General features: G+C 33.2%; 14 protein-coding genes, 1 non-coding gene and 1 pseudogene across 24 annotated transcripts; 7 read left to right on the top strand and 9 right to left on the bottom strand.

The window, feature by feature from the left end:
- Positions 1-8,366: 8,366 nt before the first annotated feature.
- On the bottom strand, positions 8,367-9,473 carry LOC118049766 (uncharacterized). The gene has a single exon (XM_035059864.2). It carries the CDS (start codon positions 9,444-9,446, stop codon positions 8,499-8,501), a length of 948 nt encoding a protein of 315 aa, XP_034915755.1. The 5' UTR covers positions 9,447-9,473; the 3' UTR covers positions 8,367-8,498.
- Positions 9,474-17,029: 7,556 nt separating this feature from the next.
- Positions 17,030-17,941, top strand: LOC118049765 (dirigent protein 19). Its single transcript, XM_035059863.2, has one exon. The coding sequence runs from the start codon at positions 17,239-17,241 to the stop codon at positions 17,824-17,826; it is 588 nt and encodes a 195-aa protein (XP_034915754.1). The 5' UTR covers positions 17,030-17,238; the 3' UTR covers positions 17,827-17,941.
- Positions 17,942-27,520: 9,579 nt separating this feature from the next.
- On the top strand, positions 27,521-28,107 carry LOC118049764 (uncharacterized). Its single transcript, XM_035059861.2, has 2 exons — positions 27,521-27,760; positions 27,866-28,107. The coding sequence occupies exons 1-2, from the start codon at positions 27,629-27,631 to the stop codon at positions 27,941-27,943; spliced, it is 210 nt and encodes a 69-aa protein (XP_034915752.1). The 5' UTR covers positions 27,521-27,628; the 3' UTR covers positions 27,944-28,107.
- A 2,020-nt stretch (positions 28,108-30,127) lies between these two features.
- On the bottom strand, positions 30,128-36,455 carry LOC118049809 (DNA (cytosine-5)-methyltransferase CMT3). Its single transcript, XM_073405075.1, has 21 exons — positions 36,045-36,455; positions 35,839-36,000; positions 35,029-35,066; positions 34,810-34,909; positions 34,594-34,701; positions 34,219-34,335; positions 34,039-34,138; positions 33,741-33,946; positions 33,530-33,595; positions 33,157-33,435; positions 32,671-32,729; positions 32,504-32,570; positions 32,089-32,418; positions 31,942-32,010; positions 31,745-31,831; positions 31,573-31,660; positions 31,386-31,477; positions 31,192-31,296; positions 31,064-31,107; positions 30,802-30,975; positions 30,128-30,449 (listed from the first exon to the last, which is right to left on the bottom strand). Exons 1-21 carry the CDS (start codon positions 36,453-36,455, stop codon positions 30,281-30,283), a joined length of 2,871 nt encoding a protein of 956 aa, XP_073261176.1. The 3' UTR covers positions 30,128-30,280.
- A 21,601-nt stretch (positions 36,456-58,056) lies between these two features.
- LOC118049762 (casein kinase 1-like protein HD16) lies at positions 58,057-64,621 on the top strand. The gene is made up of 16 exons (XM_035059859.2): positions 58,057-58,791; positions 59,453-59,581; positions 59,672-59,745; positions 59,841-59,910; positions 59,987-60,042; positions 60,369-60,440; positions 60,578-60,672; positions 60,757-60,823; positions 60,913-61,042; positions 61,199-61,417; positions 61,501-61,643; positions 62,150-62,324; positions 62,509-62,599; positions 62,841-62,998; positions 63,659-63,847; positions 64,357-64,621. The coding sequence occupies exons 1-16, from the start codon at positions 58,375-58,377 to the stop codon at positions 64,414-64,416; spliced, it is 2,145 nt and encodes a 714-aa protein (XP_034915750.1). The 5' UTR covers positions 58,057-58,374; the 3' UTR covers positions 64,417-64,621.
- A 1,169-nt stretch (positions 64,622-65,790) lies between these two features.
- On the top strand, positions 65,791-72,111 carry LOC118049760 (protein PHOTOSYSTEM I ASSEMBLY 2, chloroplastic). 5 transcript variants are annotated; one of them, XM_035059856.2, is made up of 6 exons: positions 65,791-65,997; positions 66,427-66,515; positions 66,928-67,093; positions 67,261-67,353; positions 68,567-68,697; positions 68,930-69,192. In XM_035059856.2, the coding sequence occupies exons 1-5, from the start codon at positions 65,913-65,915 to the stop codon at positions 68,695-68,697; spliced, it is 564 nt and encodes a 187-aa protein (XP_034915747.1). In that variant the 5' UTR covers positions 65,791-65,912; the 3' UTR covers positions 68,930-69,192. The 5 variants fall into 5 exon arrangements, with proteins under 5 accessions (XP_034915747.1, XP_034915744.1, XP_073262448.1 ...); XM_035059853.2 differs by lacking the exon at positions 68,930-69,192 and adding an exon at positions 69,241-72,111 and having other exon boundaries at positions 65,794-65,997; positions 66,409-66,515; XM_073406347.1 differs by lacking the exon at positions 68,930-69,192 and adding an exon at positions 69,247-72,111 and having other exon boundaries at positions 65,794-65,997; positions 66,409-66,515.
- On the bottom strand, positions 71,325-73,618 carry LOC118049759 (metal tolerance protein 4). The gene is made up of 7 exons (XM_035059849.2): positions 73,280-73,618; positions 72,983-73,152; positions 72,624-72,822; positions 72,183-72,361; positions 71,939-72,089; positions 71,735-71,865; positions 71,325-71,649 (listed from the first exon to the last, which is right to left on the bottom strand). Exons 1-7 carry the CDS (start codon positions 73,479-73,481, stop codon positions 71,470-71,472), a joined length of 1,212 nt encoding a protein of 403 aa, XP_034915740.1. The 5' UTR covers positions 73,482-73,618; the 3' UTR covers positions 71,325-71,469.
- A 1,689-nt stretch (positions 73,619-75,307) lies between these two features.
- Positions 75,308-78,556, bottom strand: LOC118049758 (metal tolerance protein 4). The gene is made up of 7 exons (XM_035059848.2): positions 78,221-78,556; positions 77,511-77,680; positions 77,193-77,391; positions 76,702-76,880; positions 76,462-76,612; positions 76,218-76,348; positions 75,308-75,858 (listed from the first exon to the last, which is right to left on the bottom strand). Exons 1-7 carry the CDS (start codon positions 78,426-78,428, stop codon positions 75,685-75,687), a joined length of 1,212 nt encoding a protein of 403 aa, XP_034915739.1. The 5' UTR covers positions 78,429-78,556; the 3' UTR covers positions 75,308-75,684.
- A 1,278-nt stretch (positions 78,557-79,834) lies between these two features.
- Positions 79,835-83,278, bottom strand: LOC118049756 (GTP-binding protein BRASSINAZOLE INSENSITIVE PALE GREEN 2, chloroplastic). Its single transcript, XM_035059841.2, has 3 exons — positions 81,775-83,278; positions 81,379-81,546; positions 79,835-80,968 (listed from the first exon to the last, which is right to left on the bottom strand). Exons 1-3 carry the CDS (start codon positions 83,020-83,022, stop codon positions 80,579-80,581), a joined length of 1,806 nt encoding a protein of 601 aa, XP_034915732.1. The 5' UTR covers positions 83,023-83,278; the 3' UTR covers positions 79,835-80,578.
- Positions 83,279-84,321: 1,043 nt separating this feature from the next.
- Positions 84,322-87,455, bottom strand: LOC118049757 (E3 ubiquitin-protein ligase SINAT2). 5 transcript variants are annotated; one of them, XM_035059847.2, is made up of 4 exons: positions 87,362-87,455; positions 85,685-86,006; positions 85,181-85,567; positions 84,322-84,815 (listed from the first exon to the last, which is right to left on the bottom strand). In XM_035059847.2, exons 2-4 carry the CDS (start codon positions 85,835-85,837, stop codon positions 84,495-84,497), a joined length of 861 nt encoding a protein of 286 aa, XP_034915738.1. In that variant the 5' UTR covers positions 85,838-86,006; positions 87,362-87,455; the 3' UTR covers positions 84,322-84,494. The 5 variants fall into 5 exon arrangements, with proteins under 5 accessions (XP_034915738.1, XP_034915735.1, XP_034915733.1 ...); XM_035059844.2 differs by lacking the exon at positions 87,362-87,455 and adding an exon at positions 86,724-87,283; XM_035059842.2 differs by lacking the exon at positions 87,362-87,455 and adding an exon at positions 86,708-87,283.
- Positions 87,456-91,075: 3,620 nt separating this feature from the next.
- LOC118049754 (serine/threonine-protein kinase GRIK1) lies at positions 91,076-95,724 on the bottom strand. Of its 2 annotated transcripts, none has more exons than XM_035059839.2 (11): positions 95,133-95,724; positions 94,885-94,959; positions 94,758-94,802; positions 93,640-93,714; positions 92,935-93,022; positions 92,698-92,822; positions 92,530-92,628; positions 92,259-92,325; positions 91,665-91,780; positions 91,508-91,586; positions 91,076-91,330 (listed from the first exon to the last, which is right to left on the bottom strand). In XM_035059839.2, the coding sequence occupies exons 1-11, from the start codon at positions 95,346-95,348 to the stop codon at positions 91,242-91,244; spliced, it is 1,074 nt and encodes a 357-aa protein (XP_034915730.1). In that variant the 5' UTR covers positions 95,349-95,724; the 3' UTR covers positions 91,076-91,241. The 2 variants fall into 2 exon arrangements, with proteins under 2 accessions (XP_034915730.1, XP_034915731.1); XM_035059840.2 differs by having other exon boundaries at positions 92,530-92,625; positions 95,133-95,717.
- A 622-nt stretch (positions 95,725-96,346) lies between these two features.
- TRNAA-AGC (transfer RNA alanine (anticodon AGC)) lies at positions 96,347-96,419 on the top strand. The gene has a single exon. It is a non-coding gene; the product is annotated as a tRNA-Ala (tRNA).
- A 1,143-nt stretch (positions 96,420-97,562) lies between these two features.
- Positions 97,563-102,568, top strand: LOC118049753 (formate--tetrahydrofolate ligase). Its single transcript, XM_035059837.2, has 5 exons — positions 97,563-97,855; positions 98,140-98,289; positions 99,704-100,879; positions 101,555-101,701; positions 102,131-102,568. Exons 1-5 carry the CDS (start codon positions 97,694-97,696, stop codon positions 102,404-102,406), a joined length of 1,911 nt encoding a protein of 636 aa, XP_034915728.1. The 5' UTR covers positions 97,563-97,693; the 3' UTR covers positions 102,407-102,568.
- Positions 102,569-103,389: 821 nt separating this feature from the next.
- LOC118049808 (protein trichome birefringence-like 4) lies at positions 103,390-105,767 on the top strand. The gene is made up of 5 exons (XM_035059930.2): positions 103,390-104,123; positions 104,327-104,519; positions 104,613-104,806; positions 104,890-105,048; positions 105,135-105,767. The coding sequence occupies exons 1-5, from the start codon at positions 103,390-103,392 to the stop codon at positions 105,523-105,525; spliced, it is 1,671 nt and encodes a 556-aa protein (XP_034915821.1). The 3' UTR covers positions 105,526-105,767.
- A 4,448-nt stretch (positions 105,768-110,215) lies between these two features.
- On the bottom strand, positions 110,216-111,890 carry LOC118049745 (peroxidase E5-like; annotated as a pseudogene).
- A 7,397-nt stretch (positions 111,891-119,287) lies between these two features.
- On the bottom strand, positions 119,288-120,943 carry LOC118049747 (peroxidase A2). Its single transcript, XM_035059824.2, has 4 exons — positions 120,638-120,943; positions 120,354-120,545; positions 119,942-120,110; positions 119,288-119,851 (listed from the first exon to the last, which is right to left on the bottom strand). The coding sequence occupies exons 1-4, from the start codon at positions 120,848-120,850 to the stop codon at positions 119,394-119,396; spliced, it is 1,032 nt and encodes a 343-aa protein (XP_034915715.1). The 5' UTR covers positions 120,851-120,943; the 3' UTR covers positions 119,288-119,393.
- Positions 120,944-121,896: the final 953 nt, after the last annotated feature.

The raw sequence follows: 121,896 nt of genomic DNA on the forward strand, positions 1-121,896 counted from the left end.
TGAACGCTATCTCAGAGAACAAATAATTATCTTATTTCATGGTATTAGTTGATTTTTTTGAACAGATTGAAAAATATTTATTGAAGCCCTTCTCTCCAAAAGCGATCAAAATCTATTTTCTAAATATTATTTAAATGCAATCAAATTCTTCAACCCCAGCAGCTAAATTTTATTCTTCTATCTCTATCTATTTTAAAAAAATTGAGGTCACTGAACATGTCATCAAAGCAGATCATGTGTTTATTTGCTTACTCAGCCACCGTGGAATTGTAAAGGATTAGGCTCTAATGTGAAAGGAACTTGACCTAAAACTAGCTCTGTCAATTATGTGTTTTTCATGGAAACTGAGAAGAATAATAATTTAAGATAGAAAAAAAAAAGATTCATAATTAATTCAATTATTAATTTCAGCCTTTTTTTCCCTAACTTTCTTTTTTAGACAACTAAAAAGATATTTTTATAACTGTTTTCCCTATAAGCTCTTTTTTTAAAATCCCACCTTACCTAGTAGGTTAACTCATTATTTGAATGATTAGGGATCTAAACTAGGTATAGTTTCAATAAAAATAAAAATAAAAAATTAATCTAGTGTTACAGGATCAAAAACCTAAGTTAATTTATAATCTGGTTAGTCCGAAAAAAACTCATTAATTTTTTTTAATTTTATTTTAAATGATATTATTCTTATTTTTTAAAATTAAAAAAAAAATAGTTGACATTTATTAATCCATCCAAGTCAATCTACTTTTACCTATGATAGGAGACTTGTCCTAGCTCCATCTCGGATTGAGCTTAAAGCTCCTAGTTATTTGTTTTTGTGTTTTAAAGGTGTTTTTGAAAAAACTTTGAAATGTTGTTATTTTTTTTATTTTTTTAAAATTAATATATTTTTAGTGTTTTCAAATCACTTTAATGTGCTGATGTCAAAAATAATTTTTAAAAAATAAAAAAAAATATCATTGACATGTATTTTAGAATGAAAAGTTATTTAATAAGTAACCACAATTACATTACTAAACAAGTGAATTTATATTTAGAAAACCTTCGGGTATGAAAACCATTTTGACAGCAATATATATATGACATGTGAAATCTTGATTTTAAAGTCAAGAAATGTTGTGGACTTGATGATGTTTCATAGTTGTGATCAAGTAATGATGATGTTCAAAACAGAAGATTTTTCAACCACGAAAAAAAGAAAAGCACCTCGAGAGTCAAGACTCAAGAAATGCATGCTAGGTTTTATATTGATGTCTTGGACATCAAACTTTTCTGTTCGAAACAAAATCTAGAAGAGCTGTGCATGCCAATTTCGAATGAACCAGGAAACCCAAATGACTGCAGTAATAATATAGAAAGAATGAGGGATCTTGTTTTCTTTTTCAAAACAAAAGAGGGATCTAGACTACATGAGCTAGTTCAGAATTATGACTTCTAGTAAAAAAATCATTGAATCCAAAAAGAAAAGATTTTGGGGGTGACCAAAAACTTCAATCGGATATAGCTAGAAATTTGCAGGCCTCGAAAAGTTCGTCGACTTTTGATGAAAGTGAACACTATTAGAATATGTAAATAATTCTTTCATTTATAGCATTTGTATTTAGGAGATACTCGGCTAATTGAGTTAGCAAAATTATAGCCAAAAGACTCTCCTCATTTTTGTATATATATCAGTTGTCAAATAAATGAAAGCAAGGCAAATATTTCTATCATGGTATCAGAGCGCATCTAGGCTATCCCCTCCTTCTAACCCTAGTTGTCGTTCCAGCCTCTCTATCTTTCTACCATCTCCCTCTCAAAACTGCCACCCTAAAAACACCATGACAGAACACACATCCGGCTCAGCAAACTCCCCCTCTTCTCCTCCTCCTCCCAGACAACCTCCCAGATCTCATCCATCTCATCCTGCTCTTGCAATATCCAACATCAACACGTTCATCAAAGTCACCTTAGACATTGAAAAGGGTTTATACATTACATGGTCGGAGCTATTTAAAATCCATGCTAGGGCTTATCAAGTTCTTGATCATATCATTCCTCCCTCAGCAGTAGAGATGAAGCAGGCCACATCTCTTCAAGACACAGACCCTGACCTCTGGTCCCGTGTTGATGCCATTGTTCTATAATGGATTTACGGCACTATCTCTGAAGATCTTCTCAACACCATCCTTGAACGTGACTCCACCGCTGCACTTGCATGGAACAGATTGAGGGACATATTCTCGGACAATAAAAACTCTAGGGCATTCTATCTAGAACAAGAATTTTCAAAGGTTCAAATGGAGCAATTTGCAGATGCCTCATCCTACTGTCAACATCTTAAATCCCTTTCGGATCAGCTGTCAAATGTTGGATCTCCTGTAACAAATGAAAGGTTGGTTCTTCAACTTGTTTCGGGTTTAACTGATGCCTATGCTAGTGTTGGTTCCTAGATTCGTCATGGTGATTCTCTTCCCCCCCTTTTACAAAGCACGGTCTATGCTGGTTTTGGAGGAGACGGCAAGGACGAAAAAGGCTGCCCAGACCTCCTCCAATTTTGCCTTCTTTGTCTCTCCAGTCACCCATTCCAGTGGCCACACGGCTGGAAATCCATTTCACCACCGTCCCAATCCCACTTCCAACCGAAGCTTCACCACCCGAAATAGCAGAGGAGGTGGCAGTGGTGCCCGTAGTAGCAAAGGCAGAGGAAGGGGCAGTGACCGTGGAGGCCAGTTGCACCAGCAACAATACACTCCACGGTGGCAGCCAATGTCCTCACAGCAGCAACAATGGTCTTTTCCTCCTTGGGCTACGCCCTCATGCCCATACCCAACAACAAATCACTTGTCTCACCAGCCCAGCTCTCAACGTCAGCCAGGCCTTCTTGGGCCCAGGCCACAACAGGCCCACATGGCAGCTTCTACACCGCAGGCCCAGTCATCTTCTGCTCCAACCGACATTCACGCAGCTATGCATACACTCTCAATTACTCCTCCTGACGTTCAATGGTATATGGACACCGGAGCTACGTCTCACATGACCGCAAACGGAGGTAATCTTACGTCTTATTTCAATATGAGCAACAATCATAATATTACTGTTGGTAGTGGTCATACTATTCCAATTATTGGTTGTGGAAACACATTACTACCTAACCCCAACCCTTTTTTCTCTTTGAATAATGTCTTGCATGCCCCAAAATTGATTACAAATCTTGTCTCTGTGAGAAAATTTACCATTGACAATGATGCTTCTGTTGAATTTGATCCTTTCGATTTTTTCTGTGAAGGATTTTCAAACGAGGATGCCTTTACTGAGATGTAACAGCTCAGGTGACCTATATCCAGTTACCACAACACCACCCATTGGAATATCACCACCATCTACTTTTATCGTTTTGTCTCCTGAATTATGGCATAATCGTTTAGGATACCCAGGAGCTCCTGTTTTAAGCTCTCTTCGTAAAGACAATTTAATTGTTTGCAATAAATTTCAAGATAATTTTGTTTGTCATTCTTGTCCTCTTGGGAAGCAAGTTAAATTACCCTTTTATGACTCTCTCTCATATACCTCTTTGCCTTTTGATATTGTGCATAGTGATATTTGGCCATCACCTTCTCTTAGCTCGGGTGGCCATCGCTATTATGTTTTGTTTCTTGATGATTTCACAAATTTTCTATGGACCTCTCCAATTGCCACTAAATCTCAAGTGCATTCCATTTTTCTATCATTTCGTACTCATGTTAAGGCACAATTTGAAAGGGAAATCAAATGTTTCCAATGTGACAATGAGGGGGAGTATGATAATGGACCATTTCACAAATTTTGTCAATTAAATGGAATAACTTTTCGATTCTCTTGCCCTCATACATCTCCTCAAAATGGAAAAGCCGAGAGAAAAATTTGTACCATCAATAATATCATCCACACTCTCCTCGCTCATGCCTCTCTACCATCCTCTTTTTGGCATCATGCACTTCAAATGGCCACCTATCTTCTTAACATACTCCCCAATAAAAAGCTTGCTTTCCACACACCCACAAAAATTCTCTATCACAAAGACCCGTCCTACTCTCACCTTCGAGTTTTTGGGTGTTTATGCTATCCTCTTCTTCTGTCTACTTCTAGAAATAAACTGCAAGCTCGGTCAACACCATGTGTTTTTTTGGGGTATCCATCTAATCATAGAGGTTATAAGTGTTATGATTTATCGAGTCGTAAAATACTTATTTCAAGGCATGTGACTTTTGATGAACATACATTCCCCTTTTCTAAATTACATGCTCCTCGATCTCCTACTTATGATTTTTTGGATGCAGGAATTACACCTCTCCTTCAATCACCTGATCAACCAAATCCATTTGAAGCCCAAGTCTATCCCACCCCACTCGTTGATCCACCGGCCCAAACTACACCTCCTATACAGGCCAAACAAACACCACTCATCACCCCAATTCCTACTTCTCCAGTTAGGGCCCTCTCCCCAAACCAATCCGCTTCCCCTAACCAGACATTGCCCAGTCCATCCAAATCCTCACCCCGGCCCATCTCTCCTTCTCCCACTGATCCACCAAATTCACACAGTCCACCTCCTTCAATGGACACAACCCAAGCCATTCCACTTGACCGTCCACCTCACTCTCCACAAATGACAACAAGATCCCAACATGGTATTTTTAAACCCCACAAATTCCTTAATCTTCATACCTCATCCGATCACTCCATTTCTCCATTACCCACAAATCCCCTTAATGCATTCCATGATCATAATTGGAAAATGGCCATGAAAGCCGAATATGATGCTCTTATTGAAAATAAGACGTGGGACCTGGTACCCCATCCATCTAATGCTAATATCATTCGAAGTTTGTGGATTTTCAGGCATAAGAAGAAATCTAATGGTTCCTTTGAGCGGTATAAAGCCCGTCTTGTCAGTGATGGTGCAGGTCAGCAAACAGGTATCGATTGTGGTGAGACCTTTAGTCCGGTGGTCAAACCAGCCACTATTCGAACGGTACTAAGTATTGCTTTATCTAAATCTTGGTGTCTTCATCAGTTGGATGTAAAAAATGCTTTTTTGCATGGGAATCTCGAGGAAATAGTTTATATGCATCAACCTCCTGGCTTCCGAAGTTCAGAACACCCAGATTATGTCTGTTTGCTTAAGAAGTCCCTTTATAGGCTTAAGCAAGCCCCTCGTGCTTGGTACCAACATTTTGCGGATTATGTAGCTACATTGGGTTTCTCTCATAGTATTTCAGATCATTCTTTATTCATTTATCGTCAAGGCAACGATATGGCATATATTCTTCTTTACGTGGATGACATTATTCTTACTGCATCTTCAGCTGCTCTTCATCAATCCATCATGTCTAAGCTTGGTTCTGAGTTTTCTATGAAAGATTTGGGTCCCCTAAGTTATTTTTTGGGCATCTCTGTTACAAGACATTCAGGAGGTCTTTTTCTTTCCCAAAAGAAATATGCCAAGGAAATCATTAAGCGGGCCGGTATGTCTTCTTCTAACCCATCTCCTACACCGGTGGACACGAAAGCAAAACTTAATATCTCTTCAGGAAATCCTTATCATGATCCAACTGAATATCGTAGTCTTGTTGGCGCCTTACAGTACCTGACATTCACAAGATCAGATATTTCTTATGTTGTTCAGCAAATTTGTTTGTTTATGCATGATCTCAGGACTCAACACATGTTTGCTTTGAAGCGTATCATTCGCTACATTAAGGGTATTGTCGCCTTTGGTCTCCACCTTTATCACTCTTCAGTTCATAAACTCATCTCTTACACCGACGCCAACTAGGGTGGATGTCCAGACACCAAACGATCGATTTCGGGTTATTGTGTATATCTTGGGGACAACTTAATCTCTTGGTCTGCAAAAAGACAGCCGACCTTGTCAAGGTCTAGCACTGAGGCTGAGTATTGTGGGGTAGCTAATGTAGTTTCTGAATCTTGTTGGATTCGAAACTTACTCTTGGAGCTACACTGTCCTATTCCGAAAGCCACTTTAGCATATTGTGATAATGTTAGTGCGGTGTATTTGTCCGGTAACCCAGTTCAACATCAACACACTAAGCATATTGAGATGGATATATATTTTGTAAGAGAGAAAGTCGCTCGTGGTCAAGTTCGAGTTCTCCACGTCCCTTCACGTTATCAGATTGTTGACATCTTCACTAAGGGACTTCCGCTGGAACTATTTGATGATTTTAGAAATAGTCTCAACATTCGACCACCTCCAGTTTCGACTACGGGGGTGTATTAGAATATGTAAATAATTCTTTCATTTATAGCATTTGTATTTAGGAGATACTCGGCTGATTGAGTTAGCAAAATTGTAGCCGAAAGACTCTCCTTATTTTTGTATATATATCAGCTGTCAAATAAATGAAAGCAAGGCAAATATTTCTATCAAACACTTCTTATAGTTTCCCTTCTTGATTCTTTTAATGATGATGTCCAATGATTAATTAGATGCTCAAAACAAATGAGATGTGTGTGTGTGTTGGATAATTGTTATTTTTTTTTTTTTTTTATTTTGTAATTAAGGATATTTTCAGATCAAACTCTCATATCAAGAATAAATTCATAATTTTAATCACATAAAAGAATAATTATCTATATCTTGATTTAAAAAATTCATAAAATTCATAATGTGACCTATTAACATAGCTAAGTATTCATGAATGACTAGTTTCTTAAAGATTAATAAAATTCATGGGAAAAAAAAACACAAAAATAATCTCTTCAATTTGTCAAAAGGGGCAAGCCCACTTTTCACATCAATCAATTAGACTGATGATCAGGTCGCCCCAGTTGTTTTTCTTTGGTGATTCAATCTCTTCATTGTCTTTCTCTCCACTGAATCATCTGCATATTTTTTATTTTAAAATAAATATCAGCATGTATTTTAATTAATTTTATAAATTTTAAAATTAATAATTATATAAACTTTTAATAGCTATTATATTAACAACCGGCTTGAACCTGAAACATAATGATCTGCAGATTCTAACAGAAGATACTGCATAATGAAAGATGAAAATATGTGTGAAGATCGATCGATCTGTCCCCAATTAATTCAACAATAACAAATGAGCTCCCATGAAAAATGAAAATACCCTCAACAACAATAATTTTGTTTTGTTAAGAAAAGCATAAGAGTTATAATATTATTCCAGTCCACATTGTTAATTTTTAAAAGCCTGCGCCTTTATATATATATATATATTGTTAGCTTGATGCCTAACGTATATAAATATTTTTTATATTTATTTTCTGTAAAATATTTTGCAGGAAAATTAATAAATGTTTTTTAAATTTTTCAATGAAAAAATGAGAATAAAAGCTGATTTGAGGCATGAATATTCTGTAGATGGTGTGTAATGTTTCAAAAGATAAAAATCCATTTTATTTTTTTTAATTCATTGGGATTCTCTCTGTGATGTAAAAAAAGACCTTCATTAGTTTTTATTCTCGTGTAAAATTGAAAATCAAGTTGTAATTACGAGATTGGAGATTGGAGATCATGATTTCTACTTTTACTCCTAGAGTGAGTGTTTGTTTTTAAGCTAAAAAAATATTTTTGAAATTATTTTTTTTTAATTAATATTTTGTGTATTATTTTGAATTATTTTAATATGTTACTATAAAAAGTTAAATCTTAAAAGCAAAAAAAAAAATTGATTAATTTTCAGATGGAAGCATTTTAAAAAGTAACAGCTACCATAATCTCAAATACTATCTTAGAGTCTATTTAGAAATGTGATAAATATTGTATTTTAAAGTTCTTTTTACTTGGAAATATATCAAAATAATAATTTTTTAATTTTTAATATTAACATTGCAAAACAATCTAAAAATATTTAAAATAAAATAAAATAACAAAACAGCAGTTCAGATAGATTGTTTAATGACCAACTAGAATTATCACAACGTTAGTCTACTCCACGGAGAAAAAAGAATAACATAAGAAAAAACAATAGATAAACGTCAGAGACATGATATCCTTACCTCCAGCTAAAAAAATATTTCAGTGGGATTTTTTTTCTTGAGAAGATGGTTTTTTTATCTTAAGAAAATGAAAGGAAAGTAAAAGAAAGGGATATAATATTAGCAGAAAGTATGGGAGTGAGCTATTTTTGGATGGGCTGATCCCAATATAGGAATCTAGTTTAAGAAACTGTAGTTTTGACATTTCAAATGAAGCAGAGAGAGGGCTAGGCCCACAAAGCTCCTTTTCCCCCCATGAATTCGATAAAAACTAATTAATTTTGTTCAAACAAAACTTTTATATTTAATTTTCTGTAGCAAAAAGTTGAAATCACCAATTACTTGAAATTATGGTAACAATCACCAAGAAAAAAGGCTGGTAAAATAAAAATTATTAATTATGATGGATCCATTACAGAAAACGAAAAGTAATATATAGTATACCATTAAGGTAGAAACAATTTGTAAGCATAAGGAAAAACACTATGACTTCAATTTTTCCACATCTTCTACCCATCCATGTGAAAAGGGGCAAACCCTCTTAAGCTTTCCCCACGAACCAAACTCTTCGAGTCGCTCAAATTGTTCTTCATTTCTGTTTCAATGTCGCTACAGTCTTCAGGCATTTCTTCAAATTCCTTTGCCAATGACGAGTACTTGACATTCTTGCTATATTTTTCAACCAAATGCAAATACAAGGTTATAGCAAAAATGGTGAGTCCAACAACAAGCCAGCCAAATTGAATGTTCACTAGTGATTTTGCACGATGCAAGGCCTCTTCACTAGCGCATCGAAGTATTTTGTGACCATCATCGTTGTAAAGGGAGCAACCCTTAGGGATCAACCTTGGAGTCCATAACATAAAGCCCATGACCATGAACCATACTCCTTGGAACAAAACACTGAGAGACCTAACAAAGCTAACCAAGAAACTCCTAGGGAAGCCGATTCCCATGAGAGTGGTGACTAAAGAAATAGACACGACGAGTTGTAGAAGCAAATGGTATTGACCTTCAAGACCTTTGTGGTCAGTCGAGTGGAGGTGGAACATGAGAAGTTGCTGGCCAAAGGCTACTGCCCCTAGAAGATGTGTTAGACCGCATTTTGCTTTAGCTCGAGTTCTGTCAAGAATCAGAGCGAAAGTTGCATAGACAAAGAAAGACATTGACATGAAAGAGTGTTCAAAGTTTCGGAGATGGTTTGATGGTATGGTTCCATCAACATCGAAGGGATGGTGTTTTTGTGGCCCAATGAAGAGTTCCATTGAGATGGAAATGGAGCTTCCTAACATGATCAAATAGAGCTCTAGATACCTTGGTCTTGTGACGGGGAACCATAGAGAGGAGGTGTAAGAGTTTGGGTGTAGAGAGTGGAGTTTTACGTGGTTAAAGAGATGCCATAAACCTAGCATGAAGAAGGCCATGCCTGGTGATACATGCCCTATCAAGCTGCCCATCTCTGCGACTGTGAGAGTGCAAGAAGTTCAGATTCTTTTGGAATGGGGAGGGAGACGAGTGATCTACAAGTGTTTTTATAGTATTTTTCTTTGAAAGTTTTATATGAATTGTTTCATATTTAATAAATATAACAGTACCAGAAATAATATGAAAAGTCGAGAATATATGGATCTTTCATGAAAAGGTTTAAAGTTTTTTGGATTGAATTCAAAAACAACTATCAAATTCAATATCATATATGAGAGCTTAATTGTTTAAAAACCCATCATTTAAAAAACAAAATCGTGTTATATCCGTCTATAATTGTTTTTTAGGTTTAGTATGATGTCAAAACTTCAAAAAATTCATTACATTCTAAAGTTTAATTAATTCAATTGCTTGATATACTTCAAAAAATAAGCTGGGAGCTGTGAACGAGAAAGATAGAGCAACCATCCCATTTACAAAGTAATATATAAGGTTGAGAATAAATTGCGGAAATGAAATAAAGCAATATGATTCATGAGTTATAAAATTAAAATATTTTGAAAAGAAAAAAATCAATTATTAAATTTAATTTAAAGCATAAAAAACTTGAATTTTAATCTAGATTTTAGAATTAAAGGTATTTTATAAATTAAAAAAGTTCTATAAAAAATATATATTTTGTTGAATATTGGCTTAATATCATATGGCCGTGAGTACTTCACATGTTTAGTGGTATGTATAATAGTACAAGGGAACTTAAGGCATTATAATATCTCGAGTTTTTAGGATTGTAGTCTAAGATTCATTTTAAAATAGTTTTTTATTTAAAAATTTATGAAAATAATTTTTTTTAATTTTTTTTAATATTAACGTATTAAAATTATAAAAAAATCAATTTAATATATTTTTAAATTAAAAATACTTAAAAAAAACATTTAAAAATAAAAAACAAAAACTAACTTTATTGCTTTGATGGCTAGCGAGCAGGAACCTAACAGACTTGAATATTTATTGTTATTAGGCAAGTCTTAAAGGAAATTAAACAAGCAGCACTAAATCTTGGTGCAGTAACCGAGTCAGCCGTGTGGTCATAAGAGGGACTGGGTGCTGTTTTGGTATTGTAGCTGTGAGTAACCAATTATTATTGTTTGGTAATGTTTTTATTATAATTTTATATTGGTGGGTTTTATCATTAATTATGGTACAATTAAAGAAAAAGCAGTTTGTTACTGTTTCCTATGATGAAAAAATTTATGAATATAGCTCCACTGTTCATGAATTATTTGTCATAAACAGTGAAACCATGTTCCACTATTTACATGAATAATAAAATATGGCTTCATTATTCATAACTAGTTTTTGTTTTTTTGAAATTTAGTATTAGACATTATTCAATAACTACATAAATTAGACAGAGATTGCTTGATGACACCGCATTTACAGAAATTAATCGCAATCTCAATTTTGTTCTTGATTATATTTTACCCGATGTTGCGCTCTTAAAAAATTTATGAAAACTGTAATTCTTGTCGAATGTATTTCATATGTGATGGAATTGTAGATAGTTTAATAAAACAATAAATAATATTTTATATAAAATATTTTTTATTTCATGATGTAATAGCAATAGTTAAATCTACAATATTTAAATTAAAAACCATCAATATTAATATATATATTTTTAAATTATTTTATAACCTCAATTTCAAAAGCATTGTTAACTAAACACATTAAATTACTTTTTATTCAACCTCAATTTCAACCACAGTTTTAACCAAATATCTATTTTTTCAAACCAACCTCAACTAAAAGTACTTTTTATAAAATAATTTTTTTCAAACCATAACAACTACTACAATATTAAACATACCTTGAGTTTTCTTTGAGTTGCTCATAATTCTGCGAGTGTATGAAAGGTTAAGTTGGGTAATTTTATAATATTGTGTGGATTTTGTGTTATATTTTAACCTTAGATATTTCCAGTATATTCGTACTCTAAATTGAAGAAATTAAAGAGCTTAGCAATCCCTAAAACGATCGAGTGCTCCTGCCTTCAACCGATTGTATGAAGTTACTTAGAATATTTCAAAGAGCAAATATGTGAAAGCAAAGCACCCCCTCTTGACTTCTCTCACCAGAACCTTACCTTAGTGCTGATAAATCTTCTCCTCGTCATATATATATTCCTTTACATATTGTAATTGCAAGAACAAACTGTTCAACAAGTCCACAAGTGCTCATTCCTTAATAAGCTAACTGATTAGCTGCAGCTTCCTAGCAGTTTCCTAAATCATTTTCCCCTTTCCCCCTCTTCCTTGCACAAAAATCTCCATCGTTACCCTTTGCCAAGCTTAATTTTGTGTATAATTTGTTGTCATTGGCCTATCATTAGCTAGCTGCAAGGAGTTAAAAAGATGGAGCAGGGGACTAACTTTCATGAAAATATAAACAGCACATGAGGCCTAGCTTCTTCTTTTTCTGTCTTGAGAATGACGATGGCTTCCTAGTTACATCATCTAGTGAGCTACAAAACAAGTTTCGTGATCACACGAGATCAAATATCAAACCAGCTCACTAATGGGTATCTGATCTGGTGATATTAAGTTCTTTTGGTACTTGCAAGAGGCCATTGATTCAGATAACTTCTTTAAGCTTAAAAATTGCCATGTTACAAGAGGTGGGAGGTCATGGTAATCCCTCATCTTGCTGGTGAAGTGAAGAGTTTGCTTTTTTATTATAGATTTTTCCTCTCGAATTGGACAATATTTCACTTGGAAGGTAGTCGATTTGGATGCTCAAGGGATTGAAGATACACACTTTCAAACTTGGTGTTCATATTTGAAGATATAAAGCAAATCAATGAGAGAAGACTTGTTGTTGAAGTAAGGGTTTGAAATCAAAGGACAAAAACTTGTTCGTCCACCATTTTACAATCAAGAAGATTTTTTTTATTTTTTAAAAAACAAATTGTTTTAATGGGATTTTTTTCCTTGGAAAGAAACCACTTATTGACCGTATGGCTGGTGTCAAATACAAAATAAAAATGTTTAAAGAGTGGCCATCACAGCTGGTCCATTGTAACCTTCCATATGGGTGTGCCAAGTCAGGAAGCGGCCTAGTGATGCTGGGTCTTGAGAGAATGGACGGTCCCTGAAATAAATAAAGGCTAAATTGTCAAGGAGAAAGGGCTTGCTGTCTTCAGTCCATAAGGCATCACTCACCCACTAATGGTGACATATGGTCCATAAGTATTATTTAAATAAAATCAAATAAGATTATCATATAGTTTCAAAATTCACCGTTCTCACCCTTTTTTCTTCCTTTTCCATTATTCACGCTACAAAGGAAATAAAATCAAGGTTTTGTAAGAGCCTAGACCGGAAGCTAATTAATAGATGGCAGGCAGCCTAATTAAAGTCTGATTAGGCATTAACAAATAGCACAACTCTTAAAATTCCCTCACAAGACAAATTAATCATGGCAAGATAGTTTCCTTGCTATTAATTAATACGACTTTGACAAATTGGAGAGTGTGTCTGTATAAGTTGGTAAGCGGCGTCTTGACGAGGAGTCCCAAAATATGGAAGCAAGGCAAGTGCTTTCGCTCCGACCATGTTGGACCCGGTGGTTTCAGTCATGTATCCTCCGGGCCCTCCACAAACAGTGAGCAATGTCCGAGCTCAATTCATCTTCAAGGGGAAGAAGAAGGGGTTATTTTCTTTTGGATTTTGTTCGTGCCCTTTTTCATCGCTATGAAGATTAGATTTGCTGCACTAGCAATCTTGCGTAAGATCCCACGATCGGTTTGAGATTCCCACTCTCCTGCAGCCAGCTGAAAGCGGTGTGATCATCCTTGACATTTAGTCCATTGCCTACGTACAATAAAGGAGTATACGATACCTAATCAAGCTGTGAAGTGGTTGAATTTCCTGGCAATTGGGTCATGTACAAAGTTCTTGAGAAGTGTGGAATAAATAAATAAACAAACAAATAAAAAAAAACTAGTCTGTGTAGGCAGCCACTGAAATTTCAAGTGATTAGAAAGATGGAGGAGAGAGTAGGAAATAAATAATGCTCTTCTACTCTAAATTAGAAGAAAAGAGAAGGCCTTGTTGAAAATGATGGAAATAAAAAAGAAAATTCAAGAATTTGAAGGATCTACATTCCTCGTCTTCTGTTTCCATGAAGAATATTGAGCTTTCGTGATTGCTTCCATGAGTAAAACAGCACAGCAAAAGGAAAGGGGAAATGATAGAATATTGAGCTGTAGAGTCTCAGCAATAACTTCATCAAGTTTGCGTAGGCTTTGGTTCAAAGCCTTATCAGCCAGCCCTGCAAGGATGACTGGTTTGAACACTTTTGCAGCTTCAAATCATGTCATAATTTGAGATCTGGTTGGATTTACTTTATGGGCTATCATTCTAGCTTCAAATTTAAATCAAAATAATAAAAAGTAATTTTTTCATGAACTTATAAATTCAAATATAAAAAAATCATATTAAGTTTGATTAAAAAAAATAAACTTGTTTGTTATAAAAAATCATTTCAATCTAAAAACTTAAACTGTTAAAGAAGTTTTCAATGTATAATTTGTATTACTTTTTAATACATTTTTTGAGTAAAAATTTATACAAAAATTCTTTATCAAAATATTTGAGCTCCTGACTATTTAGTTATTAAAATTTTAATGTTATATTAAATAACTATTTTCATTTAAAAAAGTTGAAGCATGATTTATATTATTTCCTGGGAGTGCAATAGCTTTAGTTCTTGAATGCTTTTTCAAAGTATGTTTGCTTTGGAAAAAATTAAATTAGTGTATTTTTAGTGTTTTTCTATACTTTTGATATGCTAATATAAAAAAAAATTATAAAAAAACACTTTTAAAAAGTAGAATATACTAAACACACACTAAGATTGTCGCACGAAACTAAGGCATCGTTTGACATTGCGGTTTAACCATGCTTTTTAAAAATTTAATTTTTTTTTAAAAAAACTTCAAATTACTTTTTTAGCACTTTTTTATCATTTTTACACACTAATATCAAAAATAAATTAAAAACATTTCTAACATACATTCATATAAAAAACTACATTAAAATATAATCCCAAGAATCTCATACAAGCTATGCATTAGAAATAGATGCCATGCCCGCGCGATGTCGCAGGCTTGTGACATACTTGTGTGTTGTCGTATGTTTATGGAAAAAAAAAAATATGAAGAAAAAATGTTGTAATCCACAATGTTTTTAAGGAAAAAACTACAAAGCTAAATTTTTAACCAGATTAATATTTAAAAAATTAAATTAACAAAAATATTTTTTTAAAATCATAACAAAAAAAACCGAAAGGAAAAAAAACATGTAAGAAAACACTATAGCAATCTATAGTGTTTCATAAGGAAATCTGCAGATGTAATTCTCAACCAGCTTAATATTAAAAATAATAAAATTGATAAAGATAATTTTAAAAAAAATCATAATAAAAAAAAATTATGTGAGGGAAGACTGTAGTAATCACAGTGTTTTAAAGAAAAAAAACTACGAAACTAAATTTTCAACCAACTCAATATAAAAAATAAAAAAAATCGATAAAGACAATTCTGGAAAAACAATTTCATAAAAAGGGAAAAAAAACCAATATGAAAAAACACTTTAGCAATCCATAGTGTTTTTAAAAAAAAAACTACAAAGCTAAATTTTTAACCAGCTCCATATTAAAAAAAATAAAATCAACAAAAACAATTCTGAAAAAAAAAAACCACAAAAAAATGAAAAAAAATAAGATAATTTTGAAAAAAAATAGAAAAAAAAATATGTGGGAAAAGTTAAAGCTGAATTCTCAACCAACTTAATATTAAAAAAAAAATCGACAAAGATAATTTTAAAAAAAACACATGTGGAGAAACATTGTAGCAAAACAAAAACCATGTGGGGAAATATTGTAACAATGTACAATGTTTTAAAGAAAAAAACTACGAAGTAAAATCGACAAAGATCATTTTGAAAAATTAAAAAAAAAATCATAAAAAAACATGTAGGAAAACATTGTATTAATTCATAATGTTTTAAAGAAAAAAAAACTATAAAACTAAATTTTCAACTAGTTTAATATTAAAAAATCAACAAAAATAATTTAAAAAAAAAAACAAAAAAATAAAAAAGAAGAAGAAGACAATCCTGGAAAAAAAAAAATCTAAAGCCCAAAATTTTTTTTAAAAAAATGTGAAAAAAATAAAAAAAAAGCATGTAGCGAGTGGAAAGTAAAGTACTTCCCACACCTTTTAGATTATTAGTTAATATCATGTCATTATGGATTAAAAAAAAAAAAGTGTTAAAAACAGCACGTCAGAAAGTGATATTATGATGTCTAACCCCACAATGCAGGAAGTTGCTTGGGCTTTAATGCACCGAGCCCTCGGCCTGGGTTCAGAAGACTAGAAAAGTCACCGTATGATCGAATGCCACAGAATTCCTTGTACGCCACCAACCATTACGTGCTGATTGGCTAAAAAAGCTAAAGACACAAGGACAATTAATTACCAATAGAAATGCACTTGAGCATGCACAATTCTCCAGAAAGACAGCAGGAAGGTTTGAACAGATTCTAACGTCAATTGCAAGACTTGTCTGAGAAATCAACATGTTCCTCCGGCCCCGATTGCCTGACGTGAAGGGCTGGCCGGTGGGTCCCGACTGGTTGAAACGTCTTGCCCCCCACTTCGACAATGGAATCAGACCATTTTGAACATTTTAGCACGAACATGGAAATGTTTGGTCCAACAAACGATCGAGCCCCTCACTTTTACATTTTTGTCAAGTCAATCCGATTGTATTGAATTGTAAACAACCCATGATGAATTTGACCTCCACTACAAACATCATGATTTTTTGCAATTCAGTTCAACTGAGTTGAATAAATGAATTGTGACAACAATAAAATAAATTTGATGATAATGTTTTTTTGTAAACTTTTTTTGTTTTGGATTAACATGGATGTACATGTCAGTTTACACGTACCTTAACTAATCTTATAGGTTCTGAAATTAACGACCATGTTTTTTTATAGAATTGAATGTTATTTTGATACATGGTATTTTTTTATAAGTGTTTTTTATTTGAAAATACATAAAAATATATTTTTTTAAAATTGTTTTTCTTTATAGATATTAACATGTCAAAAATATTTTTTAAAAGTAAAATATACCTTTAAAATATATTGAAAAGCAACACTCCTGAAAATGATACATTTACAAAACCTAGATTGGTGGGGGACCTTTCCAAATCTAGCACTGATATGTTACCATATATTTCCACATGATTTTGAGAAAAATCCATCTATACACCTTTGTTGTCATGCCAAAACTCGGAATATTATATAGAGCCATAAATATAGAACCAAGCAATAATTAAAAAAACTGAAATATTTTATAAATAGTACGTACTAACTAAATATTTTTAAATCAAAATTACTGAAATAAAATACAAACAGTAACATATCCAGTATAGAACCAAGCATTCATAACCTTAATTTCAAGTCATTAACTCTTAAGAAAACTAATCCACTTTTTTCCTCTCTGTTTTTTTTTTCTTAACATCATCAAGACATCAATATATATGGCAGCGGAAGTCAGTCACGAAAAGTTTGTGGTTGGTAACCACAGTGACAGAAAGAAAAAAAAAGGTTGCATAATAGTAGATCACCAGTTCTGGAAGAATTTATGCAAAATTCACTATATATACAAGTTTTAGGCATACACCAGCTACCCCAACATCACCCCGCTAAGATATTTTCCCAAGTTTTTCAATTCCCATAATTTACTCCATGGCTAGATCAGTTCCCGTCCTTGCTTCCAAGTTCATCACTCTCTTACTCCTCTCTTCCTTTGCCACGATCTTGGTCACCGGAGACCAGGGCCATGAATTTGTGAGAAGTTTGGACAGGAAGCTACTAGGGCTCAAGAAAGAAAAGCTAAGCCACTTCAAGTTATATTGGCATGACATCCTTACTGGCCAGAACCCCAGCGCCGTCCAAGTTGTGCCACCACCATCGAACACATCAAGAACAGCCTTTGGGTTAGTGAGAATGATCGATAACCCATTAACCTTAGGGCCTGAAATGAGCTCAAAGCTGGTCGGAAGGGCACAAGGGTTTTATGCACAAGCGTCGCAACAAGATATTGGGTTATTGATGGCCATGAACTTTGCTTTTATTGAAGGTAAGTATAATGGTAGCACTATTACTGTTCTAGGGAAGAACGCAGTGTTCTCGACGGTGAGAGAGATGCCGGTGATCGGAGGAAGCGGACTTTTCCGGTTTGCTAGAGGTTATGTTCAGGCGAGAACTCACAAGCTCGACATGACCACAGGAGACGCTACAGTTGAGTATAATGTCTACGTTTTTCATTATTGATGGTTGTCCTTTCTTAACTCTTTTTCTTGGTTTTTATTCAATTACTTGCTTTAATTTATGAGGTACTATTATATATCTATTTCCAATAATGGTGACCACTTAATTTTGATCATTACTTCCATGTTGGTGGGGAGAATTAATTGTCACTGTCGATCGGTACTTGTAGTGCTTTTACACTTTCCTTTGAGAATTATTAATTAAAAGACAAAACAATAAAAAAAAAAATCAATATTGATTCAATTTTATTCTATCTAGATATGATCCATGCATGCTAATTAATGTGATCCATCAACACATGTAATGTGTTGTTTATATAATTGTAATAAACATTATTGTTATCGCTGGTCTTGATTCTTATTTTCTTAAGCAATTCTCCATTGAATTTAAAACCAAATCTTTAAAAGAAATACCAATATAGAATACCAATATATTTGATTAAAAAAACTAGAAACATAATTATAAAATAATAAGATAATTTTTTAGTAAATCTTTATACTTTCAAAATCTATCCTTGTTATATTTATTGTTTTATTCAAAAAATAAAAATTAAATACTAATACAACACTAGTGCTCTAGTAAAAATATATATAAATAAAAAAATTATCAAATTTGTTTTTATAATTTTTATTTTCAGAGTTATTTGAAATATTAAAAAACAGATATATATTTTAATATTCTTTCAATTATATTTAAAAAAATATTTTTTGTATTTAAAACAAGTTAATGTGTTTTGATAGTGTTTGTTATTGTAGTGTTGATTATTTTTTAAAGTATTTTTTTATATAAAATATATTAAAATAATATTTTTATTTTATTTTAAAAAATATAATGTTAGTAAGTTTATTAAAATGATTAAAAAAAAAAAATCAAATTATTTAAAAAAAAATCAATTTTTAACAAAGACGCGGCGGCGAACGACGTTGACATAGGTTTTTATTTTTTAAAACCTGCAACTTGCACACACGCGGCCTGGAGAGTTAAAGTGGATTGTTACTGGGAAAATGATATCATTTTGTCGGCAGACATAACCATGAATTAGGGGGAAGTGGGAAACACGTGGCAGTATGAATTACACCTCGGATTCACTCAATTGACATTGCAATTAACATCATGAGCCTGGTATGGGCCTATATTATGGGCCTCAATTCTACCTCTTTCTCAGGTTCAGGTCGGATCCAATCTTCTTGGGTCCAAGACTTGGCCTCCCAGATTAATTTATATTTCTGCCACATTTGAGCCCTGTTAAACTCGATTTTTTTCAAGTTTCACCGATAATTTTATAAAATTTATTTTTAATATTAATATATTAAAACGATTTAAAAATATTTAAAATAAAAAAAAAATCAAAACATAGTTGGACAATAACATCAAACGAGTACTAAATCACTTCACTTTTGTTTCTTTTATAAATGTATTAGATTCTCAATTATGGCAAGGTAACAGCTAATCCATGATCTATGTAATCATATCAACCTTATACTTTTCAAACATTTGTTTTTCTCTATGATCTTTTCTCCTAGCTAGTAATATGATCCCGGGTGCAACACAGAACAATCATCAAGCATGTTTGAGTTTTGATTCGAGGATCCATCTTCAAGAAAGTTGAATATATAATTCGATCATAATTAGCATATCATCTTCAATGTAATGAGATGCTAATCATTGCTTAAGATCCTTGGCATGTAGAGTTCTTGCAAAATGTATTCGTAGTTATAAATTGGCTATGGAATTTCATTAGAGTTTGGTTCACTAGGGCCATTTTTGGGAAAAAGAAATCCCATGTGGACCATCAAAGATCATATGGGTACATGCTTGCAAATGGGAATAAATGTCGTGTAAAATGTATATAATCATCACTTCATTGATCGTGTTGATGATGCCGAAAGTGGATCAATAATCAGGAGTTTATGGGTTTTTATTTTTTTTTTTAAAAAAGAAAAGTATAGTGGATTTTAAATCCCTTAGGATGCTAATACATGACATCATGCTTTATCTTCAATGAATATAAAAAATAAGCAGCTCGAGAAAAGGTTTATATTATTAAGTCTTTAGATTAATGATCCACAAGTCCTCCGTTTAATTGTTGTAATATTATTATTTTATTCTTTTCATAAAAAGAAAAATATTGAGAATTTCAATCGAGTTTGGTTTAGCCAATTAAATCATTAAAAAATTAATTAAACTAATTAGATTTTATCAAGTTCAATTTAAATTTTAAATTACAAGTTTTCGTAGGGATCATCCAATTATCAGGTTTAATTATTATATTCAAAAGGAGAGCATGCATGTGAGAAATATCCTAATCCCTCAAGCATACGGCACCCCATTATTTGTACCCAACAAATTAAAAATCAAATAGCTTTAATAGTTCAAATTAAAACCAGGAATATCCACATCCCTTTCCTCGCAATGGCTTTAAAGAACTCAAAGTAAATAGATAAAGCTAGCAAAGCTGGTGTGGACCATCATGGCTAGCTACACGCAACTTTCCCAATAATGTGACCCTTCCATATTATTTTCACTATATTCTATGCTTTTGCTTCTTTATTCTTCTCATCAACCCATGTTACGGTCCATGGTCGGCTGGAGGTAGTACTTTCCAATCTTTAAGATTAAGCGGCGGTTTGTTTTTATATTTTAAATTGTGTTTTTATATATTTTAAAATACATTTTATTTAAAAAAATATTAAATTAATATTTTTTACTATTTTATGTTTTTAATATGTTAATATTAAAAATAAAATAATATATTTTAATATATTTTTAAATAAAAAATATTATATATCATAATACTAAAAACACACAAAAATCTTACCCGTAAAAAAAATACACAATTTTCTTGGGATTATCTTGATAGTTAGGCAAAAAGGGGAAGTGTCCCTATAATCCAAGTAAAAAGCTACACATCCCCCCATTTTTTTCCTCTTTCTATGGTTGCTAATGACCTTTTAATAGTATTAACTACAAATAGAATTGCTAATCAATTCCAAGAGTGAGTGTTGTGCATGCTCTTGTCTTGATTTGCATACTTATCCTCCATTTCCTCCCTATAAAAACCATGGTCACGTCTATCAACTTTCTTCCAAATACACTTCAAGAATTCAACATCGATCGATCTCTCAAGTCACGTCTTTCCCACATAATAAATCCACGTCCAAAAAAAAAAAGCCATAATTCTCCAGCCATGGCTAGGAGCTACAATAACCACTCCTTGTTAGACTATATTTCCTGCTTCTCCATGTCAATCCACCTCTTCTTCTTTATCTCCATCCTCTTTTCCATTCTATGTCTCTCATGGTACATAAACTATGAGGACAAGTTTGAGGACTTGATCAACCAAGTGAAACTGTTCCTCATGCTTTCTCCTGTAGTTTTACTCCTCCTTGTTCACTGCTTGTCTAGTTGTTTCCCAGTTTTCTTGCCATTTCCTGAGAGGGATTCGCTTCATAGAGCTGGAGGGTCTCCATGGGGCGTTGCTCTTTTGCTTGTTTTCCTCATTTTCATGATCTCTTACCAATCTTCCTTTCATGAACGTTAGTAATTCCCTTTGTACACAAAATAATGTTATTTACAGTGTTACAAATGTACAAAGAGGGTGTTGTGTGCTCGCTATAAGAGCTTGTTCATCATGGTATATAGACAAGACTTGCCTTTGTTTCTGTATTTTTAATTAACTTAATTTCATGTGCTTTTGATATGCTGTTGCATTACTAATTTGTAATTAAATTATTCACTTTATGAGTTCATATGGCCAGTCTCATCTTAATTGTTCTCTCTCTCTCTCTCTCTCGACACACACACACACACACACACACAAATTGATTATGCTACTCTTTGCCAATGATTTTGTTGAAAAATATAGTATTTACTTTCATATAATATTCATCAAAATCAAGTTCATATTTTCCAGGATCTAAAGTTGAAAAAATATAAAATCAAATCATATTTAATTACTTCTTTACTGGCTTGTTGATAGTCAGGGATATATGTAGCAAATCCCAAGTCTGGTTTGAAGATTATAGACATGAAGTGGTCCATGGTGAGATGTGTGGTCACAGCCCACCCCTGAGGAAAAGAGAAGGAAAGAGGCATGAAGCATCTCTTCTTTAGACTGTGATCTTTATCTGTTGTCAACCTCAAGTAAATGTACCAAACAGAAAGATTTGACACATTGAGTATACAATATAATCGTTAATTAGGCAGTGCATAACAAGTTTAGTATTTCACTTTAGATTTCAACAATTTGAAGAACATTGATAAATTGAATTATTCTATTATCAATATGCGTTGTTATATAAATATTTTTACCAACATAATATTATGGAAATATTTAGAGTTTTAGTCCCTGTGTTTGTGCTGGCCCGGCAAACAGGAAAGATTCTATTATCAATTTAAAGTGGTCCTCTCTACTATTACCCCACTACTGGTATGCTTCTATCAGCTATATGATGAGTGGTCAAACCTCAAAAGGATGAAGCGCTTCTTCAAATTATTTCCAATATTAGTATGCCATAGAGAAAGTAGAGTCCAATATGGCAGAGGCATAGGATTTGATTATAGCAAGTTCAGGTATAAACTGAAGGCCGCAAGGAGAGAGACGATAATGGAGGGCGGGGGGGAGGGGAGGAGATGGCCCAAGAGGTGAAAAAATCATCCTATCTTGTGGTTCAGACGACACACTTCTCCCTTTTTCTGTCTTGTTAAAATGTGGTAGACATGTAGTAGCAAAAAATTATAGCAATAAGCTAGAAGGTTTGGGTGAAAATGGATTCGAGAGTGCTTAAAACATTTTCATGGAATTGAAAGACCCTCTCTACCTCTAGCTATGAGATGGTATATATTTCAAGACGTTTCTTGTTCTACTTGTTTCTAGGAATTGGCATTGGCATGGGCAGAAGGCATTGAATTGGATTTCCATATTTAAGTACTGAAATGCTCATACTTGAGCTCTCCCATGCTAGATTGTGTTCTAAACCTCAAATTAAAGAGGCTCAGACATGCTACCAATTTCAAAGAAAACACACAGAAAATTCAGAAATGGAAGACCCTCTAACATTTTCAGCAAAGATTAGTAGTTTCTTAACAACATGCCCTGCAGGAAGAAAGTAGCTAAGCAGGCGAAAGATCACGATCCTGTTATGCTATAATGAAAATAACAAGAGGGCATTTTCACTTCATCAAGTACGTAGGTTAAAAGTTACACCATATCTAGTAGAAGCCAGCTTGCATAAATTCTGCACCCACCCTCGAAGCATGCTGGTGCAAGGAAAACTGCTTGGACAGGAGTGCTGTCGAGCTAGAAGATGAGGCCGTGCAAGGAAGGCTGGTAAGATATGAGGAAGACAAGAAGCAACAACACAAAAGCTACACCCCAAGGTGAGCCTCCAGCTCTATGGATGGCACCAGGCTCCGACCCAGGAATAGGAATGCTAAACCGGCTGCCTGCAGAGAGCAAATGAACAGCAATAATCAGAATCAAAGGAGAAATGACCAGTAACCTTTGCAGCATCTCAGATGCTGTGGCCATGACCGCATCATAAACTACATAGCCCAGGAATCCACAGATGAGTGATGTGGCTGTCATTAGGAGCCATTGTTCCGAGGGGGTGAAAGTTGAAGGTCCTGGTCTTGGAGCTGAGACCATTATGAGTAGAACTGTAGAAGAAGAACAACTCTTTAGTGAACGATGCTTGCTTGAAGTTCCTAGCCAAAACACCAAGGCTGGCTCGATCGAGGAGTGACTGCTGTGTGGGAGAATATAATACATGGATCCTTGTCCTTTTATGGACATGCTATCCACTACCTCGTTAATTTAGTGGTAAAAACTACTTGCACCTCTGACTCTTGTCCTATGCTCTAATTTCTTATTGGGTCTGTAAAGATTCACAAAATCTAGAAGCCAGATTTTGAGTCTCCCAATTCCCATGGGAAGGAAGGCATGTGATCATCAATTTAAGTAAGCTCAGGTGTTAGTACTAGTTAAATAAGTTACTATTACCTAAAAATAATCTTAATCTAAAATCTTAAATTATTATATAAAATTTTAAAAACAATTATTATCTTATATTTAATTTTATTAATCAAATTAAATAAAATAAATTATGAGATTTAAACTATTAATCACTTAATTATTAAAAATTTTGATATCATGTTAAAAAATAACCTCAATTAAAAAAATTAAAATTAATGGGCTTGAAACCATTCATCCAATCCAAAATATATATTTATTAAACCATCTGATTAATCGAAAATTTCTATTATAGAGAACACTAAAAGGGACTTGATAATTTAGCTTTGCCACAAAATAAGACTCATTCAGCATTAGTAGTTTCCTCTAGAGTGATGAATTATTACCATTACCGTTTGGACTCTACACGTTGTTTAGAAATTGAATTTAATTTAAAGGTTTTAATAGAACTTTATATTTAAAGCTATTTTGAATGAATTTTAAATAAAAATTAATCTTTAAATATAGTAAAAAAATAAATTAGAAATTAATTCTCAGAATGCTAAATTAAAGATGAGATATTAATATTAAAATTAGCTTCTCAAAATACGCATTGGCTCTTTTTTTTTCTTAAAAGATCATTAATGTAATAAAATAAAAATAAAAAGAGTAATATAGAAAATAAAATCAAATGAGTTCTATTTATTTAAAATGAATTCAATTTATTTACCGATTTAATTTAAATTTAACGTTCCTCTTTCATTTAATAATGGAAACAAAGTTGTGACCTATTAATTAATCTTGAATTAATACATGTCTAAATTTCATTAATTTGTACTATAAGCGGCGGGCTATGAGTTTAATACTTCCATGAAGAATTTGTGGCGGCGAGACAACACTTGGATTTATTATTCCTCAAGACTCCATTATTGAAGCTGCAAATTATTCCAAGACATAAGCCATTAATTACACACAAGAGAATGTCTGGTGTACTTGAAAGCATAGCTTAAGAGGAAGAGAACTCAGAATCTTCATGAATGTTTTGTCCTTGAAACTGTGAGATAGGATCTCACCAGGGCTCTCATCACCAGCAACGGTCCTTCTTCATTGTTCGCCTCGATAAACGACAGTAAATCAACCTGAGGCTATAGGATCTGCTGTAAGATCTCCATCTTCCATTATCGTAGAGTAAGAGTAAGATATATCGATCAAAATTGAAAAGGCAGGAATATTTAACAAGTTCATCTGCTAACAAAAACTAAGAATAACAATAAGGAGGGAGATACTTGCTTGTTCTTTAACCCTTCTTGAAACCAAAACCTTAAGTTCAAAACAGATATCTTTGGTGTTTTTAGAGAAAGTTACGGTAGAGAGAAGAAAAAAGGAAAAGAAAAGAAAAACAATTCTCTGAAAACTTTTCTTTAAATACTTAAGTTAGTTTCTTTGGGTTTGGATTGAATTTTGGGTTTAGGTCTGATGGGTCAAGAATATGAGTCTTGTAGTCATCATCGCCAAGAACAGCATCAATAGATGATGAATTCTTCTGCTTCGGTGAGTTCATGATGGAAGAAGGTAAGGAAGCCATTCATCCTATAACAAGTTTGCGATTGTCTCAAGCATTTCTTTCTCTTTCAAGGTTCAAGGTATTGTTCTAATCGCCTAGAGAAAGAACCTAAGAAATAAAGTTGGTGGCATTTTCTATAATTTCCTCTTATAAATATACAAGAAACATGAAACCTACATGTCGAGTCCTGGAACTGATAACACATATTTGGAGCAAACAAAGGTGGAGGCGGGATTTGCCTTGTGTTTCATGCTAATATAAATGGATTTATTTTCCTGAATACTAATTTACTGAAGCTGAAAAGAATTACAAAAGATGTTGGACAACAGCAAACATACACACCATTAAACACAAGATACTGTCTCAGTGTAGCTGAAAGCATAGCAGGTAGCGTGCTTAAAAGGAAGCCTCAAAATCTTCTTGAATGTTTCGTCCTTGAAACAGTAAGATATGATCTCACCAAGGATCCCCATCACCAGCAATGGCCCCTCATTGTTATCCCCGTCGATAAATGACAATAAACGAACCGATCCTTTCTCTGCTGAAAATGGTGAGGCTGCAAGATCTTCATCTTCTGTTATCTCAGGATATGCCATTACAATAGCATTCATATGGAGACAGTACTTAACAAACCATTTTGAGAAGCCTCTCTCCATGGTATAGACTACTATGGATTGATCAGTATTTTGGTCATGATAACAGGGGAGACAATACCTATGTTCAAATCATCAGGATTTTGGTTTCCTGCCAGAACCCCAATTCTCAGGAAATGGAGGCCTCGGAATGGTCTCAAGGCATTCCTTATCAAGCAAGAAACTGAAACCATTCCCCATAGGACTAATCCAATGAACAGCATCATTCCAAGAGACGCCGTCCGCAAAGTTGACAGGTAAAAAATCAAAACTTTCTTGGCTCGCGCAAAGCTTCCAGTCCTTGGTCTCAGATAAGTACACATAAATCTTAAGCTCTGAGGTAAAGAATTGAGTGCAAACACTTAACCCTGTAACAAGATGATTCCGAAGGATCAAACACCAACTGAATCGAATCAAAAAATTGTCCATCGTCAGGTGGTCGAGGTAGCATTGCAAATTGCCTTGTAGTAGGATTGAATATATAATTTATTGGTTGAGACCTCTCTGGAAGATCCCATCTGCATTTAGAACACAAAAGCAAGCCATTGCAGGACTGAGAAACATAAATACATCCCGGGTTATTGCTAGAGTCAAAATCAAGAAAATCATAGGAAAAGTAAGCTAATGATTTCCCATCAAGAGAAACATATTTGTGGGTTGGTAGTTTCCTTGAAAAAGAAGGAAACTCTGGGGAGAAGAGCTGAAACGGTATGGGGATTGAGGTGAGCATGGCGGGTAGCAAAACTTGTGTTGGAAATGATAGAAAGCCATTTCTTGGAAACTAACTTGAATCTCAGGACTGCTTTTGCGGGCACACGCAATAGAATCTCAGTGACAGGGTCATCATTACCAAGAACAGCATCAATGGATGGTGAATTCTTCTGCTTTGGTGAGGTCAAGATGGAAGAAGATGAAGCCATAATTGATCCCACCATCGATCAGCTTACAACTGTCTAGGGAAGCATTTCTTTCTCTTTTCAAGGTTAAAGTTCTATGAGATACATGGACGGCACGCACATTCTTTTCAAGAAAGAAACATCAATTAATTTATTTAGAGATTTAATTATTGTTTAAATCGCCTGAACTAATCTAACAGATAAATTCAGTGGCAAATAAGGTCCTGAATGACAGAATTATAGGATGTTATTATTGAGAATGACAATGTGATCAAAAACCTTCAAAAAGAATCCACAGAATAATTAGTTATTAAACCAGCCTGGCCAAGATCGACTCCAAAACCTAGCTCAAGTGAGATTTTAATTTAAATTAAAATAATATTAATTTAGCCAAACTAAAGTTTTAAATAAAAAATCTTAAAAATAATAGCAAGTTTATATGTTTAGTGATGCATATGTTTTTCAAAAATCTTTTTTAATGAAAAAATATTTTAAAATATTTTTTTTAATTTCTTACATCCAACACGTTGAAAAACACATGGAAAAAAACATGATTACTTGGTTTTCTTAGCTTATTTGAGCGACATGAGGATACACCAGTAAACTACCTGTCGTTTTCGCCTTGAAGGGAACCATATTAGATGGCAAACTAAAAAAAACCGACGACGTTTCAAATCTCCATTTTATTCTCACACCGCGACAATCCTCAGTGAAAAGCCACAGAAAACAAGAGCTTGGGTGGGTCACTGGTGAGAGGAAGCAAATGGAAGGGCCGGAGATATCTTCATCAACACCAACAGCAACGATCAAGACCAGCAATAACGATGCTTTTAAGCCACAAAAACCACTGTTCAGGCCAGCTCAAGATGACACTAAGCCTCCACTCAAAGACCCAGTAAGTAATCCCCCTCTTTCCATTGCATATGCACACACACAGAAAACCATAGCTCGGAGCTTGTGGTAACACCTTTTGTTTTGGGTTTTTTTTATTTAATGTCAGATTCTGAGATCAGACCCAATTGAGACTGAAGAAGCAGTGCTAAAGCTGCCTCCTTTCCCGTTTTGCAAATCAAAATGAGGGGCTTGGTCTTGTTTCTGTTTCTGTTTCTGTTTCTGTTTCTGGGTGTTTGGAATTGAGCTGATGAATGTAGACTATGATGATTTTGTGATTGTTGACATGTTTAGTGTTAAATTGGGGATGATTTGTGTATGTTGGCTTGGAATTCATGGTTTATTAGTTAAGCCTTCTGTTTTTTCTTTTTTATGAAAAGTGAGCAACACTTTCCTGCAAACCACTTCCCCCAATTTCTCGTTTTCGTCGAAGGTAGGTATATCATCAAAAGAAAAATGTTTTTTTTTTATTATCTTGAAAAATACTCCTCAAAACATCATTTTACTTTTTATGTCTTGTTTTTTTATGTAAATTATTAAATAGTAATATTTAATGTTATACATGTTAATTTAAATATATATGTATGCAAAAACACTCTTCAAGTCATTAACTACGTCAACTAGTTTGTACCAGTTACATTCTTTTTTTTTTAATATAAAAAATATTAAAAAAAACTAAAATTTAAAAGTGATAAGTTTTTCTCAAAGCTATACCCAAAAGTCTTGGTTTTGGCTGCAACGTTTTACCTAAGAGTAATATTTATAATATTAATAATAACATTAAACTTGCATGACCCAAGTTTAAGTGAGTCTGGCTGCAACACCGAATCTAAGAATATTAAATGTAGTTCTGGTTATAAGATCGTATCATAAAAGTATGATAATTAAATAGATTAATTTAAAAAAAACTAATAGAAAGAAAAAAAAACTAATGAAGAAAAAGAAAAAAAATTGAATTAATTGGATTAACCCTTCAAACCAGGTCAATCCGTAAAACCTAAGATTTGTGTCATGAAAGTTTGATAACTAAATAGAAGAAAAAAAATTGACGGGTTTACTCAAAATTAATTAGGTTAACCCGTCAAGCCCGGTATATATGTCATAAAAGTCTGATAATTAAATAAAAATAAATTTAACATTAACAAATTAAAATAAATAAAAAATTAATTAAAAAGAAAAATAATTTCAGGTTAACCCGTCAAATCAGGTTAAGTCATCAAACCTGAGATCTGCGTCATAAAAATTTAATAACTAAATAACAAAAATTGACGAGTTTACCTAGAATTAACTGGGTTATCCCATCAAACCAAGTTAACATGTCAAACCCGAGATACGTGACATGAAAGTCTGATGATTAAATAAAAAGAAATTTAACATTAATACACTAAACTAAACAAAAAAATTAATTAAAAAGAAAAATAATTTCGAGTTAACCCGTCAAACCAAGTTAAGCCATCAAACTCAAAATATGTATCATAAAAGTCTAACATCTAAATAAAAAAAATTAACATTAACAAACTAAATCAAATAAAAAAAAATTCATTAAAAGAAAAAGAAAATAAAAAAAAAAAAGAAGAAGAAGACAGTTAGTATATGTTATAATATAATATAATAATTATAATTATAATAATATAATATATTAATAATAGGAAAAGTTAAAAATAGTTAAATGGTGTAAGGAAAGCTACAATACTTTTCTCATGCTTTTATAGAGTATTATTAATTTAATATCATAATATATATTATGGTGTTTGTCAATTTCATAATAATTGCTTTTCAAAAAAATTTATATTTGAAAATATATTAAAATTATATATATTTTTATTTTTAAAAATTAATTTTGAAATTAAGATATCAAAATAAAAAAAAAATAATTTTAATCATGTTTCTAATCACTACTGTTATTAAGAAGTTCTGCATAGAACTGTGTGGGAAACTTACAAGTTATTATCTAATATCAACATCATTTTTATTTTATTTTTTTAAATATTTGGAAGTGTAATAAAAATTATTTTTTAAAATATTTTTTATTTAAAAATATATTAAAATAATTTATTTTTTTTATTTTTAAACTTTATTTTTATATTAGTATATTAAAATAAAAAATAATAATTTAAAAGTTTAAAAACACGATTAGAACAGTCCAAAACTTCAAAACCCGGCACACTTTTTCTCTATCATCTCCACCGTTTATTCAACTGACTTTCAAAACTTTAAGTCAAACAAAACGGCTTTAAAAAAAAAACAAGAAACAAAAGCCAAAAAAAAAAAAAACTGTCATAGTAAAAAACCTATGTGTTTTAGAGTATTTGTTAATAAATCAAGTTTCAAGTTAACAAGTTGACTCATCAAGAAAAAAGTTTAATAAATATGATGAACCCACATGAAAGTGGTTTACATTTTCATTTCAAAATAATCTGAAGTTTACCATTTAAGCCTTTTAACGAGGGAGCGAGGATATGGTAATCATAAATATTTTGTTTAGTACATATGAAAAATAATGATAAATTACTAATATGAATGTTTAGCATTGAGCTTCAGATGAAGAAGAGGGATCTTCGGTAATCCTTGGGAACTTTTTTGGCAAACTAAACACAGGATCATCACCGGCAAATCCTTGAAATGCCCTTCCTAAAGCATACCCGAGAGCCCTCGCTACAGGAACCGCCACTGCATTCCCAACTTGAATGTACCTGAATTGGGCGCAAAAAAAAAAGAGTTCCATAATTATTTGTTAAGATTATGATTTCTACGTTGTACAAGTGACGGCTAACAAGAGTTAATATAAACCCAAGCTAGGTTTACAAACCCAAACGATTCGGCAAATCAATACACACGACATAGTTTACTTAATAAAAACCTAAAAACCCGATTTAATTTTTTAAAAATAATCAAAATGATATTTAAAAGAAAAGGCTATTGAAACGATACTCAACCCATTAAGGCTCAAGCCTTGAGCAAAGATGATAGAAGAGATGGTTAATAACTCTGTATCATTGCAGATATTCAAAACTTAATATGTTAATATTTAGAAAAACCACCAACCTTTCTTTAATAGGTCCACAGAGCTGATAATAATCAGGAAATCCTTGTAATCTTGCATTCTCTCTAATTGTTAACACTCGATCTTGCTCGGGATGCATGATTGCCTGATTATGAGGCTCAGCACGTGTCACAACTGTTGGGACAGTTTCATCCCACCATAAACGAGCAAATGGCCTATTTCACAAGCTCATAATATTTATTAAACCCGAAAAAGAAAAAGAAAACCCTTGCTGAACAAAACACATAATAGCCAGATCCTTACTTGGAAGAACTTCCATTGACAAAAGTCATCGCATAATCAGGAACCTACAATATCAAGAAGTCAAAGTAATATGAACAATGAGAATACACAAGATGTATCTAAAGATAAGTAGAAAGTATCCAAAATACCAAGGGTTTTCCTGAGCTCAAGTATTGCCTTGGAACTTCCGGATCCCACTCCACCTTCTTATCAGGTCTTACTCGCACACCAGGTAAATCCCTAAAATTCGCTCCCTGGTCAACAAAATATTGTCATTAAATAAATGACACAATGATATAACAGTAATTTGATTAAAAATATATGAATGAATGTTAAAGAATACCTTTCTCTTTGGGATTTGACAAACTCGTTGATAGTCGTCGTCATTTAGTTCAAGAGGACGATGATCGAACAATAAATCATTTAATTCTAAACCTGCAAAAAAAATTAACAATGTCGCCTACATTATATTGATACATTACGTAGCGATCAGAACACAATCCTAACAAAATAACAAGAAATCCACTCACCCATTTTCTTCAATCGAATCATTCGTTGAAATTCTGTTTTAGGAGATTCACCATATGGCATCTCATCACGCTTTTCATCGTTCGCAACCTGATTACATTAAAATGAATCAAACAGGAAAATGTTTTTAAGTTTACAAGATATTAAATTAAATGAACGAGAAATATAACCAACCGCAGGCAGGTCAGATATTGCATCCTCTAAAAATAATTTCCTTTCTAATTGAGGTTTAACACCCTCCTCGTAAGCCACTGTATTACCCTACATGTCATGAGCAAAATTATTTTAATAAAGATAAAAAATCAGAAACATAAATGATATGGTATTAGTTGTTAACTAAAATCTATTGTGATTAATATGAGCACTCGTACCTCAAACTCTAGAGGAACAACACCCCTAACAAGAACATCATGGGTGGGAAGAGGATACTGTGGCAACTTCTGCAAAACATGAAAGATTTGATTAGAAAAATCACAAGTACTTTCGAAGTAGCATGAAAAAAATATTATATATCGTACCTCAGTAGCGCAAGCACCCCATAGAAAAACTCGCATACGAAACTGTGGAAGACCATATGCCCCGGCAGCCAGCATACCCAACCGAGCTTGGTATTTCATACTTACAAGGCAACCCACGGCATATCGTCCTAGAAATCCATCAGCAAACTTCAGAAGGTCAACCACATTCTCCATCAGCACAAACTTTGGCTTGAGAAAGTCTACTATGTCCATAAAAACAACAAGCTGCTTGTTTTTTGGATCCTCCAAAGGATTTTTAACATTCCTAAAGCGATTGAAGCCACTAATTCCTTGACATGGAGGTCCACCACAAATCACTTCAACATCTCCCTAAATGATATATTTTGACAATGAATCAATCGGCAATGCATATAAAACAACTTAAAATGTGAGTTAAAAAGCTAAGTAAGCTTACTGGTAATGGCAGAATGTTTGACTTGTAGCCGTGCATGACAAACTTCTTTATAGCTTCCCGGCAATTGCTATTCAAAAACAATTGTTGTTAGACACCGTTTAAAGAGGAGAAAAATTAAATAGCAACATACAAATAGAATAAGCATAGTGAGTAGTCTAATTGCATACCTCAAACCACTAATTGGTTCCCAAGTGTCATAATCAGGCCCATAATTTTTCCAACTAACCTACATTGAGCAAATTCAAAGGAAAGCAGGGAACAAAGTAAGAAAATAAAAGGGTCAAAGCAAAAGCAATTTGAGTTCTAATACATGAAAGCACAGAGTAGATTGGTACTCCAGCAATGTCAACACTATTGCAAACAGGCTTGGAACTTCATGAATGTCATAGGCGAAAATTGCAAACACGTGATTAAGCAATCTTCAATATCTTCTTGGTCTACTCTCATTATAAATATCAGAAGATACCCTCTCACTTAAATATGCAAAACCTTCGACTGAGTTTCTGTTTATCTGTTAAAGTTATGCCGATACAGTAAAAGTTAACCTAGTGTCTGTTTATTTGTTAAAGAAATTCCAAAACAGGAGGATTCTTCACTTCAAGTTGACCACGTGAAGGATAACGTATATACTATACGGTATAATTTTACCAGACCTTGAAGTAGAGGTCACGCTGGCCACCAATCTCCTTGGGATCTCCATGGCACACCTCAAGAATTTTCTCCACCTCGAACACTTCAGAATCATCATCATTGTCACTGACATCATTGTTGTCATCATCCTCATCATCATCATCATCATCCTCATCATCCATGTCAAAACTATATGTTTGTTGTTTTTCCGGGTCATCATTTTTCACAAGGGAAAACCTTATGCAGAGTTTTTCCCACTCTTTCAGTAACATTAGGAAGTCTTCAGCGGTCTCATTTCTCACCTAATCCACAAAGTTTGTCGAGTTATTAAAGTTCAACATCTTGGATAGGGTGAAGCAGCAATAGAGAGTCAAAATTAAATATAAAAAGGATAACCTGTGTCTCCGGATGATTCAACCTCAAGCTTTCACATGCATGCTTATTCAAGTCAACAGCCCATTTCTGCAATTAGAAAAAAAAAGTGAGACGTCGATTTCAAAATAAAGTTCAAGACAAGAAATGAAACCAAAACATGTGATTAAATATAAACAATGATGATTGTGGCAACAAATCACACATACATGAAAAGCAGAAAGGAGAAACTTACCGTTACAAGATTTAAACCAGACAAGTTAGCACCAAGACAAAGACCAGTAGACATTGCTCCACAACCAGAATACAAATCTAATAAAGCCACCTCTGATTTCCTACGGCCACTGGTTTCACAAACTTCATCACAATCAAACTTTACCCCAGCAGCATCAATATCACTGGATATTGTTGATGAACTCTCAGGTGCAGTTGTATTGTTTTCTACAAGTTTAAAAAAAACAAGCAACATAAGATAACAGCTTACAGAAGACATGGATTTAAATTAATTTACCCTTGAATAGGAAAAACGTCACCTGATGGTAGCTTGACAAAGGTGGAGTATGGAAGCAAATAAAGCATGTCACAATAGAAGTCGCAATTTAAGGTCTTTGCCCGTCTAGTCTCTGAATCCACCTGAAATGGCAACTCCAAACATCAACAATTTTGTGACAACAAAATCAAATGAAAGGAATAAAATAGGGGAGTGTTCATACACCGAGTGCCAATCTGACAATTTTCAGCTTCCGAGTAAGGCAGTCCAAGGGATTGTCATTTCGAATCTCAGAAAAGAAAACACACTTCGGATCCGAAATGTACTTATCTTTAATAATCTGTTTCAAAACATTATAGTGAAAAAAATGAGCTACACGTCACCCCAAAAATAATATATTATCAACCAATTAATATATATAGTTTATTAGTAGTTATTTTTTAAAGTGTTTTTTATTTTAAAATATATTAAAATAATATTTTTTATTTTTAAAAAATTATTTTTAATATTCATACATCAAAATATTTAAAATCATCAAAAATAAATAAACAAAATTAATTTTTTTCAAAACAAAATATCAGAGGCACCCTCAACTTACCGTGTCAGTAGACCTATAGTACCATTGAGCAGTAAAATGTGGGGTCCTGTCTTCAGACTCGAACATCTCGATTATCCTACATATATAGTCTGCTTCTCCATCAGAAGCCTAACAACCAAAAAGAAAATCGGTAAGATATAGTTTAACCAACGAAGGACTCAAACAAACTCTGAACTGTATCCAAAACTCAAAAAACCAAGTGAAGAGCAAACTCACTTGAACATGAGCATCATCATAGAGATTGTAGATGATCCCATCAACCTCTGCCCGCTTGTAATGACATCTAGCTTTTATTATCTCTTCAGAATCATCCAAGCTAGAAGAAATTGAATATAAAGAGGAAACATAAACTAAAACATATATCAATGCATTGAAGGAGAAGTGAAGTGGAGAAGGAAAGAATGGCTGCGCAGAACAATCAAGCACGTAAATTACCTGTTTGAAGGTTTTGAAATTGGTGTTTTGTTCTTTATCTGAAAGAAAAAAGGGAGACGTAAAATCAAGGGTTGACTTAATTTCAACCAAAACTTTTAAGCCACTAAAATTATGTTCTCAGTCCTCAGCAAAACATAATTTAATTTGTTCCCAAGCACGACCTTAATTTAATGAATACTTAGCATTACTACATTCAATTTTGACAACGGCATAGAACCCTCTCCTAGACAAAATCCAATTGATTAATATTTGATTGTTTTCACAAATTAACTACTCAAAAAAGCACAAGATGTTTCTAATTTCTACAAACATTCAAATCCAGCGAAGATTTATGGCATCTCAAGATAAATATAGAGCTTAATTAACTTCGTCACGGTTATTAAACATGACCGGGCAATTGCACACAGGAAATCCACAACCCAAAATCTGGTTCGGGTCATTCAATGTTAAAACCTAGTTGATTTCAGGAGTCGTTAGATATAATCCGAACTTGGCTCGGTCAAACATAAGATAAAAATTATAAAATTAATACTTTTGATAGAATTAATTTATGAGGGCAATAACCGACGCCATAACCTAGACTCGTTTTCAAGTCATAAGAAATATAAGCATGATAAACATAGAATATTTATATTTATTGCGATTATCAACAAAAATATAATCAAGCAGCTATCTCTATACATGAAACATATTTACATATCTGCACCAAACACTGTTCTCGAATTGATTTTCTTTCGTATTTCTGCACAAAATAAATAAATAAAAAGGATAATCAGAAAGATAATGACCAGAACAAGCAAAAACCGTTACCTTATTAGCATATCGATGAGGCCATTTCTTTCTCGCTTCTGCATCAGGAACTTGATTTCCGACAAACCTCGCCGGCGTTCCATCATCCTCCTTAGCCTTCTCAGGAGTCGATATCTTTTTTTTTTGCCAGATCCGCGCTTCTCCTTCTCTTTCTCCTTCTTTTCAGATCTAGAATCCCCGTTATCAGTCCCCATTTTAGCACCTACTTCATCAATCGAGTTCGTATCATCCTCCTCTGCATCTAAGAACACCTCCTCTGTCTCCTCCTTCTTCACTTTCTTCTCGCTCAAACGACTGCGATTCGGCGCTGTCGACTTCTCTTCCTCTGCTTCTTTCTCCATCAAACGACCCCGAGTAGCCGTTGTCGACTGCTCTTCCTCTGCTTTTTTCTCCTTCAAACAACTCCGCTTATCCGCTTTCGACTGCTCTTTCTCTGCTTTTTTCTCCTTCAAACGATTCCGAGTAGACGCCGTTTTCTGCTCTTCCTCTGCTTTTTTCTCATTCAAACGACTCTGTTTCGGCGCTGTCGTCGTCGACATCATCTTTCGCGTTTTTGGAGGAGAAGAGGACGACGTTTCTGGCTTTGAAGCTGTGCTGCGCTGTCGTTTTCGCGGCATGCTGGAGGAGGAGGAGGATAGGAGATGAAACGGCAGCGTTTAGAGAGAGAGGGAGGGTTTGGTTTGGAGAGAGAGAGGAGTGGGCGGGGTGAACTTTGAACACGAATTAAAAAAGAAGGCAAAATAAAGAGGGAGCGGGAAGCGAAAAAATTGGGAGGGATTTGAGGGATTTGATTTTTTTTTTTCTAAAGGGGCTGATTTGATTGGATGGGATTAAGAGGTATGGTTTTAAAACTTGATTGAGAACGAAATTTGAGTCCCAAGTCGAGAGTATCGATTCATCTTAACTCAAAAAAATAAATTAAATGATTTTGTTTTAAGTTTGTTTGTTTGTTAAAACGTAATTTTTTAAAAAAAAATAAATTTTGAAAAAATAAATTATTTTTCCAATATTTTATAATGTAATAAAAAACAATTTGAAAAACACTTTTCAGTATTTGGTTATATTAATAAAAATGAGCTGAAAAATAACTTATTAATGTTTTATTTTTTTCAAGTATATTAAAATAATAAGAAACAAATCTTACAAATTAAAAGGTTGAATGGGAATAAAATTTAAAAAAATATAATTTCATAAATTATCTCAAATAAAATAAATAATAAACAAAATAATAGAGATCAAATATAAAAAAAATTGAAAGATGAAGAAATTAAAATAATAATAGTTAACTTTTCATAAATTATTTCAAATAAAACAAGTAACAATCAAAAAAAATGAGGACCAAATTTGATAGATAAAAAATTTCAATTAAAAAATAACAAGGGAAAAGCAAATAATTATTATAAAAATAAGGATCAAGGTTAATATAAAAATTAAATTTTAAGGGATGAAATTAAAAAACAAATATTCAAAATAAAATATATATGGCAATTAAAAGTTTGAGGACCAAATTTGATATAATTAGCAAATAATATGATACTTCTAAATTTTTCACAACTTTCAAAAAGTGTTTTCCGTCCAAAATAAAAAAAAAAAAACACTTTCTTGAAAACTTAAGCCAAATTTTTTATTTGACTGAAAAGTTTTTTCCGTTTGTCAACTTTTTTAATGACAAATAAACACATGAAAGTTTGAAATGTAGTTTCTCGAAAATCACTTTTCAAAAAACAAACACATCCTTGATCCAAAAAAAGAAAAAAAAGACTAATATGGATTAATCATATTTTTTTTATTGTATCAAGCAAGTCAATTATTTTCTTTTTTTATTGTTTTTTACCTCAACTAGTCTTGATCTTGGGTTAACATGTTAGGTTAAATTTGTTTTATAGCTAAACTGGCAATTACATATAATTGAGTCTTTTAATTATTTTTATTACCAACACTATTCTAAAAAGCATGAAGAAAGTACCGTAGTTTTTTTCATGCCTTTTAGACTTTCCCCTCGCCTTTCATTTTCATTATATATATACATGTTTGTTTTTTTTTTTCTCATGATTCACTTCTTCTTTTTTTAAAAAAAATTATATTTTTTTTTACAAAATTATTTTTGCTGTTTTTTTTATATAATATTGAGCTGGTTGAGAATTTAACTTTACTTTTCCCTACATGTTTGTTCCTTCTTCTTCTTTTTTTTTTTTTGCTTTAAAACACCGTTGATTGCTAAAGTGTTTCCGCACATGATTTTTTTTGTTTATATTTTTTTTCAGAATTATCTTTATCAATTTTGTCATTTTTAATATTAAGCTATTCAAAATCATAACTGTAGATTTTTTCATGAAACACTATAGATTGCTACAGTGTTTTCCTGCATAGTTTTTTTTTTTTCCTTTCGTATTTTTTATGATTTTTTTTAGAATTATATTTATTGATTTTATTATTTTAATATTGAGTTGGTTAAGAATTACAATTGTATATTTCCTTGCAAAATACTATAGATTGCTGCAGTGTTTCCCTGCATGAATTTTTTTTCCTTTTTTTATGATTTTTTTTAATTATTTATCTATTTTATTTTTTTAATAATTTAGTTTTGTAGTTTGATTTTTTTTTTAGAAAATGGATTTCAATAGTGTTTCTCCATTTAATTTTTTTTTATATATAAATCCATGAAAACGCACAAATATGACATCAGCTCACGGCAACATGCGAGCATAGCAACTAATTATTTTGATTATGTGTAACCTTGTTTAGGGTTGTGTTATATCGAAGTTTCAACAAACTTTAAATTTTTTAAAAAATTATTTTTTATGTTTTTTTTTATTTTTTTAATGTGCTAGTTTCAACGATATTTTTTAATATATATATATATATATATATATATTATTTTAATGTATTTTTAAATAAAAAAATATTTTAAAAAACAACCGTTATTATACTCTCAAATACTTTTTTCATCCTTATTTGTGATGCGAAGGGATTTTGTTTTGCAGTGTTGTGATTGATGGAAGGAGATATTCTAGCTGTTATATTTTATTTTTTCTAGGAAATAATTTTATGGTTTTTAGCTAGGATGTTTTGAAAATAAAATGGATTTTGTATTGAATAAACATCTAGGTTTTATTTAATAACATGGTTTGACTTGTTTTTTATTTTAAAAAATATTAAAAATAAAGTTTTTTAGTTTTTTTATGTATTAATTTTAAAAATAAAATAATTATTTTAATGCATTTTCAGTTAAAGATAACTTTTATCAAAACTTCAAACATCATATTACGAAACATACACTTCAGGTGGATATAAAATTTTTATTTGAATTGACGGGATCAATATTGAAGATGCATGGATGCTATTGACACTTGAAAGTAGATGGAAGAAAGTTTTTTTTTTTTTTTTTTATCAATGTAGGTGTCTATGTCAGTTTATGCGTAACTCGATTAATCCTACGGGTTATGAAATTAATAACTATATAAATTTTCAGTAATCCTCATATTTGCAGGACTCAAACAAATGATTTTTAAAAAACAAACTTAAAGTCTGATAAGTTAAATTACACCCCTTAAAATTAAATAGATTTAAAATGTAACTAATAAAATATTATAGCCACTCACTTAGCATGATAAAATGCATGACTCATTGCACTTGAGGTCTTGGCCTAGCGGTTGAAAGGGTTTGTTCCCTTTCTCTGTACCGGGGTTCAAATCTCACTGTGCACGCCTGTTACCCCCACGGTGCCTTACATGCTCACTGGGTTTGCAGGATGTTTAATGAGCCGTGAGATTAGTCGTGATGCGCGTAAACTAACCCGGACACCCACGTAAATAAAAAAAAAAAAAAGAAAAGAAAAATGCATGACTCATTAAAAATATACTTACTTATGATTTCCCTCTCTGCTTGTAGGAAAAAACAAAAAGAAAAATATTTGGATGGAAAAGGCGGGTGGTAATTGGAGGCTGGAGGGAAACTTTCCCTTTTATTCTTGGAAAGGAGGGAAACGTCTACGAGAAATGAACTTCAGAATAATCATAGTTTTTTAAAAAAATAATAGTGATTATTTTTTAAAATATTTTTTTATTTGAAAATATATTAAAATAAAGTGTTTTTATTACTTTTAAAAATTATTTTTGATATTAATATATTAAATAATATGAAAATAAAAAAAAAAATTTAAAAAAAAAATTTAAATTCTTTTAAAATATAAAAACAAATTGGAACTTGAGTAACCATACTGCGAACTGCGAACCATGCTTGCTACTGTGACCTCACGAGTGGGGTATTGTTTCTCTTTCCTTGACTGGCAAGTGGCAACCACATTTGTTTTTTATTTTTTTAGATTTAAATATTGAAGCTAATATATATAAATCTATTAAATTCATTTATATTTCTAGATTTAAAAATGAAACGTCTAGTCATGTTACAATCACTGGAAGAAAAACGGAGAGCTGTGAAAATTTTATTTCTCCAGCAATGATTTATAATGACCAGAAAATGTCATGGAAAGGCAGGTCCTTTGTAATCCTCCCGAGCATAGTTTTAAAACCCGGACCGGCCCGGCGGGACGACCCGGGCATGGGACCGGTCCGGGTGAAGGCCAAAACCCGTTTGGGAATTGGCCCGGCCAGACCCGGTCGACCCGGGACCCGGCAAGACCCGGTCAACATCCAGCCCCAAACCCGTTGACTTTTATTTTTTTTTTGTTTTTTTTTTGCTAAAACGACGTCGTTTTGATTTTTTTTAAAAAAAATTAAATTTTTTTTTACCCGGTGACCCGGTCAAAACCCGGAACCCGGGCCTTGGACTGGGTCGACCACCGGGCCGGGTCTTAAAACTATGCTTCCGAGGGGATTTTACCCTATCCTTCATCCATACAGTAAAAGACTCAAAGCCACTTGTGCAACTGCATCGAAACATCAACACACAAATTGTATGTTCTGGTTAATTATATTTATTACATGATGCATCATTTAAATCCCACAGGCATACACGTTTCCGAGGACCTCTTTCCCAACCAATTCTTGATCTAGCTACAATATTAGATAGGTTATACACATGTTAACATGGGCTATTTTAAAAAATACACGCTGCTTTTAATTGTGAGACAATTAAAATATAAAAATTGATTTTTAAGCATGCAATCAGTATCATTAAAACGTATATGATTTGCTTTCAAGCAACCTATAAGTAACTTGCAAAACACTTGTTTAAAATGTAAAGGAACATTGGCATTATTTAAGCAACCTAGAACAAAAAAATGACACGATAAACAAAAAAAACATGAAAGTCCAATTTTTAAGTGATAAGTGAAGTCCTGACATTTATTAGTAAGTAAAAAGTAACAAATGTTTGTTAACTCTTTGTCATTACAAGAACTTGAACAAATTAGTTAAATGTCTAGAAAAATATTTTATGTACTCATTTATATGTCCTGACTCAATGTCTAACATGGTATATACTTCAAACACTCGTCTTAAAAAGGTAAAATTTTTCCTAGATAAAAAAAAAAAAAAAGAACCTAAGAGTATCTAAAACCTAAACTTTCCTTGACAAATTGTGCATATATATATATATATATATATATATATATATAGCAAAAAAAAAAAACTCCTAGATGTAAATCGAAAAATTTATACACGCTTCTAGTTAAACAACCCAATAACCATTGTATAAAGTAATAAAAAAAATCATCATCAATAAACAAAAATGAAATTGAGAAAACCAAGCAAAAAATGAAGATCAAGATATCCCATATCGCAACATGGGTAATTTACCTGATCATGGTTAATGAATTCTTCTTTCAAAATAAATTTGCAATAGAAAAACACATAAAATCTATAATAGAAACCAATACATACACAAAATATATTTAACAATAGTTGTAAAAAAAAAACAATGCAAGACTACATATAACACATAAAAATTATTGAAGAATAATTAATAAAAAACAATGCAAGGCTACATATATGGAAAATCTTATAAAAAATCAATATTTAAAAAAAGAATCTATATAAAATTAAGAAAAAAAACCACAATTGAATTACACCTACCTCTCCAAGAACTGAACACACCCGATATCATTTAAAAGTAACCATGATCTAATTAAAACATAAACCAATTTTTTTTTTTGAAAAAATATACACAAATAATGCATTATTTTTTAAAAAACTGAAAAAATATAAAAAAGAACCATGTACGTGCTTACAGGCTCGGGTAGCTAGTCCTAGTAAAGCAATAGCCTGCATGTGGGCTTGCAATACTAGGCCCAAGCACATACATTTTTTTAAGTGTAACAGGATGGTTGACTATTTCAAAAAAAAAAAAAATTGACGCATCTTCTACTCGAACCTAGAATTTGGCTACTATGGTAATTAGGAAAATGGGGTCCATTGTTTTTCACCTAAAAATCTCATTTTTAACCCATTTTGACTTAAAACACCTCAAAGACCTTGTTAAATCAATCCATAGCCATAAAAAAAACCAATAAAATCGTCCTAAAATATGAAATCCACCCGAAACAAAATTTTTTCCTAAGCTCATGTATGTTGTTTTAGGTGTTTTCAAGGTTTTTTTTTTTAAAAAAATCTAAACACAACCCCCTTATCATGTTGAACATTTTGACACAAAAATCAACCATGTTGATAACTGGAATCTTCTTTAGCGACCACTTTCTTTCTCGAAGCCAAAATCCAATAACTCCTTCCCTCTCCTCTTAACAAAAAAAAAATAAAACAAAATAAAGGAAAATAAAGTTAGGTACCATAATATGTCTTGAAATTCAAGGGACTAGTTACCTTATACCTAAAAAATATGAAGGATTAAAATGAATGTTTCAATGAAACTTTCAACCTGTCCCTCTATATTGCCCGAGATTTTCACCTCAGTCCTTTAGCTTTCAATTCAATCCCCTCTCCTACAAAAAATACACAACCGGATGCTAATTTGGGCTCTAAAGGGTTAAATCAAGCTAAATAAAAATTTGAGGATCAAAGTAAAAATTTTCAAAAAATGCATTGCTAGAACCCACAATAAATTGTGGGAGAGTGCATAGTGTTTTAACTACAATAATAGGCTAATGTCTTTTAACTTTATTAAAGAACTCTAAAACGCGTGGGGAAAGTACTGTAGCTTTCCCCACGGTTTTCTCCGCCAAAACATATATTGTCTCTACAGTTGAATGTCTTGCTCGCTTTCCCACAAAATATATTACCACTGAACAAGTTTGAAAGAAACGATATCATGATTACAGTGTCTTAAATGCTTTGAAAAATCAGGCTGTTGTTTTTTTCTCTCTCTCTTATTCGGTATTCTTTTTCTCCTGTGGAGTTTATAAGGTTCAAGGAATTACTGAATTGTCTGACATCTTATCACCTTTGAAATAATTAAAAGGAAGAGGCAATAAACTTACACGTTACACGTCTTAAGGTTCCATTTAGAGAATGTCAAGTCAACCAGTCTTTTTAATGCTGCATTAAATGCTTTCAGGTTTATTTAGATAAAATAAAGCTGACCAATCTTTTTGGTGGTGCCTTAGATAAATGTGGTGTTGGCATCATTATACATGCATGCTGTTCGGTTTTCATTGTTTCCTGTTCAGTTTTGGTTGGCATTTCTGTTCTGGTTAGTGTACGTGCTTGGTAGAGAATTCTAATTCTTTTATCCCATGGGATGGTGCTGTTTTGGAGTGGTGTTTTTAGCGAGGCAATTCTCTCAGCTCCCACCTCTTATAATATTTGAACACATTGTCACCTCTCCTCTTCCCCAGCCAAAAACCACACCAGCAATTAACATCCACCGTTGGTTTTCTGCCTTCTCCAGTGGCTGCAGTGGATCACCAGCAGCTCCACCGTGCACCACCATCCTCACGACAGACCAGCAACAGCAGCAAGCACCTCCCCCAGGCCAGGTAGCTTCTTCTCTTCTTGCTTATCCAGGCGAATCATGCATCTCTCAGCTCCGACCTCTATAGCAGAGTCGTAGTATAGTAAGTAACGAGCAAGAACAAAAGCATCACAGCTGGTCCAGTAATCCATCCAAGCTGACCAATAGCCCATAGGATAAAGTTTTGAAATGGAGACTGAGAGAAGCTGATTTTAAGTCCAAAACAACTGTCTTCAAAGAAAAATAGTTCATTACCTGCTAAAGCTGCAAGAGTCATATCATCTGAATATCCACCATCTCGAAGACCAGATACCACACCACAACAGTCATTCCTAAAATCATCAGCATGCATCTGAAAAGAAAAATCTAGACTAATCAAAATGAATTCAATCTTCTGTACAGAGTCTTAAGAAGGTAGTAGAAGCCACTTGCCATCATGCAACCACCCCATAGAAAGAATGTTTTTCCACCAGTGGCAAACCCCATCGAGCAAGGCTGTGACAGAAAATATTCGACATGTGAACAAGTTATGACCATATTAACTCCATGAAAACCAAGAAAGTTCCTCTAATATCAAAAGCAAGGTAGCAATATAAAGTCATAACAGCATCAGCCTACAAATTCAGAGTTCCACACACTCCCTAGAAAGAAACTCATGTCCGTAGTCCAGTTACTTGCATCCCCCCTCCCCCCTCCAAAAAAAAAAAAAATGATGCTGTGACTGGGGTCAGCAATCACGTGTTCCTCGCTTCACCAAGTTGAAGAAAATAATGCCACAAGTTAACTTGCTAGCATTTAGTGGTTAAAAAAAAACTGCAAGACTGGAATGAAGCCGCAACTTCGCTTGAAATACCATAATGAAATAAATAGTTTTGGATGCATTAATGTCATTAAGCTCAGAGAATGAAAGAGGAAAAATATGGAAAGTTCATTAAGGTGCTGTACCATGTGATATTCATAGATGCAGTAACTTCCTAAGCTCCCAGAAGGTAGATCAAGAGGATATCCAGTTTGAATAAATATCTGCATTCCATTGCACAGAACTTAAGATTATAAAATATTCGAACTGTGTGGACTTAGGATAAAAAACACGACCATATGGCTAATATTTTTTCTTCTTCTTTCAGAGTTGTCCAGAATATTAAATAAAGAAGAGTAAAGTTACCAGTTCGTTTGGGGCGGCCATCATCATCAAACCACTCGGAGCCACTTCGTGGATTGGTGTCAATTGAGACGCTGAAAACCTGGTGAGGGAGTTGGTTCTTTGCGGACGTGTTCTCACCCACTGCAGAATACATGAGTAATTAATTACCTGTTGCTTGCAATCTGCTTTGCCAAAGGAAATGGCCATTTCGTTAATTATTCTTTTCTGATAATTATTAACAATTGGTTACATATATTTGGTGCTCCATTTCTCCGTTTTGCAATTCCGCTCAATCTGAGATCATTTAATTCCACTAATTAGTCTCCAAGTGCATTTTCATAAGCTCTGCCGATGCAAAAAGCCTGCTTGAAGTTGAGTTTTTGTTTGTTCATGTTTTTTAACTCTGCTCATCTTGCTGTCTGCATATTGTGCATGGCTGTTTTTTTTATTTCATTAGGCATTTTCTAATATTTGAACACATTGTCACCTCTACTCTTCCCCAGCTGAAAGCCACACTAGCAATCAAAATCCACCGTTGTTTTTCTGCCTTCTCCAGTAGCTGGAGTGGATCACCAGCAGCTCTACCGTGGACCACCATCCTCACGACAGACCAGCAATAGCAGCAAGCACCTCCCCTACGCCAGGTAGCTTCTTCTCTTCTTGCTTTTCCACAGAAATCATGCATGAATACTGTAAAAATAAAAAAACCCTGCAGAATACATGAGTAATTAATTACATGTTGCTTGCAATCTGCTTTGCCAAAGGAAATAGCCATTTCGTTAATTATTAATTTCTGATAATTATTAACAATTGGTTACATATATTTGGTGAAAAAATAATATTCACCGCATTAACAAAAACAAACCCGTCTTCTCCTTTGTAATTTCACGGACTATAGTATGGAAAAACCAACTAAACCTTCTATAGTTGTTTCTAAGCTGGATTTTATTTTTTCTCCTGTCTGGTCAAAATGTACTAGCCCAGACAATAAAGTAACCAGCCCCATTTACATGTACCACGTAAAGAAGTGAGCTTTTCCACAAGGAATTATTTTTTTTGAGAGAGAAAAATACAAACTTTCTAAGGAGAGAGGTTCTGGGTACCTGAATCGAACTGTGGTATGGAACTCAGAAAACGTCACTCACCACTGGTGGACTTTTGGCCTTTTCTCTAGGCAAATTGGTAAAAGAAGGAACTTTGATTTTTTCACGATTCTGTAGAGAATTCAAAGTTTGGAGTCAATTGTAAGAGAGGTTTCAGGTTTTGGGACGTATCCCCTTTCCACATTTACGATATTTTTAGTGATCTGTTTCTTTATACAACTAATCTGTGAACTTGGCCCTGGTACATGAATGCTTCTGGAGTTGGAAAACTAAGGGGATCAAAATTTAGGATTTTAATGTTCGTATTTGTACAATTTGTATTTGTATGATTAATTGATTATAGGAGGAATCTGGAGTTGAAGTTGTGTTTTTTTTTTGGCTTTGAAGAAACTTTTTGCTTTCCAGGCAAAAAATTTGGTTGCTTGCTGTTGTTGGTTTAAAATTAACAGAGAGAGAGGCTGTGGGGGCTTGAAGATTTAAAACATAGGTTCGCGTGTCTCTGAGTAGCATTCCTTAGAATGGAAGGAGATACCAAAGAAATGAGATCCTTGGCCTTAACTTCAACATGGTCAGTTGCAACTGTGCTGACAATCTTTGTAGTTGTTTCTTTGATTGTGGAGCGCTCAATTCACAGACTAAGTAATGTAGGTGGCATCGTCTACCCACTGTATAGTAATTTTCTTATTTTCTCATCTGTTGTTCCAGAGGTTGTGTTTTCTCATTGTTATGATTTAGCAGACTCACTTTGACATGCGATGTCTGTGTTTATACAGAATTTGATTGTTGTTCTTTTCTTTCATTCTATTTAAAGTCCAAGGTCTACAATGAATTCTCTTAAAATTTTATTTATATATTTGAGCCCTTTGAAACCTTTACTTGGTAGTTGATTTCTGCCACTTCTTCTTTTCCCATGTTTTGATGACTTTGAGTTGCGAAATAGCTTTTATTTCTTTTTTGAGGGCTTTTAGCTGATACTTCCATTCTCTTGCCTTTCCGACCAAATAAAAAGATTTCATGTGTCTTAAATTTCTTTCCCTTTTCACAGTCTTTATGTTACCAAAAAAATTGAATGAGTAAACGTTTTTTGTTCTTTTTTCATGTAATAAAAGCCCACACAAAATGTTGAAAAAATTAGTCTAAAAGACCACTTAATCAGTGAGGGTTATTTCTTTCTGTTTTGATATAAAACCATATTTCTTTCAACACAATTCTTTCTATTTTATGTATAGGAATGTCTTAGATACTTTGAGAAATTATGCTGTCGTTTTTTCTTTCTCTGTAATTACCTCTTCTTTTCCTTCTGTAAAATTTATAGAGTTGAAGTGAATAATGAATTATCTAACATCTCATCACCTTTAAAACTGTTAAAAACGCATCCAAATAGACAATACACTTAAACATCTTCAGGTTTCATTTAGACAAGATCAAACCAGCCACTCTTTTTAATAATGCATTGAATACCTTCAGGTTCCATTTAAATAAAATGAAGTCAGGCAGTCTTCTTAATAGTGCATTAAATAAATATGACGTTCCCATCATTATACACACATGCTTGCCTTTCCGTTTTGATGATTTGCTGTTTTGTTTACATAAAGAGCATATCGTTCGTTTTTCCCCGTGCAAATATATTCATAATTAGTTATCATTGAATCCTCAACTCTTCATCTTGCTGTTGTTATAATTTGTTTATCACTCATCTTCAATCTCATGCTTTGTAACGCAAGATCCCGCATTGTTTTTTAGAAATAAGTTTAAATTAAATAACGTCATATTGTGTGTGTGTGTATATATATATATATATATATATATATATAGTCATAGTGGTTTTTGCCAGGTGATTTTTGCAAAACAAAACTCTGTGGGTTCTCTGCATATTCCTTTCTTTATAACGTGAGTTCTTCGCCGTAAGTTCTGTGTGTTCTGTGCACAAATCATTAAATAACTTTTTATCCCACACCACACCGTGACTTCTCTGCTTTTCTATATTCAACAGCTGCTGTAAACTTATTTTTCACTGCTGTGTTATGCAATTTCGCTTCTCTGTTTCTCCACTTTTTCTTATAACTCTTAGCATTTTTTTCTAAAATCTTAACATTCTAATTATGATATTTGTGTTCGATATTTTTTTTTATAAAAATGATAATTATTTTGTCAAAACAAAACTTCATAAGCGACAGTTCCAAGAAACATCAATAGTGATGTTTCAAAAAAATTCTTGAGCTTACTGCACATCACAATCAATTCTAGACAAAACGAACGTCCCTCAGAAATTCCTTAAAGCATTCAGCATGAAAATCTTGCTCCATGAGAATTTTCACAGCAACATCCTGCAATTACCACATATATTCAAAATTTTGTGCAATTAATTGAATCAGAATATTAGTTTAAAATAGACCTCAATAAAATTTAAATATCCAGTAAAAAATTATCATATATATAAATGTGCATCCTTCTATGTTCAAATACAAGAATGACAATAATGCAGCAAGAGATAAGTACAAATAAAAAACAAAAAGTGCAACAAGATAAAGGACAGGCTTTTCTTCACAATATAAAATTGCAAAAATACTGACTGATAAAAAATACATCATCCGTATGTTGATTGCAGTCCCAGCAAGAACTTGAGAGCTACAATATTGCTAGAACATAACACCATAGCTGCACTTCATACAACTATCTGATCAGGTGAGTGTTATAGTCCTTTGGATACTATGTTCAGATATAAGGCAAGCAAATAATAAACACAGCAATAGCAAAAAACAGAGATAACAGAGCAATCAAACTATGGATGATTGGATTCTTCAATTTTCTCTATCACTACACACAACTAGATGGCTGCAAAAAAAAAAAAAAAAAACTCTCAGCACAGTAACTTACATTTAATTAACATCTCATCAACAAAATGTGGATTGTAAGTCAGCACAAGACTAAAGAAAAAAGCCTAATTCCAATCTTCGATCCTCTTATCAGCTAACCTCGAATTCCTACAATTAATTATTCATTCACAATAAACACAAACAAAAACCAGTGCAAATCATTGTTCATTTTTTGTTACATTATTAAACACTTGAAATACCAAGATCGTAACCAAAAATCAAACCTCCTATTGCTCCAAAAAGTCAATTGAGGAACACCCTGAAAGTTAACTTTCCAGAGTATTCCTATCATTACAAGCTTCTTCTAGATTATCCTGAATGGATCATCCATCCTTGCGGATAAAAATTCCTTCCCAGGATTGGAACTCTTTCTTCACTTTGCCAAGGAAGTTAGAAGTGTAGAGGGTAGCAGGAAATTAAGAGAGTGGGTTTGATTAAAGAGCAGTTTTGTGTTCCCGTTAACGTCTGCGAATGGAGGAGCAAAGTCGTCTGATGTTATTTTCTGTCAAAAAAATGTAATGGCTGGAAAGGTTGTCACTTGGAGGCGCCGAAAGAGTACCTGTTGCATGTTCGATTTCTCGCATAGCCAGGAAGCTAATTTTTTCACCCACAGCGGACTCAAATTAACCACACTGGTCAAACACCCAGGACTTCGAAAATCTCATTTAACATGGTAGAAATTATACTCCAAAATATATAAAAATAATACATTTTTTTATTGTTTTGAGTTTAATTTTGATATCAACTGATATCTATGTGACACGCTAATCCAAACAGAAATATTATAATTGATTTTTTCAAGATTTAAGTAATAATTTTATCTACACCTCTAAAATATCTCAACAAATTTATTTATATTTCTATACAGCATGCATATAAATTTGTTATTGAAACCAACTTGATTTCAGATTGATTAAGGTCATAATTCGACTGCAAATATAAAATTTGAACCAAGCTTTTCTCCAATATTTTAACATGTTTATACGAGAAATGCTACCACTTTTTATAATGCGTGGCTATACAAATCATTTCAAAACACAATATGAAACATCTATTAAACTAATTCTTGATTTTTGTTGTTCCTAACCATTAATTTGTTTCATATACTAATTTCAACTCTGCCATACATGTATAGAAATAATCAATTGCAATACACATGTATTAATAATCTGAATAACATTTCATGCAAATAAATAGGATTTAAGGTTTTATGATGACACTTTTCTGCCATATTATATTTATATTTTCAGATTTAAATTCAATTTGGATCTACTGTTGTCTTTATATTTTAATCTCATGTTTAATTATTAACTTATTTGTTCAATTTTTACTTGCTTTTGTTTTTATGCAGAGTAATGGCTATTCATTTGCACAACATTAAAAAATATGTTTTTTACCCTTTAGTCCGAGCTCGGGTATGTCGTGTTTGGATTCCAAAACAAAATGAACAAGCAACAAACTTCAATTGTTTGTTTGTTGATCGTGAGGTATGGAACATATCTACTAATATGACTTTATTATTGTTTTGTTCAAATTCTTGCCTCTGCTTGCATTCTTTTCTTTTTCAGCCATAACTTCTAAGAGCAATGGAGGTATCAAATTGTTGTAAAATAGAAATATAATCAATGCCTGACCATCCTTATTTTCAAATACTTATATAATTTACTGCCAAGTTTGCTCCATTTTTTTATCGCCACACAAATACTTTTATTATTTCTATAGTCTTTTCAAACTTAATAAACTAACCGTACCTATGTACAGATGCTAAGAATGATTCATTCATTAACAATAATAGTTTGAAATTCTTATGGGACTACAATTATGCAACTAAGCCATTCAACTAGATTTACAGATAGAACATAGTGCAATACGAAAAACATCTTAAGTTTTTTCTAATATTATATGAAAAAATGATTTTATAAATCAGACCTCAAAACCAGACGCTATATTTTTACCATGCTCAAGATTACTTTTTCTCCTCATCCATCATTTTGCATATTTTAACCTTGCCATTATGCATCGACACCAATTATTTACCTTATTTTGATAAACAAGGGTGGTGCAATACAAGGATCAACCAAATATAGAGATGTTGCACATTTTTCTTCAATCATTACTGAAGGTGAATATTATGAAGTAAAAAACTTCTACACCTTTGAAAATCGATACATGAATGTTGTTGTTGGTCATGAAGCTGTTATTGATCTTAAATCTGACACCAAGGTCAATCGCCTCAATTCTCTCCCACTTTCGATTCCACGATATTACTTTAATTTCACAGATTTCGCACATGTCCTTAACAAAGAAAAAGGATCAAGACTTCTCACAGGTATTCTTCATTCTTAACCTTATGTACCCAACTGTATCATATGTAGTTTTTTTATTACACTAACACAATTATTCAATTATTTATATAGATGTTCTTGGTAGGCTGAAAGGAATACAACCAATTGAAAAAATTTTGGTTCGTGGGCAAACACTTGAAGACAAAAGAGAGTTCATCATTGAAAATATACGGTTAATAATAATTTAACATTATTTATTATATTGAATTCCTTCTGGCATTAGTGTAATATACTTTTATTTTATTTAGAGGCGAGGAGCTTTGTATTACTTTATGGGGTGACATTGCTCGAAGTTTTGACGACACTTCTTTGACAGAACAGGATTCTCCAGTTATCGTTGCTTTTGCTGGTTTTCGTGTCTCTGAATTTAGAGGTATTCTTGCTTTTATGATCAAGGCTGCCATCATTCAATTTTATTAACTTTTCAGTTCAGATTTCATAACCTCTTAACATTAAATATACACCAGTAAATATGTATTTATTACATTTTTTTTAGGATCTGCAAATCTAATTGGCACCGCAGCTTCACTTTGGTATTTTAACCCGAACATACCAGAGTTATTAGCATACAAACATTAGTAAATTTCTATATTCTTCAAACCTTTTACATTTGTTAAAATCCAATTTACATATTGATGTTTAAATTAATTCTCAACACCTTTTTCTTTATCTTTACGTAGCTATGCTCAAATGTCGGTTGACTTGCACCAGTTGCCTCCATCATCGGGAGCTGTTCTGTCATTACAAGCTCAAATAAATGAAAATAGAAGAACAATAAGAGAGATCCTCTCTATGGACCCATTCGAACACAAGGTATCTATTATGTAATTTTTAAATATTACTTATTGCAAACAAAACAAAACTATTCAATTATTTCTACGAGAAAATTTGCTTATAAATCACTTAGTGCCATCTTGCATTTGCAAATTAGCTGGTTGCCGCATATTGTTGATTTATTGCTTAGGAAAAAAGCGGGAAAAGCTTCTTCTCAGGACTCTGCTGCGAGGACAAGCTTTCTTCGTTATTGTTTTGGCAACCCGTTTCTATTCATTCAATTTCCAAATATTACAGCTAAATCCTATTGTTATAATTACACTACTGTTAACAATCACCAAGACTGCATCACCTTCATTTTTATGAAAAAAATTGTATGACTTTCTACCTTAATTGACACTTGCAGAATGAAAGATTTACATGTAAAGCTTTCATAGTTGATTATGATCTCTTCAAAGGATGGTGGTGTCAAAGCTGTCCAGATTGCAACAAGCCACTCTCTGGACTCCCTAATAATTTACGATGCATGGAGCATGACTATCCAACCTCTGCACCAATCCCATGGTTCGACTAATATGCATACCAAAACATCCTTGCGTTTTCAGCTGATACATTTATTGACCCATGCTTTTATTGCGTTATTAACCGAAGCTCTTTTTCATATCTTTTAGGTTTAGAATTAATTGCATCGTCAGCGATGGTCAAGATGTCACCAACTTTCTTCTCTCTGGCAAGACAACTGAGTATTTTTTCAATGCTTCAGCTCATCATTTGGTGTTCGACAAAAAATTCACTGACCCATTTATTGTTCCACCTCAAATGATTGAGAAATTAAACAAAACAAAAATATTTCAGCTTCGATTTGGAGCATACAAATCTATTCTCAGCAGATGTGACATATATATTTGCAACATCTTCGATGACATTCCAACTGAAGCATCTGTCAGCCCAGCTAGCCCCATTAAAAATGTTGGCACAACAGCCTCAATAACCTCTACTACTGGAAGTTCCGTTTTTCACCTAACCTTACAGATCCCTTGAATGTAGATCAATCTCAAATTCACACTCCAGCTTCACAGCAGCACGCCTCTCCACAAAAAGACACGTTCCATCACAGCTACCATCGCCAGTCAAAAAGAGCACTAACCTTCAGTGATGCTGAGCCATACGACATGTTTGTTTTGCTTCCCTACACATAACAAATAATTCATGTATTGTACCAGCAATTTATCATCCTGCGGTGTGCTTCAGCCATCATAAATCTTTTTCTTATTTCCCAATGCAAAGATCTAAACACAACCCCCTTATCATGTTGAACAATTATTTTGGACACAAAATTTTGGTATCAACAGAGAGTATGTTGATAGCATTCCGTTGAATCCTTTTCAACTATATCATTTTATTCTTACCTTTTTGGTTTCAAGATATTGACCTGCCACACACCACTATCTCATAATTCATCTACATTCATTAGGAAAGTTCTTTATTTTCCCTCTTGATATAAGATTTAGGTTTCATCAAAAAGCAACAACAATAAAGAAACCTCAATAAATTGTTTACACTTCTTCTACTAATAAATAAATTGCTTTCCCTTTCATTCATATTGTTTACACTTGCCATTCCTTACGTGCTTCCTTTCAATATACCATTCAGCACCCAACTTCCCCAGCCAAGACACTTGAAAGATTCTGCAGACTCATCAAAGGAACATCTCTACAAAGAATGAATGCACCCAACTTTCAAAGAAGCAGCACCTCTCCATTTCATCACCTGAAAAGGTCCTACTTCTAATTACTTTGCTTTCTTTATGAACTCACATTCTCAGTTCTTTATTCTCTTTCTGATTTATCTTTAAAAACATTTAATATTTATTGTTTTACATAATTTATAACTTACAATTACGCTATTTGAGTTCTAAATCAAATCAAGCAAAATAAAAATTTGAGGATCAAAGTAAAAGTTTTTTTAAAAATGCACTGCTCCAACCCACAATAAATTTGGGAGATGCATAGTATTTATATAACATGTGCAAAAAAAAAAAATTACAAATTTTAACACCCGCAGCATTATCATGGCTAGTATATAATAAAAGTTGTACCGGTCGTTTGGCACTATGGTAGTTTATGTTTTCTTATTTGTTTTGTTTAAAAAGTATTAAATTAATGTTTTTACATGTTATTTTTTTATGATTTTTACTTACTGGTTGTAAAAAATAAAAAATAAAAAACAAATTCAAAAAAATAATATATATTTTTAATTTAAAAATATTTTTAAAAAAATTTATGCCAGCAATATCAAACAGATATTTCATGTAGAATCAAGTCCAGAGTTCTTCAATCATACTTGCCAGCACAAATATAATAAACTCGTTTAGAAATATATTATCTCTTGGTTGTAGGTATATTTTAAAAGTATGCCTGTCTTAAAAAAATATTAAAATTATGTATTTTTATCAGTTTTTTTTTACAATTTTGACATTTTGATGTAAAAAAATATATAAAAAACCATTTTAATGTATTTTATAATGAAATTATTTTTGAAAAGATGCCAAATACACCATGGTAAATAACAACTACAAATCACCCTATATCCATTGCAACGCAAGCCATGTTTTTCTACAGCGTTCTTCACATGTTACATGTAAAATCAATTGCATCCACTCTTCTTCACAGATGATATAGATAACTCATGCAAAAATTCAGTGAACAGAAAACCTCAAAACATTTTTTCTAGTATTCCAGCCATGGTATCGTAATTTTATCTTCTTTTTTTTTTAAAAAAAAGAAACAAATTAAATCTATATATATTTGACAAGTATCAATACGCAGTGAAAGATTGAGCACTCCACTTTAAAGTTTAAACGAGCGAGCACATGCCGTGTGTGTGTGTGTGTGTGTTTGTGTGTGTATACTTTAAAAAATAAGTCCTAGATAGAAACTACGTAGAAGAGTCTAGAAAAATATGTCAAGACCTCTGTAGAAACAGCAGGAGGAAAAGACCTGCATCTACGTACACACCAGGCCAGTTTCCTTAGCCATGGTCCGTGGACTATCTCAAGAAACGACTCTTCAACGTGTCAATCTTCAACCTTCTGCTACTCGTTACGGTGCCCACCGGCCACCACGAGTTGGATCCTTTCACCACGATCGCACCCTTGTCGATCAAAATCTGAATAAGCTGACGTGGAAACTCGATCGATTTTTTATAAAACAGTAAATTTTTAATAATTCAATTCATCTAATTAGACTTTATTCAAACTCCATCGAGTTGATAAAAAAACAAAATAATATTGTATTAATAAAAATACGAGAAGGTTATAGTGCGGGTTGATTATTGACCAGATAATCGTCCATCTTGTATTCTACAAGTTCACACCAGGAGGTTATGCTCACGTACGCTCTGCCGATTTTTTTTTCCTTAAATATTTAATTGCAATTATTACCACATGGATAATCCTACAGGGCTGACGTGGCTTGATTGGTATCTGGTAGGCGACAAATGTCATGTCTTCTTCCTCTACCTGCGGATTAATATTTGGTTTCTTTGCTTTTTTAATTGTTTTTTTTTTTATTATGGCTACTTTACATTTTTTTTTATTATTTGGACCTTTCTTTTTTTAATATTGTGATTCTTCCTTCTAATTTATTATTTATTTCCTGACACCGCCTTAAAAAAGACAACCATGTGTTTATCACGTGTCAATAGTCATTAATGATACATTTAATATAAATTAGATGGAGATACCAAGTTAAGAAACAATCTTGCAAGGGATTTAATTAAATAAAAAAAAAGTGAATACACTGTATTGAGAATTAAGAATGCATGAACCAAATGTTTCATTACAATATTTTTTTTTGTCGTTGTTGGGAACACGAAAAAGATAAATACTGTATTAAAAAAAAAAATATTTCAGAATTATTTTAAAGGTTAACACTGTAGTTTTGAAACCAGTCTGGTCTAGCGGGTCGTCCAGGGACCTGGCCAATCCGAGGTTGAAACCGAGCCGAGTTAAAGAAAAAACATGAGAAGAAAAAACTCGGTGTGATCCGGCGGGTTGACCTGGTAAGACCCGGCTGCAACCGGTTGCCTTTTTTTTTTTTTTAACTAAAACGATATCGTTTTGATTTAAATTTTTTTTGAGCCGGTGACCCAGTCAAAACCCGAAACTCTGGTATTGGACAGAGCCAAGTCTAAAAATTATGGTTAACACCATAGTTTTGAAACCAGACTCGGCCTGAGACTGGAACTGGTTCGGGTTGAAGAAAAAACAGGGGAATGAAAAACTCAGTATGACCCTGCTGGTTGACACGACGACCTGGTTGACTCGGTCAAAAACCCAGTTGCATATTGTTGACTTTAAAAAAAAAAAACTAAAACGATGTTGTTTTAATTTAAAAAAATTGACTTTAACAATCCGATCAAAACCTGAAACTTGAGTCTTAAACCAGACCAGATCTAAAAACCATGGTACCAATATCAAATCTATAATTATCTGCGTTGTTACTTATTATTATCAACGTAGATATCATCATTTCTTCTTGTTATTCTTATGCACCGCCGAGTGAATGACCGTTTTTTATTTTATTTTATTATATAAATAACAATTGAGAGCCCATTGATTAAATGGGAAAAGGGAGGGCCAAGCTCATCTCTATCTAGCCGGCCCTTTGTTGATTGTCTTCTAGATAAAGGTATGTAACTTTTTAAAGAAAAAAATTACAAGTGCAGTAGAAGGCATGCTTTTACTGTGCAAACATTCGTGTCTTTCAAAATATCATGAAAAACTACCCTGCCTTAATGAAAAGGCTGTAAAGTATTTAAAATTTATTTATTTTTGTGTTTTAAACATATATATATATATTTTATTTATTTTTAATTATTTAATTTTTAAAATTTTCAAATTATTTTAGATGTTGATGTTAAAAATAATTTTAAAAAATAATAATTTTTTTAATTATTTTTAAATATTACTATATTAATATCAAAATATAGTCAAAATCTCCTGTTATCATTTGACTAATTAAAGTTAAAAAAAATACAAGGAAAAAAATAAAAAGAGCCTGTGTTTTTTCGATATTTTTTTTAGTTGAAAAATAGCAAATTACATGTAAAGAAAAACCATGAGTAGCATTAGAAAGTATTTTTCAAGACCAATGCAAATTTGAAAAATAATGAGGAGATACTGTATTCAAACATTTTTTTTCAACTCTATTTTTTCATAAAATTAAAATACCACCCTGCCCTTGAGACTTTCCTCTATTGAGATCTTGCAGCAAAAAATATGGTCGTCAAAACCTTAATATTTTAATAAGCAAATTTCTTGTATTCTGACTTCAATAATCGCAGCCTCGAAATGAAGCGTTTTTCGTCATTTCTCTTCCAAGCCTCCCTTTAATTTGGAAGCAAGCCCTCATTTAATTAAAAGGTACATTGAAATTGCATTTCAGCAGTTCCATGGCTATTCAAAACTTTTTAAATTGTTTTTACTTGAAAAAATATTAAAAAAAATATTTTTTATTTTTAAAAAATTATTTCTAATATCAATGTATTAAAATAACATAAAAATATCAAAAATATATTAATTTAATTTTTTTTTTTTTTTAAAAAACTTATAAAACACAAAAATAAACATTCAAAACTTGAAAACATTAGCATTCTTTTCGTTAGAGATCTCAGAATACTATATCTATCATATCATTAAACACAAATGTCATCTTACACCAATATCCTTTGTGCTATTGTAATTTAAATCGATTGAACATAATATTTCACTTTACATTTAAATACCTTGTGAAAACATTAGAGATAAATATAAAAATGATATAAATATATATGATAAAAAATAAAAAAATAAAAAAATTTATATCTCTAGTAATTTCAAAGTGAATCAAGAAAAGACATGATATCCCTTTATTTCTACTGTTATATATAAAAAAATAAAACAAATAAGCTCAAACTATATTTAACAAATATTTTTTTTTCAATATAATCCGCGTAAACAAAAAAACACAAGCACGTAATCTTGCATGTAAGCGTTTTTGCCACCAAACTTACCTTCACCCCGCAACCAAACCAAGCAAGCAGACCACTACGACCGTTTCCCCCTCTTTCTGGTCCCACCACAACCCAAAACTCCATTCCTACTTGCTTTCACCATTTCCCTTCCTCATTTTTTTGTCTCTTTCTCCGCCTCTCTCCCAATCTAACCCTAACCCTAAAAAGATCCCCAATTTCCACACCCTTTATTTCTCTATTTCTCTCTCAAATTGATCTTCAATCTTATAATCGAAACCATAAAAAAAACTCTATCTAATCCCTTTTTTTCCTGAAGGAAGCCATGGATTATAGTTCGATTTCACTATAATGATAATCAGAGTAGAAGTGCTAGGGTTTTTAAGGGACGGATTGCATGGGCTTGATCAGCTATTATGCCTGAGCTCAGAAGGAATCGCGCAAGGTTAGCGCGAAATCAACAGCAAGAGAAGCAAACAGACACACCAGTTGCGAAAAATCACGCAAAGACCCGTGCTGCTGTAGCCAGAGAAGCGAAGAAGAGGCCGAGGACAAGATTGGAAGCGAAAAGGTTGAAAGAGAAGGAGGAAGAAGGTGATCAGAGTAACAGCAAGAAAAGTAAACGAGTCGAGGAGGAGGAGGAGGAGGAGGGTAAAAAAGTAATATTGATATCAGAGAGTGATAAGAAAGGGAAGAATTTGGTAGTTGATATCGAAGAAGAAGAGAAAGTTGAAAGAGTGAAGGGTGTAATGGCTGATGACAGTGGAGGTTTAAGTGCTAATAAAGCTGGTGCCCAAGAAGAGGAGGGGAGTACTGCTCCTTTTCCTGATAAGGTATGCTGTTTTTTTGTTTTTATTTATTTTGTGGCTGATCTGATATTTTGTTATCGGGGTTTGCTTACTTTGTTGTGATTTTGCTGATATACAGAGTATGATGTCATTCCGTTTTTAAATGGTATGTTTTTGTGTGTGAAAATGTGCTTTTCAAGCTGGGTTCTGGTTGTTGGTGCTGTAAGTTGCTCAAGTAATGATCATTTAGTGGTTTTTTAGCTGAATGAGTGGTCTGTATTCTGTGGGGATTTTGATTTTGTGTTGGCTAGGTTTGGTTGATGGTTTTTCCTGAAGTCTGGCTTTAAATGCTGGTTTTGTTTAGTTGTTGTTGGTCATTTATACTTGCAGCTACAAAAGGATGGTTTTGTTGGAGGTTTGATATGCAATCTCATTAGCGTTTCTGATGCTCAGGGAAATAGAATGTACATTTTTTTGGAATGTTTGAATCTTTTCTGAAATGTTTAACGGTTTTTTGCTGCTAGTTCTGTACATGCATTTATTTGTTCATGATTTAAGTATAAAAGCCAGGGCTGAATTTTTTGTTAGTTTCCATGGCTTTGTTTTATTGTTGCATGGATGGCTTTCTAAATTACGACTTATTCAGCTTCTACTATTGCCTTTTGTTTTTATGGTAATTAGAGTGTTTGTTTTTTTCTTATCTAAGGTTCAAGTGGGAGGGTCACCTGTATATAAGATAGAAAGGAAGTTGGGGAAAGGTGGTTTTGGTCAGGTGTTTGTTGGTCGTCGTGCTAATGGTGGAAATGAACGTGCGACGGGCTCTGGGGCCCTGGAGGTAAAATTAATGTAGCTACTGCATTTTTCTTTTGGATATACAAACTTAATCTTCCTGTAATTTTATTTTTCCTGCCTGTGTTTCCTTTAGGTGGCTCTGAAATTTGAGCACAGAAACAGCAAAGGCTGTAATTATGGCCCCCCATACGAGTGGCAAGTTTACAAGTACGTACATTTTCCCTCTAGATTAGGTTGTTCTGGTGGTTTTCAGATCTATCATAAATATTTTATTGACCCTGCAATGTGTTTTTGTTTGACAGCACGCTTGGTGGCAGTCATGGAGTGCCAAGAGTACACTATAAAGGAAGGCAAGGGGATTATTATGTAATGGTATGATGTGCAAGCCCACCCTTTCTCACCTGTTCATCATGTTTCCTGGTTTAACTTCAGCTCATATATTTTTCAGGTTATGGACATGTTGGGCCCTAGCCTTTGGGATGTATGGAATTCTTCTGGGCAAGCGTGAGTATTCATGCATTGATGGATGCATTTTTTTTAATATATTAATATTTTTGGGCAGGGTTGAGTTGTATGCTTTTTTCCATGGAATTGGTTTTGGGGATAAATTTTGTGAAGTTGTTTTTATTTTCACCATGAAACATGTTATGCTAAATCTTGCATGCATTGTTTTATCCAATTTGTCAATTCCCTACACTTTTTTCCTTCCCAAAAAATGGAGGAATAATAAGGAATTTCTTTTATTGCCAGGCTGGATTCTTTTTCACGCAAGACATATTTGCTTTCTTTGTTCTACATGTTGATTGGTTTGCCATTCTTTTTTAATGCAGGATGTCCTCGGAAATGGTAGCTTGTATTGCAGCAGAGTCTCTGTCAATTTTAGAGAAGATGCACTCTAGAGGGTATGCTATTTAGCTGTGTATCAAATTGTTTTCTTGGTTATGTTGTCATAAGGATATCCATTTGGTAGCTTTATTAATTCTTCATTCCACTTTTTCTGTGAAAAACTTATGAATTATGCAACCTTGTCTGATTTTAGCTATGTGCATGGAGATGTAAAGCCTGAGAACTTTTTACTTGGTCAGCCATCAACAGCTCAAGAGAAGAAGTTATTTCTTGTGGACCTTGGATTAGGTGAGTCAAAGTCATTTATCATTGAAGTTCTTTTATTGCTATTTATTGAAATTCCTTATGTGTTATTGGTACCCAAAACTGCAGCAACAAAGTGGAAAGACAGTGGTACAGGACAGCATGTTGAATATGATCAGCGCCCCGATATGTTTAGGTGAGACTTGATGATTTTTCTTCTTTGGTCTTGTGGACAAAATGTGAACCTGACCATTATTTATGATACCGTTCTGTTTAATTCCTCAGGGGAACTGTTCGATATGCTAGTGTTCATGCTCATTTGGGAAGAACTGCCAGTAGGAGAGATGATCTTGAATCTCTTGCGTATACACTTATCTTCCTTCACAAAGGCAGATTGCCATGGCAAGGCTACCAGGTACTACAAGGACATACAATCACACATGCCATGCAAATGCTCATGTTAATAAATGCAAAACACACATGCTTGCAGGGGCAGTTTGCCATCCTCATGCATTTCTTTGATAAAATGATATGTTGACTCTGTTGTCTTTTCTTGTCAAATTAATCTTAGGGTGACAACAAGTCCTTCTTGGTTTGCAAAAAGAAGATGGCAACGTCACCAGAGATGCTGTGCTGCTTCTGTCCTCCTGCTCTTAAACAGTTTCTTGAAATCGTGGTGAATATGAAATTTGACGAGGAGCCCAACTATTCCAAATTAATATCTTTGTTTGAGAGCTTGATAGGACCAAATCCAGCTATAAGGCCAATAAACACTGATGGTGCTCAAAAGGTAGGGGTAATGCTTAAATCCACAAACAAGTATTACTTTTACACTCATCCTTCTCTGGTCAATAATAATGCATCCTTTGGCAGATCATTTGTCAAGTTGGTCAAAAACGTGGTAGGCTGAATATCGAGGAAGATGATGATGGGCAACCTAAGAAAAAAGTCCGTCTTGGAGTTCCTGCTGCGCAATGGATTTCTGTTTACAATGCCAAGCCACCAATGAAACAGAGGTACAATGTTTTGATTCGTGATTCTTGGTCTTTTCCCTCTAAAAAATTGCTTTGTTCTTTTGGATTCTAGTTTACCTTTATTAATCTGAGGCAACAAGAAATCATACAACTCTGGGTATGTAAGCGAAGAGAAAATCGTTTTGTAACAGTGAAGTGGCTGTCCTAAAAGGACTGCTACATGCCCTAACTAAGCAAAGATTCGAAATGATTGTTATTGCATTTATCTGTTTGAAAACTCCTTTCACAATTCCATTGTGTCGCATGGTTTTTTTGGTCCCCTATACAGCCACCTTGTCTATCAGGTTTGGTGGTCTTTTGCTCGGCAATTGGCATAAGGGTGAACCACTCATAGACATGCCTCCCCAACTCCCCTCCTCCCTCTCCCCTGCTTTCTTAAAAATATTTGACACTGGGGATGCTGGGCACCCCTCCTTTGCTTCACTGCACTTGAATGTGGTTTCCTGACTTCATGGAGGCCTGACGACATCTGTCTGTTCTTTATATAGGTACCATTATAATGTCGCTGATGGAAGGTTGGGTCAACATGTGGAGAGAGGAATTGCTGATGGTCTGCTTATAAGTTGCGTGGCATCTTCTTCCAATCTTTGGGCATTAATCATGGATGCTGGAACTAATTTTACAAACCAAGTTTATGAACTCTCACCTTTTTTCTTACACAAGGTGAACCTCTACTGTGCATAAGTAAATGATAAAAATATAATCTCAAATTCATACATGCATTAACATAAGTATAAATATGTTACATACATATGCATGTGTAAGTGTGCTCAGGTTTCCTTTTCTTAATCATGTTAGTAATTGAATATGGAGACAATAATTGAAATTGTTACTTCCCAATTAACAGGAATGGATAATGGAACAATGGGAGAAGAACTATTACATCAGTTCTATTGCTGGTTCAAACAATGGAAGCTCCCTTGTGGTCATGTCCAAAGGTTAGTTCACATTATCTCTTAAGTTCTTTGTATTAACGTGCAGCTATTGTTAGTCTTTGGGCCACAGTTTAATGGTTTATTAGGACTTTTCTGTGGTTGTTGCATTTGAACATGAGCCACTTGCTTGCAACTTTTCTCTCTTTTTCTTTAGGCATGGGGGTCAAGGTGTTGCTGTGGTGCAAATTTTAGCAAACTTTTCCTTTTGGCAACTAAAACAAAGTGATGCCTTTAATTTATGCAGGCACCCAATACACTCAACAGTCTTACAAAGTAAGTGATTCTTTCCCCTTCAAGTGGATAAACAAGAAGTGGAGAGAAGGATTTTATGTGACATCAATGGCGACTGCTGGAACCCGCTGGGGTGTTGTCATGTCACGCAATGCAGGCTTCAGTGATCAGGTCAAATTTCTTTTGTCATGTAGACAGTTAGACAATTGAACTCATTCCTAGGCTATGCCCATTTCAAATATATAAAAGGCTCTTCTCACTAATTTGCATGAGCATCGAGCCCATGGATTTTTACTGTTCACAAGTCTGACCAAACTTTCCATGGTTTGAATGTGAACTTCAATTCATCTTGTACCTGTTAGTTTTTGGTTTTCCTTTTTATTTTTCAAAACTGTTGCTATTCAAATGAAAGCTTGATTAAAAATAAATAAACAATTTGTTTGAACTTGAACAGTGGATTCCCAGTTAAATACCTAGCCTGAAAGCTCTTTTTACCTTGCCCTCTAGATTTCATTTTTATTTGTGATCTCACAGGAACAAATTGCAGATTTAGTTAGAAATTAACATTGATTAAGAAGTGTTAGATAGTTATGGATGGCAATAGACACATTGATTTAGAACCAAAATATAGAATAAAGTAACCTTGTAACTTGTCAACCATATTTTTAAACGAAGTAATTTGAAACAAACTCGTGTGGTGGTTTGCAGATTGCTCAAGTTTAAACCATATAAAGTATGTACATATCAGCACTATATAAGAAGTTTATATGATTTCTTGCAAGTGATTTACTCGAGAGTGGGTTCTGGGTCACTTACCACTGGCTTCAACAGGTTGTGGAGCTTGATTTTCTCTATCCAAGTGAGGGCATTCACAGAAGGTGGGATACTGGTTTCAGAATTACATCAACTGCTGCAACTTTTGATCAAGCTGCTCTTATCTTGAGTGTCCCAAAGCGCAAACCTGGAGATGAAACCCAGGAAACTTTACGCACATCTCAATTTCCAAGCACTCATGTTAAGGTAATACATTCTGTTTGATCATGTTGACTCTGTTCTTCAATTATCTGAATGCTTTGTTTGTGCTTGAATCCACCTCTATCACAGAAACAGACTGCACCTTTCTTTTCTGTTGTTTGAATCATCATGCAGTAAACCAACAGGCCTAAACTGTTTTCTTCATCTCTTCCAAACTTTTCAACTGCTGTAACATTGCGATATTTCACCACTACATAAACATAGTGCCTTAGCTAATATACAAAAGCTTGTACCATTATTCTTCCTTTTTCATGGCATGCTAACTATGAGTTGTGACAAATTCTAGAAATTGAAGAAGTTTGCATAACAATTTCTTGTTTTTATGGGGCATCTCTCCTGTTTTGATATCCCACCAGTGTTAAATTTTAGTCATTTTTACGCCCCCCTGATGGGAGCAGTATGAAATTTATATACACTGTTTATTCTCATTAATATTTTATTTGGTAATGAATTACGAGACAATATCTCACTCTGGTTTTTCTTTTAACGCACAGGAAAAGTGGGCGAAGAACCTCTATCTTGCATGTTTGTGCTATGGGAGGACTGTTTCTTGAAATGCCAAATTGTAGGGAGCAAGAAAAACAAAAAGAGATTTTGATGATTCTTGCCCACCACCTTGCTTATTTTGTTTCTCATGTTAATTATACAAATTGGAGTAGAGAGCTTTAGTTGCAGCAACTGAGAATTGTAGTTTTGTGTATGGTTGATATTGAAGCTGTAATTTTAGCTCTTAATACAGAAGGTTTTAGTTTGCACTTCTTTACTGCCATCGATTTTATAACCTAAGTGTTCCAAAAGATTGGTGTAAATGATCTGCAAGCCAGAGTTCAGGATTTCTCTTTTTTTTTTTTTCTTTTGTTGTCATAGTTATTAAACCTGGTTTTGTTTGGAAATTTAAGGTGATATTTGAAAGTGAGGAAGTGTTTGTTTGTTTTTTTGTTTGGAAATATATTAATATATTAAAATAATATATATATTTTTATTTTTAATTTTTTTAATATCAATACATTTTAAAAATAAATTAATTTTTAAACAATTTGTTTTGGGAAATAGTTTCAATTGTGTTTTTAAATGGTCAACAAGACTATTTAAGTTAAATTTTTAGTTGAATATGATAAAATATTAATATGATAAAACTTAGCTGGTTTTAATAAAGATAATTCATCTGTAATGGTTGAGTTGATTCAATAATCTAGTAGATAATTTTAAATCTAGAGTATTTAGTGTATCTTTTGATTTCAAGTTGGAATTAAAAATGAAAATACTTAACTTGGCTGGACAGGTTGATTCGGATCTTAGTAAGGTTTCAAATAAAAAAAAAGCTTGAAGATACAATTAAGCTTGAAGATATAATTACTCGTTCAACTCGAGTGACTTGTTAAGTTAATTTAAAACCTGGGTGAAGAATTTAACATCTCACAAGAAAAATATTTGATATAATATTTGTGAAAGTAGACTACATATATATAAAAAATATGATGTATGAAGTGTAGTATAATTATCTGAGTATAGTATAATTATTTTATATTAAAAAACAATATACATGGATGATTTTATGATATATATTTACCTTAATTGTTTTTTAATTTTTTTAAACCGGATAATTATATTATATTTCATGTTTTATATTTTTTTTATAATTTATATGCACATGTATTATTTCAAAACTTTTATGTATAAATTATTAATTTTTTTTAAAAAAATTAATTCGGGTTAATTTATAACTCGAGATTTAGTCACTTGTGTTCAAACTTTATGAAAATTAATCTGATTTTCATCATCAGTATATTAATGGACCCAGTTACTGTATAATTTTAATTTTACAAAATTAATCACCATTTCTATCTATATATTACTGGCAGGAAAAATATCAGCCATCCAAATATCCAATCAAATGGCTGATACATGATTCACGTCGCCATTTTTTAATTATCTGAACAGCCATCTCCCTCCACAAGTTCTCGTCTCCCATGCCCTCCGTAGATTACATTTACACACCCCATATGAAAAGAGAAACTGATTTTGTCACAGAGAGATAGAGATAGAGAGAATGGTATCGTCATTATTATCTACTTCTCATCTCTCAGTTTTCCCAGAACGCCTGTCTTTATCCTCTAAACCCTCCCAGCACCACTGTAAGACTAACTCTCTCTCTCTCTCTCTCTCTCTCTCTCTCTCTCTCTCTCTCTTTTAAGCACCCCATAAGTGAATTTCAGATTCTTGAAAACTGTCTCTTACTTTCTTTTTTATATATATGTTGTTGAATCTTCTTGGCTTGTGAGCTTTGTTTTTATTGCTTAGGTTTTGCTTTCCTAGTTTAGTTCTTGTTTTCCAGTCGTGTATAGTTCAGTTCGTGTCAGCATGTATGAGAATTTGCCACATAGTAACTATAATTATGTGAGAACGTAAACATGTTTGAACTAGCTTCCATCTGTTTCATCATGGTGTTTTTCCTAGTTCAATTGATGGATATCAGTGTTTGCTCTCATGTACGGTTTGTTGATAGACAAGACAGTGTGATGTCTGTTTTTAACATGTATACATAGTACTTAATGTGAAGCCAGTTGGGATTCGTGTGAAATCAAGTTTGGAAGATGAAAGCTCCTCGTCCTCTGGAGGTTTCGATGACCCATCACAGTCAATCAAGATGAAGGTTTGTGTTTTCTCTTTGTCGAATTTGTCTTTCTTTGTAATCAATTTTCTTAATTTTCGAAACAATGTTATTCATGATTTTACTTATATTTATGCTTGTAGGTTCTTCTCATTCTTAAGTGATGTTCTTAGGGAGAAAACCACACTTTTCAATTTTAGGGGGCATCGAAGCCAGCCCTCGATGAAATGGGATAATAGAGGAATCGCTTTTAAATCGTAACAGATTAGCTATTGGATAGTAAAAGAACAGAATACTTGTAATGATTTTGTAGCGGAGAGGTTGTCTTCGTTAAGCAGAAAACTTAGAATGCTTATGTTTATAGTTCTTACTGATGAACAATGTCTACCATAAGTCTATGATAGAATACGAGATGTTGATCTTCTATTCAGCAATATCCCATTTTTTGCAACAGGAATCTCAATTGTCAACATCAAGGCGCCATTGTCTTTCTTGCTTGTGTTCAACCTTAGTTTTAATCGGTACTTCAGCAACTTCCATTTCGATCCCAAAAGCAATTGCCATGGATGGAAAAGAAAGACCTGTATGCCGGAATTGTTTGGGCAGTGGTGCTGTACTTTGTAAGTATTCTTTCGCTTTTATCTCGTGCTCTCTGCATTTTTCTTATTGTGATCTTAGTTTTGTAAAGTTTGCCTTTTTTTAGCATACTAGGGATTTTTAAAGTTTCAATTCAAAATTCATCTCGCTTTTTAAACGGCTGCAAGATGTTGATTTACCTTTTATATAGGTGATATGTGCGGTGGTACCGGAAAATGGAAAGCCCTCAACAGAAAACGAGCTAAAGATGTTTATGAGTTTACAGAATGTCCAAATTGTTATGGTACATATTCTCTGTCTGATGCTCCATCTTTATATTAGCACCTGAGATTATATATATTCCGGTACTTGTTTTTACGCTTTCTCCTTCTTTGTTTTCATTTTGCATTACCTTGAGATGAGAAATATTCCATTTTTTATCAGCATTTGAATGCGGGAATGATAAACCGGACACAAGTTCAGTATATCTAGGCATGTAATAGGTGTCATTCTGAATATCCCTGAATTAGAAAATCCAGACATGCCCCATTTAAGCAAGCTTCTTTGTATCGCTGCTCTATAGAAACATGTTCATAGTGGTTCTTTGAGCATCTGATTTCTGACGATGAATCAACCAGAGATTAAAGCCCTTTGGACTCCAAAAGTATTTTGAAGATATAAGAATCAGGGAAACATTTGGAAAGTTTGGAATTTCCCTCATCAGAAATTCTGTGATAGTCGTATCAGCCAGCTGTTGACGGAAGTAACCATTATGCGTCAATGAGGCCAGCTTTATAGTTTATTGAATATAAGGTTGCTGGATAAACTGTGACTCGAACTAAAAACACGTTTTAGCAAAACTTCCAAACATTGTCGTATCAACAAGTTGTTGGTGTTCAAGTTTAGAGTAAAATATGTTGGAAACATTGCTGCATATTGGTGTACAAGATCTAAGAGCTTCTGTAAAAGCTACATCTTCCAATCTCTATCATGAGTTGCAAACAAGTCCCATCTATGAGTTGAGTTTTCTTATGGTTTACTGCTCCCTTTAGTTCAAAGTCAGTGGATAGCACAACCTCTTATTCACTAGTGGAACATCACAAGAAGCTAAATTGATCCCTAGAAATTATACAAACAATACTTAAGAACCTATTTTTTCTGTTTAACATGCTGAAATGTGAAAAAGATTTAACAGCCAAGTATCAAGTCTAGAACTTTAGCCGGTACCTGTAACTTCTGGTTAGCTAGACATTTTTAAAATCACATGCTGCATATTTTTTTTTTCCTGTTCGAGAAACTGGTCAAGCTGCTATATAGCTTCAAAAATGTTTGTTTTGACATTAAAGATCGTTGCATGGTAAAAGTTTCTTATTCTCCTTTTCCAACACCAAATACATACCTGTTATCGTTACCGCTTTTAGCCATGAATTCTTTACCCACTTCTCTCTTTTTGCCTACAGAATTCTTGATAGTTTATTTTTCCGTGAGAAATGACAACCAGTGCATGGTGTGTGCAGGTCGAGGGAAACTCGTTTGTCCTGTTTGTTTAGGTACTGGTTTACCAAATAACAAAGGTCTTCTAAGGAGGCCTGATGCACGGCAATTACTTGATAAGATGTACAATGGTCGGATACTGCCTGGTTCTTAAGTAAGTCATCATTTTGTTCTTCTCCACAACTCCCTCGGTAAATTTTTGTTTGTTGTATTCTAGGAACAACCGGTACTTTATAGCATTCTTCTTTTCATAGGGAGGTAAAGAACAGATTCTAACCAGAAAACTATAATTATGTGGCAATTTTCTTGAGTACGTAAAGCCATAATGGTTGATCAACCAACATCTTTTCATGGGCTTCACTCTTAATTAGTCCTTTGATCAACAGAAAATCCAAAGGCTATGTTAGATTGCAGCTTGACCATTAAAAAGAGATGGGAGGTCCAAGGCAGAAAATCAAATCTCACATCTTCAGACAAAATTCTTAAAAGGAGTTTTGAACACTCCTGTTATATATAACAGGTTTGAGAGCTGTTTGAATTTGACACCATTAATTGAGAGCTTGAAATTTTTATATATGTAATAAGTTTGATAACACATTTTTTTTTTATGAGAGCCCCCTAATTATAAGGTTTACAAACTGTTACTGAATTTCTGGAATTTGAGCAATTTTTTTTTTTTTGGTAATGGATTGTTTAGTTGTAGGAACAACTAGAACTCGAAGCTTTGATACTAAAAGCTGAATCGGGACAATGTAAGATTTGAATAGAAAAGAAAGAAGAGAAGAGAAAGAAGAAATGGAGAGAGGAAGTGGGAGCTGGAGAGGAGAAGAGAAGAGAAAAGGGAGGAGGTGAATTCTGCAACTCTGCAATGTAGAAAAATAGCATATAAATAGTATCCCTAAACACCACCAAACGATTATACTCATAGCCCACTAAATAAAATTGTCAAACTAAATAAAAAAATTAAATCTAATTAATAAACTAAAATAAAAACTAATCTTGTAAGTGCTTAATCTTTCATATATAGTGTGATTGTGATTGTTTTTCTAAGTATTTTTTATTTAAAAATAATTACAATAATATATTTTTTAAACCTGAAATTCAAAAATAAGGCTTGAACTTTGAAAAACATTCGCTTCCTTTGTTTTGCATAAAATATTTTTACCCATGTTCCCGTGTTTTTCTCGTGAAATTCTTTTTTAAAAATATAAAATATTTCAAGTTAGTTTTAAATTTTATTTTATTTATTAAAATATATAAATTCAACTTTTAAAAAATCTCAATATTAATTAACTCACAATATTATTTAATAATTTCAATTATAAGTGACATGGTCTCATCACCTCGACCTCCAAACAGCCACCATCATCACTATCTTAATCACATAAGTTCCATTATTAATTTTTTTTTTTTAAATTTTATTCATCTAGATTAAGTTGACTTGAATTTTAAATTTGATAATTTAATTTAATTTTTATTAAGTTATTTCAGTGTTATGCATTGAATTGAAACATTCCCGGGGAAAAAAAATGATAATTTAGAGATCAAATTTAACAAGGAGGCAACCGCGTAAATTTTTTTTTATTTACTGTTGAATACCAGCCTTGTTAAGATTTTAGCCTAAAGAATTTTTCTCCCTTTTGTTTTTGGTCCTTTTAGTTTGAAAGCTTAACATTTTGATCTTAAACTTTATTTTATTTATATTTCAGTTCTTAATTTTTTAAAAATTATCCAACAGAAGAATGCTGATCTTATAATTTTTTTTGGAAAAATAATTGTTAGATCATACCATTATCATGATATTTGATTTTGAATTTAATAATTTAAATCAAAATATAGAAAAAATCTAAAAATAAAGTCAAAAGATTGGTTATTGAGAGTTAGGCCCGGATTGACTTAGTCAATCTAGATTTTAGATTTAAGTCAATCAATTTTTTTTACTATTTTTTTTTAACCCAGATTGGTTCTTGTCCTAGATAGACCAAGTCCCGAGTAGACCTATTATGCCAGTCTAAATTTAAAAACAACAAAACAAGTTTTTTTTTATGATTTAGGGTTTGTTTATTTTGCGTAAAGCATTTTTACATATAAAATGTTTTGCATGTAAAGTATTTTTAATATTTGACTTGAAAAATATTTTTTCATAAAATATTTTTCAATAGTAAGGTATAATAATGGTGAAGTGATCATGGTAGTGATTAAAGAAAAGACGATGAAGAAATAATAATGATAATAAAATGATAATGATGATGTGGGCAAGATCGGTATTATTTATAATGTAGAAAGTGGAATAAAATTGGGTGGAAATTTAAAACATTCCATATAAATTGAGTTATAACTGAATTGTTGCTTAAACATGAATCCTTTATTTTTGTATTGACAATAATTCTTCAAGTTTACAACTTCAAAATTTTCAACTGGATACAACAACAATCGCTCTTTTTGGCCCCAATTTTTTTTTCATCCCTCCACTCAAAACCCTTTTCCCCTTCCATTACAAAAATATAATTCTTTCACAATCATTATTAATTATAGCTCATTAGCATATGAAAAGTATAATTTATAGTTATTTATACAAGTAATATTACTTACCAAACCCTAGGATCCTATTTGCATGTCCTACCCCATGTCGCTTTTTTATTGTACAAGAAGCCTAAGGTTGGCTTAATTAGTCCTCTGATCAACAGCAAATTCCTAGGCTCTGCAACAGCCTTTAACCAGAGAATACATATTACTTGTTTCAACTCCAAAAACTAAATAAATTTTAAAAAAAACCCCACAAAAATAACTTTGATTTTACAAACCTGATGTAAATTACAATCATCCATACTCTGAAAGCAGCATTGCTTTGCATCATAGATGACTACGGAAACAAGTAAGAAAAAGTAGAAATAATGGCAAAGATGCATGCGAGGAGCTCCAAAAGTCAAGGATCATTGCCAGGCAGCTTGCTTAGAACTATATGTTCTGGTTTATGGTCACATTCGAAATCAAGATGAACAAATGCTCTCTCAACCTCGGCCAATTTCTCAATCTTATTTTGCAAAGTCTCACCAATAACATGTGCTTCCTTTAGTGGCAGTTCTTCTGGGAGTTCAATATCTACCTGTTTCAAGGTAGCACAAACTGTTACCTGCTTAAAGAAAAGGATGCGCTAAAACTTGTAACGAGTTCCATATAGCATAACTAACCTCTACAAAATAAAGAACGCCAAAGGTGTACGCTCGGATCATCTCGACGCGCTGGACTAGAGGATGCCTGATAACAAGATATGTCAACTTCTGCAGGAATTCAGGAGGTGCAGATTGTCCAACAAGTGACACTGCATAAAGAGGTGCATGTATGGTTAGAAAACTTGGTGTATTCAAGGAGGACTGTATTGGTGAAGAAGGTACCTGCGTTTTCCACAACAGTTCCAGACCAATTTATAATTGTGTAAACTGCAAGGAGGATGGCACCTGCAGGGTCTATCCACCAGTAGAACTTATTGCCAAGAACGGCTGCAATCAATCCCATTACATTCGTTACTACATCGAAATAGTGATCCTGAACATTGGCATTTGATTTAGTTAGAACTGGTGACAGCAAGTCCAGAACTAAAAGACACAGCTTTTTCAGTGGCAAGGTCAGGAACAAAACCTTTGCATAGGCACGGACAATCTCATTTCTTGAACTTCTGCAGTATAACCAAAGGGCAAGCTTTACTGCCGTTGCACTTAGCATTATTGCATCTAACCACAATAACTGATTAGAAGACATTTTCTCAGTAGGTTTTTGTTGAATTAGTTGTTCGACGGCCTGTATCAAAATCTGAAACCCTGAAAGGAAATGAATCAGAATGACAAACCCTGTTCTATGAAGAAATCAATTTGCCATTCACATTAGGTTAGTTTTTCTGTTCCTAGTTCTAGCTCCTTGTTTTGCCAAGTTATCACTCACCATGAAATCAAACATGTCAAGATGCAAAGTTTCCACGTTACAAACAAAGTTGTATCGAAAGAAACTAAAAGGATATATAGATTTGTCACGCAGAAGGAGTAAAAAACAGAAAAACTTGCTAGTTGCAGCTGGTTAACATACCAAGTGTAGCCATGATAGCAGCAAAGATAACTATCCCCACTGGCTGCACCCTCAATTTTCCAATAGGATACTTATAGATATTTATTTTTTTCATTGACAAGTGAGCGAACCAAAGAATGCCACCAGCCATAAGATCAAGCAGAGAATCCAGCGTCGACGCTGCTATGGCCAAAGATCCAGTCTTTATAGTAGCATATATCTGCACACTATGCATATCTCCATCTTTAACAATTGGAATAAGAGATTGATCACCCAGGCCAAAACCAATTTTTTAACAAAATAAAGTGCAGAAAAAGAAGAAACTAAAACTTTTTGGAGTTTGATTGACCTTGGAGAACCAAATGGTGATAAAACTATACCTTAAATGCCAGCAATACTATGTTTGCATAGTTAGATATCTTCATAGCCTTTTCATGTTGAGCTTGCTCTTCATCATCATCCTCATTGTCGTTGTCATTTCCCATTAGAATATCAACATCCTCAAAGGATTTCAGCATATCCATTTGCTTTTCATAATATTCCTTTTCCCCTGTAAAAAGATTGAAACAAAAAAACATTCAAAAACTTGTGCAAAGAGTCAAAAAGCTCTGTTCTTGGATTGAAGAACTAGTGAGTATGCAACCTTGAATAATTATCACATACCAAGGACCAATTACCTTCTGTTAAGCCTGCTGTTTTGGATAAATTGATCTGATAAGGGGACTCAGTATCCAGGCCAGATCTGACCTTATCAGGCAATTTTGCCACAAAATTAGACCTCAGCGAGTTCACTGAATTCCTTCTACTCAGTCTCCTGCTTCTTCTTCCTTCACCCATCAACAATGGTGTTTTTGGGCCAGAACCTGAATTCCCCTCCATCTGGTTCCAAACAATTGATTCCAATTCTAGCTGAAATATCTATAAATAAAGGTACATCTTTTGCTGATATTTTTGTACAAAAGACTTTTGCTGATATTTTTGTACAAAGAGGCGGCATGAAGATGCCCGCCTTGTTGCTTAAAAAATAGGATATGATGCAATTGTAGCAGTTGACTTTTTTAGCGGTAAAACTATATGCCTTCGCAAGTTTTGACTATTGCAGAATACTTTAGGAACATACCCCGAATGTAAATTACTTGTGCAAGAATAATTCGTGTTTTTTTTTTTTTTTAATTTGAGGTGTCCGAGCTAACTTATGTGCATCACAATTTCCTGATAAGATTTTCTGATAAGAGGTCATGGACCCCGAAAATGGTTCATTTTTATTTCTATATTTACCCTTTAAAGTCCAACATCAAGTTTTACATTAAAAAAGAAAATATAGACCATTAATTTAATATTGGTCCCTGCCCATGTGACTTTAAAACAAGCAACATAAAATTCTGTCTAACTCAGTCGCACCAGACTTTTATTTAAAATTTTATCATCGAATATTTAGACTGTGTTTGATTGCAGAAAAGTGAATTCCTGGAATTCACTTTTCTACTTTTTCAATGTTTGGCAAACAATAAGAAAAAAGTCAAAGAAAAGTAAATTCAGTCAATGGAAAATGAATTAGTGTTAACAAAGGAAAGTGTTTTCCTTTCTTAAATAAAGAAAAACACTTTCCGACAGTGGCCAGAGGTGAAAAGCAGCAATTTTTTCATGCCTTTTATTAACTGTTCATGTTAATTGCACTGTTCAATGAATAGTGCAATTAACATGAACAGTGTATTGCGTATACTGTTCACTAAAAAATAGTGAACAATGCAGTTCTCTTGCACTGTTCACTTGCCTGGGGGATTTTTTTTTTTTAAAGTGTGCTATTTTTTTAATATTTAAAAAAAAATAGTTTAGAGTGAATTTTATACCTTAATATTTTATCCAATTTTTTATTACATGCTAAAAATATTATTAAAACTATAGTTTTTGTCGGATGTATTTCGTACGTAATGGAATTATAAATAGTTTCATGGAATAGTAAAAAAAATTTCACAAGCTTATTTCTCTATAATATGATATGATATATATAGTTATATTTTATAAAAATAAGCTATATATGAATATAGAATATAATAAAAAAAAAATTCATCATTATACATTTTAGATTTCATTTTTTTTATTGTAAGTGATTAAATATTTTATATATATATTAGATAAATTTGAAAAAAAAATTAATTCATTAATAAATTATTTTTCAGTTCATTTTCCATAATACAACCAAACACTGGAAAGTGTTTTCCAGTTCATTTTCCATAACACTACCAAACATCGAAAAATACTTTCCCGAAATTCACTTTTCAGGAATTCACTTTCCAAAAGGAATTCACTTTCCTGCAAACAAACGGAGCCTTCATCACATAATAAACTCTTTATTACGGTTTTTCTATACTGCTTATATACTATTAGAAAATCCTAAAAAAAAAAAAAAAAAAAATAAATCAAATAGATTTTTTTAAAAATTAACTAGAGAAGAATAACAAATTTCAAATAATTTCTGATTGCTATAAAATTTTAATCTTATAAAAAATATCTCTAAAAGCTTCTAACAAAATTTTAGCCCGTTCCAAGATCAAAATTTATGTCCAGAAAAAATCTCCAACATCATATTTCCATTGCTTTGATGCAAAAGATCTAAACCTAACAGGTTCTCATCAAAGACTAGCTAAAATATTTGGCCTAGGAGAAATTTTGGTAAAGAATATTAATGACAAACCCAAAAAAAGTAGCTATAAGAAAGTAGGCTTTCAAGTTCCACTACAAAGATTGTTAGAGGAAAGTAACAAAAAGAAAACATAAAATGGCAGAGTGACAGTGCTAGAAGAACCATCAGCCAAAGCATGTCAACCAAACAACTTTACTTTTGTGGATCAAACTAGCTGTCTGCCCTGTTTAAAACGCTACAAGTTCCTCATTATACAAAAGTAGGGTTCCCTTGTTGTATAGACTTCATTCAGTTCCTTAACTGGATAAACTGATTGATTCACCATGAAAGGGAAACACTAGATCCCACGTTTGTAACCTTTTATGAAACAAATGAAACCAACAGCAACCCTGACTGCGCATTTGCACATGATGTTATCTATTCATAGATAGACCAATGCTAACTGTTGGGTAGCCTGCTGAGAACAGAGTGCTCTGGTTTGTGTTCACATTCAAAATCAAGATGGACGAATGCCCGCTCAACTTCTGGGAGTTTCTCAATCTTGTTCTGCAATGTCTCTCCAATGGCGTGTGCTTCCTTTAGAGGCAGCTCTTCTGGAAGTTCAATGTCAACCTGTTTCAAGACGTCAAACATAATGACAAGTTTTTACTGGCTCATTCTTAAACAACAGAAGTAGAGATGTTAAGTCATGCATATAATATAGACTTGAAACATTTCCCACTAATAGCTAAACCGTTTGACTGTACAAAGATAGATAGAAGACAGCTCAAGGGTTTGCCAATTTGACGACCAAGGCTAATTCAAAAGCAAAACTTATCTCATACAGCAGACATCACAACATTTGGACAAGGAAGATTGAGACATAACAAGCCAAAAAAAATTCAGTGTTCAAATCAGAAGAGTTGATGATCCTTATTGCAAGATAATTTCACTCATCAAGCGATAATTACAACTATGTATGTCATGCTTACCTCTACAAAATAAAGAGCACCAAATGTATAAGCACGGACTGTGTCTACACGCTTGACCTGAGGGTGCCTTGTGACAAGATACGTCAATTTCTGCAAGACTTCGGGAGATGCTGTTTGCCCAACAAGAGAAACTGCAACAAGGAGTCCATCTTAAAATGCTGGCAGATATTTCTAACAGGAATAACTCATCTGTGTATCACTTTATCTGCTTCCTTCCAAAACAACTAGGAATGAAAAGTTGTACCTGCATTTTCAATAACAGTGCCAGACCAATTTGTAATTGTGTAAAGTGCAAGAAGAATAGCACCAGTAGGGTCAATCCACCAGTAATATTTATCCCCAAGAACAGCTGCAACTAATCCTACCACATTTGTCACCACGTCAAAATAGTGATCCTGGATGTCAGAACTTGAATAAGTTAAAAAACTGATAATTAGCAGCTCAATAACAAAGAGCTAATTATTTAGAAAGAAGAGCCGGAGACCTTTGCATAGGCACGAACAATACTGTTTCCTGAGCTTCTACAGTAAATCCAAAGTGCCATTTTCACCACAGTAGCGGTTACCATGATTATGTAAAGCCATAAGAGTTGATTTGAGGACATCTTTGGACGTGATTCATTTACAATAAGTTCTTCAACAGCCTGGATCAATATCTGAAAACCTGTGAAGAATGAGTGTTAGGAATCCACGTAACACGCAAAGAAGCAAAATCAACACACTTTTTGTTTCCCCAAGGTGTTCAATGATGTTGAGTAGCTAACTTACTCCATGACAAGAGAGCGTGTAAGTACCAAAATTCAACTTCCATGAAAATTCATGTTCATTAAGGGAAGTTAAACAAACAATTGAGTTTAGGTTCATGATTGATGGAAAAAAATATCAAAACAATCGAACTTAAATTTTCATATTCTGCTTCATAGAAGTAAAATCAATGGACCACAAGAAAAAAGGTTACTAGGCAAAACAAAATTACCAAGTGTGGCCATGACAGCAGCAAAGATGATTATCCCCACTGGTTGGACCCTTAATTTTCCAATAGGATACTTGTAGATATTTATGTTTTTCATCGATATATGAGTAAACCAAAGTATCCCACCAGCCAAGAGGTCAAGCAAAGAATCTAATGTCGAGGCAGCAATGGCTATTGATCCAGTCCTTATTGCAGCATAAATCTGACCAGTACACAAAATTATCAATCTTAACAACTTTGAATAAAACTAACATTAGAACATGCAATTAGAAGACTTCTTTCAAGTTCGAGTATCTCAAAAACAAGCATCGGTCAGGTCACCTTAAACACCAGAAGCAAAACGTTAGCATAGTTAGAGATCTTCATAGCCTTTTCGGCTTCCACTTGTTCTTCGTCATCTTCTTCATCAATTGTATCAGTTTCCATCAAAGTATCAACTTCCTCGAATGATTTTAAGGTAGCGAATTGTCTTTCATAGTACTCCTTTTCCTCTATAAATTCCACAACAACAGACAAGAACTCAATCACTGTAAAACAGAAACTAATCTCTATCTGGTTAACTACAAATTAAACAACATTCTGAGAGAAGAAATCAAAACCTATGAAAAAACAATTAACAACAAGACTTGTTCAAATTTCCTCGTTTCCCTTTCATTTTCTCTGTAGTTTCCAAGCAGCCAAACAAGTCCTCGACTTTTTAACCTTTTTATGCATAAAAACACTTATATTCAATAACAATCATAGTTTTTCAGCCATCTTTTTTTTTTCTCAGAAGCCACCACCACAACAAAAGAGATAACAAACTACATTCTTTTTTCACTTTCCTTTACTTTCTTAATAACCAAACAAGTCCTGAGCTTTTACCATTTTCATACGAAACAAACACATACGCAACAACCCTTTAAAGTTTAGTCATGCATCTTTTGTACAGAAAAAAACATAAATTCCATCTCTTTCTTCATTTCCTTAAATTTCCTCAGCAGCCAGACAACATTTTTAAAGAAAGCAAAAGGGAAGGCCAGACTACATACCTTGGCTAAGCCCTTTGGTTTTAGGGATATCAACATGAAAAGAAGACTCAACATCAAGACCAGAGCGAACCTTCTGAGGCAATCTTGATAAAAAATCTGTCCTGAGTGAGTTGTACGAATTAACTCGACTAAATCCATCATTTTTCCACCTCTCATTACCATTCAACAATGGCTCTTTAGGACTCAAACAACCCGTATTATCCTCCATTATTCGGATTCAGATCAAACTCTTGACCCGGTTCTTGGATTTCCTCTCTGTCTCTTACCAAAACAGGCAGGGAAGCTGACTATTTATATTTAAGAAAAAGAGATCAACAGGTGGAATTGTCCAGTCTAGTGTCTAGTAGCTGTGTTTTTTTATTTTTTATTATCAAATTATTTGATTAAGAAAGATAATAATTACTTCATTTGTTTTCTAGTTGGGATTCATGTAGGCAATGACACGCGACACCTTTAGAATTTGACAGCTCTTAGTTTTTGGTTGGATTTTTCAGATTTATTACCACTACTAGCAGCTTGCTTTCCAAATTTTTTGTCAGCATGTAAGAAGCATATTTATTAAATTCAAAGTACCTGGCAAGGTGAGATATAGTAAATCCAGAGCCTGACTTGGCTAAAAATGATTTAGGTTCTTAATTTAATTTAATTTTAAAATTGATTTAGCTAAATTATATTGATTAGTGAGTTAATTCAAGGTTAAGTGATCTAATATGAAATAGACCCACCGAATTAATATCAATAACTTTTCTTTTTATATAATTATTCCTATTTTTCTCCCTGTTACCGATGTAGTAGACTAGACTACTATGATTAAATGTTTCGGGAATTCTTTAAATTATTCTTTTGTTAAAAAAATATTAAATTAATATTTTTAGATATATTTTTAATAATTTTAATGTGATTAATATATTTTTAATTAAAAAATATTTTTAAAAAACACCCGGTGTTATATTATCAATACATATAGAGTGGAAATGTTAATCTTATAGAAATTTGATTTTTAAATTATTTTTTAAAAAATTATTTTTTTAAAAAAGCTTTATTTATTAGATTTTGGAATCAACATGATAAAAAAAAAAATTTAGATAATTACCTTTTATTTTCTTATCATATATTAAATTATATTCACTGCAGACTTTAAAGATTGTGAGGTCTAGCATTTCAATCTATTTTAAATGTATGATTTTGAAGAATTTTGAATTTTTAAGCAGAAGAATTAATGATTTTACACATTCTACTGTATGCTTTCTGTCACAGGGCCATGCAAACACAAACAGTTCACTTTAATGCTATACAAGACCATGCATTTGCATTGAGCCTATAGTATCAATGGAAAACAGTCTCTCATAAAACAAATCTATTAGGGTTTACCAGGTTGGTTTGGTACAATTTTAATTGTTTTCAGTATTAGAAAACCTATATGAAGGGCTGTATTGAATTTTTTTGTATGTGGAAAGTGAAGTTCTAACCTACCACCACAGAAACCAACAGGAAAAGGAGCTCTGATTAATTTAACTTCATTGAACTTTCTTGTCTCCCTTGCTGTATGTTTCATAATCCAAAATTTGACTCAGGCAGCATTATTCAAATGATATTGGAAATATTCAGAGTCAGTTCTAAGATAGTTTGTAGAATATTTTAAGGTCTCTCACCCACCATAGCTGTGCCTGCATTTGCCAATTGGTCAGCACATACGATGCCTTCCATGAAAACATCACAAATCCTCATCCAAATCCCACTTCTTGTTACAAGCTATTTGCTGTGAAAATACATCTGAAAATAAGCTAAGCTAAGGAAAGAGAGATTAAAATTTACATGTCCAAACATGAAAATCTTGAGGTAGAACTGGGTTGTAAGGCACATAAATACAGGAATTGCTACAAATTGTAGCAGTTTTATCACACAAGTAATCAAACTCTTCCTGCAGAAGAAAAGCTGTAGAGAGTCATACAAAACAGTGGTGGCATCCTTAAAATTAATCATATGCCTGGTTGAATATTTTTAGTGGCAAACAAACTTTCAAGTTGCTAAATAGATGAACCCTTTGTATCCATGTTTCACGGGGACAATGAAATAAGCCTCTTTCCCGACTAGATCCTCCAAAAACTCTGGTTTGAAAAGGGAATAAGCCTCATTCCCATATACTCCTGAAAAGATTTTGGCTTGGCAAGGGGGCACAAAAATTAAAGATCTTCCCTCTACAGATGGTGTATGTTGCCAGCTATTTCCTTCATCTCATGAAATAGGTTTACAGTTGTTTAATTTCTACCATCACTAGTTTGTTAATCACCACCTCAGCTCAGCTCAGCTCAGCAACAGTTTTACATACTGTTCCTTTTCTTCTATGAATCTGACATACTAGCAAGAATTTGCATCTTCATGAATTGCTGATACTAATAATTCAGCTGATGCAGCTACTTCTTGGTTGCTTTGTTTCCTCTTCTTTTCACTTTGGCTCAGAGATTTATTCAAAGCCTGGTCAGCCTTTGAGACAATTTTTGACACAGTAAATCCTGTTACTTCAAAACTCTGGGCTCTATAAGGAATCAAAGCATCACGAAGAACAACACCAACTCCTTCGTATGTCCAAACACCCAAGATTGCCTCTCCTTTGAGTCCAATACCAAACCAACCAAGACCAGCAGCAGCAACATCTACAGAACTTGAGTCCCACCTGTTCCCAGAGACACGAAATTCCTGTCTCACCCATTTTCCAAGATCTTTAACTCGCTTATCCCCAATTGGAGGCTGAACAAGGACCAAAGGAAAAGAATGCCAAAAATCATACATTATATATCATGCAACTTAATCAGAGAATATGAACAAAAAAATATCTTTTGACTAATCTCAGGCCTATCATATGAACTTTGTAAGCACCACAGCCATGGATAATCTTTTGGGCCCTCAATGATTTTGGCTAGAGCCAGGGACACGTCTACAGAAGTCATGGTGATTCAATTATCTTGGCCAATTTTCATTCAAAATTTTCTCTAGTAGTACCTCAAAATATCAATTGTGAATGTGAAGGACGAGAGTCTAATTTGAATAGCTAGTCACATAGTGTACTCATTCATTATACCACAATAAATAGGACTTTAAACTGGAAAACCGAGAGAAAATAAAAATAAAAAACGACTATTTATTAACAATGACAGTACCTGTAACTGACGACCGAAATGGTCTTCTACCATGGTGCTTATATTTTCTGTTTTCCCCATATGTAATGGAAGATATGGAGATGCCCACACTGTGACATATAGAGAATCTACTGATAATTCTACAATATCCAGTCTCATGAGCCCGCCAATATGAACTGAATGACCTTCCTGTCACAATCAAATGATATTAACACGAGCCATAATGTATACAGGCTAAAACCAGTCATGATTTTTTTTTTTTTTTAATGATAAAAGTAAATCATAATTGATGTTCTTTAGCCTATATATGAATCAATAATTTGAAGCCAGTAATGTTTTCACAAGCCCTACAAAAAGCTTACACTCACTTGATCACCAATTCATTATCATAACTGGTCTTAATTCAAGAAAACTAACCTTGATTCTGTAAGTCCTTGGTTTCAACTCCTTGCTGATATGCACAAGCCTCTGCTCCTCCCTATTCAACCTTGTTGTAATCTGCTGTGGATTCAAAAGCCCTGGAGTGTCAAATAGCTTTGCCTGCCCTGGAAGAACACCTTCCACCCTAACAATTCCCAACGTCGTACCAGGCACAGGAGCCTCCGTCAAATAACTAACCTTCCTTTCATTTCCACCAACACACTTCGCCATTGCATTTAACAACGTACTCTTCCCTGCATTCTGCGCCCCCACAGCCCACACACGACCTCTAGCCCCTGCCAATTCAATCACATCCTCAGCCAAATTCTTCAATCCCCAATTCCTCACCGAACTCACTAAATGCACTTTCTTAATCACACTAGCACCACCTTCCCTTGCTCTTCGCCTAATCCATTGTTCAAATCCTAAAGGCGACAATGAACTAGGCAGCAAATCAATCTTAGTCACAACAAGCACAATCCTAGCTACATTCCCCGACTTCCCTTCTTTCCAAGCAGTGAAATTTTCCTCAATCGAATCCGAAACTAACTTAGCTACTTTTTTAGGAAACGACCCATCAAAATCCACAGCATCAACAACCAAAAGAACCACAGTTCTGGCTCCAGAACTCGAAACCAAACGCCTACCAACTGTATGATAAAAATCAAACTCAGGCAACAAATTCTCCACGGTTGGATCCTTAACTTTCCCATAATGTCTCAAAGAATGACACCTAGCACACACTACAGGAGGCCTTTTCTCCAAAACTGACTCATTTTCAGCCAAATCAAGATCTGGGTTTTGGCTATCAGGTTCAACAAAGAAACCCCTCTTAAGGGAACCTGGAAACTCCGACTCTAGTGAAATGGGTACCAAGTGGGCGTCAGACTTGTAATCCGGGTCTTTAACTGATGGCTCTTTGTAGAAACCAGGGTGTTTTGGGTTTGTATATTGCATGTGGACCCCACAGCCAGGGCAGACGGTGGCCGGAGGTGTTGCATCGTCGTAATTTCCATCTCTGGTGAGATGCAAAGAAGGAAAAGTTTGGTGCTTTGGTGGGTTTGGATTAGTGGGTTTTGAAGAGAAAAAATACAGGAAATTGGTTTTTGTAGGGTTTTGGGGATAGAAATTACAATAGGAATTATGGGTTGTTGATGGTGTTAAGGGTGATTGAGCAAGAAAAGAGAGAGATAAGAGAGGCTTGAGTTTTGATTTTGAAGCAGGGAGGCTTCTAGCTATGATCATTTCTCTGTGATGTTTGGTGGTGCTGATTGATATTTGCAACTGGAGAAGAGGGTTTAAGGTTTTAGCAGCTGCTGATGCTATGAGGTTTTGGAAGTTAAAGTTGGTGGAAACGGGGTCGTTTGTTCAGCTTCGTGCCTTAGTAATAATCTCTCTCTCCTTTTTCCTTTAATAATTTTTTTTTTAACTATAAGAATATCATCGAGCCAACTGCTATGTAAATCATCCTTGTAAAAGGTGCATCCTCTTTATTAAACTAGTTCAACTTGGATGTAAATCGAAATTATGGTTTTAAAATCCATTCAGGGCTAGAGTCATGATTGGAAATATTGATTTATTTATTTTTAAATAAAATAATATAGTTTTGATTTTTTTAATAAAATTAATTTTATAATTGGATTTTAATCAGGTGAGATTCAAATCAATTTATTTTTATTTTTATTTTTTAGATTTAAGTTAAAGTCAATCCAAGTTTTATACAAATTATATTGGTTTTTAAAGTGGCTTGCAAGATGCATTCTTGCATCAAAGTAGTTCATTTGTCAGATAAATTTTACTTGTTCTTCAAATCTACTAATACCTTTGACCAAGCGATTTTTTTTTTTCTTTTTGTGGGAATTAATGTTTATTCATCCTTGCTAGAATGGAAAAATAGATACAGATTGTAATAGAATCGAGCCTGGTCATGGGTCCCTCGTCTTCTATCTAAAGCAGAGGCTAGAGGATTTAAGTTGCTTTTGATCCTGGGTTTATATTTTCTAGTCGATTTCCCATTTGAATGCCAAATCCAAGCCTCAAAGTGCAGATGTGGTCAATTGTTAACTTATTTTAGGTTTAGGTTTAAGTTTAAATTTGAATATAGCATTGTGGTAATTTTTATTATTGTGATTTAAAAAAACACATTAAAAAAAAACCTACAAATTATAGTTTCCCAAACCTAAGTTTTTACTGCAATTTAAGATGAAAAGCAGGTTTAAACGATAAAAACTAAGCAGCTTTTGAAGTTATGATGAATTTAAAAGCATCTTCAACCATACTGCATACCTAAGAAAGTGGTGAGGGTTGCATAAGAAGTTGCAATCTGAGCACAATAAATATTGCAGATATCATAAGAGGCATTTCCATGACTCCATTTATCTATCTTTGCTTTGATAATAGAAATGTTAGGGTACTGGAATTTTGCTTGAGCAAGGCTTGTTTCATCTTTGAATGATTAAAGCTTTGAGCAAGGTTCTTGCTGCCATACTGAGCACATAAATATAACCCTATCCCTCAAGAACTTTCACACCATCCATCCCAGAATGAAAAAACTAACATGAATTCCATTTCAGAAGTTGGCCGCCCCCTTGAATCTGTCAATATAGATAAACTCAATTCTCTAGAAATGTGAGCGACTTCTGCTACTCATTTACAGTGCATATAAATTTCCTATCTTCCATTTATTTCCCAAGTACATTAAGTTTCTATGCTATAGCTCACTGTTCTTTCCAAATCCGTCCTGAAACTTTCAGTTTTAACTCCTGCCGATCCCCTCCGGAGAAGAAAAGTGCCAAGTTTCTCTGAATGATCAGTCCATCTTGGCTGTCTCTAACTTTCTGATGGCTATCCCTTATACTTCTGGGAACTCCTTGCCATGTAAGCTTTCTTCCATTACCACCAACTTCAATGCTATAACTGAACTCCCTTGCCTCGTCTTCGGTGCCCATGAATCTTAGGAAGGCCATGTAAACAGGTGACATTCCTATAAAAAAAGTCTCAAAGTGCAAGCAAAACTGTCGGCCAAAACAATTAAAAACCTGTTGGAGAAAGAGACCATTAAGATTTACAGATCAAAGTGCAGTTCAAACAAATTAGACTATGAAGAACATGTTTAATGTCTACTCCTCTACAGATTTGTTTTACCTAAGCATGTTGGAAGACGGAGAACAACAAACAATGCCTAAAAAAACATGGTTTCTGATAACTTTACTCATAATTTTATGGTTTAAATACAAAAATGAGTTCATTGGGGAAACAAAAACTGAAACGGGAAAGGGTTGTTGAAATCCTAGAAAGTTTTAAGAGTTATTAATCTCATCATTCAGATTAGTCAAATCATTAGTAATTCCATCAGATTAATCACATAGACAATCAGATTATATAAATTTTAGAGAGATCTTACAGTTAACATCCATGTGGCATTGTCGATTTCTCCGGCATCAGACTTGACATATCTGTGATTGAAGGTGCATCCATCATGCATATCAACCTTATGATCATTCTTAAGATGCTTGATGAGAATTGAAATGTCACCAGTGACAGAACATTCAGCTCCAGCATAAGGGCAGTTGTATGGACGATATTTGCAGTTCTCTTCATGTTTTGGCTTGCTGTAGTAGGGAAATATGTCACAACATCCCGCACTTTGGTACGTGCAAGGAAGTTCTATTGACTCAGCAATTTTTTCCAGAGCCAAGCACCTTATATTTCCTAGCTCTCCTCGGCAAATTGGGCAAGAGTTCTTTACTCTGGCCCTGCATTGTGAGCATAGAGTGTGGCCATTTGGACACTGAAATACACAGAACATTAGTAAAAATGTCATTACAATAATATAAAACCTTAAATTTCTGGTGTTCTAAGTACTATGCTTATGATCAACTGGCATAATATTCTGGCAGGAGCATACCTGGAAAATTGGAGGGTACATCATAGTGAAGCAAACAGGACAGTCAAGAAGGTCTTGCATGTTACCAGTTGATTGTTTTCCCAGATTTCCACTGTTAGGGGTTGCAGCTTTTCTGAAATGGGAGCCTCTTAACTCAGCAGCAGAAGTTGCCATACGGCCGTATCATGATCTGAAATATGCAATGCGCGACTCGATCTCTTCCTAACTGATGATACCTCCTGGGGCCCTTGTAATATTTCTCTTCCCAATTGTCAATGCTAGAAAAGTTTTCTCTATCTCTGAATAAGGAACCAGATTCTATATCTCTTCTCAATTGTCTATCCTGTTAAACATAATTAACTTAAAATCAATTTTCCACAAGCTATTATTTTCGGGAATTCTATGCTGATTAATCTGCCTCCTTGAATGATTAGACAGTAACTTGGATTTGCAGCATGGATTGAGAATCAAGAAAAACAACAAAAAGCCCTAAAACACAGCAGCGATTGAAAAGACCTGGGAACACTGATATATCCGTATATGGCCGTTATACGAGCATCATGTTTCTTCTCATATGAACAAAAAGCAATGCATCTTCAACTAGCAAAGACAAGTTTCAGTCACAAAAGAATCGTCAAATAGCTGCTGGTACTTGCACAACTATCTCAATTTCACTATAGATGAAACAATTGTTTGATCCAAGCAGTTGGATTATACCAAAAATCATTGCAAAATCCAACTACTTTATCTCAAAAATGAAAGGAAGGAAAGACAGAGTTATCAGCAAATCGAACATCGCAACATGGAGTTAATTCTACATCTTCAAGCAAATTCCAGGAAAACAAAAACCACCCAGATGAAAACTAAGGCTGGATTACAATCCCAAACTCCAAACAAGCAATTCAGCACTCAATCGAAGCAAAAACTGTTCATGTAAATCATAAAATTGAAAAATACCAATCAAAGCAACACATGTATGTAAAATTTGAGTAACCAAAACACTATTGAACAAAAAAAATATATTTTAAATTAGCAAAATCTAACCAAGAACTGCAGCAACCTGATGAGAAATTCAGCCCATAAACTTGATAAATAACCAACAAAGCCAAGAACAAAGAGAAGAAGCAGTGCAAACTGGCCAAATATTGGTGGCACCCCAGATAAGAAGACACTAAAAGTCCAAAATCTTGAATATGCAATCCACTTGAGCCTTGCAATAATTGTAACAAAGAAACTGGTTACGTGTAACCATAAGCAGTATTACAGGCCCCGGAAATTGCGTGTCTTAAAAATTGACTAGAAGCAAGCTATGATACATACAAGAGTCAAAAGATCCATCTTGATGTGCTATCTTAGGTTGCAAGTCTGTTTGCTTTCCAAGTCATGTAAATTGTATAGGTTGTTCGAATAAAAAAAGGATTTAGTTTCCTCAGTTAATGATAATATATTTTTTTCATCGTTGGAAAAGAAAAGAAAAACTCAGATAAAAAAGAATTATAAGAAATAATTTCTTCATGAATGTATTGATTCGAGATGTGTAAATTCGATCTAAAATCGTAGTTATCAAGCCTAGGTTTGGGTTGGCAAGGTAAACTCATGCCTCCCAAAATAACTGTCCTTCCATGTTTCTCTCTCTTTTTTTTTACGAAAAAAAAAAATAATTTAGACAGAGATAAAAAAAAAAACGAAATAATTTACCGAGTCGATGAATTATTGGATCATTTCATACTATTCATGTAAGAAATGAGAATAACATAGAAAATCTGCAAAATATATTTTTCATTCATTCATTAAATTAAAAGATAGGTACTATATCCGGTGATAGGAGCCTGGGAGGAAATACGTGTACAGCTTTAAAAGCATATACATTATTTTATATTATTTCTGTTGTCTTTTACATATTTATCAACGGGCCTCCCTGTTCTTTAACTAGTGGCTGATTTTGTTGCTGGCACCTTTTTTCTTCGGCTTTGGTTTTCCCATTGTGGAAGGTGACATTTCCTCCACGCAACGTTTCATAATGAGTTTTTGATTGATTTGAGGTCGGATCGGACCGTTAAATGTTTTATAAAGGATTCTAAATCTCATTTTGTTTTTATAATTCAAAAATATTTTTAAAAAAATTTAATTATTTATTTCATTTTTATTTTTAATTTAAATTAATATTTTTTTATGTTTTTAAATTATTTTGATGCACTGATTTTAAAAAATATTTTTTAAAAAAATATTATTTTAATATATTTTCAAATAAAAAATATTTTAAAAAATAGCCGCAATCATATTTCTAAACATGATGATAAAACTTTGCCGAACAACTTGGGTATCATTAATTACTTTGAGTTTTTTAACAAAAAAACCTAATTTTTTTTCTTCTAAATCAACATTTATATAGAGATTTTAAAAAGAAATTCAAAACTAGTGTTAATTTACGGATCTACAAGTCAATCCTTCTAATCTTATATTCAAATTTCAGTCAAAATCAGATCTTGATTAATTAAGTCTTATAAAAGCATGATGAGAATCTATACATAAGTGAGTTGTTGAATATTTATTGGTTTGTGAGTTAAAGGTCAAAGACTCAAGATAGAAAAAAAAAAGTTGATTTGGGTTTTTGGATTTTGGCACTATAAACAAAACAAAACATATAAATATGAGAGAAAATTCTTCAAAAACAAAGCACATATCTTACCCTTGTGATAAATATTATTATTTTTATTTAAAAAGATATTAAAATATTTTTTTATTTTTTAAAATTTATTTTTAATAATAACACATTAAAAAAAAATATAAAAGTAATTTAAAAAAACACCGTCATAACCGACCATGAATTCCAACAAACATGAAAACTAATGTTGATTAAATCTTATTACTCTTAATTAATTTGTAACCTTGGTTTAGAATATCTCTTTTTAACAACAATAAATTCTAATAAATATAAATCCGTGCATGTCTTGTGAACTTAAGCACTACTACATAAGTTACGAGAGCAAAATTTAGAAGAAACTAGTAATGACAAAAAAACAATTTAAAAAAAAACGAAATACATAAATAAATACTAATCATACAAGACAACGAATGCTGAGAAAAAAGAGAGACCATAACAAGAGAATTAGTGGAAAGAAAATAAGATTTAGGGTTCTAAGCATATGAGTAAATTAATGTTGTGCTGGTGGGGATGGAGCAACAGGTGTTTTCTTCTTCTTTTTCTCCTACCGCTTTAGAAGAGGTTTATGCCATACGATGAGGGGAAAACGTTATCCTTCTTATAAATAGAAGGGAAAAAAGAGAGAGAATCATCTTTACATCCGCATGCATATGAATTATTAATTTTTGGGATTTCTGGGCTTGTTTTCATCAAGCACTAAGGCCCATTTGGCCACGGCCCACCATCGGCCCAGGGAGTTTTGTTGGTTTTTTGACACGTTTTCATCAAGCCCTAATCTAGAGATGAAGCCCTGGGGCCCGTTTGAAAACGGCCCACCGTTGGACGAGGAAGATGCTTTTCTTGTAGTTTTTGGTATTGGAGGGTTTTAGCCTAAAGAGAGCTTTGTGATGTTATTGTGTTCACAAGGACGGCAATATTGGTCTAGACAACGAGAGTTCTTAACAAAGATATGTGCTATAAATATTTATTGATAAAAATGCTCGAAAGGGCAATTTATAAAAACTTAAATTCAACATTTTTTTTCATAAATAGTTAAATTAAAAAATTGTTACACGAGTTGAGCTCATCACGAATATGAATTATGTAAAACTCATTATAAAATGATTATGAGACTCCCCATTTTACGAGGATAGATTAATAGTGATTCTTGTTACGCAATAATCCCTCATTTAGTGTGGTGTTTTAGTTGGCAATTAGCAAATTTTATGGACTTGAAGTGAAACTAGCTAGTAGTAGGATGCATTTATTTATTTGTAAATCAAGTTTTGATTTTTTTTAATTCAATTTTTTTGTAAATGTTGCTGCTTGTGGTGTGCTAGTGAGTGATTGCGGGTGTATAAAAGATCTCGTCCACCTCTCAAATTTGCCCTTAAGATGGGTTTTTTTTGCTCATCTAAATGCATTAGTTTGTCTGCATAGTTATTAAGGTTTCTTTTCAAATAATTTTTTGTATTAAAATACATGTTAATGATATTTTTTTATTTTTTAAAAATTATTTTTAATATTAGTATATCAAAATGATTTGAAAAAACTAAAAATATATTAATTTGAAGTAAATAAAAAATAAAAAATTTTAATTTTGTTTTTAAATAATTTTAAAACGGGCTAAAATTTATGGAATTGATTATTAGGATAAAGTTCCTTTCATGAAAATGTTTGTTGAAATGACGAGGATGGTCGAGTGCCTGACTATCGCACGTTTAAAGCCTTCAACGTGCTTTATATATAACTAAATAAATATTATAAATGCGTAGACGGAAGGGAAAGCACAGCATGCTTTCTCAAGGCCAAATCAGCTTACAGCACGAACTTTTTCTGGGTCACATTTTTCATCACCGACGGCAAGGGGTCACCTTTCTCGCCTCTTCCATGGCATTCTTTTGGTCTTTCTATAAAGGTCCCACATCTAACCATGCATTGAATTTGAACTACACTCATCCTTTAGCTTGGCTTTTTCTTTATCATTTCTTTAGGTCGGTTTTAACGTTTTGTTTTTGTCATACAATGTGCATTTTAATTATACATTTTTAAATATTTAGTTAATCAACATATAAGCTATAGTTTTGCACGAGTCCCATTAAAAATAAAAAAGTTATGATAACTTTTTTTAAATTATTTTTTTAAAATTGTAATAGCAAAAGCTATAGAATATTAAATACATACTTTTGTCCTAGTAACAATACAAATTATAATCTAATGGTGATAAAGGACGATCAAGGCACATGGAAGTATCTTCTTACATGCACGCATATACTTATGGATATGGCGGAAGCTTCCTTTTCAATTTTCTTGGCGTGTGGTCAATTCATTACTTCTATGGCTTCAACCACAAGTCAAATGTGGCTTCTCAAGCAACCTTCAAGGTTCTTCTCTATATAGCATCATCCTTAAGCATCATTGTTATAATATTCAGATTGATCACAGATATATACGAGTATCATCAGGCTAGATTTCTTTCTTCACTTGAGAAATGGAGGTAGAGGCATCATTAGCTGAAATCTTGATCAAGGTGGCCATGTTTGTGCTTGTACAAGTCTTGGTTTATGCGATTCTTTCAAATTCTTCAAATATCTTCTCCAAGAACAAGACAAGATCATTCAGTTTCAAACCTGCTCGTTCTCTTAGCATTCGTGGTTTCTTGGATGCTATTTCTGACATACCACCAGGCAGCAGTGAGCCATCACCATTATCAAGGGGTTCAGGATCAGTCACCCAAGATTCCATCTTTGATGATTATGGATCTTGACTTTAGCGAGTTGAAAATATCATTGAAATTTATGTAATTAGTTCTATTAGAAAATGCTATAATCATGGATTTCTTTTTTAAATTGAATAATTTAATAAATTTACAAGACTTTTGAACTGATATTTGCTTGGGCCCTTTAGGCTTTGTCATCTACTCTTCCTGCAGCTTTATAAGCAGTTTATAGGGACTGGACCTCCCTCTTTGACCATCCATGGATGCTCAGCTGCACTATTCAAGGTAATTCTTCGGGTTGGATCTGTATATAACAGGATAGCAAGAGGAGATAATAAATTGGCAAGTTCCGACATTTCATGGCTAGTAGAAATTCTTGCAAATTCATTCAAAATAGGCAGCAAGAAACTACTTGGTACCTCCCTGTATTTTGATAGCTCTTGAGCAAAATTAGACTAGTAAAATTGTAGGGATACATTACCTTTACAGAGAAGGCCTTGGAGCAGATCTTTGAGGTCAGGATTTAATTCTTCTGGGAGTGACAAGGGACCATGAACAATCTGTCACAAGATTTCTAACAGTTTAATAGACATTAAAGATGAACACACGCGCAAGAGAAAACAAAGTGTGAAAATTACCTTGTCGTAAGTTTCAGGTACACTGTCGGCAAGAAAAGGGCAGCAGCCCACCACCATAAAATATAAGGTAACACCAACAGCCCATGTATCAGCAGCTTTCCCATGGTAAACTGTATCTGGTATAATCCAAGAATTCTTATTTATAATTAATTCCACGGTATTGGACTATGCTTCTTTTCATGGAACATAAATAACTTATTTATGTCATTTCACATTCATGGACTAGCTACTGAGACTCTGGATTCTGGAAGTATGTGAAAAAGTTGTCTCCAATATGATTTTCATATGCATTCTAGACATAACGATAGGCGATGATCGTAGGTCGCAACCACTTCTGCTGACAAATGAACCCTTAGATAGAGAACCCTTACATGGAGTTTAGTTATGTTTCAGAATAAAATTAAGGAATACATCTCCTTCTACCTTTTATTTTGAAAATACAAACTTTAAAACTGTTTTTTTTTTTTAAATATTTTATATCTTTGTGTCTATTTCTTCAATCAAACATGTTTATTGTCTCTTCTATATATATCCCTTATGTCATGGGATACAAACCAAATGCAACCAAAGGGTTGATGGAAATAATGAATTTACCTGAACAACACTCAGGTGCTGTGAAAGCTGGAGTTCCAGGACATCTCAGTAGCCCATCATTGTCATCCTGAAAATTAGAATTCCTAAATAAGTTGAGTTTGGTAGGTCTGCAGAAGAAGCTTAAATTCACAGTTTGAAGGAGTCAAAGTGGAAATTTGTAGAGAAGATTTAGTAGAGTTCTTGACCTGTGAAACCATTGATTTTATAACAAAAACAAGAAGAAGAAGAATCATGAATAGATTAGCAGATGAGTCATAATGAATAGCATTACCTCAAAGGCATGGCCAAAGCTGAAATCAACTATCTTCACCCTTCCACTTGTAGTGACCAAAAGATTTTCTGGCTTAATATCACCATGCACGATGTTCTGCTACAAATAAAGGAGAAAGATTCAACTTTTTCTACAAAGGGAAACGGCTTCGAGAGATTCGCAACTTACATGGTGATGCAAATAAATGAGACCGGCAATTACATCCTTGAAATATCTTCTTGCAGTTGTTTCATCAATCTGTCCTTTCGTCTCCGAAATGTTGCTCATACAACTGCTTTCCACGTATTCAAGAACTAGATGATAACAACCATGCGCCAAAAGAGAGATAGAAGTGCATCAAAACAATACTCCTTGTAAGATTTTTGAAAAACATGCTTCAAAACATTTGGAAGAGGCTATCCATACCCATATACATATAATCAGATTTTTGGTCATCAATCACCTCAACTAGGTTGATTATGTTTGGATGTTCCAATGTTTTCAATATGGAAACCTGCAAGAAACACACATTTCAAGCTATCAACTTCCTTACTATAATATGGCCATGGCGCAATCAAGAATATGGAGGTGGTGATAAAATGTTCCACATTTCAGAAGACTAATAGACCTATTCAGAATGCATCAAATGGCCAGCCATTATATTTTTCCAAAAAACATAATAATCTTCTGGGAATTTTTGTGTCAATCAGATTGCATATTGGGGCTAGTTGTTCTTGTACGAGACAGAGTGAGCAGCTCTATCCACAATCAGAATTTGTCAAAAACTGGACCATGCCAGGCAAGAAAATTCTCACCAGATAAGCTAGCTACTTGCGTCTAGAGAAAATCTTTATGCAACAAATCCAGAACATGTTATTGAGAATCTAGAGGAACCGCTGATGAGAACTGAATATAGATATCTGAATTATTACAACTCATAGAGCTTTTATCCTGCTTCAAGAAAGTAGCTGCTGCAAGATGTGGAATCACAGTAGATGGAACCCTAAATAACCTTACTAAGAAAAAAGAGAGAACAAAACAACATAACTGCATGATCAAAAGAAAAGGCAAGCCTCGAGTTTGAGCATACATAAAAACAAAGAAATACATTAATGAGACACGAATTCTTACTTCTCTGAGAACATCAGCCATGGCTGTTTCTGATTGTGTGATGCGCAACTTGCGCAAACGAGACTTACAGACAACCTACAATAACGATGGAATGATATTAATTAATCACGGTGATCATATATGAATGTGCAGTTACAGAAAGAGATCATTCATTATGGTTCAAAGAAAATTTATTGGTGGGATCAAACCTTAGGTTAGGTATGTTAATGTTTGATAAATCAAAGCAACCAATCCAAGCACCATAGTGCAGGACCAAGGCTATGGAACCTGGCTGTATCAATGAGTAATACCAAGTTATTTCACTCCTCCTTGATGCAGGAGGTTTTGATTAATATGAAATGGATTTATTATATTTGTATATGTGGATAGTTAGCAGATATGTATAGTTCCAGGATCGATCGAGGAGATATATATCTAGTTATGCCGAGTCTGATAGAAAATTTATAAATTTAGATTTTATATTGAATTCAAATTTTATCTTTCTTCTATAATGGGTTTGCTATAATCAACTGCGTTCAGGAAGACTATTAACTTGTTGTTTTTAGTATTTTCATTATTCTTCTAATTAATTTTGGATTTCTAACTTGATTTTTGATTTTTATGTTATTTTTATATTTGAATTAGATTTTTAATTATTCTTATCTCATAAAAAGTAATACCGATTAATTAAAAGGTATAATCCATATTATTAGAATTATTATAAGAGAATTATTGAATAATAAAATTGCAAATTATGTTTGTATATGCCATCCATTCTTCTAAAATTTTTGACTTTCTTTAATTCCTATTCTTTAAGTTCAACTGCGTCACCCCTGGTACCATCTTGATTTACGTAATATCCGTCAAGATAACGCCATAGAATTATCATTTTTAAGCATTGCAAATCTTGTTCAATATTGCCTCGTTTGGAGTCACAAAGCTTTCTAGGTAGTTGGTGGTTCACACGACAGAAATTCTGGACTAACAAAGAGTGTATCCATAGCAATGAATTCAAGAGAAAACGAGTGCATCGACACTGTTTTGAGGTTAATTTCTTTTTTCAAATATCATAGTTATGCTTGGAGGAGTAAAATTATGGATAATTAAAACAAACAATCATTATAACTAGGTGTATTTACCTTAATAGCATATGGGATTCCATCGTTACTGTTTCGATAAAGAACCTGCACCAAATACACTATCACCTTACTGTTAAACAGACACAGAATAGAATACAAGGAATTTATATGTTGTTTACATGCTTACCACTCTACCATAGCTTCCTTGGTTGATCTTCCTTTCTTTTACATACTCATTGATCATCTTTCTTCCATTTGAATGCTACAAATCAACATACAAGTACCAGTAAACTAATTTTGATAATTTCCTAACAGATCAAGCTTGAATGAGACCGGTCACTAGCTAGTCGTGCTGGATCGATGCTTTCGACACCAACACAGGCAATACTTTGTGTACTTGAGAGTGAAATAAGTTTCAAATATGTAAATCTTTACCTTAGAATGCTTGACAGAGGTGATTACTGTAACGGGAATCTTCTTACAAGCTTGAGCCGTCCTTGGTGTGCAAGGAATCGATTGTTCTTCCATGTCAACAAAAATATTTCCGTAGGATAACTTTTGGTAGAAAATGTTTTCTCCATCATCTTGTCGACATGAGTGATCACTTGATCCTGCACACTCCTGAGAGAAGGGATTGGATGTGCAGTCCATAGGTAAAGCAGACTTCTTGGGATTCTGAATAAGTTTCGGCGAATTAATTGCAGCAACCTGAATCCTCGTTAAACTTGGAACAAACCTAGGTAGACATCATGTGACAAGCAGAACTATCCCTTTACAAATACCTACTAGCTTCAAGACTCATCTTCTGCAGCTGACCACAGCACTTCATGAGCTAAATTCTTACCCACAAAGAACTCTCCTCTTTTAGCACAGATACTTTAAGAAAGGCGAAAGGTGCAGCTGACCACAGCAATTAAGCTTTGGTATTGACTGGTAGCTGAGCAAAAGCTATCAACTTAGAAATATCTCTTACCACATCTACATTATCTGAACTGATGTACATATATAGTTTTCATTGAATTTTTAGTACGATTTTACTCGTTTCACAATCAAGTGTGTTTTTTTAAAAATATCGGATGAGATTGACACAAGCAAGTTGCTTCAAGAAGTCTTGTTCCTTACCCCTTGTTTCAAGAAATCTTGTTCCTTGTCTTCTTTTCTGACTTAATTATATACGATACCGATATTCTACAATATTATACTTGTTAAAAAGAAATCTAGCACTTATTAAATGCAAAATGCTAGGTATAGTCAAAATCCAAAGTCATGCACACATCATTTACGCATGCATGGTTAAGTCACCCCACTCTTAAAAGACTATAGTTATCTCATCCAATCTAAGATTCAAAGATTCAGCTCTTGGATTTATATTAAATCACATATCAATCTTGATTTATTTTAAAATAATGTTATTTTGGATAAAATCTAAACTCAATCAAGTTAATCATGTTGCCAGTTTACCCACTACATCATCTAAAAATACTATCATCAATCATTAATTATATCGAATAAAATTCAGATAAAACTAATCAAAACATAAAATTAAATTGAACTCAACTAAACATCCATTTCATGTCACCATCACAAGAGATTTTTTTCTTTATATGTTTTGTTATAATATCAATAAAGTAACATTTTAGACAACAAACGGGGATGTAGCTCAGATGGTAGAGCGCTCGCTTAGCATGCGAGAGGTACGGGGATCGATACCCCGCATCTCCATTTTGTTTTTTTTTTTTGTAGAAGTCAATTGGTTCTAAAATCACAGCACGTTTCTCACAACTCCAATCAAACAACAATCCAATCTCATTTGGGACCCACATCTCAACGCTTCTTATTCGGTCACAGTCTTAAGCCAAGCTGTTATTTTATCACCTCTCACCGGGCACTCGTCCCCTTCCTCAGCCACAGCCTTAGCCAGACAAGAAGCATACGAGACCCACTTTCTGTCTCCATTTATTTTATTTCATAAATAAAAAGTTTAAGTTTATTTTATACCCTATAATTTACAAAAATCTATACTTTGATGCCTTGGGTCTTGGTGTTTCAATGACCCTTAATTTACAAAAAGATTCAGTATGGTCCTTATATTTGTTAAGTTTGAATTTGGAAGTGACTATAAATTGGTGTTTAGGGCTACTTTGAGAACACGAATTGCACCACTTTTCAAACCAGCTCTAAAAATTCTAATATCAAGTTTAAAAATCATTTTTCAAAGGCTTGTTCAAGTTTCATGTTAAAATTTTGAATTTAATGCTACAATTTATTTTGAAAATTTATTTGAATTTTTAAAAGTTATTTTATTTTATTTTATTCTGTGGAAGTGGATATAAAATCTACCCAGTTTGAATTTAATGTTTTATATAAGTGCTTATATAAGATGTATATGGATTTTTAATATACAAATGCCACGTAAATCACATTGTAAAATCATTAATTTTTTTTTTATTAAAGCTGGAGTTAGATTTATTTATTAATATTAATAAATATATTATAAATATAATAGTTAATCAATTTTTTTTAATAGAGTTCATGTTTTTATATATAGTTATTATTAAACATTTAACTCAAACAAATTATATTTATCATCATTAATTGTTATTTTTTAGATGTTGATATTTATGTTGCTTTAAGAACTTGACGTAATGTTATTTTATTGGAAATAATATGAAAATCAAAACATGAACATCTAAAAGAAAATGATTAAAAAGGATAACATTTTGTTAGATTTTCTTAGTTATTGAACATTTTCAAGGGTCATTTTTAAACTTTTTCAGAAATTTTTAAACTAATAGTTGATAAAATAATAAAATCCAACCTATATAAGCCAGCCAAAGTGAAACTGTTCTAAATTTAAAGGGACTAAACCTGATTTTTCTTTAGTAAAATGGTTTCTCGCCACTGGTCCTCTAAATAATATTCATGGAAGCAGTTGATTCAGCTATAAAAGATTCGGAATTTCTAGCATCAGATTCACAGTACTGAAACAAAAAACAATGAGTGCATCAAAAACGTTGAGGAAGTTGGAGGTGGTGTCACCAGTACCAGCTGACATAGACATTGCTAACTCAGTGGAACCTTTTCACATATCTGAGATTGCTAAAGAGCTGAATCTTAGCCCTAAACATTATGATCTTTATGGAAAATACAAGGCCAAGGTGAGTTCTTTTTTTATCTTCTTGTGATGGGATTTATGTAATATTATGAAGTGATTGTTTTCTTGCTTTCTTTTGATCGTTTATGTTGACCATTTTGATTCGCGTAGATGTTTTTCTTGCTTTCTTTTGATTGTTTATGTTGGCCATCTTGATTGGTGTAGATGTTTTTCCTTTGAAACAATGGTTTCCATGGATTAAATTCTTGAAAATCCAATCTCTCTTAAAGGGTTTTTAGATATTTTTAGGAGAGGCTAAGAATATTGATTTGTTGGTTGGTTTTATAGGTATTATTGCCTGTGCTTGATGAGCTTGAAGGATCAGGAGATGGGTACTATGTGGTGGTTGGAGGGATTACTCCTACACCACTTGGAGAAGGAAAGTCAACTACTACTGTTGGCCTCTGTCAGGCTTTGGGTGCATTTCTTGATAAAAAGGTAGCCTTTTGTTTTGTTCCATTTCTTGCTTTTTACTGGTTTCATTTCATTTTCCCCTTCTGTCCATGTTTTGTGCGGTCAATGTTGTTGAGTTTTACCTGGGCAACAAATTTTTAAACTTTCATTCCATTAGTTTCAAGCTATCAGTTTGATTTATGTTTTTATGACATAGTCAAGAATCCACACTGAGTTTTTGGACTGGCTGATAACAAGGAAAGTGCCTTATAGAATCTGTGGAACAGAAATAATAGAAGAAATAACAAATCAGCTCCAAAACGTTTTCTGTTTTAAGTAGAAAAGGGGGCACTTACCTAGTTACGATCCCATCATATGAGGTCCTAGAAGGATGACTGTGGAGACAGTTCTACCATCTAACACGTTTTGTGAGGACTCTCAAGATTCAGTTTTGCTCAGTAGTGATTGTATGGGTATGATTTTAAATCCTGGTAATTACAGTTTATTGAAAGGCTACTTCTTTTGTTGAAGATTCCTTTGTGTACGTTGGCCAAGCTTGCCCAGTTGTTGTGTAATAGAGCTTTCATTACAGTTTATTGAAAGGCTACTTCTTTTGGCTGCTCTATACTGAGCTTCATGCTGTTGTCATTGTTATGTTCTGTCTTTCTAATGGTAGAAGTTATATCAACATCTGAAGGTTGGCATCATTTTATTGGTGAGGGCCTTCACGAGCTGAGGCAGAGAGTGTCACAAACTATTTTAGCCTGAGATGTGCATGAACTAAGATATTTTTCGGAAGGAATGTCAGTGGTAATGAAAAGCCATAAACTCTTGTTGGAATACCCAAATGTATCTTGACTCGAATTGCTTGTTAGAATGAACTTGACTTGAACCATATATTTTCAATGTTTGTTCATGTTCAATTGAAAATTCCCACATTCTGTTATTCAAAGTCTTAATAAGTTAATACATCCCATTACCTTCACACACATAAATTTGCTGGTTTTTGGTGTTTGTACATCTGTGTTAAACAGCTGCATTTATATATGGTAGAACTTTGGCAATTTTTCCTCGCACGCCGTTGCAATGAAAGGTGAAAAGAGCAGTAAAGTTGGCTCAGACTTTTTTTTTTTTTCAAGAATATAGATCTGAAATTCGCAATCTTGAAAGCTACCACAATTCTTCTGTAGCTTTTAGTCAACAAACGAGGAAACTGATCTCCGGTTAAATAGCTGCATTGCCAAAGTCAAATTTTAGTTCTTTCCACTCTAATAAATTTCTTTTTTCTTGTTTTCATTAGTGCATGAGGATGTTTAGGAAACTAGATATGAATTTGTCTTTATAGCAGGCAGTGGTGTTTCTTGTTTTCTTTACATTTTTGGTGTAAATGATTGTGTGGATATCATAATTCTGGATATGCCTCTGTTTATGATAGGAATTCTTTTCTTTTTGATGCTAGGTTGCTACCTGCCTTCGTCAACCATCACAAGGACCGACTTTTGGAATAAAAGGGGGTGCAGCTGGTGGTGGTTATAGTCAAGTTATTCCAATGGATGAATTCAATCTTCACCTAACAGGAGATATTCATGCAATAACAGCTGCAAATAATCTCCTAGCAGCTGCTATTGATACCCGGATTTTCCACGAGTCTACACAATCAGACAAGGCTCTTTTAAACCGCTTATGCCCACTGAACAAAGAAGGAAAACGAAGCTTTAGTGACATAATGTTTCGGCGTCTGAAGAGGCTTGGTATCTCCAAGACCAAGCCTGAGGAACTCACACCACAAGAAGTAAAAAAATTTGCAAGGCTTGATATTGACCCAGCTTCCATAACATGGAGGAGAGTAATGGATGTCAATGACAGGTTTTTGAGAAAGATTACTATTGGACAAGGTCCTGAAGAAAAAGGGATGGTGAGAGAAACAGGATTTGATATATCTGTAGCTAGTGAGATAATGGCAGTTTTGGCCCTCACAACATCTCTAGCTGATATGAGAGAGAGGCTTGGTAAAATGGTGATTGGCAATAGCAAGGCCGGGGACCCTGTGACCGCTGATGATCTTGGTGTTGGAGGTGCTTTGACTGTACTGATGAAGGATGCTATCAACCCTACTTTAATGCAGACTCTTGAAGGAACTCCTGTTCTTGTTCATGCTGGTCCTTTTGCGAACATTGCTCATGGAAATTCTTCCATCGTGGCAGATAAGATTGCACTGAAGCTGGTGGGACCGGGTGGGTTTGTGGTCACAGAAGCAGGTTTTGGTTCTGATATTGGAACTGAAAAGTTCATGAACATAAAGTGCCGATACAGCGGTTTGACTCCTCAGTGTGCTGTTATTGTTGCAACAATTAGGGCCCTGAAAATGCATGGTGGTGGGCCAGAAGTGGTTGCTGGGAAGCCTCTTGACCGTGCCTACACAACTGAGAATGTGTCTTTGGTTGAAGCTGGTTGTGTGAATTTAGCTAGGCATATTTCTAACACCAAGGCTTATGGTGTAAATGTTGTTGTTGCTGTGAACATGTTTGCAACTGATTCAGAAGCAGAACTTAATGCTGTCAGAAATGCAGCTTTGACTGCTGGGGCATATGATGCTGTCGTCTGTACACACCATGCTCATGGTGGGAAAGGAGCAGTAAGTTGCTTCTTCCTGTTTGTCCATTCCCATACTGAACCAGGATGAATTTGTGCATCACTCTGCTCTCTGTGAAACCAAATAAGTCAAGATAGAGCTGCATGGTTCTTACTTTTTCACCTAGAAAGAACTACCACACGGTTTACCGAGCTTTGAGCTTTGCTGAAGATATGTCCTTTATCCTCATTATAAACACCAAAATTGCCGTGGTGTCTTAAATGTTACTCTATCAATTCATTGGTAGTGCTCCTCAGTTTCCCTTCTATCATAGCCCTAATATAGAATTCAAACTTTATTTAATGTGTTATATCCTTTCAACTGCTGGTGTTTGGAGTTGATTATCCTGCAAGTGAAATCTTGCATGTCTGCTTCACCCCCTTGCCTGTTTCATCTGGTTACATCCTGTACAAGAAATAAATAATTCTAATCATATTTTGGATCAGGATCACGGTATATATATATATATATATATATGTGGATGAAAAGTTCACTGCCTGATATGAATTTATTGTCTTGTCTAGTTGCCTTGAAGCTGGTAAATGGTCCTCTTTTGACAGTAGCACAAATCTGACTCTAGCTTCTTGAGCATGTGTCTTTAGACAGAATCAGTAAAATATCCAAGAATTGGTTTTAACCTTTTGTTGTCTGCTTATCACACTGCGTTGTGTTCCTCAGGTGGAACTTGGAATTGCAGTTCAAAAGGCATGTGAGAATGTGACACAGCCATTAAAGTTTTTATATTCCTTGGACATTAGTATTAAAGAGAAAATAGAGGCAATAGCAAGGTCATATGGTGCTAGCGGTGTCGAATACTCAGAGCAGGTAAAGAATTTGTTTCTTCTATTTGTCTTTCAATTTCCATTATGGTTCTTTTAATTCTATCTGAAGGTTCATGTTTTGATGCGTACAGCAGTCCCAATTGGTAGTTTCATTCAATCTTAATTTTTCATCCCCCCCCCTTCTTTTACCAAAAATGACTGGCGTAACTGGGCTGAAATGGTCTAACTGTGAAAGGATTAAAAAGTTTTCTTGCAACGAAAATCATTGCGGGAGATGTTTGATGCATTTTTCTAGGTATGAAGTTTGTTTAAAATAGAAGATAATTCAGAGAAATCTGTTTTCTCTCACATTCAAGTCACGCGGGGTTCAGAAATTTGCCAGCGAAGTGCCCATGACTGAAATTTTTAAAACATGGACATTTGTTTAAATTCCTTGTTCTCTGACGTTGACCTTCACTTTATGTCTAACCAGGCTGAGAGACAAATTGAGATGTACAGCAGGCAAGGGTTCTCTGGTCTGCCTATCTGCATGGCTAAAACCCAGTATTCATTTTCACACCAAGCGTCTGAGAAAGGAGCCCCCACTGGATTCGTTTTGCCAATAAGAGATGTCAGGGCTAGCATCGGTGCTGGTTTCATCTATCCTTTGGTTGGGACTATGAGTACCATGCCAGGACTTCCGACAAGGCCTTGCTTTTATGACATTGATCTCGACACTGCCACCGGCAAGGTTATTGGTCTCTCTTGATGCCAACTAAACTTTTCATTTCATGTGCTTTTGCATAGGCTTCCCGGGCCTGCCCTTGCAGAAGTACAAAGCCAGATTGTAACTTATATTTGATTTTTTTATGTAACTTGATACACAAGCAACTGATTAAATGAAAAGTTCTTGTTTTCTTTGTGCTTTTAATCCGCAGTTAACAGTCTCGTATCAATGATGGCTAGTAATAATTCAGGTTTCTCTTGCTTTAGCTTCAGAGCTGTGGAAATTAGAACTCATGCTTGTGTTACTGTTAGTTAGCATGGCTATCTCCTGGGCGACACACATTGCATTTTTAAGTTTCACAAATATCAAGCTTTGGTTCCAGCCATTTAAAATGAAAATTCAATAGAAAGCACACTCCTCTATTGATGGTAATTAAAGTAAATATGTTAAAAAAATAATATTATTTGTATAGATTGGATTATGAGTATGACATGTTGAGTTTGATCGAAGTTTTTGTTAATTTATGGAAGAATTTCTTATTTTCTGTAAAAATTAAAATGTAATTTGTGAATTGAGATATTACTATTTCATGTGTTTTTGATAATTTTATATACTAATTCTTCTTAGCTGTAAGAATATAAATTAGTTTCTTAATCAAATTGACATTTAACTATTTTTAAATATCTTAATTTTACTAATTGCGGTATGATATTTATTTATAGTGAATGATACTAAAAATATGGTTATAAATGCATGCTATTTTAGAAAATAAAAAATTAAATTTTCAAATAAAACCAACACAAATGCCAAGTTACTAACAACTATAAAAATAGCGTTTTATATTTTTTAACCAAATATATATATATATTAAGGAAAATGAGAAATCAAACACATCTTGGTTGACGCATGCAATTACTTGCATGAATCTCCAAGAACCCAAAAACACAACGCAAAGTGCCAAGCAAGTTCTTACACAGGGCAAAGATCTTCCTCCATCCCCGCAAAAAAAAGCTAGTTCTTCGACGATGACAGATTCATCATTACCAATATCTTCAGCAAAACACCGTCTACTCACGAAATCTGCAGACACATCAAATTTCATTCCTTTCACAGGAAGAAAAAGTTTGTCATTTGCTTTTGGATTTACGTTTATCTTTATACCATCCACTTTTCTCTTGCTCTATATTCAATCATTTTCTGGCTATTCCTTCCCTTTTTCCTCCCTTATCCCTCACTTTCTCTCAAATTCTTCATCTATTTCTCACCAACACCACACCCTTCTTCATGTTCCCGACGAATCTCCGTTAGCTGATGCTAAATATGGGGTTCATTCTTTGTTTCAAAAATACAATCTCACGTCTGAAAAGAACCCTTTATTAAGTGCTGGTTTAAATGACACTGTAGCACAACATCGGAAGGTGGATGCAGGAAATGATTCTCATGGTGAGGAGGAGCAGAATTCTTTGAAGAGAGAAAATGGGAATAAAAAAAGGGCTGTGGAGAAAGAGAGAGTTGAAAGCGATGTGCCGGCATTGGATTCAAAAGGGAGAGATAGGAACACGAAAATTGAGAAATGGGTGAGGAAAATGGAGCAGTGCAATTGGTTTGATGGGAAATGGGGGAAGGATGATTCTTACCCTATATTTGCACCAGGATCTTGTCCTCATATTGATGAACCTTTCAATTGTTTTATTAATGGAAGGCCTGATAGTGAGTATCAAAAATATAGATGGCAACCAAGGCATTGCAATATCCCGAGGTAAACATATAATATGTTCATACGTTTTTGTACCTTCTCAATTGTTATGATATATATATTTTGAGCCTGTATTTATATTTTCTAGCTATAATAAATTTGATTTTGGATAGCAACTGTGTTGAGAAATGCAGGGGGTTTTCTCCCTTTTTCTATCAAATTATCAAATATTAATCCTTGAAATACATGTCAACTGCAATTTGCAGGATGAATGGTAAGATTATGTTGGAGATGTTAAGAGGGAAGAGATTAGTCTTTGTCGGTGATTCTCTCAATAGGAACATGTGGGAATCTCTGGTTTGTATTCTTCGAAATTCGGTGGAAGACAAGTCTAAAGTATTCGAAGCCTCTGGCAGAGAAGAGTTTCGATCGGAGAGTTCTTACTCTTTCATATTCGAAGTACGTGGTTTAGTATTCTCCTTTTTAGTCTCTTGTAAATGCCACAAGAAATCTGTTCATCGTTTGAAAACATTAATTTACTTGGATTGGTAGGATTACAATTCCTCGGTGGAATTCTTTCAATCACCATTTCTTGTTCAAGAATGGGAAATGGAAAGTAAAAATGGATCAAAGACGGAAACTCTCCGCCTTGATATGCTCGAGAGATCATCCGACAAGTACAAAACTGCAGATGTTCTGATATTCAACACAGGACATTGGTGGACTCATGAGAAAACTTTAGACGGGTGACATAAATGTTCCCTCTCTTCATGTATCATTCTTATTAGGAAATCATCCAGGAACAAATTATAACATCAGATACTTGCAGGAGGGGTTACTATCAAGAAGGTAGCCATGTCTACAGCCAACTGAATGTCGACAAGGCATTTCGGAAAGCTTTGAGAACATGGGCTAGATGGGTGGAAACAAAGACGGATCCGTTCAAGACCCTTGTTTTCTTCAGGGGATATTCTGTTTCTCATTTTAGGTATGTAAAGAGGAACATAAGCTATCCATGGATTCGAAAACAGAGGCTCACATAACAATCTTGTAACATTTTTGCTCCATTCACAGAGGCGGAGAGTGGGATTCTGGTGGGAAATGTGACAGTGAGACCAAGCCGCTTATGGAGGAGACTTATTTTGAAGAAGATCCCCCAATGGTGAAGATTCTGGAATCGACACTCAAGCGTATGAGGACACCAGTATTCTATCTAAACGTTACAAGAATGACTAATTTCCGGAGGGACGCACATCCTTCAGTATATAGGGAGCAAAATACGACTGAAGAGGAGAGGTCATCGTCGAGAGTCCAAGATTGCAGCCATTGGTGTCTCCCTGGGGTTCCTGATTCATGGAATGAGATCGTGTACAGTCATATGCTCTTCAAACATAAGCAGAAGGAACTAAAGCAGCAGAAGCAGCAGCAGCAGCGTCTGGTACACAATTCAATGAGACTCCATTAATCGGAGAGTAGCCCAGCAATTCGACAAGCTGTAACAGTTCAAAATTCATATTAACTTTGTGATTGTCACGACATTAACTTTTATCACACTGGTGATTTTTACGTTAATCTATATATGGCATCTAGCCAATCCAATATTGGTTACAAGTGGCCATGAATTTATTAATGCAAGCACAATGTTTAGAGCAATCTGTTTCCACTGACTAGAAGATTCTTGTGCAAAGTTATTGCACGTTGGAATACCGTTCTTGTTATCTCTTCTCTTCCCTTCCCTGCGCTCGCTTACCCATCTCCCCTTCTTTCCATCAACAGTTCATGATTTCCGCAGACATCTTCACTCCTTCAAACCTCTTCTCATCGTCCCCTTGTTTCCACCGACCTCTTCACTCCTTCAATCCTCAGTTACAAATGATTTGTTTCTCCGTTACAGGATGGTCCAGGTTTTACATCCATGGAAGCTAGAGTGGTAGTAACTTTCATATAATTAGATTTATTTTAGTAATACTAGATTATAGGGCCCTGCTACGGGTCAGATTAGACATTTTTTAACGTAAAAAATATATAGAGGTGTTATTAATGTTTTTTTCTAGCGAAAACAAAACAGTGGGTGTGGATTTGAAAAGTCCGCATCTTTCACTCCTGCACATATTAGTTTAATAAGAAGGAAGTCTGAAATTGAAAAACATAAAGATTCAAACTAAATTAATGTGGACAGAGACTATGTGTTAGTTTTCCAAAATATTCATGATGAAACACACCGGCTAACAGATTTCTGGGTAATGGCAATAATTGTCCCCCAATTATCACATGATTTTCAGCTAGGTCCCCAAACAAAAACAATTCCCAATTGGATTTGTTATCTATCAAACAATACCCAGTTAGGATAAAACCTGGCTTGGTAAGTCAATCTAATGGCTCGTTGACTCGAAGCCATATTTTACTTTAAAATACTATGTTTTTTAAATAAATGACATGGTTTTTTTTTTTTCCTAAAAAAACCATAGCTTTAATTAACTTGTTAATCCACGTGTCAACCCGTGACCCAGGTTTTTGGTTGGGTTGACCCTTGAATTCGATATACCTATTGTTTTCATTAGATTAGAGACTAAAATGTTTTTTATTTACATACTTAATTTAAGATTTAATGATAATTTGGTAGGAAATATGTTATTTGGGAAAAAAAACCAAATTAATAATCAAGAATCCACCCACTCGTTTCAATTTTTATCCACTGATGGTGTTAAAAGGCATTAACAGAAAAGCTAAATCATGTTCATCAAGACTTATAAGATTGTGGTTTGGAACAGTCTTTTAGGATAGAGACTCATTTTATTATTATTATTATTTTATAGACTCGGCTCCCTTGTTACTATTTACCTAGACATAGTTCACTATGAATTGAAGTAGTGTAATAGCAGAGCTGCCCTTACCACAAAGAGTTACAAAGACTACAGAGGGAGGGTGAGATTGTCTTTTCATTGGGATGTATTTGGTATTTAATAGATGGTTGAGGAGAAAATGGTCATTTTTTATTTTGTCGGGGCAAGGTAATGATGTAGGCTGCAGACACCTGGCATGAGGATGCGCCTGGGTTAGCAAACGGTGCCTGGGGCTCAGAAGCCCTTGGTGCTTTGCCAGATTCGCGCGCCACGTGCAATTGCAGGCCATCTAGAGCTAGGGTTAACCACGCGCATGGCTCTAGAACCAAGCAAGCGAGTCTGCAGGTGCTTCTAAGTGGCAGACTCGAGCATCTGGGTCTGGAGACCGCGCGTAGGACCCAAGGGAATTGGGTCCTGATGCAAGACCCATTAGCCATGGGTCATGTGTCAGGACCCAAGTCGAATAGGTTCTGCATTAAGACCTAATTCTCTAGAGTCTTGCTTTAGGACCCAAGGGTAAGGGGTCGTGCGTCTGGACCCAAAGGCAATGGATCCAGCGTTAGGATACAATTTTCTTGGGTCCGGCGTCAGGACACGAGTCTCTTGGGCTTAGGTTTCTAAATATAATTATTTTTATTATAAATATTATTATTTTTATTATAATTAAAAGTATTAATATGAAAAATAGTATTATTTGTGGTATGAATATTATTATTTTTATTAAAATTGAAAGTATTAATATTAAAAATAATATTATTTGTGTTATAAATATTTTATTTTTATTATAATTAATAGTATTAATATTCAAAATATTATCATTTGTGTTATAAATATTATTATTTTTATTATAATTAATAGTATTAATATTCAAAATATTAGCATTTGTGCTATAAATATTATTATTATTATTATTTATTATTATTAATAAAAGGTGAGCCCATGATGTAGCGCGGGCACCTAACTAGTGTAATATGTATTATAAAACCCAACTTGAATTCTTAATTAAAAATCTAATCCAGGATATATATTTGTATATACACACACTTCAAATATATATTATCACTTTATTTTATTTGAATAATAAAATAATTAGATAATAAATATTGAAATAGATACTCAAAACTTGATGAATAAAGTATGAATATTTAAATTTTTTATTTATAAATAATTGATAAGATATAAATATAAAAAAACTTGACCCTTGAATGTTTATGGTCATTGTGGTCCATCATCTAAATTTCCAGTCATTTCTCTAAAGATTTTTGAAAGGTGTATCATGTAACAATAAAATTAGATATATTGAATAAAATTAATAGTATTTACATTGACACATCACATGGAATCAACTTCAAACACAGATATGTGCAAGAACATAACTAGCATGAGCTTGTAATAAATAAATGGCAAAGTCAATTTTGATGGCTTTGGACGAAAGAAGGTGTGGTCAAGAGATTCTGAAAGAGAATAAATGGAGGAAAAGATGGAGTTGTAATCAAAACACTATTATTTTATTTTTAAAAAAATTAATGAGTTAATAGTTGAGTTTTTTTACTTGGTTGACGGATAAACTTAGAATTTTAACAAAATCAGCTTGGTTTTTTCAATGGTCCAAGTTTTACAATCATGGGAGCTAGAATGGTAATAACTTTCATATAGTTACATTTATTCGAGTAATATTAGATTATAGACTCGTGGTATGTGTCAGATTAAATATTTTTTAATGTAAAAAAAAAAAAACTTATGTTGTAAGATGGAGTTGTAATTAATTGATAGATTTAAAAACCTTATGGACGCGTGAAAATTCTTCTATGGCAATTTTATTAGCGACTGAATTGCAGGTCAGCCATTATTATCAGGCTTGTGTTTGAAGAATAGACATGCATGTTAATAAACTTATGACAAGCCTGATAATAAGTTTACGCTGGGGTGAACCTAAGTTTACGCTGGGTGCCGTCAACCACACGAACATTGAAATAGACATGCATGTTAATAAATTTAAATAAAAAAAATTAATTTTATTTTATTATATACTTATCTTTTAATTTATCCAATTTTATTTTGATTATAATTTTATTTATTTATTAACACAAATAAATATTTTATTTATTTAATTATGTATGCATAAAATTTTCAATTTGTCTTTAATTTTTTTTATATATAAAAATATATTGAAACATATATATATATATATATATATATATATATATATATTTAAAACAATCTAGCATGCCACATCACGATGAAAATAACTGGCTACCAAAAATATGCAGCATTTTTGTAAAAGAAACAAAAGTAGAAAAACACTATAACATGTGATTCAATAAAATTAATTGCAGCAGGACAATGGAAGAAAAAGGACAAACAAAATTAATTTAATGCGAATACTATTCTACGGTCAGAAATAGAAGGGTCACGTCGTGAAAGTGATTTCTGAGATAATTTCCAAATTGACAAACGCACAGACAAATGGAAAAGTCCACAACCTTGAAAAGCATTATTTCATCAGCTAACAGATCTCTGGGTAATGGCAATAATTGCCCCCCAATTATCACATGATTTCCACCTTGGTCCCCGAACAAAAACAATTCCCAATTGGATTTTGTTATCTATCAAACAATACCCAATTAGGGTTAACTGTGTAGTTTTCGAAATAGTAATACAAATTGGCTTAATAGGTTAATTTAGTAACTAGTTGACTCATAGCCTCACTTTAGCCACTTTGAATTACTATGTGTTTTAAACTTAAAATGATATACTATTTTTTTTTTAAAAAAATATGGTTGTTTTTAATACACTTGTTAATTTGCGTACCAACATGTGATCTAGGTTTTTGGCCAGATTAACCCTTGAATGGGGTATAACTATGGTTTTAATGGATTTAATTTAAGATTTAATGATTTTTTTTTGGGAGGATGTTATTTAAGAATGAAAAAAACCGAATTATTTGAGAAGAATTCAGCCACTCGTTTCAATTTTTATCCACCGACAGTGATAAAAGGCATATAATATAATTTAGCTCATCTCTTCTTCAAAAATAAGTATATCATCATCAATTACAGCAGAAAAGATTCACGGGAAAAAAAATAATTCATTTTAGCATAGCTGTTAACATAGAAAAAAAACAATTTTTTTTTTATTAAAACAATATTGTTTTTTAGAGTTAATCTAACCAAGTTTAGAATAGATTCTACAAAGGATAGTAATATTTTTTTCTGGTTTAATTTTAAAACTCAATCACAATTACGAAAGGATCATAAATTTATCGAATCAATAAGACTTAACATTGTGCATTTTTTTAGCGTGCGAGAAAAATTGTCAACAAGACTCCATTTGGTATTCATTTTTCATCGCTCTGATATTTAATTATTACAGTGCATAAGATCGCTTATTATCACCTGCTTCTTCGCATGTAGCCTTTCATTCAAATTGAGCTAACAAGCATGCTATCTGGCCCAGCCAAGTTTGTATTGACTACCCTGCAGTTCAACCTGATCTCTCCTTCAGTTCCTGTCAGAGGGCTGAGATTTCCCATTCTTATCATGGACTCCACAAAGCTTTCAAAGAAAGCTGTTTGATTAGCACAGAAAGCGTTAACAAGTGCAATGACATCATCTGCCCCAGGAGTTGAAAACAGTACTTGATCCGTCTGAAGCAGGCCTCGGTTAGCTCGCAGATTGCAGTAGTAGTTATTGTCAAAGACATCTGGTGTTGTGGGATCAAGATCTGTTATCACACTGTCATTTCCACCTTGGGACATAAATTCCTGAAAGATCTGCTAGAAGAGTTCTGTTCAGTGACGGGTCAGGAGCACCGGTGCTGTTGAAATCATACAATCGGAAGTCGAATTTAGAACATTGTGCCCTCCCAAATGTGTGAGCACCTGAGAAGATAAGAAGGAAATTACATCAAAGGAGAATCAATTATAACAGAGTTTTACGGTTTAGAGTTGAGCCTGGCAAATAATACTTACCAGATAGAGCTACCAAATCACTATTATTATTGAGGCCGACATTAGTGAAGCTCTCTCTGAGTTGATCAAGGGTGAAAAAAGAGGGTGGAAGGAAAGCATCTGCTGCATCTCGGCTTGCTGTTGTGCTATCTCTTCTTCCTAATGGAACTGTCCAATTTGGACCTCCTGCCTGCAACCATGCATAGTTAGGGGATTACTACTTTTTCAAACTCTTAAAGTTATTCTATCTTAACTCCTTTGTCCAAACCTTCATAAAGTCATGTAAAAAACTAAGTAAATCTCAGCTTCTTTCTTTCATTCAATTATGACAAACTATGATATTTGTGTTCTTCGTGCTTTGACTAGAATATTTAGACAAGAAGATATCATTTTATGATTTGGGGGGTTGAGGGATCGATCATTTTAAGATACCAAGACAACAGATTCTTCAGCTGCAATAGTGAGTATGTCAGCACAGGACACAGTAGCAGGACAGGCACTCTCCAACAAAGCCTTCATTCTATCAACAACTTCAAAACCTCTAGTAGAGTTGATGTTCCCTCCGGCTTCCTTTTCGCTCACTATAGTATCAGAATCGTCCAACAAAAGCGAACCATCGCAGCCCTGAAAATAAAATAAAAAACTTGAGAATCACAACTTAGATAGAAGGTTTAATGTAATTAAGCAAATATAATAAGATGTTTCAAAGTAATTACATTAACAAAGCAGTCATGGAAGTGGAGCCTGATGAGGCTGGCTCCAATCCGAGTATCGGATGCCAATGTCTCCGTAATGACATTACGGATAATGGTGCTCACATTTGGACATGTCTGGTCATAAAATGTTGGAGTAAGCTGGGCATAAGCCAATGTTCCTCCAAGCAAAACTACAAAGAAAAGAGCTGCAACTATAGCCTTAGAAAGATGCATTTTTCTCCAATTTCTCCTATGAAATTGTTCTTGTCAATGTTAAAACTTGCATGGGAACTCAACGATGTTATAGTTTAAATAGTGATAAAGAGGTTTGGAAGCTAAGACGCGGTGCTTTGAATATTTTAACAAGAATAGCGGTGCTTTGAATGTTTTATCAAGAATAGTAGCAGGTGAGGTGTTTGAGATAGTGATGTTTGATTTTTAAAATGTATTAAAATAATATTTTTTTTTATTTTTAAAAAATTATTTTTTATATCAGTAAATCAATTTAATTGAAATAAAAAAAATATTTCAAAAATTTTGAAAATTTCAATGGAATAATTGTCGATAATGACTTGTTTCTCAAGTGATATTTAGGTGATGATCACAAAAACAGGTTGGCGGGCTACAATGTTAAATAGTAAATTTATTAAATTCAACTTTAATATGCCTGACTTTTATTTGTGGATGTTGGCCAGCTTAGCTAAAGTTCAATAGAAGATCTAAATTCTACTATCCTAATTAATATATAGAGCTTCAACTTAATGATTACCATTATTATGATTTAACCAATCTTAAATTTCTTAAAATATGAATGTCTTTGCCGTCTAATACATGTTTAAGAAAGTTTCGAGAAAAAAGCATTGTTCTAAAAAGATTTTGAAAATATTACAGGTAAAATCTGAGAGTTTTTCTTTTAATAAGAAAAACAAAACCTTAGTTCTCATCACCTCTTGTTTTTTATAAAACTTTTCAGTTTTTTTATTGGTTGTCCTGTTTCTGAAATATTTTTTTGTGCAAGTTTACTAATTTATCTTTAAACTGTGCTATTTTAAAAAAAAAACAATAAAAAAATTAAAAATATATCATTTGGATTCCAATTACAAGCTTTTTGTTCATAAAGAGTATAGTTTTCTTTTCATTAAAAAAAATATATCTTAACAGATTAAATTTTTTATTTGTTTTTTCAAAATCACTAGTTTAAATACCATAAATTTTAGAGTTATTAAAAAGTTAAATATTTATTAATTTTAGAACCTTAAAAGATAAGTTGATATACACGTAAAATTGAATATCTACTATTAAAATAAAAAAATAGCATGATATAAACTCCTTGATTGTAAAAGTGTTGTTGGAGATTAAATTTCCTCGATCAATACCTTAATAAAAAAACACAAGCAAGAAATTTCCTCGATCAATATTTATCAATAGCACAATAATATTTTTATTTATTTATTTTATGACTATGCCTTTTTGTAATAGCTACTCTTCTATGCATATGGGGCCTATACATATATAGTTAGTTTTCTACCACTGGACCCGCCTGCTACATGAAATAGTAATTTTAGATTAACATTTTTCTTGTAAAAACAATATTGCATCGCCATATATCTTTCATGGCTTTGATTTAATAGCAAATTCCTAGTTAATTTAAGCCGACATGCATGTACACCTTGCAAGCTTTTATTGTTCCTTGCAATTGGAAGCTAGCTATAAAGTGAAAGAATTAGTCATGTTCCTTCTCTTCAAGTCTTATCTGGATTTCTGTTCCTCGTGATTAAACAGGAAAACACCACCAGTTTAACTCGTGATTCCCTAATTTGAGGCTGTCCTGAGCCAAGTTTAATGGAAAACGCTGTTTTATTTATTTATTAATATTTATAAAAATTATCTCTTTTTTTTAAAAAAAAAAAGTTTAGACTTTGACTTGACTCGAGTCTATCCTCACCCGCAACTCACATTGTTACTGCAATAAAATCTTATAACTATGATTAAATAACACTTAAATTACATTCCTGATCCATGAAGAAGATCTTCTTAGTGATGTTTTAATTTTAAGTTTAGCTAATGAAAGGTATAACATATAAGGAATGTTTGTTTCATAATTTTTGAAAATTATTTTATAAATTTTTTAGTGTTTATTTCTCATTAAAAAAAATTGATCAACAAAAAAGTACTTTTCAGTAAAAAAAAAAATCTGGTTTGGTTTCTAAAAAGATTTTTTTTTTTTTTAATTTTAGGCAGAAATTATTTTTTAGAAGTTATAAAAAATTTATAAATATCATATTATTTGCTGACTATATGAAATTTGGTCCTCAAAACTTTTGATTGTTATATATTTTGTTTTGATTTTTTTTTTTCAATTTTATCTCTAAGAATTTGATTAATTTGATTTTTATATTAACTTTGGTCCTTATTTTTCTAATTGTTATTTGTTTTTCTCTTATCATTTTTTAATTGAAATTTTTTTATCTATCAAATTTGGTCCTTATTCTTTTGGTTGTTACTTATTTTATTTGAAATAATTTATGAAATTATAATTATTATATATTATTATTATAATTTTATCATGTTTCAATTTTTTTTATCTATTAGATTGGATCTTCATTATTTTGATTGTTATTTATTTTATTTGAGATAATTTATGAAAGTAATTTTTTTTTATTTCATTCTCATTCAACTTTTTTAATTTGTAAGATTTATTCCTCATTATTTTAATTAACTTGAAAAAAATAAAATATTAATAGATTATTTTTCAGCTTATTTTCCATGACTTAAATTAAATATTAAAAAATTCTTGTGCAAAGTAATTGCATGTTGGAAGACCGTTCTTGTTATCTCTTCTCTTCCCTTCCCTGCGCTCGCTTACCCATCTCCCCTTCTTTCCATCAACAGTTCATGATTCCCGCAGATATCTTCACTCCTTCAAACCTCTTTTCATCGTCCCCTTGTTTCCACTGACCTCTTCACTCCTTCAATCCTAAGTTACAAATGATTTGTTTCTCTGTTACAGGATGGTCCAGGTTTTACATCCATGGAAGCTAGAGTGGTAGTAACTTTCATATAATTAGATTTATTTTAGTAATACTAGATTATAGGGCCCTGCTACGGGTCAGATTAGACATTTTTTAACGTAAAAAATATATAGAGGTGTTATTAATGTTTTTTTCTAGCGAAAAAAAAAACAGTGGGTGTGGATTTGAAAAGTCCGCATCTTTCACTCTTGCATGTATTAGTTTAATAAGAAGGAAGTCTGAAATTGAAAAACATAAAAATTCAAACTAAATTAATGTGGACAGAGACTGTGTGTTAGTTTTCCAAAATATTCATAATGAAACACACCGGCTAACAAATTTCTGGGTAATGGCAATAATTGTCCCCCAATTATCACATGATTTTCAGCTAGGTCCCCAAACAAAAACAATTCCCAATTGGATTTGTTATCTATCAAACAATACCCAGTTAGGATAAAACCTGGCTTGGTAAGTCAATCTAATGACTTGTTGACTCGAAGCCATATTTTACTTTAAAATACTATGTTTTTTAAACTTAAATGACATGGTTGTTTTTTTTTTTCCCTAAAAAAACCATAGCTTTAATTAACTTGTTAATCCACGTGTCAACCCGTGACCCAGGTTTTTGGTTGGGTTGACCCTTGAATTCGATATACCTATTGTTTTCATTAGATTAGAGACTAAAATGTTTTTTATTTACATACTTAATTTAAGATTTAATGATAATTTGGTAGGAAATATGTTATTTGGGAAAAAAAACCAAACTAATAATCAAGAATCCACCCACTCGTTTCAATTTTTATCCGCTGATGGTGTTAAAAGGCATTAACAGAAAAGCTAAATCATGTTCATCAAGACTTATAAGATTGTGGTTTGGAATAGTCTTTTAGGATATAGACTCATTTTATTATTATTATTATTTTATAGACTCGGTTCCCTTGTTACTATTTACCGAGACACAGTTCACAATGGATTGAAGTAGTGTAATAGCAGAGCTGTCCTTACCACAAAGAGTTGCAAAGACTGCAGAGGAAGTGTGAGGTTGTCTTTGTATTGGGATGTATTTGGTATTTAATAGATGGTTGAGGAGAAAATAATCATTTTTTATTTTGTCGGGGCAAGGTAATGATGTAGGCTGCAAACACCTGGTATGAGGACGTGCCTGGGTTAGCAAACGGTGCCTGGGGCTCAAAAGCCCTGGGTGCTTTGCCAGATTCGCGCGCCACGTGCAGCTGCAGGCCATCTGGGGCTAGGGTTGACCACGCGCATGGCTCTAGAACCAGGCGAGCGAGTCCGCAGGTGCTCCTGGGTGGCAGACTCGAGCGTCTGGGTCTGGAGACCGCGCGCAGGACCCAAGGAAATTGGGTCCTGATGCAAGGCCCATTAGTCATGGGTCGTGTGTTAGGACCCAAGTCGAATAGGTTCTGCGTTAAGACCTAATTCTCTGGGGTCTTGCTTTAGGACCCAAGGTTAATGGGTCTTGCGTATGGACCCAAGGGTAAGGAGTCATGCGTCTGGACCCAAAGCAATTCCAGCTTAGGATACAATTCTCTTGGGTCCGGCGTCAGGACATGAGTCTCTTGGGCTTAGGTTTATAAATATAATTATTTGTATATAAATATTATTATTTTTATTATAATTAAAAGTATTAATATGAAAAATAATATTATTTGTGGTATGAATATTATTATTTTTATTATAATTGAAAGTATTAATATTAAAAATAATATTATTTGTGTTATAAATATTTTTATTTTTATTATAATTAATAGTATTAATATTCAAAATATTATCATTTGTGTTATAAATATTATTATTTTTATTATAATTAATAGTATTAATATTCAAAATATTAGCATTTGTGCTATAAATATTATTATTATAATTAATATTATTAATAAAATAATTAAAAAAATTATATTAATATTGAAAAACAACCATATATTGGATTTGAATTATTATCATCATCATCATCATCAATAAAATTTTAAAAAAACTATTATTACTATCGAAGAAAAACTATAATTTTTTTTAAAAGATTAAAAATATAAAAATTTGGGCAGACAAGTTAAATATAATACTATAAATATTATTATTGAATTTGACGTTGCAACCAGATTCAATGTTTTTATGTATACTGTTGCAACCAGACCCAACGCTTTTCAGTCTTAAATTTTTATGATATTTTTTATGAAAACAAAAGGTTAGCCCATGATGTAGCGCGGGCACCTAACTAGTGTAATATGTATTATAAAACCCAACTTGAATTCTTAATTAAAATCCTAACCTAGATATATATTTGTATATACACACACCTCAAATATATATTATCACTTTATTTTATTTGAATAATAAATAATAATTAGATAATAAATACTGAAATAGATATTCAAAACTTGATGAATAAAGTATGAATATTTAAATTTTTTATTCATAAATAATTGATAAGATATAAATATAAAAAAACTTGACCCTTGAATGTTATGGTCATTGTGGTCCATCATCTAAATTTCCAGTCATTTCTCTAAAGATTTTTGAAAGGTGTATCATGTAACAATAAAATTGGATATATTGAATAAAATTAATAGTCTTTACATTGACACATCACATGGAATAAACTTCAAACACAGATATGTGCAAGAACGTAACTAGCATGAGCTTGTAATGAATAAATACCAAAGTCAATTTTGATGGCTCTGGACGAAAGAAGGTGTGGTCAAGAGATTCTGAAAGAGAATAAATGGAGGAAAAGATGGAGTTGTAATCAAAACACTATTATTTTATTTTTAAAAAAATTAATGAGTTAATAGTTGAGTTTTTTACTTGGTTGACGGATAAACTTAGAATTTTAACAAAATCAGCTTGGTTTTTTCAATGGTCCAAGTTTTACAATCATGGGAGCTAGAATGGTAATAACTTTCATATAGTTAGATTTATTCGAGTAATATTAGATTATAGACTCGTGGTATGTGTCAGATTAAATATTTTTTAATGTAAAAAAAAAAAAACTCTTGTGAGGATTGATGTAATATAATTTAATTAATTTGATAGATTTAAAAACAACTTAAATGATTAATTAAAATATATTTTAATTAAAATTATTAAATGGATGTCTGTTTTTTTTTTTTTTTTTTTAATACTGGAATGAAAACACGCTCGGTTGCAAAATAACATCCGGACTGATTATTTCAGAGATTTTTACTGGAACTAATTAATCTTGTCTTGCACAGAACAGATACATCAAAAAATGACTAAAATGAGCCGGACAGCACTCTCGAAACTCTTATCAGGCACGATAGCGACTGAATTGTTGGTCTGCCATTATTACCAGGCTTGTCCTGGACGGCTGAACCTTACTTGACGCTGGGTGCTGTCAACCACACGAACATTGAAATAGACATGCATGTTAATAAATTTAAATAAAAAAAATTAATTTTATTTTACCTACACTTATCTTTTAATTTATCCAGTTTTATTTTTAATAATCATTAATAATTTTATTTATTTATTAACACATATAAATTTTTATTTATTTAATTATGTATGTATAAATTTTTCAATTTATATTTAAATTTTTTTATATACAAAAATACATTGAAAAAATCTATATATATATATATATATATATATATTTAAAAAAATCTAGCATGCCACATCACGATGAAAATAACTGGCTACCAAAAAATATGCAGCCATTTTTGTAAAAAAACACAAAAGCAGAAAAACACTATAACATGTGATTCAATAATTAATTGCAGCAGGACAATGGAAGAAAAAGGACAAACAAAATTAATTTAATGCGAATACTATTCTACGGTCAGAAATAGAAGGGTCACGTCGTGAAAGTGATTTCTGAGATAATTTCCAAATTGACAAACGCACAGACAAATGGAAAAGTCCACAACCTTGAAAAGCATTGTTTCATCAGCTAACAGATCTCTGGGTAATGGCAATAATTGCCCCCCAATTATCACATGATTTCCAGCTTGGTCCCCGAACAATTCCCAATTGGATTTTGTTATCTATCAAACAATACCCAATTAGGGTTAACTGTGTAGTTTTCGAAATAGTAATAAAAATTGGCTTAATAGGTTAATTTAGTGACTAGTTGACTCATAGTCTCACTTGAGCCATGTTTTACTTTGAATTACTATGTGTTTTAAACTTAAAATGATATACTATTTTTTTCTTAAAATATGGTTGTTTTAATACACTTGTTAATTTGCGTACCAACATGTGATCTAGGTTTTTGGCCAGATTAACCCTTGAATTGGGTATAACTATGGTTTTAATGGATATAATTTAAGATTTAATGATTTTTTTTTGGGGGATGTTATTTGAGAAGGAAAAAAACCGAATTATTTGAGAAGAATTCAGCCACTCGTTTCAATTTTTATCCACCGACAGTGATAAAAGGCATATAATATAATTTAGCTCATCTCTTCTTCAAAAATAAGCATATCATCGTCAATTACAGCAGAAAAGATCACTGGAAAAAAATAATTCATTTTAGCATAGCTGTTAACATGGAAAAAAAACAATTTTTTTTTTTACTAAAACAATATTGTTTTATAAAGTTAATCTAACCAAGTTTAGAGTAGATTCTACAAGGATATTAATATTTTTTTCTGGTTTAATTTAAAACTCAATCACAATTACGTAAGGATCATAAATTTATCGAATCAGTAAGACCTAACATGTATGCATTTTTTAGCTTGCGAGAAAAATGTCAACAAGACTCCATTTGGTATTCATTGTTCATCACTCTGATATTTAATTATTACAGTGCATAAGATCGCTTATTATCACCTGCTTCTTGGCATGTAGCCTATCATTCAAATTGAGCTAACAAGCATGCTATCTGGCCCAGCCAAGTTTGCATTGACTACGCTGCAGTTCAACCTGATCTCTCCTTCAGTTCCTGTCAGAGGGCTGAGATTTCCCATTCTTATCATGGACTCCACAAAGCTTTCAAAGAAAGCTGTTTGATTAGCACTGAAAGCGTTAACAAGTGCAATGACATCATCTGCCCCAGGAGTTGAAAACAGTACTTGATCCGTCTGAAGCAGGCCTTGGTTACGTTGCAGATTGGAGTAGTAGTTATTGTCAAAGGCATCGGGTGTTGTGAGATCAAGATCTGTTATCACACTCCGATTTCCACCTTCGGGACATAATTCCTGAAGAGCTGCTAGAAGAGTTGGGTCCAGTGACGGGTCAGGAGAACCGGTGCCGCTGAAATTATACAATCGGAAGTCGAATGTAAAACATTGTGCCCTGCCAAATGTGTGAGCACCTGAGAAGATAAAAAGGAAATTACATCAAAGGAGAATCAATTATAACAAAGTTGTACGGTTTAGAGCTGAGCCTGACAAATAATACTTACCAGATAGAGCTACCAAATCACTATTATTATTAAGGCTGACATTAGTGAAGCTCTCTCTGAGTTGATCAAGGGTTAAAAAAGGGGATGGAAGGAAAGCATTTGCTGCATCTTGGCTTGCTGTTGTGCTATCTCTTCTTCCTAAAGGAACTGTCCAATTTGGACCTCCTGCCTGCAACCATGCATAGTTAGGGGATTACTACTTTTCAACTCTTAAAGTTTTTCTATCTTAACTCCTTTTGTCCAAACCTTCATAAAGTCATGTAAAAAATTAAGTAAATCTCAGCTTCTTTCTTTCATTCAATTATGACAAACTATGATATTTGCGTTCTTCGTGCTTTGACTAGAATATTTAGACAACAAGATATCATTTTATGATTTGGGGGGTTGAGGGATCGATCATTTTAAGATATACCAAGACAACAGATTCTTCAGCTGCAATAGTGAGTATATCAGCACAGGAAACAGTAGCAGGACAGGCACTCTCCAACAAAGCCTTCATTCTATCAACAACTTCGAAACCTCTTGCAGAGTTGTTGTTCCCTAGGGCTTCCTTTTCGCTCACTATAGTATCAGAATCGTCCAACAAAAGCGAACCATCGCAGCCCTGAAAATAAAATAAAAAACTTGAGAATCACAGCTTAGATAGAAGGTTTAATGTAATTAAGCAAATATAATAAGATGTTTCAAAGTAATTACATTAACAAAGCAGTCATGGAAGTGGAGCCTGATGAGGCTGGCTCCAATCCGAGTATCGGATGCCAATGTCTCCGTAATGACATTACGGATAATGGTGCTCACATTTGGACATGTCTGGTCATAAAATGTTGGAGTAAGCTGGGCATAAGCCAATGTTCCTCCAAGCAAAACTACAAAGAAAAGAGCTGCAACTATAGCCTTAGAAAGATGCATTTTTCTCCAATTTCTCCTATGAAATTGTTCTTGTCAATGTTAAAACTTGCTTGGGAACTCAACGATGTTATAGTTTATATAGTGATAAAGAGGTTTGGAAGCCAAGACGCGTTGCTTTGAATTTTTGAACAAGAATAGCGGTGCTTTGAATGTTTTATCAAGAATAGTAGCAAGTGGGGTGTTTGAGATAGTGATGTTTGATTTTTAAAATGTTTTTTATTTTAAAATGTATTAAAATAATATTTTTTTTATTTTTAAAAATTTATTTTTTATATCAGCAAATCAATTTAATTGAAATAAAAAAAATATTTCAAAAATTTTGAAAATTTCAATTGAATAATTGTCGATAATGACATGTTTCTCAAGTGATATTAGGTGGCTACAATGTTGAATAGTAAATTTATTAAATTCAACTTTAATATGCCTGACTTTTATTTGTGGATGTTGGCCAGCTTAGCTAAAGTTCAATAGAAGGATCTAAATTCTACTATCCTAATTAATATATAGAGCTTCAACTTAATGATTACCATTATTATGATTTAACCAATCTTAAATTTCTTAAAATATGAGTGTCTTTACCGTCTAATACATGTTTAAAAAAGTTTCGAGAAAATAGCATTGTTCTAAAAAGATTTTGAAAATATTACAGGTAAAATCTGAGAGTTTTTTTTTTTTTAATAAGAAAAACAAAACCTTAGTTCTCATCACCTCTAGTATTTTAGAAAACTCTTCAGTTTTTTTATTGGTTGTCCTGTTTCTGAAATATTTTTCTGTGTAAGTTTACTAATTTATCTTTAAACTGTGCTATTTTTTAAAAAAACAATAAAAAAATTGAAAATATATTATTTGGATTCCAATTACAAGTTTTTGTTCAGAAAAGTAGAGTTTTCTTTTCATTAAAAAAAATATAGTTTAACAAGTCAAATTTTTTATTTGTTTTTTAAAATCACTAGTTTAAATACTATAAATTTCAGAGTTATTAGAGAGTTAAATAGTTATTAATTTTAGAACCTTAAGAGATAAGTTAATATACACGTAAATTAATT

This window comes from Populus alba, chromosome 1, assembly GCF_005239225.2.
Source record: "Populus alba chromosome 1, ASM523922v2, whole genome shotgun sequence".
Lineage (NCBI taxonomy): Eukaryota > Viridiplantae > Streptophyta > Magnoliopsida > Malpighiales > Salicaceae > Populus > Populus alba.

What these genes read in the sequence shown, in the direction of transcription:
- LOC118049758 (XM_035059848.2), bottom strand. Translation starts at nt 78,428, where the DNA reads ATGGAGGATAATACGGGTTGTTTGAGTCCTAAAGAGCCATTGTTGAAT. An exon ending in TGCTGTCATGGCCACACTTG is followed by an intron (nt 76,881 to 77,192) that starts GTAATTTTGTTT and finishes CATTCTTCACAG; the next exon opens with GTTTTCAGATATTGATCCAG. An exon ending in TTGTTCGTGCCTATGCAAAG is followed by an intron (nt 76,613 to 76,701) that starts GTCTCCGGCTCT and finishes TCTGACATCCAG; the next exon opens with GATCACTATTTTGACGTGGT.
- LOC118049762 (XM_035059859.2), top strand. Translation starts at nt 58,375, where the DNA reads ATGCCTGAGCTCAGAAGGAATCGCGCAAGGTTAGCGCGAAATCAACAG. An exon ending in CTGCTCCTTTTCCTGATAAG is followed by an intron (nt 58,792 to 59,452) that starts GTATGCTGTTTT and finishes TTCTTATCTAAG; the next exon opens with GTTCAAGTGGGAGGGTCACC. An exon ending in GAGAAGATGCACTCTAGAGG is followed by an intron (nt 60,441 to 60,577) that starts GTATGCTATTTA and finishes GTCTGATTTTAG; the next exon opens with CTATGTGCATGGAGATGTAA.
- LOC118049809 (XM_073405075.1), bottom strand. Translation starts at nt 36,455, where the DNA reads ATGCCGCGAAAACGACAGCGCAGCACAGCTTCAAAGCCAGAAACGTCG. An exon ending in ACTATAGGTCTACTGACACG is followed by an intron (nt 34,336 to 34,593) that starts GTAAGTTGAGGG and finishes GTTTTGAAACAG; the next exon opens with ATTATTAAAGATAAGTACAT. An exon ending in GTCAATGGAAGTTCTTCCAA is followed by an intron (nt 30,976 to 31,063) that starts GTAAGGATCTGG and finishes CTTGTGAAATAG; the next exon opens with GCCATTTGCTCGTTTATGGT.
- LOC118049757 (XM_035059847.2), bottom strand. Translation starts at nt 85,837, where the DNA reads ATGGCAACTTCTGCTGCTGAGTTAAGAGGCTCCCATTTCAGAAAAGCT. An exon ending in TGTACCCTCCAATTTTCCAG is followed by an intron (nt 85,568 to 85,684) that starts GTATGCTCCTGC and finishes TGTGTATTTCAG; the next exon opens with TGTCCAAATGGCCACACTCT. An exon ending in ATGCCACATGGATGTTAACT is followed by an intron (nt 84,816 to 85,180) that starts GTAAGATCTCTC and finishes TTTCTCCAACAG; the next exon opens with GTTTTTAATTGTTTTGGCCG.
- LOC118049747 (XM_035059824.2), bottom strand. Translation starts at nt 120,850, where the DNA reads ATGCATCTTTCTAAGGCTATAGTTGCAGCTCTTTTCTTTGTAGTTTTG. An exon ending in TCCATGACTGCTTTGTTAAT is followed by an intron (nt 120,546 to 120,637) that starts GTAATTACTTTG and finishes TTTTATTTTCAG; the next exon opens with GGCTGCGATGGTTCGCTTTT. An exon ending in TGATTTGGTAGCTCTATCTG is followed by an intron (nt 119,852 to 119,941) that starts GTAAGTATTATT and finishes TTATCTTCTCAG; the next exon opens with GTGCTCACACATTTGGCAGG.
- LOC118049756 (XM_035059841.2), bottom strand. Translation starts at nt 83,022, where the DNA reads ATGATCATAGCTAGAAGCCTCCCTGCTTCAAAATCAAAACTCAAGCCT. An exon ending in CAAGGACTTACAGAATCAAG is followed by an intron (nt 81,547 to 81,774) that starts GTTAGTTTTCTT and finishes TGATTGTGACAG; the next exon opens with GAAGGTCATTCAGTTCATAT. An exon ending in ATTTCGGTCGTCAGTTACAG is followed by an intron (nt 80,969 to 81,378) that starts GTACTGTCATTG and finishes GTCCTTGTTCAG; the next exon opens with CCTCCAATTGGGGATAAGCG.
- LOC118049765 (XM_035059863.2), top strand. Translation starts at nt 17,239, where the DNA reads ATGGCTAGATCAGTTCCCGTCCTTGCTTCCAAGTTCATCACTCTCTTA.
- LOC118049753 (XM_035059837.2), top strand. Translation starts at nt 97,694, where the DNA reads ATGAGTGCATCAAAAACGTTGAGGAAGTTGGAGGTGGTGTCACCAGTA. An exon ending in GTGCATTTCTTGATAAAAAG is followed by an intron (nt 98,290 to 99,703) that starts GTAGCCTTTTGT and finishes TTTTGATGCTAG; the next exon opens with GTTGCTACCTGCCTTCGTCA. An exon ending in GTGTCGAATACTCAGAGCAG is followed by an intron (nt 101,702 to 102,130) that starts GTAAAGAATTTG and finishes ATGTCTAACCAG; the next exon opens with GCTGAGAGACAAATTGAGAT.
- LOC118049754 (XM_035059839.2), bottom strand. Translation starts at nt 95,348, where the DNA reads ATGGACTGCACATCCAATCCCTTCTCTCAGGAGTGTGCAGGATCAAGT. An exon ending in GAATCCCATATGCTATTAAG is followed by an intron (nt 93,715 to 94,757) that starts GTAAATACACCT and finishes TCGTTATTGTAG; the next exon opens with GTTGTCTGTAAGTCTCGTTT. An exon ending in TCATTTATTTGCATCACCAT is followed by an intron (nt 92,629 to 92,697) that starts GTAAGTTGCGAA and finishes CTTTATTTGTAG; the next exon opens with CAGAACATCGTGCATGGTGA.
- LOC118049808 (XM_035059930.2), top strand. Translation starts at nt 103,390, where the DNA reads ATGACAGATTCATCATTACCAATATCTTCAGCAAAACACCGTCTACTC. An exon ending in CTTACTCTTTCATATTCGAA is followed by an intron (nt 104,520 to 104,612) that starts GTACGTGGTTTA and finishes TTGGATTGGTAG; the next exon opens with GATTACAATTCCTCGGTGGA. An exon ending in TATTCTGTTTCTCATTTTAG is followed by an intron (nt 105,049 to 105,134) that starts GTATGTAAAGAG and finishes CTCCATTCACAG; the next exon opens with AGGCGGAGAGTGGGATTCTG.
- LOC118049764 (XM_035059861.2), top strand. Translation starts at nt 27,629, where the DNA reads ATGGAAGGGCCGGAGATATCTTCATCAACACCAACAGCAACGATCAAG. An exon ending in AGCCTCCACTCAAAGACCCA is followed by an intron (nt 27,761 to 27,865) that starts GTAAGTAATCCC and finishes ATTTAATGTCAG; the next exon opens with ATTCTGAGATCAGACCCAAT.
- LOC118049759 (XM_035059849.2), bottom strand. Translation starts at nt 73,481, where the DNA reads ATGGAGGGGAATTCAGGTTCTGGCCCAAAAACACCATTGTTGATGGGT. An exon ending in AACAGCAGGCTTAACAGAAG is followed by an intron (nt 73,153 to 73,279) that starts GTAATTGGTCCT and finishes ATCTTTTTACAG; the next exon opens with GGGAAAAGGAATATTATGAA. An exon ending in TTGTCCGTGCCTATGCAAAG is followed by an intron (nt 72,090 to 72,182) that starts GTTTTGTTCCTG and finishes GCCAATGTTCAG; the next exon opens with GATCACTATTTCGATGTAGT.
- LOC118049760 (XM_035059853.2), top strand. Translation starts at nt 65,913, where the DNA reads ATGGTATCGTCATTATTATCTACTTCTCATCTCTCAGTTTTCCCAGAA. An exon ending in TAAACCCTCCCAGCACCACT is followed by an intron (nt 65,998 to 66,408) that starts GTAAGACTAACT and finishes ATGTATACATAG; the next exon opens with TACTTAATGTGAAGCCAGTT. An exon ending in GGGCAGTGGTGCTGTACTTT is followed by an intron (nt 67,094 to 67,260) that starts GTAAGTATTCTT and finishes CCTTTTATATAG; the next exon opens with GTGATATGTGCGGTGGTACC.
- LOC118049766 (XM_035059864.2), bottom strand. Translation starts at nt 9,446, where the DNA reads ATGGGCAGCTTGATAGGGCATGTATCACCAGGCATGGCCTTCTTCATG.